This window comes from Papaver somniferum, chromosome 6, assembly GCF_003573695.1.
Source record: "Papaver somniferum cultivar HN1 chromosome 6, ASM357369v1, whole genome shotgun sequence".
Lineage (NCBI taxonomy): Eukaryota > Viridiplantae > Streptophyta > Magnoliopsida > Ranunculales > Papaveraceae > Papaver > Papaver somniferum.
Genome location: NC_039363.1, coordinates 42,927,157 through 43,071,335, shown reverse-complemented (window position 1 = coordinate 43,071,335; position 144,179 = coordinate 42,927,157). Strand labels below are relative to the sequence as shown.

The 144,179-nt window shown below is 37.8% G+C and overlaps 1 long non-coding RNA gene across 1 annotated transcript; it reads right to left on the bottom strand.

Annotated features, from left to right (window-relative positions):
• Positions 1-14,241: 14,241 nt before the first annotated feature.
• On the bottom strand, positions 14,242-15,095 carry LOC113285609. The gene is made up of 2 exons (XR_003328788.1): positions 14,868-15,095; positions 14,242-14,409 (listed from the first exon to the last, which is right to left on the bottom strand). It is a non-coding gene; the product is annotated as an uncharacterized LOC113285609 (long non-coding RNA).
• Positions 15,096-144,179: the final 129,084 nt, after the last annotated feature.

Here is a 144,179-nt window from a genome sequence, read left to right as displayed (position 1 = left end):
TAATCCGCCATGGATTAGTAGGTGCAAAATCCTACCCACAATCAGAAAACAAGGAATAAAGGAGCCGCGGAATAGGAAAAACAACAAAAGGAGGTGTAACAATGCCACAGGCCAGCCGGCGCCACTTGCAAGTGGCCAAACCCCATTATGATCGAACCGGCCCCTATTCCCGCCACACGCACATGAGTTGTGGCTGGGACCATACTTGTCGGCCCTATTTCCTATCGACCAATCGGGTCATTTTAAATCCGCCACATGCACACTAGAAGTGTGGCCACACTCATACTTGGCCGACCCCTCTTTTAATCGACCAATCAGGTCGCTCTAAACCTGCCACAATATTAAAAGAGGCAAGGTTGCGCCAGATGATCACAATGCCAAATTGGCTTTTCAAAAGTCGCGCCAATACACTAATTGGCATGCCAAACATGCCAAACATGCATGCTGAACGTGTCGTTCCACTCCGGCATGCTAGTGACATGCCGAACATGCCATGCCTCGCCAAAATGCTAATTGGCATGTCAAAAATGTCGAACGTGCCACTTTGCCACAAAAGCATGCCGAACGTAGCAATGTACCATAAATAGCGCGCCAACGTGCTAACCCACCTCTTTTTCATGGACAAATCCCATAACATATTCCAATTAGGGTATTCGAAACACAGCTCTGCTTTGGCGGCATTGGTCGAAACCCAAATTTCCAGTTGCGGCCCAATTACGCCACTTCGGCCCCACAACATGCCACGAGATATTTGGGACCCGCCAAACCCTAAAAATGGCGCCATTATATAACCACCCATGGCCATCCTTGTGCCTGTGGTTATTCCCATGTTATGGCTTGCCATAATTCCTTTAATGTGGCCATGGCGCCGATTGCATAAGACGCCACCGTGCCACGACCATGCCACACGCGCTAATTAGGGTTTCCATATGCCAAACCCTAATTTAGATAAAGTTGCCACGCCAACTAAGTCAGGTAATTCTCCTAAGGCCTTAAAGTTTGATGTAACAACAGGGTCAATGTTCCCAGAGCCATATTTGGGTCTAACAGCAATATGCCAAAATAGCTTCCATGGCTACGCTGATAAGCATGTATATGATACATTTTATACCCATATTTATATTAGCAATGATACAATATTTTAGTTACTAATACTATTTTAGTGCTTTTTGTAGAAAGTACAAGTGAATTCGATCATCCAGCGAATAAACAGCAAAATGTGAGACTTAGTGGTGTTTGCGACGAAAATGGAAAAATGTGGTTGGCCTGGTAATTCCATATATCAGCAACCACAATGATGAAATGTGGTTGGCCTGGTATTTCCATGTATCAGCAACCACAATGATCAATTATTAGGGCTGGCAACGGATAAATATCCGTCGGATATTGGAAGTACCGATAAGGTTAAGTATTATCGGATATTCGGTATCCGATAATATCCGGCGGATATCAAAAATTCCATATCGATAAGGTTAAGGATAAGCTATCGGATATCGGACATTTATCCGATAAAATCCGATAACTAAGGAGGGTTTCTATCGGAGTTGACATAATTCACAAACCCTCATTGTTATTCCTTGATGAACCCACATCAGGTTTTGACTTTACCAGTGCTTACAGTGTAGTCGAAAAGGTGAAAGACATTGCTCGAGGTAGAAGTATTGTGCTTATGACTATCCATCAACCCTCTTTCAGAATTCAGATGCTCCTAGACCGGATTACTGTTTTCGCAAGGTAATCATAAATTCTCAGCAATTTAAAGTTGCAACCAATACTGGGTTTTCTTGAACTACAGCTATAAGAACATGATTTTGCGTTTATATGTACTTGCAGGGGTAGGCTGGTGTATATGGGAAGCCCAACTACCTCTCTGGAATCGGCAGGCCAGTTCCTGACAGTGAGAACAGTATGGAGTATCTCCTGGATGTGATCAAAGAGTATGATGAATCCACAATTGGGCTAGATCCTCTCATTTTCTACCAAAGTGAAGGAATGGAACCTGATCAAGTCACAGCGACTCCAATTCGTAAAGTCAAAACACCATCTCGTACTCCTCATAGAAATACAATCCCTCTTCGCAGTCAAGCATTCTCCAGAGGAAATCAGACACCTAGTTGGCATTCCGTCCAGTTAGAATATTTCGACGATGATGAAAAAGAAGATTTTGACAACTCTCTTGAGCGTAATACTAAGTGGAGTTTATAATCCAAGTGGAATTTATAATCCAAGGCTAGCTTATCAGTTTTATGAATATGAATATTAACTTTCTTATCGGATATCGGATATTAACCTAACGGAAGCATCCTATTCCGATACCGATATCGTTAAGAGGAAATATCCGATAGAATATCCGATTCCGATATCCGATATCCGATATGTCGGATTAAATCCTATAGGATGTCGGATTTCGGAAATGGATATCGGATATCGGTTATCCGTTGCCAGCCCTATCAATTATGCTGTCCTGGTATTTCTATATATCAGCAGCACTTATTATGCTGGCCTGGTATTTCCATGTATCAACAGCCGGGTTGGCCTGGTATTTCCATGTATCAGCAACCACAATTATGAAATGGGGTTGGCGTCGTATTTCCATATATCAGCAACCACAATGATGAAATGAGGTTGGCCTGGTATTTCCATATATCAGCAACCACAATGAAAAAAATGACAAAATGTAGCTGGCCTGGTATCTCCATATATATCGGCAGCATAAAATTGTTTCATAGGAGAGGCACAAACGCAACAAAGGAATTGAAATCAAAATGGGGTTGGCACATGCAAACTGAAAATGAGAAGTATTTTATCTTTCTTACTTTATTACAAATATATTCCATCGGGAAAGATAATTTATTTGCCATGTGAAGAATTAATTGAGGAATATTTACACGTGAGATTATTTTGAAAATAAAATAATTCTTTCTTCATTTGGGAGATTTTGGAAATAAGGAGAGTTTATTATTTCATTGGAAGAACGAGGTAGCCATACTATTTGGGGAAAGATACTGATGACGACATCAAATTGTGTGCAAGTATTTCATAGAATAATTTATTTTGATACTTTGTTTAATGAAATAAAAGAAAGGGAAGGTGTATAAGAAGGATGTCGAATATTTGGGAGGAATGGGGAGGCGGCCGCAGAGCCGTTGACAGAGAGAAGAGGCGACAAGGGTTTGGTGTATTTGAGTTTTCTTTTCTCATGGTTTGCTAAGTTGTTTGTTAGGGTTTAGATTGAAGCCAATTAAATTATATGAACTCTACGATGATATTTCTAATAATGATTCATTGATTAGTGATTTCTCTTCATATAACTTGGTGTTTAATCGATTATGTGATTATCTTGATTACTTATACTTTTCAATTGATATAGCGTGCTTGGTTAAATTCTTTGACGCAATATGCTTTAGGATTGATACGTAATACTTTAGAATCATTACCCGTGAAGCGAAGGAAATTACAGCGGAGAAACCATATTTTATAATTTAAACATATTATCTTCCGAGACATGAGATTGATTTCGAAATTTGTCTTGAGTAATAAATAGAGATTAGTCGAGTTTATATGATTGAATTGGTGGAAATTGAAAACCTTAACAACCCGTTACCCATTTTGTTTATTGTTAGAATTATTTATTATTTTATTTTGTCCCGAATATCTGAAAAATTATCAAACATCACCTTATTGATTTGTTAGTTTTTGGTATTAGTTAGTAGTAGTATTTTCACACTCCTCGTGGGAACGACCTGTATTTTCCATTATCTACTAGTTAGACACTGTGCACTTGCAGTATTATTATTGTACGTTTCCGAACCTACCAAGTTTTTGGTGCCACTGCCGGGGAGTGGTTGCAAAATACTCTTTTGTTGATATCATTGTATATAGTTTATTTTTAGTTTTTGTACATAATTTAATTTTATTTTTCTTTTAAATTTCTTTTAGTCTTTTTATGCAGTTTGCTTGATTTTTTTTTAGGTACCTTAGTCCGAAGTGCTGCGGGCGAAAAGCAAGTATGTAGTCGGCAAGCTTTGCAAGAGCCACTTGGAAGATCCATTAAAGGTTTGCTTAGCTCATTTTGGGTTTGGTTTTGATGATGATTGTGTTATTGTGAAGGCAATGCCTTGTTAGACTCCGCCCCGTTGCTAGACACTAATAAATGGAATCCAAAATTAGAACCTATAGTTTTGTCCGAGTCTCGACTAGTTCCATCAGTCGAGAAAGATCCGACCTTGACCCTTAAGCCATTAAGTTCTGAATATTTTCGTCTTGATGTTATTAATAATGAAACCATTTTAGATGATAATGGGTCTATGAGTCGTGATATTATTGCTCCATTGAGCTCTTGTTCCGCGGAAATTATTTCAGCCGATTTAGAACCTGATTTAGAGCGTGCTCCGCCAATAAAAACTGTCAAACAATATGAATTTGTTGCGTATGGGAATGATTTACTTATCCCATCTATGCATTATTTGAATATCACTTACAGTTTTCGATTGAGAATGAATTTACATACCGTTTTGGAGGTTTATAGTGTTCACAGGGACATATCTTCAGCTGACCGGATTAGTTGGGATGATCCTCAACTTTTTAGACTCTATATATATGATTGGATGTCTACTTTGGGGTACCAACCTCACCTTGTTTTAGACTACATGCTATTGGCAAGTAGGGACACAAATACATTTCGCTTCATGGGAGTCAACCCATCAGATTTGTTCCCTCTACTATATCTCTTTTTTTTATTTTTTATTTTTTTATTTCCCATCTTAATTCCTACGTTGGATGACTCAATTACATTGAGGACAATGTAATGTTTAAGTGTTGGAGAGTGGGTAATTATCCATATTTTTGCAGGTTTTCACTTTTCTTGGAATTTTAAAAAAAAATCAATTGCATAATATCTCTGTTTTGCTCAAGGACTAGCAAAATATAAGTGTGGGGGTGTTGATAAGCATGTATATGCTACATTTTATACCCATATTTATATTAGCTATGATATAATATTTTAGTTACTAATACTATTTTAGTGCTTTTGTAGAAAGTGCAAGTGAATTCGATCATCCAATGAATAAACAGCAAAATGTGATACTTAATGGTGTTTGCGGCGAAAATGGAAAAATGTGGTTGGCCTGGTACTTCCATATATCAGCAACCACAATGATGAAATGTGGTTGGCCTGGTATTTCCATGTATCGGCAACCACAATGATCAATTATGCTGGCCTGGTATTTCTATATATCAACAACACTTATTATGCTGGCGTGGTATTTCCATGTATCAGCAGCCGGGTTGGCCTGGTATTTCCATGTATCAGCAACCACAATTATGAAATGGGGTTGGCATGGTATTTCCATATATCAACAACCACAATGATGAAATGAGGTTGGCCTGGTATTTCCTTATATCAACAACCACAATGAAAAAAATGACAAAATGTAGCTGGTCTGGTATCTCCATATATATCAGCAGCATAAAATTGTTTCATAGGCGAGGCATAAACGCAACAAAGGAATTGAAATCAAAATGGGGTTGGCACATGCAAACTGAAAATGAGAAGTATTTTATCTTTCTTACTTTATTACAAATATATTCCATCGGGAAAGATAATTTATTTGCCATGTGAAGAATTAATTGAGGAATATTTACACATGAGATTATTTTAAAAATAAAATAATTCGTTCTTCATTTGGGATATTTTGTAAATAAGGAGAGTTTATTATTTCATTGGAAGAACGAGGTGGCAATACTATTTGGGGAAAGATACTGATGACGACATCAAATTGTGTGCAAGTATTTCATAGAATAATTTATTTTGATACTTTGTTTAATGAAATAAAAGAAAGGGAAGGTGTATAAGAAGGATGTCAAATATTTGATAGGAATGGGGAGGCGGCCGCAGAGCCGTTGACAGAGAGAAGAGGCGACAAGGGTTTGGTGTATTTGAGTTTTTTTTTCTCATGGTTTGCTAAGTTGTTTGTTAGGGTTTAGATTGAAGCTAATTTATTTATATGAACTCTACGATGATATTTCTAATAATGATTCATTGATTAGTGATTTCTCTTCATATAGCTTGGTGTTTAATCGATTATGTGATTTTCTTGATTACTTATACTTTTCAATTGATATAGCGTGCTTGGTTAAATTCTTTGACGTAATATGCTTTATGATTGATATGTAATACTTTAGAATCATTACCCGTGAAGCGAAGGAAATTACAGCGGAGAAACCATATTTTAGAATTTAAACATATTATCTTCCGAGACATGAGATTGATTTCGAAATTTGTCTTGAGTAATAAATAGAGATTAGTCGAGTTTCTATGATTGAATTGGTGGAAATCGAAAACCTAAACAAGCCGCCACCCATTTTGTTTATTGTGAGAGTTATTTATTATTTCATTTTGTCCCGAATATCTGAAAAATCGTCAAACATCACCTAATTGATTTGTTAGTTTTTGGTATTAGTTAGTAGTAGTATTTTCACACTCCTCGTGGGAACGACCTGTATTTGCCATTATCTACTAGTTAGACACTGTGCACTTGCAGTATTATTATTGTAGGTTTCCGAACCTACCATACGCCAGGCGCTACTGTGAAGTTAGTTGCTTCTAAAAACCCAAGACTATATATAGTCTCGAGGGGTGTGGAAAGATCCGACTAGACAATGTGAATCCACGGCTACGCCAGGCGCCACTATGCCATTGGCATGCCTCTATATGCCACTATGCCTTTGGCGTGTGCCAATAACGCCACTGTGATACCATCAAGCGCCAAAATAATGTGGCCATAATCAATGGCCACTCTTTCTCTTGAGTTACGATCTCATCCGTCCAAATTCTCCACATAATTGACAGGCTTATGGCAAGTTTTGGGCGACCAACCAAGACAAGCCAAATAGCATCACGTGCTATTCTCCTGTGGAAAGTCTCATGACTTTGACTTGCCACACATAGCAATCTTCTACACGTTTTCCACGAAAACACTCGAGACATCAAACATGTCACAAACTGGGGGATACTCATCAGGGTATTGGTCTGGCGGTTTACATCCTATGGCGTGCAACACGCCCATTATAAGAAAGTGTCAGAAAGCAGGGCAGTTAGTGGCGGTAAGAAGTTGTGGGTGTAAAGTAACCAGTTTCCTACATGGTGGGAACATGGTCTCTGGCATTTACACATAATCCCACTTCTTCATTACTCAATCACTTCCACTTTCTACGAGATCAGGGTGCGTTCAATATTACTTGTATAAATAGGTTTTACCTATTTCCAAAAAACAACAAGTTTTGGTCAGAACAACAACACAATATCCAGAAAACCACCAAAGAACTGATAGCTTACATTCCGCAAGCGAGTTCCAAATTCTGATACAAGTTATAAAATAGCAACACCTTTAGAATTAACCATTCTGGTCTCAACACCTTCTTCGCTTCCCTCCCTAAGACCAACCCTTCTCCTTCAATTTGTGACCGAAGTAAGACTGGAACGACCATTTCTTGGTTTAGGCTAGGATCGTACAGATTGATCTGTCGAATCTAAAGTATTCCCGTGCAGTGCATTTGTTTTAGGTTTAAATTTGTTTCTCATTCACACAACCAAATTTACCAAAACCAGCAGAAACAGTTTTTACCCATAAACAATAACAAAATATAATGCGGAAAAGAAATAACACAGACACCAGAATTTTGTTAACGAGGAAATCACAAATGCAGAAAAACCCCGGGACCTAGTCCTGATTTAACACCACATTGTATTCATCCGCTACATACACTAGACTACTACCAATTAACTTCGGACTGGACTGTAGTTGAACCTTAATCAATCTCACTCTGATTCAAGGTACAGTTTCGCTCCTTACGTCTATGATCCCAGTAAGATACTACGCACTTGATTTCCTTAGCTGATCTCACCCAAAACTAAGAGTTGCTACGACCCAAAGTCGAAGACTTGATAGACAAATATGTCTCACACAGAAAAGTCTATCGGATTGAATAAACCTGTCTCCCACAGAAATACCCAATAGTTTTTGTTCCGTCTTTTGATAAATCAAGGTAAACATGAACCAATTGATAACCCGGACTTATATTCCCGAAGAACAGCCTAGAATTATCAATAACCTCACAATAAAATTAATCGACAAGCAAAACAAGTTATTGTGGAATCATAAACGACGAGACGAAGTTTGTTTGTGATTACTTTTCTATCTTTCCTATCGGGGATATAAAATCTCGAGCCAATTATTTAAATTTCACTCAACACGATAAAAACAACAAGATCAGATCATGCAACTACAAATATAATAATTGGGTATGGCTTCACAATCCCAATGAAGTTGTTAACCTACAGGGTCTCGAGAAGAAACCTAAGGTTAAAGGATAATCGACTCTAGTTATGCAACTAGTAACACACAGGAGGTGTGGGGATTAGTTTCCCAGTTGCTAGAGTTCTCCTTTATATAGTTTTCAAATCAGGGTTTGCAATCCAAGTTACCTTCGTAATAAAGCATTAAAATTCACCGTTAGATGAAAAACCTGATTCAACCAAGCTAATATCTTTCAACTATTAGATAGAACTTAGCTTGTTACAACAAATGAAATGTACCCTGATTTAGGTTTATGTAACCGTACCTAAACGTGTACATCAGGTTGGTTCACAAATAATTAACCGTGGTTAGCCATATGATTACTCTCATATCAACCTTATTCATCTTAACCATAACTAGTTCAAATGACTCAAATGAAACTAGTTAAAGAGTTGTTCAATTGTATAGAAAACACAATCGAAACCAAATCAGTTTGATTCACTTGAATCAATCATGAACATTATAGACACGGTTTGCGAAGATTGCATTCCTTATGATTTAAATGTTTAAGTTCATGAACTGACCAATTTGACAAAGTAACCAGCTTAAGTATGCGTACAGGTATGCGTACTTAAGTCACCAGATTTTGAGTTTGTTAAGTTTCCAAACTCAGCAGAAATTTTCAGTTCGAAAACTTCTGCCAGTATGCGTACGGGTACGCATACTTAAGGTGACTAGTTTAGAAGTTTGTAATTCCGAAACTCAGCAGATATTTTCGGTTCGAAAACTTCCGCCAGTATACGTACGGGTACACATACTTATCTTGTCTCCTTCAACAATTTCGTATACACACATATGCATACTTTTGGTTCCCGGTTTATGGATTTATACACTAATGTGCGAACACTCTATATATGCTTATATCCAAAGATGGTTACATCAACAACTCATTATTTAAATCATTGAAACATTCTTCTATAATGACAATAGCCGTTTTCACACATTATTAGCATCAAAGCAATTTTCAAGATATTGAAATAATCATTATCGAAACATTACAAGCCTACATCAAATGATTGTATCACACAAACCATGTAAGATATTACTCGGTAATTTTCTCATGATATAAGATGAACTTGGTCGAAGCGAACGCTTACCAACACATATTTTGAGAAATATGTAAGCGAGAGATACTCAGCTCGAAATCTCAAATGTGTATAGAGAAAACTATATAGTAACACGACTTATGTCTCAAGATAGGAGATAGTAGAAATAGACTTTCCAAGTGATAGATGAGTTCAAGTCTCCACGTATCTTTTGTCGAAGAAGTTCCACAAGCTCTCCTTAGTGGTTTTTCGTTTTTAAGAGATGAACGCCGAGAGATCTAAGCTCAACTACACTATTTATATCCTAGTCTGAGACATCTACAAATAGGCTAGAAATCAAGACTTATATTTTTGATCACTAACATTGACAAACATGTTTGAGATAGAAACGCATGCGAGTCCGACCGGGCAATGCTCTAACAATCTCCCCCTTTGTCAATTTTAGTGACAAAACTATCAATACATATGGATTAAAAATAGATAAAAATTGTAGCTTCCCATCCACATGCTTGATCTCCTTGGAATCTTCAACACGACTCGAAATCTTCGTCACTTCCAAGTACTCCATAATCCTAAAGGTTGTAAGTTCATCATCATAGTTGTTGAAGATCCGTAGCTATAACAATGAGAAAACATAATGCTCTCAATCATTGTTATACAGTGTCATAGTATTATTACATAGCATCAAAGTCCAATTGTATCACAACTTTGACAACAATACTATGGTGATATTCATCACCCCCCTTAGTCAATACTTTATCTCAACATGAAAGCCACTCCCCATTACATAATGATCCGTAAACCATACGTATTTGTAGTATCATACTACACATTAATTCTCCCCATTTTTGTCAATATAAATTGGCAAAGGTACGAAAACTAGTGGGATCCTCATGAAATTTCCACGGAGATACTTCATGACTAAAAGAGAATACCATACCAACTTATTTAGATGCAATCATAAAGCCGAAGCTAAATGCATTCATCAAGGAGTTAATAAAGATATAAGATAACCCCTAAAATTCCACAACCGCATTCCCAACAAAGATGTGGCAATTAAGCAGAATTTCAATATGAACTCTCCTCCATAAAATGTCATCCCCTAAGAAACAACAAACGCGACCTTACTTGACAAGAAAATAAGGATTTCTTTGGAAAAAATCAAATCACATGAAAAAATGAATTTGAATCCAAAGTATTCAATTGAATTATTCATAAAGAATTCATGACTAATCCAATCGAAATGCACAATTAAATTAATCACAAGAAAAACTCATAATTAACTCAGTTGGAATACACAATCAAATTAACCACAAAAGTGATTAATTCAATTGGTCATGCTCGACATAAGAGAACTTACGGAGCAACAACTAAAATAACCATAAGAGAATGATCAATTTAGTTGGTCATGCTCAAACATAAGGAAATTATGGGGCAACACATTATATGCACAAAAATGTGGATCAGAGATCGACCAATACTGCGGAATAGACAAGGATTCATCCTATTTTCCATCACAACGACATACAATAGGCTTTATCCTTGTACACAAAAGTTTTATCCTTTCTTCCATCAAAACAATGACATAAAAGTCTTTAACCTTTGTAATGTCAAAAGTTCATTCTATCTTCTATCAATACATTCATACCGACATAATAGAGATAACTTTTGAACAAGTATGGGACAGTCACAGGTTCACGGACGTAAACAACATATCCCATAACAATTTGCAATATATAAAATCATAAAGATTAAAATTGCAAAAAAATCATCTTCCAAAAACTTAGAATTTAAATAAATAAATCTAAAAAACATAGAAGATGAAAATCGTTGGACATAGCTATGTGTACTCACAATAATGGCTATTCCAAACCCTAGTTATTCTTCTAAAAACATAAAAAGAATGTTTACTAGACAATATAAACCAAAAAAAACTCAGAAATACAGAGTAATCACAAGCCATAATCAGAGTTCCTATACGGAAGCTTCACTGGTACCAAGACCTTCAAACTTGTGACTAACTTTATCAACTACATCTTCGGAGAAGATATCCTCATTGAGAAGATACTTAACTTGTGACTTCATGAGAACAAGGTTAGAATCAACCTTTTTCAACTCAGTTCGTAACAAGTTAAGATCCTTTACAGAGTTCTCGAGCTTCAGTTGAGTCTTCCCAAGATCAGTGAGAAAACCATGAACTACTTCAGCATAGACCATCTCAGCATTTTCTCGATCTTGATGATAAAATGCATAATAGCATGAGGCACATGATTCGAGTTCGTCATACTTAACAAGGGTTCTCTTCTTCTTCAAAACAAACTCCAAATAAACCGAATCATCAATTGAATCAGCTGGTAAATCCCAAGAACTTGGAGTAGATCCCATCCTTAAAAGAGCACAACAAAAGTATGCATACTCTATAAAAGGTTTGGTATTTATAGGTTACACAAGAACCAAGGTTTAGGGTTTCCAAGTTTGGTCCGTACCTGTGAGAAAATACATGCACGTACATATACTTACCCTTATACCAAACGGTTGCGAAGAAGATATAGCACAAATTTTCTTAATGAGTAAAAAACTCAGCTCTAAAATAAATTTGTTTTCAAAAGAGAAAAATATAGAGCACAACAATTTGATACCCCTTTTTGGAAGAAGAAAAAAAAAACAAAAACAAAAACAAAACAATACTCATGCAACAAAAAGTGTTTGTAATTGATAAACCAGCTAAGAACGATAAGAAGATAGCTGGAGATTCGGAAACACATTTTGTCAGCAAGTATACCTGAAAAATATCTCACTTTGTCGGGATTTTTATTGAGAGTGATAATTCAACCTTGTGATTAATTAGCACAAGTATGAGCCTTGAGCTCATTAAATGCACGTTGCTTATGGTTAAGCCTCTTTTTTCTGATCTTTAGAGGAAAACCATTATGATGTGAAAAGTTATCATAAAACTTGCTATCATCAAAGTATGACACATAGTGTTGATTCTTACCTAAAGAATTTACAGAGGGACTTGTCAGCCTGTTGATGATATCTTTATATCATTCAATTATCCTTTTTTAGGTTGGCTCTCATTTTTCCATTGCTTCCTTCTTATGGTAACTTTTTCACATCATGAACAACATAATCTCCCTTCTTAATCGAAGAATATCCATGAGTTCTTCTTCATCGATATGGCTTAGGGAGACTGTTATGTGTTTGAACATTTGAGGAACACATTGAACTGACTTTCCTGGTGGAGTACACAGGGTGAGTACTAAAACCAATAGGTTTAGACATACGAATGTCAGTTACACCTTTGAGAATTAAATCTAAGGTGTGTTTAAGATGAATATTAGAATTGTCATTCAACTTAGAGTTCCTATTTTGTTTACACGACCCTTTTGAATCACAAAAAACATACACTTTCTGATAATCTGAGTGATTAGCCAGAACAGTCTTAACACCATTTTCGGGAGAATTCTTCCTCCTGTGTGATGTGGGCTTCACTTGATTAGAAGAAGATGCAGGCACATCTTTTTCAACAGAAAGGGTTTCAGTTTTGCTTCTGAACCAGTAATTTCAGTTAAATCAGAAGCAGTTGGTATGGCGAACTCTTTCGAACGCTCTTGAAAAGAGTTTACTTAAGAGATGTTCAATTTTCAAAGCATCATTTTTGAGATTTTCCTCTTGAAGAATGTTTAAACGAGAGTCACGCTCACATACCATACCAACTAGGACATTGACTTTGTGTTTCAAACGATTGACATTATCAGCCTGGATCCTAAAAAGTTTTAGAATCGTTGAACTCTCTTTGGCTGCATTCCTTTCAACTTCAAAGAAAGACTCGTCAGTAAGGTAGTCAGAGAAACACTTGTCAATGTACGTCTATTTCATTGGAACACAAGGTTCATCTATATTCGAGATTGACAAATATTTTTTTTAATAGACTTTTATTTCTGGTGATGCGTTTATCAGAGACTATATCGTTCATCCTCAGATCGCTACAAACACAGACTGTAACACCCCGATTTTCGGGTCCGGATCCTTCCCAGATCCCATACCTGAAAACTCGAAGTGCTACTTCGATACCATAGCCGAAGCCCGGCTACTAAGCCCAAGATCGTTAAGTAATTCATTTGGGCCTAATTAATTTATGTTCATTTTATCATTTCAATCGCAGCGGAACACTTAGAAAATTTATTTGGGAAGATCTAACCGTTGATTTAACCTAATTGTAAATCCACCGGAAGCAAAACGCATTTTTATTTTCAAATAAAAATATATCCATCTTTTAAGACTTAGGATTTAATTAATAAGTAACGATTTCAACACCAAATTATAAAACTGAAAAAAGACCAAGATAGTTTCATAGAATTTTACAGCCTTCATACAAGTTCCAAAATTCATGATATTTATAAGGATTAATCCAAACTGTAAATACTATTAGGTATAAATTTTCCAGGATTTTTAAATGAAGCTAAGTATAATATGACCTCGGTCAAACACGAAATTGAACAGCACTACAGAAAACTAAAATTGTGATAGTTTGTTTTAGAAAATTCACATAAAATAATACACAACTCAAAATTTAACAAGGCTTATCATTTTAGAAATATAAAAGATAAATAAATATCTCTATAAAAGACACAAAGATCTAAAAATCAATGTATCGTAGTTTTAAAGTAGGATGTTTACAAGGCATATAAAAATATAGGATATTTGTTGTACTCAATACCGGTGCAATGAATTATTTTAAAAATATGTGTACCACTCAGAAAATTCTATAATTTTTACCAAATGTCCTTTAAGATGTTTTACATTATTACAAAAATAATAATATCAAAACCTAAAGGGAATTTAAAAAGAAAATCAGTCAACTCAACATCATACAATATTTTTACAGCATTAAACTAAGATTAATTACATTTTAAAATAGAATTTTAGGCATAAATGATAACTTTAAACATCTAAAATCATTCTCTAGGCTCCACGTTGATCAACTCCCTTGTCAAGCATCAAATCTGGAATTTTTTTTCATAATACGACGTGAGTTGTGCCACCCAGTAGGAAAAGAAGCAACAAAACATTTTATACAATATTTTTTTCAATTCCTTTAAAAAAAATAACTAGCATGATTAATAGTATCACAAACATGGAAACACCACATCCATAAAAAAGCAATCAAATCAATCAAATTCGCTCGCCCCAAGGAGCCCATATCAACAAAAGAGTCAAATCAATCAACTGCTCGTCCCAAGGAGCTCCACGTGGGTTTAGGGATTACTGCCCAAAAATAACTCGTATCCCATCAAAAATCCTTTAGGAATTATTGCCCATGGACCGTAGCCCAAAAACAAAATCATGCTCACATCATCATCAATAAAATCGTTTATCATCCATATAATAATAAAAACTTGTAAATCTGAAATAATTAAAAAAAATTTAAATAGGAAAAGAAAAATTATTATGTTGCGCCTACCTCAAATCGCAATCCACAATTATGATAAGCAATCGAGAACAATGGCTCCAGCAAAAGATCTTCCATCCCGTATTATGCTACGAATCATCTAAGTACTAACCAGAGACCGTAGAGGATAACTTAAGCTTCTTTTATTTTCTACTTTTACCATAACCTAAGTACCGAACGGAAGCCGGAAGTTTTCTTCTTAATTCTTTTTTTTTCCTTTTCCCGGACTGAAACAGCTCCTCGTAGTTAGATACGATTATGTATAGTCAAAACTCATCAAACCCTATTAATACCATCTAATGATACGATGACACCTAACAACACCTAACAAAAAGAATATATCTAACCTAATTATGTTGCCATCCCGGTGAACATCTGACCAAAACCAATGCGTGAAACCAAAAGTATTTCCCTAGTTTCAGTAATCAATTAAAAGTGGACAAGTGTCGACATTAAAAACTATTTGGAATTAATATAATTTAATTTCCTATAATTATCAGGACTGCATGTAAACTTAATTTACCAAAATACCCCTATAAAATTACAAAATTACCCTTCTATTGAAATTATGAAAATACCCTTATATGTTAAATGACAAAAATGCCCATAGAATTTGTGCGAATATTACACAGACTTATGAGGTCTTTAATGTGTTTGCCTGCTCTGATACCAATTGAAAATGCGGGGGTCTAACAACCATACCCAACAATTCGTTTGGCAATCTGAGAGGACTTAATCCAATATACTTTCTAGAGGATCAACTAGACAGTTAGACTCAACTAGAATACAGTAGGTCAAAGAGTTTAATATCTCTAATTCTTAATTCAATCCGCAATCAGCAAATAGAAATCTGCGAGTCTGATTGAATATAAAAAGAGTAACTTGAACGGTACCAAAGACCAATGTTCAAGTGTCAATCAATGTAAATCAATAACCCAAGGTTGGATATTCTAATTAATTGATCTTAACGCACAACCTGTGATATTTCAACTATATAACAAAATATAATGCGGAAAAGAAATAACACAGACACGAGAATTTTGTTAACGAGGAAACCGCAAATGCAGAAAAACCCCGGCACCTAGTCCAGATTGAACACCACACTATATTAAACCGCTACAGACACTATTCTACTACCAATTAACTTCGGACTGGACTGTAATTGAACCCTAATCAATCTCACACTGATTCAAGGTACAATTGCGCTCCTTACGTCTCTGATCCTAGCAGGATACTACGCACTTGATTCCCTTAGCTGATCTCACCCACAACTAAAAGTTGATATGACCCAAAGTCGAAGACTTGATAGACAAATCTGTCGCACACAGAAAAGTCTATAGGATTGAATAAATCTGTCTCCCACAAAAATACCCAAGAGTTTTTGTTCCGTTTTTTGATAAATCAAGGTGAAACAGGAACCAATTAATAACCCAGACTTATATTTCCGAAGAACAGCCTAGAGTTATCAATCACCTCACAATAAACTTAATCGACTAGCAAAACAAGTTATTGTGGAGTCACAAATGATGAGACGAAGTTTTTTTGTGATTACTTTTCTATCTTGCCTATAGGATATATAAAATCTCGATCCGATTCAATTGCACTCAACACGATAGAAACATCAAGATCAGATCATGCAACTACAAATATAATAGTTAGGTCTGGCTTCACAATCCCAATGAAGTCTTCAAGTCATTAACCTACAGAGTCTTGAGAAGAAACCTAAGGTTAAAGGGGAATCGACTCTAGTTATGAAACTAGTAACACACAGCAGGTGTGGGGATTAGGTTTCCCAATTTCTAGAGTTCTCCTTTATATAGTTTTCAAATCAGGGTTTGCAATCCAAGTTACCTTGGTAACAAAGCATTCAATATTCACCGTTAGATGAAAAACCTGATTCAACCAAGCTAATATCTTTCAACCGTTAGATCGAACTTAGCTTGTTACACACAAATGAAATGTACCCTCATTTAGGTTTATGTAACCATACCTAAACGTGTACACCAGGTTGGTTCACAAATAGTTAACTGAGGTTAGCCATATGATTACTCTCATATCAACCTTATTCATATTAACCATAACTAGTTCAAATGACTCAAATGAAGCTAGTTAAATAGTTGTCCAAATGTATAGAAAACACAATTAAAACCAAATCGGTTTGATTCACTAGAATCAATCATGAACATTATAGCCACGGTTTACAAAGATTGCATTCCTTATGATTTAAATTTTTAAGTTCATGAATGACCGATTTGACAAAGTAACCATCTTAAGTATGCGTACGGGTATGCGTACTTAAGCAACCAGATTTTGAGTTTGTTAAGTTTCCAAACTCAGCAGATATTTTCGGTTCGAAAACTTCCGCCAGTATGCGTACGGGTACGCATACTTATCTTTTCTCCTTCACCAATTTTGTATACACACATATGCATACTCTTGGTTCCCGGTTTATGGATTTATACACTAATGTGCAAACACACTATATATTCTTATATCCAAAGATGGTTACATCATCAACTCTTTATTTCAATCATTGAAACATTCTTCTATAATGACAATATCCGTTTTCACACACTATTAACATCAAAGCAATTTTCAAAGATATTGAAATAATAATTATTGAAACATTCCAAGCCTACATCAAATGATTGTATCATACAAACTATGTAAGATGTTACTCGGTAATTTTCTCATGATATAGGATGAATTTGGTCGAAGCAAAAGCTTACCAACACATATTTCGATAAATATGTAAGCGAGAGATACTCAGCTCGATATCTCAAATGTGCATAGAGAAAACTATATCGTAAAACGACTTATGTCTCAATATAAGAGATAGTATAAATAGACTTTTCAAGTGATAGATGAGTTCAAGTCTCCACATACCTTTTGTCGAAGAAGTTCAACAAGCTCCCCTTAGTAGTTCTTCGTCTTCAAGAGATGAACTCCGAGATATCTAAGCTAAACTACACTATCTATATCCTAGTCCGAGACCTCTACAAATAGGCTAGAAATCAAGACTTATAGTTTTTATCACTAACATTGACAAACATGCTTGAGATAGCAATGCATGCGAGTTCGACCGAGAAATGCTCTAAGATGATTAATTACAAGAATCAACTTCGTTTAGGTTAGACTAGAAAGTCTAGGAATGTCGAAACGTACAAGTATTACTCTGAAGACCTGAATAATGTGAAGAAGTAACGACTGCAACGAAGACGTCATCCTTCCACTTGAGGTTAATAATACTGACTTGACTTGTTTTCATTCCTAACGTATCTTTCAAGTCATATTATATTCAAAACATAACATGCAGAGTTATATTTATGACATTCTAGCGAAGTTATATTATTAGACTTGCTAAACTAATAATAAAAAATTTATAAGAGAGATTTCAGAAATATTGTTTGACAATTAATTGGAAATAGGAAAACTGAAAGTAGGTACTTTAATGAATATCTTGAGAATATTTTCGGTTTTGGAATTTCCTTGTTGTTCAAACAACCTTGTTTATAAATGTTTGAGTTTGCATTTCTTGCAAACTGTCTTAAGATCTAGGGAAACTTCATTCGTGTTGTTTCTGGTGGAGTTGTCTATCCGGAGAGGAAAGTATCCTAATTAGGCGAAATCTCTTACGACCTCTCGTTTAAAGACTTTAGTGGGATCAAAAAACTCTACGAGTACCGTTGGTGGGAAAATATATAATTGGATTGTTATTTTAGTTTTCGATTATTGATTTGATTGACTAACGGTTGTTGAAACTTTGATTGCACCTAGTTTGATTATTCTTGAGAGCCTTCTCTTCTAACATAAGGGTCACTCAAACTAGATCAAAGTATTGACGGGATCTTTAGAGCCATTGTTGGATCTAAATACATCTTGTCATAATCCATTGTTAACAGACTCTGTTCTATGTATGATTGATCACAAGAGGATTCAAGTTTATGTTGTGCAGATTATTGAGAAGGCACTTGAATATTTGAAGACGAAGAACATTTTCTTATTAGTTTTCGTAACTTGTGAATTTGTGCACACATCTTGATAGGCTGGGATCCGAATAAGATTAGATTTATCTTTGATAGATTTAATCGTATAGTTGTATTGATCGGCAACTATCATTTGGTGGTTTTCTACGATCTGATAGTTGTGTAACTAGGTTCGAACTTTCAGATTTGGATTGATCATACCCGAAAAAGAATTTATTAGATTAAACGGAAGATCCTTTGTTAAAAACTCAAAAATATCTTTTACCAAAGGATTAAAGCAACTTGAAATAGTGACTTCTGTCTTGAAATTCACATGCGTGGCCAAAAGGTCGAAGACGCAGGGATACTGAGGAAATTATGTAGCAAGGGGCAGTCTACTTGGTCTCAAATATGCGAAGTTGGCATTAGATTTTGTATAGCGGCTTAATTCGGAGAGTATTCAAACCGGACTAGGTCCCGGGGTTTTTCTGCATTTGTGATTTCCTCGTTAACAAAATCTTGTGTGTGTTATTTACTTTACTTCTGCATTCTAACTGTTATTATAATTAAGTAAATAATACTATTGTGCGTTAATCCGAATTACTTGATATTGATTCTAATAGTCAATCGATTTTATTACCGTAACTATTTTCAAGTAAATATCTTGTTGCCGTATTGTCACGACCTCGTCCATAGACAATCACACGATGTATAGGACTAATATATTGATATATAAAATATTATAGTGTATTTGGGTACCATCGTCTTTTCACAATGAAGAACATAAGTATTGATTACAACAGAACCTCTCTATATTAATACTTTTGGGCATTCACAAAATTATTAATATATGGAGGTTATTAATATAGAGAGGTACACATAGAGAATGTAAAATTTTAAATTCATTGTATGCTCAATGTATTTATAATTGTACTAGATGATGTACATACATTTTTATTGCTCCGTACACAAATAAATGCATGTACTTAGGAACTTGTTATGCTACTAAGGAATTATTGATGTTTTCGACAACTATAAATAGTACTGTTACGTGTAGTCAAAGATAAGTCTTCAAATTTAGTTTCTTTCCAATAAATCAAAATGTCATCCGATGTTAGGAAAAAAACTTATATGAATGATAAAATTCGTGTAACAAGATATATATGAATGATCCAATATATTGTCAGATATTGATATATGGAGGTAAATTCCTTAAAATGGGACTGAAAAAAGTCATTGTTGTTAAACTGTAGAGGTTATTACTATTTATAACTGTCCCAAGTTTGGACCATGATTTTTTATTAATATGTAGAGGTTATTAATAGATGGAGTATCAATATATGGAGGTTCTACTGTACCCACTTCATTTGGGTTTTACAATATTTGAAATGTGGGCTGCATTTAGTCAATGCCTTCATAAATGAGGAAAGATCCACTCACACTTTCTACCTCACGCTATAATCATTATTTATTTCATAAAAAACAACCGCAAATTTGAAGCTAATTATTTTGGAGATATGTTGCTCTTACAACATTATACATATAATAGAAATAAGTAAATTCTGAAACACCAAACCTCACTATCTACTAATCTTAATATCAATGGTCAAAATTTGTTGATTATCAATGGTTGATTTTTAATAAGTGCATAATTTACTATACTTTTGTTATCACTTCCATGTTTGTATTTGCGATGTTTCTTTCATATTACCTTGTACTAATCTTGTTTTCTTTTGTTTGTCTTACTTAGGTAGAATCATCCAAAATGAACGAAAGGAGTGCTAAAGCGGACATAACGTGAACTTGGAATAAGAACCAGGAGGAACTCGACCAAATTCAGGAGTATTCAACTCTATAATTGTAGAGAATGAAGAGACGAAAAGAACGCAAAAAAGAATGAGGTCATTCCGAGTTCGTATGCAAAAGTTATGGGAAAAACCGTTTGGATCAGATAGGGCCCAAATCCTACCTACGTATGTAATCGACCCATACCTCAAAGAAGTGACGAAAATACTTGCCAAAATTGGTTTTCTTAGTTCGGAAGTATTTCCAAACCCAAATATTCTTAGGGATATTTAAGGATACTTAAATATATTTTCAAAAGGGAGAATACGAAATTCCATACAGAGATTTTGGAATAAGATATTGTAGTGGAGACAAGAAGACAAGGAGCGAAAGCTTGGGTTGGGTTCTTACATTACCAAAACTATTTATCTTTGATTTTATCATATGTATATCATGGGTTTCACTAAATCCATGAGTGGCTAAACTCCTATTTGATTGAGGATGAGTTCTAAGTTCTAAACATGATTTGATCTAATATATGAATCTATTTTTATTTATTCATATGATTATCGTTTGTTCTTACTATGATGAATATTTATGATTGATTGATTGATTGATTTAGGAGGCATACTAAACTGATCCCTTAATTGATTTATTGCTAGTAACGGGTTAAGATATTCGTAATTGTTGAATAACCCTTACACAAGTAGAAAACGTGAGACCTTGCAGAGGGATTTCGTGGAACAATCACGTGTAGGAAAAATACTAGTAAGTGAACCGATCGTACAGAGTTTAACTGCTAGGACCGAACCTAGATTTATAAAACCTAAACCATTCGATTGAGTTACATCTTGTAAGCGTACCTGATGGTGGCTCAGACGGATAGAATCCAATAGCTAAGCGTACTTGTTATTCGATGATATTAGGAGTCTTGGGGGTAGCTAAGCGTACCTGTTACCCTATGTTGCTGATAATATATGATTAATGACGAATAGATAATTTTATTACTTTGATGAATGTTTGATAACGAATAAGGATTTCTTGATCATACTCCTCATTCCTTGATTACATCTTAATTTATTTGCTTTATTTAATTGTTGTATTTGCAACCTACAAAAAAAAAACTCATTTATGACATTTGACAACTGAAAACTCCCTACTCTTCGTGGGAACGATCCTTGCTTCCATTATATTACCAGTTAATTGTGTGGAAATAAGTGATTTAATTTGTTGCACTCACGACACGCACCAAATTTTGGCGCCGTTGCCGGGGAGCAGTTGGTAGCTTTCAATTGTTATTTCTTTTCATTATGTTTTTGGTTTAGGTTTTTGTAGATTTTTCAATTTTCTTGTGAGTCGTCATGTTTCTCTTTGGAAATAACATGTACGGTGCACAAGATCACTCATATGATAGTGGTAGTCAATATGGTTTTTAATCTCAATCTTATAATAACTATCAACCATACCATGGGTATAATCAAAACCAGTCTTTCGGCTGTAATGAATATCCCACGAAAACTTATGGTTATTCTCATACATACCAACCTCCTTATGGTGGGTATGTAAGTGAAAAATCACGAATATGGGAGGATAGTTATACTTCTAATCGGTTGTTTTCTAGTAATGTGCATCTGACAGAGAGTTTGGAACTAAAAACTTATGATACTGAATCAAGACATACTCCTCTTTTTCGTGTTTTTCCTTCACTATTTCCAAAAGAGGAGATACAGTCTAGAAACTCTATTGAGCATAATGGTGGAAACCGTATTAACGTCATAAAACTGTATGCGCGATACAATCAACTGGAAGAAACTGGAACATCGAAAGAGACTCTTAAAGAAATTTACAGGGTCATACAATTGGAATTTCAACGTCGTCGTGATAATGATGATTTTGAAGAGTATTCTGATTTTGATGACGAGGTTGTTGAAGAGATTGAGATTGAAACCAAATCGATTAAAATCGTGGAAGACCCAATTGAGATTGCTAAGGATTATGATGATGCTGAGATTTTGGTTGAAGCAGAAATTAAGAGTTCGATAGAGTACCACGATATACTTGAGGTAAATAATTCACTGAATGTTAATAAAAAAGGGGATCTTGAACAAGGATTGTCTAACCCTTTACAAAATTCTATATCTATTGATCCTTTTATTCTAATCGAATTAGCTTTTAAAAGAGTCGTTAACCCAACTTTTAGGAAAATACCTCACCTAAGATTGAAGTTGTGTGCTTCCAAAGTTTTAACGGGTTATTTTGCTTCTAAGTATCCACCACTTGATGTGTTTGATTCTAGCATTGTGCAGATTTTCCGAAAGGAACCTATTGAAGTTTCCACATTATATGTTCTCTATACACTTCCGAGTATAAAAAGGACTAAGTGTGGGGGAAACTTGCACCATATAATAGTTTCACTAGTACTCTATTACACTGATATTTTTGTGAAGTTGTTATTGGAGCTACAGGTTTTTATTTGGTAGGATCCCCAGATTTTCAGATTGTTGGTGTAGGATGATAACAATAATGTGGGACTGATGACATTAAACCTAGCACTACATGGGAGGCAACCCATCGGTTTTGTATCTCTATCCCTTTTGTTTTTGTTTGAATTTTATTTGTTTTTATAGTTTGCGTATCATATCTTGCATTCCAATCTTAAATTGTTACAAAGTCCTATTTCTATAATGAATGTTTTTGATGGAAAGCTATTTTTCGTCAGAACAATTCTGACTGCGCACTTGTTGCGAAAACAACTCTCGAGACTTCATTCGGAGTCCGATTTGAGTGTTTGACCCAACTTTCAAAGAGGAAAAACTCATATTTATTTTCCAAAAATAAAATCTGAATTTGGAGTATGTTAATTTGGAACGATTGGCCTGGACATTTGAGTTTCTGTATTTTCCAGAACTTTTTCAGACTGCACGTCTGCCAGTTCGAAGGCCACAACTGTCAGACCACTTATCGAAACACTGTGCCCTTTCGAAACGGTATAAAAAAGAGGTAGGCGAACAACTTTAATCAAGGAAGTTTTGCTAAATTCCTTACCTAATTGTACAGTATTAGAGTTTTGCAGGATGTTGCGTCAGAAACCAGAAACTTTGGTTTTCTGTCACCGAGCAAGGTAATTGGTGTGATCGATACTAGTAGTTGGTGTGAACGATCCTTGTGATTGGTATAACCGATCACAACCCATCACTGTGATGTGGTGTGACCCATCAGAAATTTCGGTTTTTGAACATTGAGGACAATGTAGAGTTTAAGTGTGGGGGAGTAGTTAAGCATGTTTTAATAGTATAGTATTAGTATTCACTTTTGCAGGATATTTTTAGTATTTTATATACCTAAGAAAAAGAAGAGAGAACCAGAACTCTATGATTTCTTGGCCTTTTGAAACTTCATCTCTTCGAGGTTTTTCAGCTAACTAGGATGACACCAAATCTGCCTTCCGGGCTGATAACTTCGATTCTTTTGGATATAAAATTTATTTTCTTATCAACCCCGAGAAAAATTGATCCAATCCATTCATATACAAAACTCAGTTGCTAGAAATAGCATGATAGTCGTTGAAAACATCAATACAAGAACTTGCGCATGCATTACTCGTATGTCTCTATCAATACTGAATCACCTTCTTTTTACTTTTGCAGTATATGTTTCTCTAAGTGATTTGGTGGGACTCTAGTATTGCTTTGAAGTTGTCGCGAGGAAAAATCATTGGTTGACATAAAAGCCCAAAATACAATGAAAACCTATCAAATTGGTTAGTTGTATGCATTAATTTGCAAATTTGTCTTATACACTCAAAAAGTGAGCCAACACATAAAAATCAGGCTTGATTATTACCAAATTACTACTATTTGTAGCAAATCCAAAAGATTTGAGGTGGTATTCGATACTTGATGGAAATATTGTGTGTTCACCCTGTCTTTGTCGCCTAAACAAGCGTGGAATGGAGGATCCATGGGAACTATCATTTGTATGTTTTTGGATCCAAAAGATCCATATTTGTCAAGTTGTCGAAAATTGAGTGAAACCACACCATTATTATATAGCGAATCCGAATCAAAAGAATTTGATATGCGCATCGACACGTGGGTGGCAATATATGTAATGTTCTCCCTGTCTCCGTCGCCTAGACAAGCGTGGAATGCAGGATCCATGGGAACTAGCTTAGATACAAAAGATCTGATCATGTTGTCGATAAATGGAAGCTGCTCTCAAGTATTGCGCTATATATAAATAATCCTTTGACAATTCAAGCAATTATGGGTAACATCGTTCATCTTAGTCAACATTTGCACACTTCACTTTTCCATACATTCTCTTATCTTTCCATGTGATTCAAGTTTCATAAAGATTTTATGTATATTTTCTGAATACATACGCTAGTACTATGTGTAACGTCGAAAGACACTGCATCAAGTATATGTCAACGACTATCTGAGTAGAGTTTGGTTATTTTTGATGAATGTCACACATAAGAAGTTACTTATGTGTGATGATTGGAATTCATGTGGGATATTGTTAGCTAAAGAAAATTTGTGGGCTATTTATTTATCTTGCTCATTGTCGATCCTTAATTGTTCTTTTGTGGCTAGAATTTGGAGTAGGTTTTGTCGGTATACCTCTTGTAAACCCTCACAAGACTACAACTCGTCCACTATGGACACCTAGGGGTTTAAAGGCTTGTTGCACATGCTAAGTGTTAGAGCATTGCTCGATCGAACTCGCATGCGTTGCTATCTCAAGCATGTTTGTCAAGTTTAGTTGTCAAAACTATATGTCTTGATTTCTAGACTACTTATAGCTAAGTCTCGGATTAGGACAGTTAAGTGTAGTTGAGCTCCAGACTCCATGGCGATCATCTTACGAAAACGAGGAACTACTCAAGGAACCAGTGGAACTTCATCCGACTAAAAGGTATGTGGATACTTGAACTTATCTATCACTCAAAAGTCTACCTCTCTATCTCCTATTCTTGAGACAAAGTCGTATAAGTATGATAGTTTTCATACATACACATTTGCTATTTCGAGCCGAGTTTACTCGCCTATCTTTTTCTCGAATGTGATGGTAAGCTTTCGCTTTAACCACATTTCATCTTAACCCGTGAAGAAAGTCATGATGACGTTTCGATCTTGAAAGTAACTTTGATGACGATAGTTGTGAATAACGACTGTTATAACATTATAGAAGAATGTTTCAATGATTAAAATGTAGAGTTGAGATTACGTAACCAACTATGGATATAAGCATATATAATGTGTTCGCACATTAGTGTATAAATCCATGTACCGGAAACCAAGTGTGTGCATATGTGTGCGTACGATATTGGTGAAGGAGACAGGTTGGATACGCGTACCAGCGGAAGTTTTCGAACCGAAAATTTCTGCTGAGTTTGTAAGTTTGCAAATTGTTAACCACGGAAGTTTTCGAACCGAAAATTTCTGCTGAGTTTCTAAACTCAAATCCGGTATCTATGGTACACGTACCCGTACGCATACCTAAGCTGGTTACATTTCTCAAATCGGAAGTTCATGAACTTAAAAAATAAATCAATAAGGAATGCAATCTTTGCAAACCGTGGCTATATTATTCATGAATTGATGCAAGTGAATCAAACCAATTTTATTTCAATTGTGTCTATTCAGAAAGACCTAAGCAATTGAACAACTCTTCAACTAGTTCTTTTGAAGTCATTTGAACTAGTTGTGAAGAAGGTGAGTACGGTTAATATGAAAGTGCTCATATGGCTAACCATTGGTTAACTATTTGTGAACCAAATAAGTGTACTCGTTTAGGTACGGTTACTCAAACTTAATTGAAATACATTTCATTTGTGTGTGACAATCTAAGTTTTGATCTAACGGTTAAAAGATATTAGCTTGGTTAAATCAGGTTTTTCATCTAACGGTGAATATTGAATGATTTGTTACCAATGTAACTTAGATTGCAAACCCTGATTTGAAAATTATATAAAGGAGACATCTAGCAACTGGAAAAACTAATACCCACACCTCATGTGTGATACTAGTTGGTTTTTCTAGAGTCGGTTCTCCTTTAACCTTAGGTTTCTTCTCGAGACCCTGTAGGTTAACGATTGAAAGACTTTATTGGGATTGTGAAGCCAGACGAAATTACTTCTCTTGTAGTTGAGCGATCTGATTTTGCCATTTTCTATCATGCGAGTTCAATTGAATAATTTACTTGAGATTATATCTCCGATAGGGCAAGATAAAAAGAAATCACAAACATCTTCGTCTCATCGTTTGTGATTCCGCAACATCTAGTCTCACTACCATACGATTTACATTATTGTGAGGTGATTGATAATTCTAGGTTGTTCTTCGGAAACATAAGTACCAGTTATCGATTGGTTCATGTTCACCTTGATTTTATCAAAAGACGAAACAAAACTCTTAGGTTTATCTGTGGGAGATATATTTATATATTATCATAAACTTTTCTGTGTGATACAGATTTGTTTATTAAAGTCTTCGACTTTGGATCATATCAATTCTTGGTTGTGGGTGAGATCAGCTAAGGGAATCAAGTGTGTAGCATCCTGTTGTGATCAGAAACGTAAGGAGCGCAACTGTACCTTGAATCAGTGTGAGATTGATTAGGGTTCAACTACAGTCCAGACCGAAGTTAGTTTGTAGTAGGCTAGTGTCTGTAGCGGCTTAATACATTGTGGTGTTCAATCTGGACTAGGTCCCGGGGTTTTTCTGTATTTGCGGTTTCCTCGTTAACAAAATTTCTAGTGTCTGTGTTATTTCTATTCCGCATTATATTTTGTTTTATAAATGAAATATCACAGGTTGTGCGTTAAGATCAATAGATTGGAATACCCAACCTTTGGTTGTTGATTTAAATTGATTGACACTTGGATATTGTTCTTTGGTACCATCCAAGTTTATCTCTCTAGTATTTTCTAAAGACTCGTAGATTTTTATTTGCTTGAGTAAAGATCAAATCGAGAGATTGAGATATTAACTCTTTGATATACTTTTATCTAGATTGAGTCTGACTGTCTAGTTGATTCTCTAGAAAGTATATTGGAGTTAGTCCATACAGATTGCTAATCGAATATTGGTTGAGGTTTTTAGACCCCCGCTTTTTCAATTGGTATCAGAGCAGGCAAACACCTTTAAGACCTCAAAAATCTTTGTTTGTAGCGATCTGACTCTATGGACAGAGGTGCTATATTTATTAACGTACCACCAGTCTTCGATGGCTCAAACTACTTATGGTGAGAAATTTTTATGCGAACTTTTCTCCAAGCACGTGATTTTCAGTCATGGGTATATACAGTTAATGGTTATGATGCTCCCGTTGTGGCAATAGGTAACGCTACTGTTCCAAAGAATATTGGCGAATACAATGTTGATGAGATACTTGCTGCAAAGCAAAACTCCTACGGTTTGAATGCCATCATGCATGCCATTACCCCAAATCTTCAGCACCATGTGTCAAAATGCACTAGGTATAAAGATGCGTGGGATATCTTAGAAACCGTATTCGAAGGAAATACTAGTGAAAAGGAAGCCAGGATTCAAAACCTAAATTCCTATTGGGAAAACCTTTGTATGGCAGATGAAGATTCATTTGATGAGTTTAATCACAAAGTGTCTGAATTTATTAATGCTTTTGCATTGGGTAAGACTATCCCTGAAAAGGATATTGTGATGAAAATTCTCAGATCGCTGCCATATAGATACGATTCTAAGAAGCATGACATCGTTGAGGGAAATAACCTTGATACCCTTTCCAGAAATACTTTGGTTGGGAAGCTAAAGATCTTTGATCACGAACATTCGTCCACATCAAAGGATGTTGCGTTCAAAGCACTGAAAGACACAAAATTACTTGATAAAAGTAAAAATGTATATATCTCTGAAGATGCTCACTCTAAGACGGATTCATCAGATGAAGATCTTGACAAATCGGTCTCGATGATCACAAGACAGTTTAGGGATCTTCTGATGAAGATAAGTAAACGGTTCTCCATAGATAAGCCAAAGGCATCAGTCAAACCTCATAATCATATTCCTCCTAAAAACAGGGACACATATGAAACTGATGACGAGGATATGCCTCAGTGCTTTAAGTGTAAGGGTTTTGGTCATTTTGCAAACGAATGCCCAAATCGTAGAAAATACACTGGGAACAAAGGTCTTATTGCGACACTTGATGAGATGTCTGACAATTATGATTCTGATGAAGACAAAAATATTGATTTTGATAATTGTAGCAATACATACATCAATCTTAATAATCTTTTAGAAGAGAACCCAATCAAGATGGAAGAATCAATTGACCCTTGTTTTGGAAACTCTATGTTTAACGTTTCAGGATCTACTTTGTGCCTAGCAGCTTGCACTTCACAGGCGCCTGAATCATCTTATGCGTTGACATGCTCCTATTATTCTCTCAAGGTTCATGAACTTTCAAAGTGTTTCAAGTACAAACACAAGATGAGATATGTCAACAAGCTTCAATGAAAAGAAGATAGTCTAGCTACCAAGCTTAACTTAGCGAAGAAAACAGCTGAGGTATGTAAGATCTTATCTTCATAGAAGAAATTAGTTTCCAAAGATAGATTTAGACCACTAGAGATAAAAACATGGTCTAAACATAAGGAAAGGCAGGGTTCCATGAATACCAACCAAAAGGGTCATGGTGGCCAAATTGTTGTTCACAACAGCACAATTTGATTTTGTTGTCATGTGCATCTTGTCTCACGTGCCTGTTCAAAAGAGACAAGATCTTGCACACCTCAGGCTTTAAAAAATTTAGTTTCATTTTTTTTAAGCTTTGTGTTGTTTGGTTTTTGGAATTTTTCCATATCACTGTTGATATTGGAAAGGACCTTTTTTCCAAAAGAAGAGGGTTATTATCGACAATTCTACTCTTTATAGGGTTGTGATTTGGACGTGTACAAACCTGTTTAAAGGTTTCGAAACCCTACATTCCTTTTTCCTTCTCTGATACTCTTTATATCTTAAGACTGCTTGTTGAGATTATGAATTCCTCTCACCAAAAAAAAAACGGTTACATAAGGGTACTCCAAGCATCATGTCTTCTGATGGAAAAGATATCAATATGATTGTTAAGCCATCAATCACCAATGAAAAAGAGAAACATCCTTTGTCTCCAACTTTGAAAAGAAAAAGAAGGAATGTGAGGAAGCCAAGAGCAGTTCCTTCTAATTCTCAAAAGTTTTCTGATATTCTTGAAGAGTTGAAGCTGGCAAGAAAAGAGATTCAATAAATAAAGTCTTGCGTTTAAATATCGTTAGAAATTCAGAAGGCCCTGGTTCAACATCATCAGCCAAGATGGTTTACTGGTATTGACTCCTTCCTCCATGAACCATATGTACAAATGGTTGTTGACGACAAGGAGTTCGGGGACGATAATGAATTTTTCAAAGATATTAATGTCTAGTAAAACTTTTTAAGAGAATTTTTGTTTTTGTTTAAGTAGGATAACTAGGGTTTGGAATAGCCATTATTGTGAGTACACATAGCTATGTCCGACGTTTTCATCTTGCAATGTTTTCAGATTTATTTATTTAAATTCTAAAGTGATTTGGAAGATGATGTTTGCAGTATTAATCTTTATGGTTTTATATATTGCAATATGTTATGGGATATGTGTGTTTGTGTCCATGAAATATTACTGCCCCATACGATGTCAAAAGTCATTCTTTCATATGTTGATATGCATGTATTGATACAAGATCGATGAAATTTTGACAAACAAAAGTTCAGCCTATTATGTCAATTCTTTGATGGAAGATAGGTTAAAATCTTTTGTTCACGAGGATTGTGTCTATTGTATGTCATTGTGCAAATAGTGATGGAAAATAGAATGAATCCTTGTCTATTCCGCAGTATTGATCTTCTCTGATCCATATTTTATGAATATACTGTGCGACTCCATAAGTCTTCTTATGTGAGCATTTTCAACCATACAAATTATGGATTCGATTTTGATTAATTTTGTTGTGTATTCCGATTAAATTAATCATGAGTTCTCTTGTTATTAGTTTAATTGAGAATTTTTGGATACAAAATCATTTTGTGGTTTTTGGTGTCCAAAGAAATCCTTCTTTTCTTGTAAAAGTAAGGTCGCTCTTGTTGTTCTTTCGAGAATGACATCAAATGGAGGAGAGTTCTTTTGAACATGCGCTTAATTTCCATATCTTTGTCGGGAGTGCGGCTGTGGAATATTTTAGGAGTTATCTTGTATCTTTATAAACTCCTTGATGAATGCATTTAGCTTCGGATATTTGATTGCATCTAAACAAAGTTGATATGTACTTTTATTTGGTATTGAAGCATATCCGTGGAAATTTCATTGGGATCCCTTTTTCATACCTTTTCCAATTTTATTGACACAAAGGGGGAGAATTAGTATGTAGTTCACATTACAAACACATATGGTTTACGTGTTTTACGGATCATTATGTAAGGGGGAGTGGTTTTCATGTTGAGATGAAAGTATGGACTAAGTGGGAGTGATACATATCACCATAGTATTGTTGTCGAAGTTGTGATATAAGAACTTTGATACTGTGTAATAATACTATGACAATGTATAACAATGATCGAGAGCTTTTGTTTTCTCATTGTTATGGCTACGGATCTTCGACAACTATGATGCTGAATTGAACATATATGGAATCATGGGAGTACTTGCAAAAGACGAAGTTTTCGAGTAATGTTGAATCACCAAGCAGATCAAGCATGTGGACGAGAAGCTACAAAGTTTTATTTATTTTGTAATCCATATGTATTGATAGTTTTTCCATTAAAATTTACAAAGGGGGAGATTGTTAGAGCATTGCTCGGTCGAACTCGCATGCGTTGCTATCTCAAGCATGTTTGTCAAGTTTAGTTGTCAAAACTATATGTCTTTATTTCTAGACTACTTATAGCTAAGTCTCGGACTAGGACAGTTAAGTGTAGTTGAGCTCCAGACTCCATGGTGATCATCTTACGAAGACGAAGAACTACTCAAGGAACCATTGGAACTTCATCCGAATAAAAGGTATGTGGAGACTTGAACTTATCGATCACTCAAAAGTCTACCTCTCTATATCCTATTCTTGAGATAAAGTCGTATAAGTATGATAGTTTTCATACATACACATTTGCTATTTCGAGCCGAATTTACTCGCCTATTTTTTTTCTCGAAATATGTGTTGGTAAGCTTTCTCTTTAAACACTTTTCATCTTAACCCGTGACGGAAGTCATGATGACGTTTCAATCTTGAAAATAGCTTTGATGACGATAGTTGTGAATAACGACTATTATAACATTATAGAAGAGTATTTTAATGATTGAAATGTAGAGTTGAGATTACGTAACCAACTATGGATATAAGCATATACAGCGTGTTCGCACATTAGTGTATAAATCCATGTGCCAGAAACCAAGTGTGTGCATATGTGTGCATAAGGTATTGGTGAAGAAGACAGGTTGGGTACGCGTACCAGCGGAAGTTTTCGAACCGAAAATTTCTGCTGAGTTTGTAAGTTTGCAAATTGTTAAACCAATCACCTTAGGTACGCATACCCACGGAAGTTTTCAAACCGAAAATTTCTGTTGAGTTTCTAAACTCAAATCCGGTAGCTATGGTACACGTACCCGTACGCGTACCCAAGATGGTTATATTTCTCAAATCGGAAGTTCATGAACTTAAACAATAAATCAATAAAGAATGCAATCTTTGCAAACCGTGGCTATATTATTCATGAATTGATTCAAGTGAATCAAACCGATTTTGTTTCAATTGTGTCTATTCATAAAGACCTAAGCAATTGAACAACTCTTCAACTAGTTATTTTGAAGTCATTTGAAGTAGTTGTGAAGAAGATGAATACGGTTAATATGAAAGTGCTCATATGGCTAACCATTGGTTAACTATTTGTGAACCAACTAAGTGTACACGTTTACGTACGGTTACTCAAACCTAAATGAAATACATTTCATTTGTGTGTGACAAGCTAAGTTTTGATCTAACGATTGAAAGATATTAGCTTGGTTAAATTAGGTTTTTCATCTAATGGTAAATATTGAATGCTTTGTTACCAAGGTAACTTAGATTGCAAACCCTGATTCGAAAACTATATAAAGGAGACATCTAGCAACTTGAAAAACTAATCCCCACACCTCCTGTGTGATACTAGTTGGTTTTGCTAGAGTAGGTTCTCCTTTAACCTTAGGTTTGTTCTCGAGACCCTGTAGGTTAACGACTGAAAGACTTTATTGGGATTGTGAAGCCATAGGAAACTACTTCTCTTGTAGTTGGGCGATCTGATCTTTCCATTTTCTATCGTACGAGTTCAATTGAATAATTTACTTGAGATTATATCTCATATAGGTCAAGATAAAAAGAAATCACAAACATCTTCGTCTCATCGTTTGTGATTCCACAATATCTAGTTTCGCCACCATACGATTTAGATTATTGTGAGGTGATTGATAATTCTAGGCTATTCTTCGGGAATATAAGTCCGGGTTATCGATTGGTTCATGTTTACCTTGATTTTATCAAAAGACGGAATAAAACTCTTAGGTTTATTTGTGGGAGACAGATTTATCTATTATCATAGACTTTTCTCTGTGATACATATTTGTTTCTTAAAGTCTTCGACTTTGGGTCGTAGCAACTCTTGGTTGTGGGTGGGATAAGCTAAGGGAATCAAGTGCGTAGCATCCTGCTGGGATCAGAGACGTAATGAGCGCAACTGTACCTTGAATCAGTGTGAGATTGATTAGGGTTCAACTACAGTCCATACCAAAGTTAGTTTGTAGTAGGCTAGTGTCTGTAGCGGCTTAATACAGTGTGGTGTTCATTCTGGACTAGGTTCCGGGGGTTTTCTGCATTTGCGGTTTCCTCGTTAACAAAATTTATGGTGTTTGTGTTATTTCTATTCCGCATTATATTTTTTTATATAATTGAAATATCACAGGTTGTGCGTTAAGATCAATCAATTAGAATATCCAACCTTTAGTTGTTGATTTAAATTGATTGACACTTGGATATTGGTCTTTGGCACCATCCAAGTTTATCTCTCTAGTATTTGATAAAGACTCGCAGATTTCTATTTGCTTAAGTAAAGATCAGATCGAGAGATTGAGATATTAACTCTTTGATACACTTTTATCTAGATTGAGTCTGACTGTCTAGTTGATTCTCTAGAAAGTATATTGGATTTAGTCCATACAAATTGCTAATCGAAATATTGGGTTAGGTTGTTAGACCCCCGCTTTTTCACTAAGTGTAACCGTGATTCCAGCGAAAGTGAATTAAGATTTAGTAAAAGTTGGGTAGTTTGCTGAGGACTAGCAAAAGCTAAGTGTGGGGGAATTTGATAAGTGTATAATTTACTAAACTTTTGTTATCAATTCCATGCTTGTATTTGTTATGTTTCTTTCATATTACCTTGTATTAATCTTGTTTTCTTTTGTTTACTTATTTAGGTAGAATCATCCAAAAGGAGTGAAAAGAGTGCTAAAGTACCAGGAGGAACTCGACCAAATTCAGGAGTATTCCACTGTATAACTACAGAGAATGAATAAACGAAAATAACGCAAAAAGAATGAGGTCATTCTGATCTTGTATGCAAAAGTTATGGGCAAAACCGTTTGGATCAAATAGGGCCAAAATCCTACCTGCGTGGGTAACCGATCCATACCTCAAAGAAGTGACGAAAATACTTGCCAAAATTGGTTTCCTTAGTTCGGAAGTATTTCCAAACCCAAATGTTCTTAGGGATATTAAAGGATATTTAAATATATTTTCAAAGGAGAGAATACAAAGTTCCGGGCAGAGATTTGGAAGAAGATATTGAAGTGGAGACAAGAAGACAAGGAGCGAAATCTTGGGTTTTGGGATCTTCCATTACCGAAACTATTTATCTTTGATGTTATCATATGTATGTCATGGGTTTCACTAAATCCATCAGTAGGTAAACTCTTATTTGATTAAGGGTGAATTCTATCTAAGTTCTAAACATGATTTGATTTAATATATGAATCTATTTTGATTTCTTCATATGATTATCGTTTGTTTCTACTATGATGAATATTTATGATTTATTAATTGATTTAGGAGTCCTACTAAACTGATCCATTAATTGTTTTATTTCTAGTAACGGGTTAGGATATCCGTAATTGTTGAATAACCCTTACACAAGTAGACAACGTGAGACCTTGCAGAGGGATTCTGTGGAGCAATCACATGTATGAACAATACTAGTAAGTGAACTCATCGTACCGAGTTTAACTGATAGTACCGAACCTAGATTCATAAACCCTAAAGCATTCTATTGAGTTACATCTTGTAAGCGTACCTCAAGGTGGATAGAATCCGATAGCTAAGCGTACCTGTTATCCGGTGATATTAGGATTCTTGGGGGTAGCTAAGTGTACCTGTTACCCCACGGCTGGTGATAATCTATGGTTAATGACGAATATATTATACTACTTTGATGAATGTTTAGTGACGAAGAACAATTCTTCGATCATACTCATCCTTGTTAACATCTTAATTTATTTGCTTATTTACTTTGTTTTATTTGCAACTTACAACCAACACCCCCCCTCCCCCCATTTGTGACATTTGACAACTGAAAACTCCTTGCTCTTCGTGGGAACGATTCTTTCTTCCATTATATTACCAGTTAATTGTGTGGAAATAAGTGATTTAATTTTTTGCACTCATGACACGCACAAATTTTCAAAATAGTAGATGGTATTGTTATACGATTTGTGATGTACTTAATTTTTGTGGGAACATATAGTTTTGTTTGAGAAACATACTAATTTCAAATTCATCATCGTTAAGTTTTTATCAAAAAAAATTGTGGTCAAAGTATGAGATAATTTGAGGAGTAGAAAATGTAAGTGGACCCTCCACTTATTTTCCACCCACATTTTTCCTATTTGCCACACTCAATTATTTTATTTGCCACTCATATTTTGTTTTCTTATATCCTAGTTACTACTTCTTGACTTAATTTTACACCCAACAATTAAACCGAGAAAACTAAAAAAATAACAAGTTACGAATCAAATTTCTCTTCTCTAAATCCACTATCGATTGACCGCCTTCTTCTAATCCATCTCCAGTCCACCCACCGATGACCACCTTCTTTAATTTTTGCTTACAATCTGTAGAGTGTGTATCAAAAAATGTCTCCAAAGAAAGTTGGTAATGATCAATCCATATGAAAATCTGAAAGGAGATAAAATTACCTAATTGTAACTTTTTGTTTGTGCGATTAAATATGGTGATGAGTGCCAAATATTGTATATATTTATCCCTTTTTGTTGGCATTTAACTCATCTTTTATGCATTAATTCTACATTTTATCCCATATTCTGTATTTTCATTGTTTTCAAGAATAAATATTTTTATTAATTAATTTTGCATTTTTAGGTAATAAATAAAGTTCGGATGAGTCGCGGAGCGAAAAGAGCGGAAAAGTAGTGAAAAGCCGGGAGAAATCACGCAAGGAAGCCGCAAAGAATGGAGCGCACGTCCAAAAAGCTGGAAATGGGCTCAAGAAGAAGAAAGTTGTTCTTAAAGAAGAAGTGGGCTCAAGGTTTTCCAAGCCCAAACTCATTTCCCAAACCCATATTCTATACCCAAAAGCCTAAAACCCAAATCCATACCCGCTTGCGTCTTCAGCCGTCAGATCAGTTCTCAGAAGCATCCGACGGTCGCTCCCTTGCTGTGCATCGAAGTTTGATATCTCCGCCTAACACTACAACACCTAACTCCATCTGGCGTCGTTGATTTTGTTGTATTATATAATCCAGCGGTCGCTACAAGCTTCACTTCATCTCACCGTCCGATTGATCTTTCATCTCCCTATCCCACGGCTCAGCGTCGCAGATCATCAAACTCGATACACTCGCCTCACACCCAAGTGCCGAACACCCTAGACCTCAAACAAACACACCCTTCCCCTTTCTCCATCGAACCCATCTCCTCCATCACCCCCCTCGCAGAACCACCATACTCCGTACCACCACCATGTCCGTCTCCATCATCACCACCTCACCCCAAATCACTCCACTATTTTCTCCCCGACTCTACTCTACCTAAGCCCATCATCACCATCACGTACCATCTCTTTAGCATCACTAATTTCTCCAATTTCTCATCTCTCTGCTCACTGAAACCCTAGGTGAGAAATTGGGGATATAAGTGATGATTAAAGCAACAATTGAAGCATGAGAGGAACGAGAAGAAGCAGGAGAAGAGTGGGTCGACGAGATGGAGCGAGTATCTCATCAACAGTAGGTAAATCAATTTCACCAAACCCTAGTTCTACTGATTTTGGGGGAAAATTGGGGGAAAACCCTAAATGGGTAATTGGGTATAAATTGGTGTTGTGGGGAGTGTGTGAAACACACTGTGTATCTCTCTGGACTAGCCAGTAGAGAATTTGCTACAAATTTTTATGAATTTCAATTTCAGTGCTTATCAGTTAACAAGTTGAAAATTGCATATATTTTTAGTTATCTCAAATGTTGCTAGTTGTGTATGAATCATCTGTGTTAATGTATGTATGTTGCTACATCATGGTTAGCATGAGCTAATCAGCATCAGGCCAAGGCTCAGTGAAGCCTTGTGCACTGTCAAGTGACTAGAAGCTAGGATAGTTACTTCCTTGTATGTTTTGATTGAGCAAATGAGAGATACCAATGCTCATAGAGCCTGTGATTGGCTGTACTGTCAAAAGACAGCCAATGCTAGGGGCAGACTAGTGAGCAAATTGGTATTCTTACATTTCTAGATGTATGCATAGGAACAAACATAACCTAGAAACATGTCATTTGATTAGGACACAAGGTGGATCCTAAGCCTTGGCTTAACCACCAATCCCTTCTCAGTAACTTGCATTTTCAGTCCTGTGTGCTTTCAACTCAGTTAATTTTCTTGCCTTTTATTTTCTTGCACTTTGTAGCTTCTGTGCACTGAAGTCAGTGCACAATCCTCACTCTGCCCTTGGCTTCCAAGCCTTGGTTCTTTGCTAATTTACCTTGTCTGTTATCTTTCCCTGCTGTGGTTCTTGTCTGTATGCCATATTGCTCTGCCTTGCATCATCACTACACACTTTAGCTAGGAAAACTTCTTGTATGCTCCTCTCCCTGTGGACAAACCCCTACTCACCCTTTTATTACAAATCTTGGCCTTGTATACTTGCAAGTGTTTTGTGTGCTTCCCATTTTCACACCATATGGAAATTCATGTTTACATTTGATTTTGTTGGTACTATCCTGATGAGTCTTGGTTGACTTGATTTACACTGATTGACCCTATTTCGAACGATTACATTGTACTTGTTTCCCAAAAAAATTCAGATGGACATGTCTACCGATTATGAACGACGCATTGCTTTCGTGGTCGTTCCTCCATGACCGACAGTTAATGTTTGTAGTTGTTTACTTGTGAACCAGTCTAAAAATAAGGTATCAAAATTTTAGTCGTTCATTTTTGCTCGACCAGTAATAGTTGTAGACGTCCAGACTGTCAAGATTTTTTAAATATATTTTTGGTTTTTGTAGTTGTTGGTGACTGAAAGACTGCATCCCAATCTAATCTTCCAGATTTAAACGATTCAGGGCATTCTTAATCATCCAGTTAGAGTCGACTATAAAACTTGAAAGGATTGTCGTTAAAAAACACATCATGAACTTTTGTTCTGCCAGTTAACGGTCTTTCAAAAACCATCGAGCTTAAAACTCTTCATGGTATGTTAAGAGATCATTTTGTGAAATTAAAGTAGATGTTTTAAAGATCTTTATAGAAGAGAGTCTAAGAACAAAGAAAAGTCTAAAGACTACGAGTTCCTCCTGAGTTTTATGAAGCTTCATTCCATGCTTATCAAGGGGAATACATCTTGAAGGAAGCCAAATTAGTCACAAGCAAACATCTCAAAAATTATATAAAAGAAAGAAAACTAAAAAATAAACAAAAAAACGTATGGATGAAGGGATTAGACATTCCGTGGAGCTTACAAAGATTAATAGTTTTTAATAGTATTTTAACTAAAGGGAGATAATTAAGAAGAAAGAGACAAATAAGAGCGGTGATACTTAGTTAAATTTAATTTGACTTTTTTATAGGTGATAAATACCAAAAAAGTAAAATTAAAAGTAAAGCTACTTTTGAAATTATGATGGAGATGGCAAATAGGAAAAGTGTGGATGGCAAATAGGTGAATCCCAAATATCAGATACCCTTTAGATGCTTGGAACACCAAATTATCTTACGAGTAAGACATATATTTAAAAAAAAAAACAAGGTACAATATAAAGCAAACATGATGGTGCTGCAGTTGGAAGCAAACATGAGGTGTAGTTGAAAGCAAAACATAATGGTGGTGCAGTAGGAAGCAAACATGATGGCGCACTAGGTTATGCTACAAAAACAGTCGTCACCTGATTTTACTTGCTCTAAGAGCAAGGGCTATATAGTGAGGGTTCTCATTCAATATGAATGAGTTTCATTATATTTGATCAAATTTGGTGCTACTACGGAGTGAGAGTAGTCACTCATTCATCAATAATCATCGATACACTCATTGGAGCGAATGAGTGGGTGAAAGTGTACACTAGGCGGCTGATCTTCAGCCTCTTAGAAAAAGATCACTCCAAGCGGCACATGTTTAGCCTCTCAAACATATTTTTGAGTTTTTTAATTTAGTTTAAACTCTTTTGTTGGGTCCCGTAGAGATTATTAATAAAAAAACTGAATACATATCTAGGAGGCACATCTTTAGCCGCTTGAAGAGATTTTTTCTCTCTAAGCGGATTAAAATCATCCGCTTATTGTATTCTTTTGGTTCCCCATGGTGAGAAAACCCCTCTTTCACCTAGTCTCTCATTCATTATGGCAGTGAATGAGTGTTTTTCACATTCACTCCATAGCCCTTGCTCTAATAGCAAAAGTGAAACTTGTTATGCCAGAAAATAGAATATCTTTAAATGAGAGTAAGATATCTTTAATTAATGTTGCTTTTTGATTTATGATGAAAGAGGAATCTTCCGTGTGGTTTTCTTTCGGCTCCACTCTGTTAAGTCCCCGAGATTTAGTCGAAAGTACGACTTCCTCCATTGGCATAGTCCCAGCTTCGTTCCCTCCCCTTTATCTCGGTCTTTGTTTCCATGGAATTTCCAAATCAATAACACATAATTAGTCTAGTAATAATAAAGTTTGTTACTTTTATTTTAAGCTTATGGTTAGCGGTGGAAGCTACATTTCATGGTTTTTCGAATAGCTACATTTTTATGATTGTCATTGATTTGGAAAATTCTTCCTTTATATATATATTTTGGACAATCAACATATTTCAATTCATTCAAATCAAAACAGTGATTACATGTTCACTTACAAGAATGATAAAAACATCAAAATAAGAAATAATTAAAACCTTAATACAAATAAGGACATCAATTACAGATAGATCGCGAAGAGAAAGAGCGATAAACCGCAAAGATATCCAAAACAACTTTATGTATAAGGGAAAGATGATGGTATATCCGGAAATATATTCCGATCATTTAATATGATTGTATTCTTCTTCCATAAGAGATGCTCCTAAAACAAAGGAGTACTTTGCCCATAAAATTGTCGATGTTTTTGAATCGAGAATATCAAGCCACGAACCAGCCATTCGAATTTGAAGAACTCGCCCCACAATGGCGAAGAAAAATCGCCCCAAAACAACGAAGAAATATGTCACAAGACACCAAAAATGATGTAAAAACATCTTATTCTATTACCTACTTGTTGATGGTGGATTTTCAGCAAGGGCTAAAATCGTAAAATCATGATACTCCATGATTCTGACCCGGCTTCAGGAATGCATGTGACGATTCGTGCTTTTACGATCCGCGAACCGTTTTCACGATCTCTGATCGAGTACCTCTCAGAGCCACGATGAATATGATTCTCGAAAGGCCTCCCACTTGCTGAGCGTTCGATGCTGCGCATTTCATCGTGCCCTCTATGTAGAAGAACGATTGGGCTGTCCTCCTACATAATTGTTTGTTGTGAGGGTTTAACGCCTTCAGGACGTCGGCGATACTCGTTGTTCCCTGACTACATAGAGAAACCCTCATCTATATAGAAGAATGATTGGACGGTCCTCCTACATAATTGTTTGTTGAGAGGGATTAACGCCTTCAGGAAGTCGGCGACATTCGATGTTCCTTGACTATGTAGGGAAACCATATACAGATTTAGGCAGCTCTCCTACATAATTGTTTGTTTATGGGGCTGAACGCCTTCAGGAAGTCAATACGATGGACGTCAACAATGATGCACGTTGTTCCCTGACTATGCACCTTTCAGAACGAGTATGATGCTTCAACTATCTCATATCTCGATTCTACAATAGATTAATTCTACCGTGAAATTCACCGACTAAATTCCTAGAAACTAATCTATTTTATCTTATTACTCCGTTTTATGGCTATACCCGGCTGATTCCATGGACTAATAATAGATAACCAATTTATCTCATTACTCCATTCCCTGAATCTCCTGGATGGATTTCAATGATTAGTAATAGATTGTCAACTCATTCTTTTACTCCGTTTCATTAATCATTCCCAACTGAATTTCATGGATTAGTAATAAATACTCCACAATCGGGCGTATGACTATCATCGAGTAAGTCATGAGAGAATGGTACAAATATACTTAATAAATAATGCACAAACGAGCACCCAAACACACGAACGAACGGTCAAAGTATGGTCGAACGAGAGACTCATAGAAATAAAATAATAATAAAATAAGCTAGAGGCGTGGGACCAGGCCTACCAGCCGGCCGTCCGGTCATGACGTGGCCGATCCCCCTATATTATTTTATTTTCACTAATATTATATTTCTTCCCTAATTTCACAGGGATTTCCTCATCTCACAGAGATTCCCTCATTTGAGCAAACTCCCTCATTTGACAAAAACTTTTAATTTTCCATACTTTTATCAAACAAAATAGAGAAAGGTGTCAGGGGACCGAGCCACCTAGTCGGCCGTCCATGCCCTATCCGTGGCCGGTCCCACACCTCAGAATTCCTTATTTTCTCATATTATTATTTCCATCATCTCATGGAACTCCATCGGTTGACCGAAAACCTTAGTTTTTCAGTATTTTCTCAAATATTGCTCAAACCATGGAAAAACCAAAAAGTCAAACGCTCACTCGACCGACTAGGCTTCCCACGTGAAAAATTAAAATATCGTTATTTTAATATTTTCAAATTATCTGTCGCATGAGCAAAGTTCTTCTTGCTCATTCGAGCAAAATTGAGAGTTTCAGTCAATATCAAGCTCTTCTGAAAATCCAAAATATTGCTCGAACGATCGTCAGAAAATACCAAAACTCTCAGGACTGAGACACGGAAACCTTGGTGAAACGAGCACGCTTCCTTGACCGACCAAGGCCATCCCTAACGCTTGCAAGGAGCCGGTCCCACACATATTTACAATTTTAACCTAATTTTCCAGCAATCGCTCATATTGGGTCCAAATTCTCTCCAACCAACTTGGAACTCGCTCAAACTGAAAAGACGAGAGTACCCAAATATACCTCAATCTAAAACTTTTCCTACCTATAAGTCCTTTCTCCGAAAGTGATTGTCTATGGACTGAGTCGAGACAACACAACTAATCGGTTCACACTTCGTGTGACGTATATGGATACGAGATCGAGACAATATAACGACAAAGTATGTTTACTTGATAAAAAGGTTCAGACTTAACCAAACACAATAGGATTACTTATCAAGTAAATAGGAATTAACGTTTATGTATTTTACTTCTAATTATAATAAAAACAATTATAATTGCGAAAATAGAAAAGTAAAAGACACAACAAGATTTTGTTAACGAGGAAACCGCAAATGCAGAAAAACCCCCGGACCTTGTCCAGAATTGAATACTCTCAGAATTAAGCCGCTACACAAAATCAAACCAACTTCATATAGTTGAGACCAAGAAACTAAACCTATAGTTCACCTAGTTCCGTATGTATTCCCACGCCTCCAACTTATGAATAAGTCACGTACTTGGAACAATTCCTTTGGTTCGTATTCCAAACAGTAAAGGAACAACAAATCTGTTTGGTAGTAACTCTTTTCAACCAAGTGATGTGAGTTCGACAAAGGCTCTTCTATTTATCTCAATAAACTCCTTCGTCAGGTTCTTAGATCTATCTTATGATCAACTACCAAAGGTAATTGTTAAGATTTTGGCAATCAATATTTTTAATCACAAAGAATTGTATTAATGCCGATCTACACAACTAGTCAATATAATCTACCACAAGGATAAACCGATTATAGTTGGATCCTCTATACCGAAACAGGTATTGTGCCCACCAAAGATTATGAACCCCAAATAAGAAATCTTCAATATCTTCCTAGATCTTCAATAAACACCTGCAGACAACAACTTTAATCTCTTGTGATCAATCACGCACAAAACGTAGTCTGTTAACAATGGATTATCACAAGACGTCTTTAGATCTACAAATAGTCTAAAGATCTATGTCGAAACTTCGATCTAGTTTGAGTGAATCTTATATCAGAAGAGAAGATTCTCAAGCATAAAAAATCTAGGTGCAATCAAAGTTCAACCAACGTTAGTCAATCAAATCAATCGAAAACAAAAGATAAACCGCAACTATATAGTTTCCCACTAACGGTACTAATAGAGCTTCTCAATCCCGAAGAAGACTTTAAATTTAGCGGCCGTAAGAGATTTCGCCTAATTACCTTACTCTCTTCTCTGAATAGGCGGCTTCACCAGTAACAACACAACCGAGGAAGTTTTCTGTCACGAAGGATTAGTTTGCTAGAAATGCAAACTTCAAGTATTTATAAACAAAGAAGTTTGGACACCAAGGAATTTCCAAAACCGAAAATATTCTCAAGATATGCAATATATTCCAAATTCGGTTTCCATAATTCCTGGAAATGCTCTGTCCAAAATAATGACCAAAAATCTCTTTGGAAAATCTCCAACTAGTAAATGCACAGTACTAATTTTCATTTTCCTAAAATAAAATTAAAAACCTTAAATAAAAGATTCTTAACTTATTTTTGTTTCGATCCTGGGATTTTCTTCCTTTAGCTATAAAGGAATAACTTTGAACAATTAAAGATTAGCATTACTGCACATGTTCAAAGTATGTCGACATCCTTACTTTGCAAGTCCTCTTTCATACTTACAACCTTGAAACCGATTTTCCACACTTCCAAACAAGTTTATAATTGGTTAATCCGACTTTCAAGAACTATGTGATTGATCAAGAATACTGAATCACAAATCATGGGTTTCACGGTTCTACCAAAACAAGTTTCGGTTCTACCTCCATGTGAGTATTGTGCATAGTCACACTAGATTTCCAAAAATTCGGTTGACTAGGTACTAGGATCGGTTTCCCACATATATATGGTATCTAACTTGTACTTGCTGCACATGTCCATAGGATCGGTTCCCCTTTGCCTAAAAACGTGTTGCACATGTCCATATGATCGGTTCCCCTTTCTGCTAAAACATGTTTCACCTTATACAAGGATCGATTCCCCTTTGTGATAGGTTGCACCTCTTACTAGGATCGATTCCCCTTTACCCAGAGTCGGTCTTACCAATAACAAAAAATCGATCATACCATCTCAGGTGATTACTTAAGATCGGTTTTACTAATAAAAGTCATACCAATACAAAAGTCAGGCCTTTGTGAATAGTTTTACCAAGAACACAAACAATTCATGAGAGGTTATACTAATCACACATATTGGTTGTTCACAAGATATGCAATGAATAACAATACCAATAACGCCTGGCGATTTCCTTTTCGATTCAGAAAACAAGTTCATGAATTTACTTCCTTAAAACATATGTAAAACATTGTTTCCTAGGATGAAATCCTCACCTCATACCCATACATAATTACAATAACATTTAAACGATTATGTCGATGTCTTATCTACAAAGTTTAATGGTTAAGCAATAAACCTCGAATTGTATTCCTTAATACTATGTCTAACTAGAGTGTTCATGTTTCGCAGTTTTTTTTCCAATATGCACGACTTGAAAGATACGTTAAGCAATATGTAGTTTTGTTTTCAATATGCATGAAACCGGCCCTTGGTGGTCGTTGGACCAGCTAGTGGTCGTTTGAGCAAACTCCAGGTTTGTTGAAAAGAGTTTGGGCCCAGTATGAGCAATTGAGCAAATTAGGTTAAAATTGTGAAAGTGTGTGGGACCGGATTGTTGCAAGCCTTAGAGCCGCCCTTGGTCGGTCAAGGGAGCATGTCTGTGTCACCACAATGACCATGTCTCAATTCTGAGAGTTTCCGTATTTTCTGGTGTGCGTTTGAGCAACATGTTGGATTTTCAGAAGAGTTTGATTTTGACTGAAATTCTTGATTTTTGCTGGAATGAGCATGTATGCTCAATTGATCAATATTTTGTAAGTATTAAAATAAGAGTATTTTAACATCTAAAATAGCCGTGAGAGGGTAGCCGGTCATGTGGCCATGTTGGCTTTTGGCTTTTTCATGATTCTAGCAATATTTGAAAAAATATGAAGAAACCATGATTTTTGCTCAAATTGAGGAGTTTCATGAGATGAGGGAAATAATATTTATGAAAGAACTAGGTAGGCCGGGGCTCAACCTCTCTGATCGCTTTTTAATATTAAACGCTTGTTTAGTAAATATTTGATAAGCCCCGGCCGTGATCACTAAAGCAATTCTCAGTGTTTTGTTAGGCATGTCAAATTAGTCGGGGTTGTAGCCCCAGACCGTGACCACTTAAGCAGTTCCTAGTGTTTTGTTAGTCGGGTCAAATTAACCGGGAAAACGAAAGCAATTCCCAGTATTTTGTTAGGAAGGTCAAATGAGTCGGGGCCGCGCAGCAACTAAAGCAATTCCGAGTGTTTTGTTGAAGGGTCAAATTAGCCGAGACCTACAGCCCCGACCGTGGCAACTTAAACAATTCCCAGTATTTTGTTAATCGGGTCAAATTAGTCGGGACTTTCAGCCTCGCTCGTGACCACTTAAACAATTCTGAGTATTTTGTTAGTTGGGTCAAATTAGCCGAGATATATAGCGCGGGCCGTATTTTGTTAGTCGGATCAAATTAGTCGGGACATACAGTCCGGCCGTGGCCACTCAAACAATTCCCAGTATTTTATTAGTCGGGTTAAATTAGGCGAGACAGTCCGATCGTGACCATTTAATTACATAGAAATTGGCAACAATTTTAGCCGTAGGTCCGTAGCACAAAAATACTCCCTAACCTCCAAACGGAGCCTACGTACCCTACCAATTCCGTAGTAGAAATAGGCCACAAACTATTTGTCCAGAAAGTTGAACACTTATCCGTAGTAGCAACTGTGCATCTACAGTAAGTGCAGGTTTAGTTTGTGTGGACCCTAAACCCAAGTTATGGTCGGGGGAGCAATAGGTTACAGTAATAATACTTGGCTACTTTAATCGAGCAGACCCAAGGTTACCCCGTGATTTATCCCAAGGATCAGATTATAATTAATAATTATTGGTTCTTTGCCAGCTGTAACCATTTACAGAATAAATAAGGCTTCAACCACATCCGTTTGATGTACCATCCAACGGCCGTGGGAGAGCACGATCCAGGAAACATAGTTGTACGAGGAAACCAGGACGGACATAGGAAGCAAAGTTATATAAGGAAGTGCTACTGATGAACGGATAGATATATACAAGGACGGACAGATATATTTTGTATATACAGAACGGACTGATAGAAATCTCGTCAACACATATTCCCAGCCACCGGATGGCCGAAATCAATGGCCCTCTATTACCCAAGGCAGGCATCACTTCTTTTTATAATATAGATAGATAGGGATTGCAAGGTGTGGGACCGGCCATGGTTAGGGCATGGCTGGCCGGCCAAGTTGCCCGGTCCCACGACACGTTTTCCTATTTTATATGAAAATAATAATTATAGAAGACTAGGGGGCACAAGGTGTGGGACCGGCCACGGTTTGAGCAGGGCCGGCCGGCTAGGTTGCCCGGTCCCGCAACACCTTTTCCTATTTTATATTATTATTTCTCATGAAACCATGAAAATATGGAGAAACCGTGAGTTTTTCTCAAACAAGGAAAGTTGCTAGAATGAAGGAGTTTTCATGAGTTCATAAAAATAGCAAAATAAGGAAAAATAATGGGAGAGGCATGGGACCGGCCACAGCTAGCGCACGGACGGCTAGCCGGTTGCCCCGTCCCATGAGCGCCTCTTATTATTTTATTATTATTGTCTTTCTCCTGTTTTGTGTAGGATTCCTCATTTATCCATATTTTCGAATACTCGTTCGTGCATTCGGGTGCTCGGTCGTGCACCATTGTCGAGTACACTTGCACCATTTTATGGGACTTACTCAGTGATGGTCCTGATGCCCGATTGTTGAGTATTTATTACTAATTTATGAAATTCAGTGGAGAATGATTCATGAAACTGAGTAATAAAAGTGAGTAGTTTTCTATTATCAATCCATATGATCAGCCATGGATTCGACCATGAATTCGGAATAATAAAACGAGTATTACCCTTCCATGGGATCGCGGATTCGACCATAGAATCGGAGTAATGATTGTTTATTACCGTTTCATAAGATCAGACGTGGATTCGATCATGAAATCAGAGTAATCTATTACCATTTCATGAGATCAGTCATGGATTCGTTCATGAAATCGGAGTAATAATTTATCTATCACAATTTCGTGAGATCAGCCGTGGATTCGATTATGAAGTCGAAATGATGAGATAAAATAGATTATCTTCTAGGAATTCAGTGGTGAATGTCACGGTAGAATCAGTATATTTCAGAAAGGATATTATCCAGTTAAAGCGTCACATCCATCCTGAAGGGTGCATAGTCAGGGAGTCACGGGTGTTGCTTACGACCTGAAGGCGTTAATGCTCTCAATCTACGGAGAACCGCCTGAGTCTATACACGGTCTCTCCACATAGTCAGGGAACAGTGAGTGTCACCGACGTCCTGAAGGCGTTAATGCTCTCAATCTACGGAGAAACGCCTAATCGTTCTTCTATGTGGAGGTGGGTCTCTCTCATGTAGTCAGGGAACAATGAGTGTCACCGACGTCCTGAAGGCGTTAAGCTATCAATCCGAGGAGAACCGCCCAATTATGTTATTCTACATATAGGTCATGATCAAACGCAAGGCATCGAACGCTCAGATGGTGGAGGATTTTCGAAAAATATATTCACCATGTCTTCGTAAAATATGAATTGTCACATGCCTGAAAGCCGTGTCAGAAACATGCAGTATCATGATTTTACGGTTTTGACCTTTGTTGAAAACCCACCATCTACATTAAGTCCCCTGCTTAATGAGGGACAGTCATGTTCCGCAGTAACCATTAAATGGTGATTTTCAGTCGCCGAGATCAGTGGTTGAACTCAGTTGCACAAAGGTATTTTAAAAATCCTCAGATTTTCTCCAATGGTGTCATGTACGAGCAAATGTTCGGGTGAGATCCTGAAAGTATGATAGAGTGTCATATCGTGATCATAGAGAGATGAAACATTACTCATTTGGACGGTCGGAAGTCCAGTTTTGGTCGGTTCGGCGCTTACGGGTCCAGCCCAAAAAAGAAATCCTTGTTTTAGGAATAAACGTTTGCTCGTTCGTTAGTTTAAGAAACAAACGAAAGAGACTTGAGTCTAATAATACAAATTTTGTCTATGCGTTTTTTTTTTTTAAATATGTGAGATTTCACAAAAGGGAATAAACTCTCGTTTCAAAGGTGGATGCTCGTACGAGAGAAAAGTTTTTTTTTTTTTGAATAGACGTGCGTCTGTTAGTAATAAATTTTTTGTCTATGAGCCTTCATGAAAAAAAAAATATTTTCGATATGTGAGCTTTCATAAATTTTTGAAAATACACTTCTCGTTTGAAAGACAGATGCTCGCGAGAGGGAGCAAAAAATTTATACATATATTTTCAAAGTTACGTGAGTTTCACGTTAAAATGTATATTTTTGTAAAATCAATGTTTTGATTTTGAACAACTGTTGAAAGTAGACAATTATTCAAGGTGAAATAATGTCTGTATGTGAGTTTTCACAATTGTAGAATGGACATTTGTCCAATTTTTGAAAAACAGTAAATGTTCATAGAGTGAAATTTAATGTGAAATTAAATTTTTGATTTTCATCAATTGCCAGAAGTAAACAATTTTTGATAAAATACTGTTTGTATGGATTTTGTGATCTGAAGGAAGTTTCGTGAATTGTTCATAGTTTTACGAAAATCACGTTATGGTTTTGAATAACGAATTTTGTTCGTCTTTGCATGTTTGAAGGAGCGAACAAATTCTCGAGATTGTAAGTAAATTGGTAAGAGTTGGATGGTTACCATTTTTGTAGACGCCGTTGTGAGCACCTTTATTCCATGATTCATTGTTTTGTCGAATCCCGCGCTTGTATGAACGATGTGCTGAAATAGCCACTTTGCAAGAATGATCGACTCCCATGATGATACTTCCAAAGTTGGTGTTTCCGAAGATGACATCTCTACGGATGCGACTTTAAGAAATGGTACTTCTGGGACCTCTGAGTGATGGTGAGAGATCCTTCATACTGAGTTGTACTCCTGGTTATTTCATTATCTTTACCATAGGATGATCGTATAGTGAGATCCTGGATCAATGTAGACTCCACGGAAATGGAAGAAAGTATATGGGAGAGGAGAACCCAGAAGTAAGGACTACAGGATGTTAGCAAATGACGTGCAGTCCCCAGCCGTTTCTTTGTTGAGTTGTTAGCGCTCCTTGTGTCATGACTTTTCCATGCCCGTGCAATTAGGATCACGAGACCAAGGTTTGTTATTTCTTTTCAAACTTTTGCTCCATCTATTGACGGTCTTAAACTTTTTCCCGGGCAAACAATTCAGGAATCTAGCACTAATGAAGAAGTCGATGTAAGTAGCTGGCGTGTAGTCCAAAGTTTTGGCCACATCATTTTTCTCCTTTCTCCAATTGCTGTGAATTTTGGATATGTTGTAGAGAACATCCATACAAAGACAATGGTATATGATTCATCCCTTGATTGTTCACCAATTGCTCCCAGTCCGTCGTCTTATACAGGGAAGCGTAAAATCATCTCAGACGGGGTTGTTGTAAAACACTCATGTTGTGACGTTAGACCATTCGCTTGTGTCTTGAACGGTTGGTGAAGGATTTTAATGTCATTGATTTATTTGAGATCAGGACCCCTTGATTGATACATGAGCATGGTGCTTGCAGTGCCATCTTGTTTATGTCAGTCGTAGAAACATCCTTCCGAAACCCTGGTCACGGGACCGTCACTGAGGTTGCTCTGAAGAGGGGGTGATATAATGACCATGATTGCATGTCCTGGTGGTATCATTTCTTTTATGATGAATGATCAGCACATGAGAGTCTGGTACTGTGAAACTGATCGCCATGATCAGTGGACCGTCAGTCCCCAGTATTTTGTTAAATCTCTCTTTTCGTTTTCCCTTTTTCTGGAAAGACCTAGATAGAGGATCCAGGTAGAAATTTGGAGGTACCTTGATGAAGGACTTAACGGAATGACCTGTTGGACACTGATCGACTGTGGAAGTTATGAATCCCGTCTATGAATTGCTGCTTGCATGTTGTATGCCATGGAAGCTGTAGGAACCTTATACGACGTCGGAATTCGATGCTTGATCCCAACTTTTGAAGCTAAGAGACTGAGTTATCACATGAAAAAAGAATCACTCAATTTGGAGTTGTAGAAGTCAGCCAACGAAGCGTGCACATTTGTAATTTGTAATCCCGTATAAATTTTTCAGATTTCATAAACCTGACGGTAAAGGCCATATCTTTCAGATCGTATGTCCGATTGATGCTCCCTTTTGATATGTTGTAGAAAAGACATAGAAGAACATCTTTCGTTGAGGAAGCATTGTCCCATTCCTCAACCATTGGTACGTTTTCATAAACCCGTGGCCTGAATTGTGTTGCATCTCATTTGTAGAGGTGATGAGAACATCTTATAGAAAACTTTGGCTTGTGCCCGTCCATCGTGCAAGCTTTTTGGAAGACGCTCATGTTAACATGTTTTCATGTCTACACATCTTGATATGAATTATCATGGCTTGAAGAAGTACGATCCATCGAGTAACACTTCAGAGAATGGATAGTTGATGAATCTGGATGTTGTGCCTGAGACTGTTATTGATGCTGAGATCATGATTCAATTTTCTCCAGAAATTCTTGTTGATGCTGAGACCATGAATGAAGTTCCTCCACATATCCTTTTTAATTCCGATATTGTAGTTGGAGTTGCTCCATAGGCTGAGAAAGCTAGAAACATGATTATTGACATAGTCTTGCTCCTCCATCCTGTGAGCCGCAAAGTGGCTTTGTCTGGGAATTGATGTTGTTGCGGAAGATAGAAGCAACGGACTTCATTTAATAATATCAAGTCCCCAGTGTGTTGAAGGAGTTTGTTCCATCAATGAATAATGCTTCATCCGCTCCAGAAGTATTATCATGGGATAGTGAAGATTTATCGATTGTAGCACTTTGATCGTGTCGGTGTTGAATCAGCGTGTCACCGTCAAGATATTGTATTGAATCCAGAGGCACTACTATGGAAGGTGTACTCTTTGATTGGGAGTACAATTCGAAGGCTTCTTATATGATTGAGCGTTGAAGTGTCAAATGTCTTAGGCTTGATCGTCTTAGCCCCGTGTATCTTCTGTTGATTCAGCATTCTGTTCACTGCGATAGTGGGATTCAACACTTGTGCAGACATCAGATCTTTCTGATTTTGTGTCACTCATGGACACTCCTGCAAGGCTATGGAGAAATTCCCAAAGTTTTCTTTGCAATGCTTCAGTCATCTCTCAGTAATGAATGTCTCGCTGAGATGCTCGATTCGAAGGGGTGTCATATTCAACCACTTGGTAAAATATTGCTGAGGTGATATTACCCACTCATAGCGTCTTTGCAATAACAAAGATGCTAGTAGAATTGAGTCCCCATGCTAGAATGACATGTGAGGAATGAGACTTGCCTGAATGCGGAACCTCTTGATGAATGTCTATGCATATTTTGCAGGTTCTTGCTTCAACCTCGTCAGAGTTCGAAATTCCCCCAAGTGCTATAATGATGGAATGTCCGCTAAATCTTCTGGATCATAACTTTATTCGTTAGAAAGATGTGCAACCAAATGCGCTTTGTCAGTACCCATCTTTTCAGCGCGGATCCACGCTCGTCTGAAGAACATGTCATATTCTGGATCATCCTGATTATGTGAAACTTGGTTTCTGTCCAGGTTGAACTTGTGTTCACTTTGAGAGTGACGTAGCCATAAATATTTCTGAGAGATCTTTCAAGGTCTCTGATTGAGATAGGATCATGACTATATTCTTGTCGAGTGATGCCTGTGGCTCCGAGGGTTTTCAGTGGAATGATGTTGATGGTGGTGTCAGCATCAATCAACATTCTTCCGAATTCATTTTCTTTGAGATGGACTGTGGTAAGTAGTCCCCAGTCGTGCATCTCCTTGTGGATGAAGGTTCAAGGAGTATTTCCGGGATGGACAGACATCTGACACAATGTAATTTGGTGATGTGAACACGTCTTTCCCTTATTCCTTAGACAGATGAAGCAATTCACAGATACGCTCGATCAACGATTGAACTACTTCTTTGACTGGTTGTTCAGAGAGTGTAAAGGTTTTCACTAGGAAATGATTCTTGTGTACTCTTTCAGTTCCCAGTTGAAGCTATTATGGATCAACCTTCTCTTTGAAAATATTGCAGTCACCTGTTGGATGATTGGTGAACTTATGAAGGCAGCAATACCTGGGATTATCCATTTCTTCTTCAGTTGGATGTCTCCTGATGAATGTCAATTTTCTCATCGTTAATCCAGACATCCAGTAACTCGATCACTTCATCAATAAGAATAGAGAAGTTTGAATATATTTGATCATTTCCTCGTTTGTTGATGCAGGCTTGAGGTTTGTGCATTTCATGATTGGTTATCCTTTCTTTGCGCTTCCGAAGGATCTTGGGAGATTGGAGAAGTCTGCTTCTGATATGATGTTTCGACTTTCCTTTTGATTCTTTCAGTAACAACGTTCATGGAAGGTTGGAGGTTGTATTGTCTGTTGAAGAGACGCTGAGTATCACAAGTTTCTCAGTGTAGGTCATTCTCTTTCCAGTAAAGCATGCACGGTAGTTGCTAATCGTAAGGTTGCTTCATGGAGTTCTGAGAAAGTATAGAATCGCAGATTCTCCAGCAAGGCTCTGTATATTGGGATCATTCCGTTGATGCACAAATCCACTAATTGTTGTTCAGTGACATTTGGATCATGACAATCTAAGGCTTGGATTCTGAACCTCTTCACATACTCATTCGGATTTTCAGCGTTCTTCTGAGTCATCCTTATTAAGTCGGAGAGAGTAATCTGTTTAGAAACGAAGAAATATTTCCTGTAAAAGGCGTTAACCATTGCTACCCAGTTAGCGATGCTCCCAGGTACAATGTTGTTGTACCAAGTGTATTCCCGGACCGTCAGAGATTTTGAGAATTCTTTCATACAGACAACATGGTTGTGCTCGTTCTCTCCTAGTGCCTCCAGAAATCGAGAAATATGTTCCCGAGCATTCCCAGTTCCATTGTATAGTGTGCACATTGGAGAAGTGTAACCTTTTGGGAGAGGGATTATCTGTATAGCAGCATGGTATGGAGGTTGATGGTGGGTGGAAAGACTGCACATTTCCCTTCCCTCGATCCTCCATAAAACGTTCCAGATCTTCACGAGTGATGAAACCGGCGGGCTCCTTTGCTGTTTCTGCAGATTCGTGGACTTCATCATCATCAACTACATGGACGGGAACAACTTCAGGTTCAGAAGATGTTTCCTTGGATTTTCCTTTCTCATGAGTCTTCTCAGACACTTTATCAGTGAGGGTTTTGTGATAGTTACATAGCTCTTTCTGCGTCGCAGCCATGTCGGTCTGATTTTTGGAAAGAGTTTCTTGCACTTTCATGAGATCAGCGATGGTGGGTGGATTTTCTATGACTTCCTCGGGATCCCGGCTGAAAAGAGGATGATTTTCGACATTGGTTCGAGGAGGAGTAGTGTCACCACCATTGTTGGAAGCAGGAATGGCTTATGGAATACCACCATTGTTGCTAGTGCTAGCGTTGATCGCGTTAGGATTTGTAACTGAATCAGACCTAAGATCAACCATTTTGCGAAAATGTGAGATTGCAACCGAGAGATTAATCTCCCACTGTGGTCGCAAATCTGTAGATGGGTAAAAACGATTCACTGGCTTTTCAGGGAATTGAAGAGACGAGCGTGTTGTCGAGAATCCTCAACCGAGCAAACTGTTCAACCTCACACAGATGCACTGCAAAGGGAGTGCTTAGATTCAAGAGATCAATCTGTAGGACTCCGACCTAAACCAAGTCAATGGCCGTTCCAGAGTCAATTCGATCGCAAAAAGGGAAATAGGTTGATCTGTAGGAGGGAAGCTGAGAATTGTGTGGGATCAATGATGATCAAGGATTGTGGATGTGTTGAAGGTTTCTACAATAAGGATGAACTGTTGAGTTCGAATAAGGTCTGGTAGATTGATGAATTCCTGAGAGTAATTACTCGAGAAATTCTATGTCGACAATTGTTGATGATGGTAATCATTCGTTGCTCTCAATCATGGATTCAGAGACTTATTTATAATGTAATAGTAAACACATTGATCCTTGTAAGTGTGACGGTTTCTTGAGTGAAAGAGTGGGAAAGTGGGAGATCGTGGTAAAACCAGTTCCAAGTCGTGCGGAGACATGGTTGATCATTCACCCACTACTTTGCTAACTCCTTCAACTGTTTGCAGGACTTACTCACACTTCTTTTCGTGGATGTATCCACGTGCCGTAGGCCGCCAGACCAAAACCCTAAGTGATATCCCCCCATGTGATGTGATTGACGTCTCACGAATCGTGGAGTCTGCATGACAGACGTGTATTAATTAGTCAGTTGTTGACTGATTAGATAGTGAGCCTAGATTTTTTTCAATTGAGCACGAGTGACAAGTACTTAGTGATTCATGGATAGAACATGCGTAATTCTTTGAACGATGCTGATATTGCACGTGTTGGCAAAAATTGTGAATTTGATGATGGATTACTGATAATATTGATAGTCGGATCAATATTTGAGCAACTGAGAAAGTATTTCTCAATTTGACGAATTACTGATAAATTACTGAATATTGATAGATGGATCAATATTTGAGCAACTGAGCAAGTATCGCTCAATTCGATGAGTTACTGATAAATTACTAAATATTGATAGATGGATCAATATTCTGGCAACTGAGCAAGTATTGCTCAATTCGACGAATTATTTATTGGTAACGTGACCCAATAAAATATTAATTAAAATATTGGTGGATTACCGAATATTTTATAATTAATCCAGATGTTTATTGTTGAATCAACATAAATTTATTAGTGTTTGAATTTTTCTCAGAATGGTGATTCGTGGAGCGTCTATTCGAAAACCCTAATTTTTGATCAATTGTTCATCACTTGACGAATTGCTGAAAATTGGTCGTGAGTGATGGAGGGACGACCACATGGGATGATAGACGTCAATATGGCACCCGTGTGCTCGAGTGAGCGTGCACCAGGGTCCTTGGTTGGCCGGTTGGTAAAAGAATGATGATTAAATGTCGGTTTTATCATTTATTGAAATAGTGCTTGATTGAGCATTAGGTGACAAAACCTAATTATGGAAGAGTGAGGGACCGACCAAGAGGGCATGATACCGGACCTTGGTGGTCGTTGGACCAGCTAGTGGTCGTTTGAGCAAACTTCAGGTTTGTTGAAAAGAGTTTGGGCCCAGTATGAGCAATTGAGCAAATTTGGTTAAAATTGTGAAAGTGTGTGGGACCGGCTTGTTGCAAGCCTTAGAGCCGCCCTTGGTAGGTCAAGGGAGCAGGCCCGTGTCACCACAATGACCATGTCTCAATTCTGAGAGTTTCCATATTTTCTGGTGTGCATTTGAGCAACATGTTGGATTTTCAGAAGAGTTTGATCTTGACTGAAATTCTTGATTTTTGCTGGAATGAGCATGTATGCTCAATTGATCAATATTTTGTAAGTATTAGAATAAGAGTATTTTAACATCTAAAATATCCGTGAGAGGCTAGCCGGTCGTGTAACCATGTTGGCTTTTGGCTTTTTCATGATTTGAGCAATATTTGAGAAAATATGAAGAAACCATGATTTTTTGGTCAAATTGAGGAGTTTCATGAGATGAGGGAAATAATATTTATGAAAGAATAGGGATTGCAAGGTGTGGGACCGGCCACGGCTAGGGCATGGTCGGCCGGCCAAGTTGCCCGATCCCACGACACCTTTCCCTATTTTATGATATTATCTTTCATGAAACCGTGAAACTATTGAAAAACCATGAGTTTTGTTGGAAAGGAGGAGTTTCATGAGATTAGGGAAATAATAATTATAGAAGACTAGGGGTTGCAAGGTGTGGGACCGACCACGGTTTAGGCACGGCCGGCAGGCTAGGTTACCCGGTCCCGCAACACCTTTCCCTATTTTATATTATTATTTCTCATGAAACCATGAAAATATGGAGAAACCGTGAGTTTTTCTCAAACAAGGAAAGTTGCTAGAATGAAGGAGTTTTCATGAGTTCATGAAAATAAAAAAATAAGGAAAAATAATGGGAGAAGCATGGGACCGGCCACGGCTAGCCTTCCATGGGATCGTGGATTCGACCATAGAATCAGAGTAATGGTTGTTTATTACCATTTCATGAGATCAGACGTGGATTCGATCATGAAATCAGAGTAATCTATTACCATTTCATGAGATCAGCCGTAGATTCGATCATCAAATCAGAGTAATAATTTATTTATCACCATTTTATGAGATCAATGGATTCGATCATGAAGTCGGAATGATGAGATAAAATACATTATCTTCTAGGAATTCAGTGGTGAATATCAGGGTAGAATCAATCTATTGCAGAAAGGATATTATCCAGTTAAAGCGTCACATCCATCCTTAAGGGTGCATAGTCAGGGAGTCACGGGTGTTGCTTACGACCTGAAGGCGTTAATGCTCTCAATCTACGGAGAACCGCCTGAGTCTATACACGGTCTCTCCACATAGTCAGGGAACAATGAGTGTCACCGACGTCCTGAAGGCGTTAATGCTCTCAATATACGGAGAACCTCCTAATCGTTCTTCTATGTGGAGGTGGGTCTATCTCATGTAGTCAGGGAACAATGAGTGTCACCGACGTCCTGAAGGCGTTAAGCTATCAATCTGAGGAGAATCGCCCAATTATGTTATTCTACATAGAGGTCATGATGAAATGCAAGGCATCGAACGCTCATCTGGTGGAGGCTTTTGGAAAAACATATTCACCATGGCTTCGTAAAATATGAATCGTCACATGCCTGAAAGCCGTGTCAGAAACATGCAGTATCATGATTTCATGGTTTTGACCTTTGTTGAAAATCCACCGTCAACACATGTGATCGGTCACTCCTTCACTCAGTGACCTATTTTCAGTAATTCATTAATTGACGAACAATTGATCAAAATTAGTGTTTCGAACAAACGCTCCACAAATCATAATTCTGAGCAAGTTCAAACACTTATAATTTTATGTTGATCCAGCAATCGACATCCAGATTAATTATATGGTATTCGGTCCAGCTACCAATATTTTAAACTAATATTTTATTTGGTCATGCTACCAATAATTTATCGAATTAGCAATACTTTCTCAATTGCTTGAATATTGATCTAACTATCAATATTCAGTAATTCACCGAGCAATACTTGCTCAATTGCTTGAATATTTATCCGACTATCAATAGTCAGTAATTCATCGAATGAGCAATACTTACTCAGACACTCGATCCATACACTAATATTCAGTAATTTATTGATCAATTGCTGGAGCAATATTTACTCAGATTATCAACATTATTCATTCGAAGAACCACGTCCCAGAGACATGTTCAATTCATGAATCATAGAGCATTCGAATATCATGCTCCACTAAACAAAGTCTAGACCCATCGTCTAATCAAGTCAACGACTGACTAAACAAATACACGTCTGCTTTGCAGACTCCACGTTCGTGAGACATCAATCACGTCACATGGGGGATATCCATTAAGGTTTTGATCTGGCGGCCTACAACACGTGTGTTCATCCACGATGAGAAATGTGAGTAAGTCGTGCAAGCAGTTAAGGGATTTAGCAAAGTAGTGGGTGGACAATCAACCAACCATCTCACGTACGAGGAACTGGTGAAACCACGATTTCCCACTCTTTCACTCGAGAAACTGTCACACTTACTGGAGATAAATGTGTTTACATTTCCAACAATATAAATAAGTCTCTGAGTCCATAATTAAAAGAACGTACAAATATACGAAAAACACAAGGAAATTTACGAGATATTGAACAAACAATCCATCGTATAACCAAGAATCATCGTGGGACCAACACTATTTCAATCACTCAAACTTAATCATCATTTGCATAAACCTACAACACATTCAAATATTACCATTGATCTCACACACTTCTCAGCTTTCCTTCTACAGATCAACCCATCTCCCTGTTGATGGTGGTTTTTAGTTCAGGGTTAAAATTGTAAAACCTCACATTTAATGTGTCGTCACTCAGCAAAGAAACGGATCCATGTAAAGTGATGAGTGTTCAACCTCTCCACTTGCGTATTTATTGAGAAACTCAATATGTTCACATGAAATTTATCCATACTGGTGCATGTAGCAACAATCCCAGACTAAGCAATTGATCCGCCATGGATTAGTAGGTGCAAAGTCCTACCCAAAATCAGAAAGAAAAGAATAAAGAAGCTGCAGAGTAGGAGAAACAATGAGAGGAAGTGTGGACATGCCAGCCGGCGCCACTTGGCCACGCCCCATGCTACCCAACCGTCCCTTACTCCTTTTTCGACCAATCAGGTCTCTTTAAACCTGCCACACTCCCATGAGTTGTGGCTGGGCCCATACTTGCCGGCCCTATTCTCCATCGACCAATCAGGTCGCATTAAACCTACCACGCGCACCATAAGTGTGGACCCCTCTTTGTATTGACCAATCAGGTTGCTCTAAACCTGCCACAATATTAAAAGAGGTGGAATTGCGTCAAGTGGTCACCATGCCAAAATGGATACCAAAATATTGTACAAACAACTGGGAACGTTTGGTAAACAATTTTAGTATGAGCTACATGCCAAAAGTTTCATATGGATGTCTAGCATAACATACTAAAAATTCAAATCAATCGGAGTACGAGCTAAGAGATACAGCATAAAAGGCGAGCTAGGTCATGGCTGAAAACTGACAGAATCCCTCCTCAATTTTTCCTGAGTTTTACTGTCGGGTTGTTTTCACCTCCTAAACGAGCTCAAAACCTAAATATTCCCGCATGGGAGATAGTAAATTCCTTTTTTTATCATAATGGAGGGGGTGGACTGTCAAAATACGAGTTCGTACGAGAATTCTACAACGATTTTAGTGAGGGTCCCACATCTGAATTTTCTGATTACGAAATTCCATGAGTTAACATAAATTTATGTAAATCATCTCAGCCATCCAACTCAAATGGTTTATATTGAATTTGTGCAAATCATCTCATCCATCCACGGTCACATGCCGCACGCCTTATGCTCTAATTAGGGTTTCGACATGCCAAACCCTAATTTAGGCAAAGTTCTCAGGCGCCAACATAAGGTAGCCATAATCAACGGCTACCCTTCCTCATGAGATACAATCTCAGCCATCCAAGTTTTCCACCGAACTGATAGACTTGTGGTAACTTTTAGGCGACCAGCCACCTAAGTCTCGTGGCCACGACTACGCCAGGCGCCACTTGCACCACCGTGCCACTGGCATGCACGAGCTATGACAGTCATGCCGCAACGCCGCTGGCATGCACTAAAGCGACACTGTGAACGGATACCCTTCCTCATGAGATTCAATCTCAGTCATTCAAGTTCTCCACTGAGCTGGCAGGCTTGTGGCAAGTTTTAGGCGACCAATCACTTAAATCTAGTGATCATGGCTACGCTAGGCGCCACTTGCACCACCGCGCCACTGGCATGCACGAGACATGCCAAGAAATGCCGCATTTCCACTGGCATACACCAAAGCGTTAATGTTCCATCATCAGGTGCCAACATAAGGTAGTCATAATCAACGACTACCCTTCCTCATGAGATGCAATCTCAGCCATTCAAGTTCGCCACCGAACTGGCATACTTGTGGCAAGTTTTAGGCGACCAACCAAGACGAGCATACTAGCATCACATGCTATTTTCCTGCAGCAAGCCTCTTGATTTTAACTTGCCGCACGTAGCAAAGTGGTACATGTTTTCCACGAAAACACTCGAGATATCAAACATGTCACAAACTGGGGGATAATCATCAGGGTATTGGTTTGGCGGTTTACAGCGTTCGGCGTGCAATACGCCCGTAGCAAAGTTTCATAAAGCGGGGCAGTTAGTAATAGAAAGAAGTAATGGTGTAAACGGATCCTTCATTATGGAAACATAATTCCTGAAGTTACACGTTACTCCACTCTTCCACTACTCAATCGTTTCCACTTCCTACGAGACCAGGGTATGTTTTATTACGACTTGTATAAATAGGTTTCACCTATTTCCACCAGACAACAAGTTTTGGTTGGAGAACAACACAGTATCCAGAAATCACCTGGTAGCTTGCCATTCTGCTAGTCAGTTCTACTTTTTGATACAAGTCATAAACAACCACACCTTCAGAATCAACTATTCTGGTCTCAACACTTTCTTCACTTCCCTCCCTAAGACCAACCCTTCTCCTTCACTTTGTGACTGAAGCAAGCCTGGAACGGCCATTTCTTGGTTTAGGCCAGTATTGTATAGATTTATCTCTCGAATCAAAAGTACTCCCGTGCAGTGGATTATTTAGGGTCTAGACTCGTTTCTCATCCACACACACAAAATTACCAAACCGGCAGAAGCAGTTTTCACTCTCAAATAATTGGCAACCACAGTGGGAGATTAATCTCTCGGTTGCAATATGAATTTCCAATTTCATTTTTCAATCCTGATTTCAAGATGGTAGAACTCAGGTCCGGATCAGCAACAAACCCTGAAAACGATAGCGCTGAAATCATCCTCGGTATTAACGTTCCTCACAGTGGTATTAATACGCAACTTGTCAACACCAGCGGCGCGAAAAATGTTCCTTCAGGCGTTACACCTCCGATCACCAGAACCAGAGCCGTTGCCGCCATCCCCAACGTTTTTTCAAGTGTGACACCTCCAACCGTCACCAGAGCCGCTGCTACTCCACCATCAGGACGAGAGACTGGAGGAACTATAGGAAGCCGATCTCCTCTTACCACTGTTGATTTGATGGAAAGACAAAAGGTTCTCGTAAGGCTCAGACAGACATGGCTACAGCTCAGAAAGAGATTTCTATTTTCCTCAAGACACTAAAGGAGCGGCCACCACAAGAGTCACGTCAAACCCAGATGGAGCTGACAAGGAATACTTTTAACATTCGGCACATGCACTTCAGCAGGGGGCGCGTTTATAGATGAAGAGGCTCGCGTTGCTCTTGAACACCCAGTAGAAGAGAATCAACAATCCAATTTTATCACACGTGAAGATCAGGAATGACTTTTCCAAAATCGAGGCAAAGAAAATCAGCAACCCTCCTGAGTTCACAGAGACCCTCTTCCCGCAGGAGTTGCATGATTTCTGGGGACTTCTCCCACAAAATCGTGCAGTCTATGATGAAACATTTATGTGAGATTCTGTATTTCTCCAAGGCGCAGCGTCAAGACATATTTTTATCCCTCAACCACACTGCATCAGGAAAGCAGTTGTTTCCATCCAGGGAAGCTGTTCCCAAACCCCAACCTCTCCTGGAAACCACGATTGATATATGGAACTGGGGACTCCTAACCACTGTTCACTTGAAGGATGTCGAGTTTGACAACATGCTGATTGACGCGGCCTACGACTTCAACATTGTAACCATCAAGGCTCCGAGAGTTGCAAGGGAAAATCAAACATAAGAAGCGTATTCTTTCCCATGAGGAGAAAAACACGACTTGTCGACCAGCACTATTTATGCCGTTTTCCCATATGCCATATCGTATCAAGTCGTTTTTCTAAGTCAAGGGTTAATAGCGCCCTCATTGGAGTTTTCTCCAGGAGCCGCTTCGACGTTTCTCTCCAGGATCTGCTTCAACGTTCTCTCCAGAAGTCGCTCCGCTTCAACTTTCTCCAGCACCGGCTCCGCTTCAACGTTCACTCAAGCAGCCGCTTCGCTTCAGCGTTCTCTCCATAAGCTGCTCCAGGATCTGAAGCCGAAGCTTCAGCGTTTTGATCCATTAGCTTCAACGTCCTCTCCAAGAGCTGAAGCCGCTTCAACGCCTCCCTCCTGCCAAGGATCGTGCCATGGATGCCACTTCTTCCCGTCAAGGATCGTGTCGTAGCCGCCACTTTTCCCTTCCAAGGATCATGCCGTAGCCTCCACTTCTTCCGCAAAAGATCGTGATGTAGCCTCCACACTCCTCCCTGTCAAGGATCATGATCGCACCCAACCAAGGTTCATAGTTGTGGCCACCTTTTGTTTCATCCCATCAAAGACCTGGGGACTTTTGTCCGTCTATCAACTCGTCATCATCCTGATGTCATCACTAACGCCTGATGCTTCTCACTCATGGGGGATCCTAAAATACCCAAAGCCCAATCATGCACGAAGGAAATTCCTAGCGGATACAGAGCTAAGTAACTATCCTTAAACTAAATGTTTTATATCTATTAGGCATATTCAATAAATTTTAAATATCTTAGTGTTGAGACGTGCAAATTCCTCAGCACCACTATTGTGTTTCCAGGCATGCTGCCTCAACACACCTTTCCTATTCGTGTTAAGACGTGTAAATTCCTCAACACTCACTATTGTGTTTACAGGCATGGTGCCTCAACACATCCTTCCTCTTAGTGTTGAGACGTGCAAATTCCTCAACACTCACTACTGTGTTGCTAGGCATGCTTCCTCAACATATTCTTGCTCTTAGTGTTGAGACGTGCAAATTCCTCAACACTCACTACTGTCTTGCTAGTCATGGTTCCTAAACACATTCTCCCTCTTAGTGTTGAGACGTGCAAATTCCTCAACACTCACTACTGTGTTGCTAGGCATGCTTCCTCAACACATTTTTCCTCTTAGTGTTGAGACGTGCAAATTCCTAAACACTCACTACTATGTTTCTAGACATGCTTCCTAAACACATTCTTCCTCTTAGTGTTGAGACGTGAAAATTCCTCAACACTCACTATTGTGTTGCTAGACATGCTTCCTCAACACATTCTTCCTCTTAGTGTTGAGACGTGCAAATTCCTCAACACTCACTACTGTGTTGCTAGGCATGCTTCCTTAACACACCCTTCCTCTTAGTGTTGAGACGTGCAAATTATTCAACACTCACTACTGTGTTGCTAGGCATGCTTCCTCAACACATTCTTCCTCTTAGTGCTAAGACGTGCAAATTCCTCAACACTCACTACTGTGTTGCTAGGTATGCTTCCTCAACACACCCTTCCTTTTAGTGTTGAGACGTGCAAATTCCTAAACACTCACTACTATGTTGCTAGGCATGTTTCCTCAACACATTCTTCCTGTTAGTGTTGAGATGCGTAAATTCCTCAACACTCACTACTGTGTTGCTAGGTGTGTTTCCTCAACACATTCTTCCTCTTAGTGTTGAGACGTGCAAATTCCCCAACACTCATTACTATGTTGCTAGGCGTGCTTCCTCAACACATTCTTCCTCTTAGTGTTGAGACGTGCAAATTCCTCAACACTCACTACTGTGTTGCTAGGAAATTTTCCTCAACATATTCTTCCTCTTAGTCTTGAGACTTGTAAATTCCTCAACACTCACTATTATGTTGCTAGGCATGCTTCCTCAACACACCCTTCCTCTTAGTGGTGATACGTGCAAATTCCTCAACAATCGCTATTGTTTTCATAGGCATGCTTCCTCAACACACCCTTCCTATTAGTGTTGAGACGTGTAAGTTCCTCAACACTCACTATTGTGTTGCTAGTCATATTCCTCAACACATTCTTCCTATTAGTGTTGAGACGTGAAAATTCATCAATACTCACTACTGTGTTGCTAGGCATGCTTCCTCAACACATTCTTCCTCTTAGTGTTGAGACGTGAAAATTCCCCAACACTCACTATTGTGTTGCTAGGCATGCTTCCTCAACACAGCCTTCCTCTTAGCGTTGAACCGTGCAAATTCCTCAAAACTCACTATTGTGTTGCTAGGCATGTTTCCTCAACATATTTTTCCTCTTAGTGTTGAGACGTGTAAATTACTCAACACTCACTACTGTGTTGCAAGGAATGCTTCCTCAACACATTTTTCCTCTTAGTGTTGAGACGTGCAAATTCCTCAACACTCACTACTGTGTTGCCAGGCATGCTGCCTCAACACACCTTTCCTATTCGTGTTGAGACGTGTAAATTCCTCAACACTCACTATTGTATTGCCAGGCATGCTGCTTCAACACATCCTTCCTCTTAGTGTTGAGACATGCAGATTCCTCAACACTCACTATTGTGTTGCTAGGAAATTTTCCTCAACATATTCTTCCTCTTAGTCTTGAGACTTGTAAATTCCTCAACACTCACTTCTATGTTGCTAGGCATGCTTCCTCAACATACCCTTCTTCTTAGTGGTGATACGTGCAAATTCCTCAACACTCGTTATTATGTTCCTAGGCATGCTTCCTCAACACACCCTTCATATTAGTGTTGAGACGTGTAAATTCCTCAACACTCACTACTGTGTTGCTAGTCATATTCCTAAACACATTCTTCCTCTTAGTGTTGAGACGTGAAAATTCATCAACACTCACTACTGTGTTGCTAGGCATGCTTCCTCAACACATTCTTCCTATTCGTGTTGAGACGTGTAAATTCCTCAACACTCACTATTGTATTGCCAGGCATGCTGCCTCAACACATCCTTCCTCTTAGTGTTGAGACATGCAGATTCCTCAACACTCATTACTGCGTTAACATGCATGCTTCCTAAATACATTCTTCATCTTAGTATTGAGACGTGTAAATTCCTCAACACTCACTATTGTGTTGCCAGGCATGCTGCCTCAACACATCCTTTCTCTTAATGTTGAGACGTGCAAATTCCTCAACACTCACTACTGTGTTGCCAGGAATGCTGCCTCAACACACCCTCATCTCGGTGTTGATACGTGCAAATTCATCAACACCACTATTGTGTTGCCAGGCATGCTGCCTCAACACATCCTATCTCTTAGTGTTGAGACATGTAAATTCCTCAACACTCACTACTGTGTTGCCAGGCATGCTGCCTCAACACACCTTTCCTATTCATGTTGAGACGTGTAAATTCCTCAACACTCACTATTGTGTTGCCAGGCATGATGCCTCAACACATCCTTCCTCTTAGTGTTGAGATGTGCAAATTCCTCAACACTCACTACTGTGTTGCTAGGCATGCTTCCTCAAACACATTCTTCCTCTTAGTGTTGAGGCATGTAAATTCCTCAACACTCACTAGTATGTTTCCAGGTATGCTGCCTCAACGTACCTTTCTTATTCATGTTGAGACGTGTAAATTCCTCAACACTCACTATTGTGTTGCCAGGCATGCTGCCTAAACACTCACTATTGTGTTGCTAGGCATGCTGCCTCAACACATCCTTACTCTTAGTGTTGAGACGTGTAAATTACTCAACACTCACTACTGTGTTGCCAGGCATGCTGCCTCAACACACATTTATTATTCGTGTTGAGACGTGTAAATTCCTCAACACTCACCACTGTTTTGCCAGGCATACTTCCTAAACACATCCTTCCTCTTAGTGTTGAGATGTGTAAATTTCCCAACACTCACTACTCTATTGTCAGGCATACTGGCTCAACACATCCTCCTTTTAGTGTTTAGACATACAAATTCCTCAACACTCACAACTGTGCTGTCATGCATACTGCCTCAATACATTATAGTGCTGACGGCTCCACCACCTCAACACTCATCTTTGTATTCAAGGCTCGTTGCACCAACACTACATGGCATTAGCACCCTGTGGCCAAGCCAAAAGTATGCCAACATAAGGATCATAGACTACTCATGCCTCCTTACAAAAGGTTATTCGAATTTTCCTGGCAATATCTTAATGTCTTCCTTTTCGATTTTTATCCTCATATGTGACCATCTCATGCTTACCCCGCAACAATATCACTGTTACATGCTAAGTATGGGACTTAATGTTGATGGTGGTTTTTAGTTCAGGGTTAAAATTATAAAACCTCACATTTAATGTGACGTCGCTCAGCAAAGAAACAGAGACATGTAAAGTGATGAGTGTTCAACCTCTCCACTTGCGTATTTATTGAGCAACTCAATATGTTCACACGAAATTTATCCAGACTGGTGCATGTAGCAACAATCCCAGACTAAGCAATTGATCCGCCATGGATTAGTAGGTGCAAAGTACTACCAAAAATTAGAAAGCAAAGAATAAAGGATCCGCGGAGTAGGAGCAACAATGAGAGGAAGCGTGGCCATGCCAGCCGGCGCCACTTGGCCACGCCCCATGCTACCCAACCAGACCTTACTTCTTTATCGACCAATCAGGTCTCTTTAAACCTGCCATACTCCCATTAGTTGTGGCTGGGCCCATACTTGCCGGCCCTATTCCCCATCGACCAATCAGGTCGCATTAAACCTACCACGCGGACCAGAAGTGTGGCCACACTCGTACTTGGAAGACCCCCTCTTTTTATTGACCAATCAGGTTGCTCTAAACCTGCCACAATATTAAAAGGGGTGGAATTGCGTCAAGTGGTCACCATGCCAAATTGGATTCCCAAAGTTTGTACAAACAACTGGAACGTTTGGTAAACAATTTTAGTATGAGCTACATGCCAAAAGTTTCGTATGGATGTATAGCATAACATACTAAAAATTCAAATCAATCAGAATAACGAGTTAAGAGAAACATCATAAAAGGCGATCCAGGTCATGGCTGAAAACTGACGAAATCCCTCCTGAATTCTTCCTGAGTTTTACTTTCGGGCTGTTTTCACCTCCTAAACGAGATCAAAACCTAAATATTCACGCGCGGGGAGATAGTAAATTCTTTTCTTATCATAATGGAGGGGAGGACCGTCAAAATCCGAGTTCATATGAGAATCCTACAACGATTTTAATGAGGGTCCCACATCTGAATTTTCTGATTACGAAATTCCATGAGTTAACACAAATTTATGTAAATCATCTCAGCCATCCAACTTGGCTAGCGAACTCAAATGGTTTATATTTAATTTGGGAAAATCATCTCATCCATCCACGGTCACATGCCGCATGCCTTATGCTCTAATTAGGGTTTTGACATGCCAAACCCTAATTTGGGCAAAGTTGCCAGGCGCCAACAGAAGGTAGCCATAATCAACGGCTACCCTTCCTCATGAGATACAATCTCATCCATCCAAGTTTTCCACCGAATTGACAGACTTGTGGCAACTTTTAGGCGACCAGCCACCTAAGTCTAGTGGTCACGACAACGCCTGGCGCCACTTGCACCACCGTTCCACTGGCATGCACGAGCTATGACATCCATGTCGCAATGTAGCTGGCATGCACTAAAGCGCCACTGTGAATGGCTACCCTTCCTCATGAGATGCAGTCTTAGTCATTCAAGTTCTCCACCGAGCTGGCAGCCTCACACATATGTACTGCAAAGGGAGTGCTTAGATTCGAGAGATCAATCTGTAGGACTCCGACCTAAACCAAGTTAATGGCCGTTCCAGGGTCAATTCGGTCACAAAGAGGGAAATGGGTTGATCTGTAGGAGGGAAGCTGAGAATTGTGTGGGATCAATGATGATCAAGGATTGTGGATGTGTTGAAGGTTTCTGCAATAATGATGAACGGTTGAGTTCGAATAAGTTCTGGTAGATTGATGAATTCCTGAGAATAATTACTCGAGAAATTCTATGTCGACAATTACTGATGATGGTAATCATTCGTTGTTCTCAATCATGGATTCAGAGACTTATTTATAATGTAATAGTAAACACATTGATCCTTGTAAGTGTGACGGTTTCTTGAGTGAAAGAGTGGGAAAGTGGGAGATCGTGGTGAAACCAGTTCTAGGTCTTGTGGGGACATGGTTGATCATGCACCCACTACTTCGCTAACTCCTTCAACTGTTTGCACGACTTACTCACACTTCTCGTCGTGGATGTATCCACGTGCCGTAGGTCGCCAGACCAAAACCCTAAGTGATATCCCCCATGTGACGTGATTGATGTCTCATGAATCGTGGAGTCTGAATGACAGACGTGTATTAATTAGTCAGTTGTTGACTGATTAGACAGTGAGCCTAGATTTTGTTGAATTGAGCACGAGTGACGAGTACTCAGTGATTCATGGATAGAACATGCGTAGTTCTTTGACCGATGCTGATATTGCACGTGTTGGCAAAAATTGTGAATTTGATGATGGAAGACTGATAATATTGATAGTCGGATCAATATTTGAGCAACTGAGCAAGTATTGCTCAATTCGACGAATTACTGATAAATTACTGAATATTGATAGCTGGATCAATATTTGAGCAACTGAGCAAGTATTGCTCAATTCGATGGGTTACTCATAAATTACTAAATATTGATAGTTGGATCAATATTCGGGCAACTGAGCAAGTATTGCTCAATTCGACGAATTATTTATTGGTAACGTGACCCAATAAAATATTAATTAAAATATTGGTGGATTACCGAATATATTATAATTAATCCAGATGTTGATTGCTGAATCAATGTAAATTTATTAGTGTTTGAATTTTGCTCAGAATGGTGATTTGTGGAGCGTCTATTCGAAAACCCTAAGTTTTGATCAATTGTTCATTACTTGACGAATTTCTGAAAATTGGTCGTGAGTGATGGAGGGACGACCACATGGGATGATAGACGTCCATGTGGCACCCGTGTGCTCGAGTGAGCGTGTACCAGGGTCCTTGGTTGGCCGGTTGGTGAAAGAATAATGATTAAATGCCGGTTTTATCATTTTTTTGAAATAGTGCTCGATTGAGCATTAGGTGACAAAACCTAATTATGAAGAGTGAGGGACCGACCAAGAGGGCATGAGACCGGCCCTTGGTGGTCGTTGGACCAGCTAGTGGTCGTTTGAGCAAACTCCAGGTTTGTTGAAAAGAGTTTGGGCCCAGTATGAGAAATTGAGCAAATTTGGTTAAAATTGTGAAAGTGTGTGGGACCAGCTTGTTGCAAGCCTTAGAGCTTCCCTTGGTCGGTCAATGGAGAATGCCCGTGTCACCACAATGTCCATATTTCAATTCTGTGAGTTTCCGTATTTTCTGGTGTGCATTTGAGCAACATGTTGGATTTTCAGAAGAGTTTGATCTTGACTGAAATTCTTGATTTTTGCTGGAATGAGCATGTATGCTCAATTGATCAATATTTTGTAAGTATTAAAATAAGAGTATTTTAACATCTAAAATGGCCGTGAGAGGCTAGACGGTCGTGTGACCATGTTGGCTTTTGGCTTTTTTCAAGGTCTGGGACCGGCCACGGCTAAGGCATGGCCGGCCTTCCAAGTTGCCCGGTCCCACGACACCTTTCCCTATTTTATAACATTATTTTTCATGAAACCGTTCTATTGAGAAACCATGATTTTTGTTGGAACGGAGGAGTTTCATGATATTAGGGAAATAATAATTATATAAGACTAGGGGTTGCAAGGTGTGGGACCGGCCACGGTTTGGGCACCGCCGGCCGACTAGGTTGCCCGGTCCCGCAACACCTTTCCCTATTTTATATTATTATTTCTCATGAAACCATGAAAATATGGAGAAACCGTGAGTTTTGCTCAAACAAGGAAAGTTGCTAGAATGAAGGAGTTTTCATGAGTTCATGAAAATAACAAAATAAGGAAACATAATGGGAGAGGCATGGGACCGTCCACGGTTAGGGCACGACCGGCTAGCCGGTGGGCCACGGCTAGGGCTCGGACCGTCAAAATCCGAGTTTGTACGACAATTCTACAACGATTTTAGCGAGGGTCCCACATCTGAATTTTTCTGATTACGAAATTCCATGAGTTAACACAGATTTATGTAAATCATGCCAGCCATCCATCTTGGCTAGCCAACTCAAATGGTTTATATTGAATTTGGGAAAATCATATCATCCATCCACGGTCACATGCCGCATGCCTTATGCTCTAATTAGGGTTTTGACATGCCAAACCTTAATTTAGGTAAAGTTTTTAGGCGCCAACATAAGGTAGCCATAATCAACGGCTACCCTTCCTCATGAGATACAATCTCTGCCATCCAAGTTTTCCACCGAATTGACAGACTTGTGGAAACTTTTAGGCGACCAGCCACCTAAGTCTAGTGGCCACGACTACGCCAGGAGCCACTTGCACCACCGTGCCACTGGCATGCATGAGCAATGAAAGCCATGCCGCAATGTCACTGGCATGCACTAAAGCGCCACTGTGAACGGCTACGCTTCCTCATGAGATGCAATCTCAGTCATTCAAGTTCTCCACCGAGCTGGCAGGATTGTGGCAAGTTTTAGGCGACCAGCCGCCTAAATCTAGTGGTCATGGCTACGCCAGGTGCCACTTGCACCACCGTGCCACTGGCATGCACGAGCCATGTTAAGCCATGCCGCATTTCCACTGGCATACACTAAAGCGCCAATGTGCCATCATCAGCCGCCAACAGAAGGTAGCCATAATCAACGGCTACCCTTCCCCATGAGATGCAATCTCAGCCATTCAAGTTCGCCACCGAACTGGAAGACTTGTGGCGAGTTTTAGGCGACCAACCAAGACGAGCCTACTAGCATCACATGCTATTTTCCTGCGGCAATCCTCTTGATTTTAACTTGCCGCACGTAGCAAAGTGCTACATATTTTCCACGAAAACACTCGAGACATCTAACATGTCATAAACTGGGGATAATCATCAGGGTATTGGTCTGGCGGTTTACAGCGTGCGGCGTGCAATACACCCGTTACAAGAAAGTTTCATTAAGCGGGGCGATTAGTAATGGAAAGAATTAATGGTGTAAATGGATCCTTCATTATGGAAACATAATTCCCGATATTACACGTTACTCCATTCTTCCACTACTCAATCGTTTCCACTTCCTACGAGACCAGGGTACGTTTTATTACGACTTGTATAAATAGGTTTCACCTATTTCCACCAGACAACAAGTTTTGGTCGGAGAACAACACAGTATACAAAAATCACCTGGTAGCTTTCCATTCTGCTAGCCAGTTCTACTTTCTGATACAAGTCATAAACAACCACACCTTCAGAATCAACTATTCTGGTCTCAACACTTTCTTCGCTTCCCTCTCTAAGACCAACCCTTCTCCTTCACTTTGTGACTGAAGCAAGCCTGGAATGACCATTTCTTGGTTTAGGCCAGTATTGTACATATTGATATCTCGAATCAAAAGTACTCCCGTGCAGTGCATTGTTTACGGTCTAGACTCGTTTCTCATCGACACACACAAAATTACCAAACCCGACAGAAGCAATTTTCACTCTCAAAAAATTGGCAATCGCAGTGGGAGATTAATCTCTCGGTTTCAATATCCATTTACAATTTCCAATTTTATTTTTCAATCCCGATCTCAAGATGGTAGAACTCAGGTCCGGATCAGCAACAAACCCTGAAAACGCTAGCGCTGAAATCATCCTCGGTATTAACGTTCCTTCCAGCGGCATTAATAGGCCACCTGTCAACACCAGCGGCGCGAAAAATGTTCCATCAGGCGTTACAGCTCCGATCACCAGAACCAGAGCCGTTGCCGCCACCCCCAACGTTTCTTCAAGTGTGACACCTCCAACAGTCACCAGAGCCGCTGCTACTCCACCATCAAGACGAGAGACTGGAGGAACCAGAGGAAGCCGGTCTCCTCTTACCATTGTTGATTTGATGGAAAGACAAAAGGTTCTCGTAAGGCTCAGACAGACATGGCTACAACTCAGTAAGAGACTCCTATTTTCCTCAAGACACTGACGGAGCGGCCACCACAAGAGTCACGTCAAACATATATGGGGCTGACAAGGAATACTTTTAACATCCGGCACGGGCACTTCAGCAGAAGGCGCGTTTATAGATGAAAAGGCTCGCGTTGCTCTTGAAAACCCAGTAGAAGAGAATCAGCAATCCAATTTCATCACACGTGAAGATCAGGAATGACTTCTCCAAAATCGAGACAAAGAAAATCAGCAACCCTCCTGAGTTCATAGAGACCCTCTTCCCGTCAGGAGCTGCATGATTTCTCGGGACTTCGCCCACAAAATCGTGCAGTCTATGATGAAACATTTATGTGAGATTCTGTATTTCTCCAAGGCGCATCGTCAAGACATATTTTTATCCCTCAACCACACTGCATCAGGAAAGCAGCTGTTTCCATCCAGGGAAGCTGTTCCCAAACCCCAACCTCTCCTCGAAAGCACGATTGATAGATGGAACTGGGGACTCCTAACCACTGTTCACTTGAAGGATGTAGAGTTTGACAACACGCTGATTGACGCGGCCTCCGACTTCAACATTGTAACCGTCAAGGATCCGAGAGTTACAAGGGAAAATCAAACATAAGAAGCGTATTATTTCCCGTGAGGAGAAAAACACGACCTACCGACCAGCACTATTTGTGCCATCTTCCCATATGCCATATCGTATCAAGTCGTTTTTCGAAGTCAAGGGTTAATAGCGCTCTCACTGGAGTTTTCTCCAGGAGCCGCTTAGACGTTTCTCTCCAAGAGCCGCTTCAACGTTCTCCAACGGCTCCGCGTCAACGTTCGCTCCAGCATTCTCTCCATAAGCTTCTCCAGGATCCAAAGACGAAGCTTCAGCGTTTTTCTCCATAAGCTTCAACGTCCTCTCCAAGATCCGAAGTCGCTTCAACGCCTCCCTCATGCCAAGTATCGTTCGTTGCCCGCCACTTCTTCCCGCCAAGGATCGTGCCGTAGCCATCACCTTTCCCTACCAAGGATCATGCCGTAGCCACCACTTCTTCCGCCAAAGATCGTGTCGTATCCTCCACACTCCTCCCTATCAAGTATCATGATCGCAGCCAGCCAAGGTTCAGAGTTGTGGCCACCTTTTGTTTCATCCCATCAAAGACCTGGGGACTTTTGTCCGTCAATTAACTCATCATCATCTTGATGTCATCACTAACGCCTGATGCTGCTCACTCATGGGGGACCCTAAAATACCCAAAGCCCAATCATGCGCGAAGGACATGCCTAGCGGAGACAGAGATAAGTAACTATCCTTAAACTAAATGTTTTATATCTATTAGGCATATTCAATAATTTTTAAATATCTTAGTGTTGAGACGTGCAAATTCCTCAACACCACTATTGTGTTTCCAGGTATGATACCTCAACACACCTTTCTTATTTGTGTTGAGACGTGTAAATTCCTCAACACTCACTATTGTGTTGCCAGGCATGCTACCTCAACACATCCTTCCTCTTAGTGTTGAGACGTGGAAATTCCTCAACACTCACTACTATGTTGCTAGGCATGCTTCCTCAACACATTCTTCCTCTTAGTGTTGAGACGTGTAAATTCCTCAACACTCACTACTGTGTTGCCAGGCATGCTGCCTCAACACACCTTTCCTATTCGTGTTGAGACGTGTAAATTCCTCAACACTCACTATTGTGTTACCAGGCATGCTGCCTCAACACATCCTTCCTCTTAGTGTTGAGACGTGCAAATTCCTAAACACTCACTACTGTGTTGCTAGGCATGCTTCCTCAACACATTCTTCCTCTTAGTGTTAAGACGTGCAAATTCCTCAACACTCACTACTGTGTTGCCAGGAAAACTGCCTCAACACATTTTTCCTCTTAGTGTTGAGACGTGCAAATTCCTCAACACTCACTACTGTGTTGCTAGGCATGCTTCCTCAACACATTCTTTCTCTTAGTGTTGAGACGTGTAAATTCCTCAACACTCAATATTGTGTTACCAGGCATGCTGCCTCAACACATCCTTCTTCTTAGTATTGAGACGTGCAAATTCCTCAACACTCACTATTGTGTTGCCAGGCGTGCTGCCTCAACACACCCTCCTCTTGGTGTTGATACGTGCAAATTCCTCAACACCACTATTGTGTTGCCAGGCATGCTGCCTCAACACATCCTTTCTCTTAGTGTTGAGACATGTAAATTCCTCAACACTCATTACTGTGTATCCAGGCATGCTGCCTCAACACACCTTTCCTATTCGTGTTGAGACGTGTAAATTCCTTAACACTCACTATTGTGTTGCCAGGCATGGTGCCTCAACACATCCTTCCTCTTAGTGTTGAGATGTGAAAATTCCTCAATACTCACTACTGTGTTGCTAGGCATGCTTCCTAAAACACATTCTTCCTCTTAGTGTTGAGACGTGTAAATTCCTCAACACTCTCTACTGTGTTCCAGGTATGCTTCCTCAACACACCTTTCTTATTCGTGTTGAGACGTGTAAATTCCTCAACACTTACTATTGTGTTGCCAGGCATGCTGCCTCAACACATCCTTCCTCTTAGTGTTGAAATGTGTAAATTCCTCAACACTCACTACTGTCTTGCCAGGCATGCTTCCTCCACGCATCTTTCCTATTCGTGTTGAGACGCATAAATTCCTCAATACTCACCACTGTGTTGCCAGGCATACTGCCTCAGCACATCCTTCCTCTTAGTGTTTAGACGTGTAAATTCCTCAACACTCACTACTCTGTTGTCAGGCATACTTCCTCAACACATCCTCCTTTTAGTGTTTAGACATGCAAATTCCTCAACACTCACAACTATGTTGTCATGCATACATCCTCAATACATTATAGTGTTGACGGCTCCACCACCTCAACGCTCATCTTTGTATTCAAGGATCGCTTCCCCAACACTACATGGCATTAGCACACTGTGGCCAAGCCAGAAGTATGCCAACACAAGGATCATAAGCTACTCATGCCTCCTTCCAAAGGTTAGTCGAATTTTCCTGGCAATCTCTTAATGTCTTCCCTTTTGATTTTTATCCTCATATGTCACCGTCTCATGCTTACCCCGCAACAATTCCATTGTTACGTGCTAAGCATGGGACTTAATGTTGATGGTGGTTTTTAGTTCAGGGTTAAAATTGTAAAACCTCACATTGAATGTGTCGACACTATGCAAAAAAACATATACGTATAAAGTGATGAGTGTTCAACCTCTCCACTTGCGTATTTATTGAGCAACTCAATATGTTCACATGAAATTTATCCATACTGTTGCATGTAGAAACAATCCCAGACTAAGCAATTGATCCGCCATGGATTAGCAGGTGCAAAGTCCTACCCAAAATCAGAAAGCAAAGAATAAAGGAGCCGCGGAGTAGGAGCAACAATGAGAGAAAGCGTGGCCATGCCAGCCGGCGCCACTTGGCCACGCCCCATTCTACCCAACCGGACCTTACTCCTTTGTCGACCAATCAGGTCTCTTTAAACCTGCCACACTCCCATGAGTTGTGGCTGGGCCCATACTTGTCGGCCCTATTCCCCATCGACCAATCAGGTCGTATTAAACCTACCACGCGCACCAGAAGTGTGGCCACACTCGTACTTGGCCGACCCCCTCTTTTTATTGACCAATCAGGTTGCTCTAAACCTACCACAATATTAAAAGAGTTGGAATTGCGTCAAGTGGTCACCATGTCAAATTGGCTTCCCAAATATTGTACAAACAATTGGGAACGTTTGTTAAAAAAATTTAGTATGAGTTACATGCCAAAAGTTTCGTATGTATGTCTATCATAACATACTAAAAATTCAAATCATTCGGAGTAACGAGGTAAGAGATACAGCATAAAAGGCGAGCTAGGTCATGGCTGACAATTGACAGAATCCCTCCTGAATTCTTCCTGAGTTTTACTGTCGGGATGTTTTCACCTCCTAAACGAACTCAAAACCTAAATATTCCCGCGTTGGGAGATAGTAAATTCTTTTCTTATCATAATGGAGGGGCGGACCGTCAAAATCCGAGTTCGTACGAGAATTCTACAACGATTTTAAAGAGGGTCCCACATATGAATTTTCTGATTACGAAATTTCATGAGTTAACACAAATTTATGTAAATCATCTCAGCCATCCAACCTGGCTAGCGAACTCAAATGGTTTATATTGAATTTGGGCAAATCATCTCATCCATCCACGGTCACATGCCGCATGCCTTATGTACTAATTAGGGTTTTGACATGCCAAACCCTAATTTAGGCAAGGTTGCCAGGCGCCAACAGAAGGTAGCCATAATCAACGACTACCCTTCCTCATGAGATGCAATCTCAGCCATCCAAGTTTTCCACCGAACTGACAGACTTGTGGAAAATTTTAGGCGACCGGTCACCTAAGTCTAGTGGCCACGACTACGCCAGGCGCCACTTGCACCACCGTGCCACTGGCATGCACGAGCTATGACAGCCATGCCGCAATGCCTCTGGCATGCACTAAAGCGCCAGTGTGCCATTATCAGGTGCCAATAGAAGGTAGCCATAATCAACGGCTACCCTTCCTCATGAGATGCAATCTCAGTCATTCAAGTTCGCCACCGAGCTGGCAGGCTTGTGGCAAGTTTTTGGCAACCAGCCTCCTAAATCAAGTGGTCATGGCTACGCCAGGAGCCACTTGCACCACCGTTCCACTGGCATGCACGATCCATGCCAATCCATGCCGCATAGCCACTGGCATACACCAAAGCGCCATTGTGCCATCATCAGGCGCCAGCAGAAGGTAGCCGTCGAATAATTCTGGTTACAATGAGCTTTCATATTTTACCTCCCCATTCGTCTTTGTTGGATCAATCGATGGAGAAGTCCCAACTTTGGCTGAACTAGCATGGAGATAAGAAAAATTTTCAAGAAATGTCGACCGGTTGAAGGGAGCAATTAACAACCTGTTTACTTGCCTGGTGCACGTAACAAGAATTTTGGGAGCAGAGATGATGGAGCTTTCAAATCCCTCAACTGATGATCCTCCTCAAACCAACAGTTTCACCACTTATGAGAAGCCTGTGGATCAGGAAGTTGCGCACCTAATTGAAAACTTGTGTGAACTCTTGCACTTCTCCAGGGATCAGCGTACAAACACGTTTTCTGCACTCAATCCGATATCATCTGATGTGCAGGTGATTCCGTCATCTCTAGCAATTGAAGAAGTGTCCATGGTGTCCGAACACTCGATAAACAATATTACCTTCACTGAGGAAGACAGGATGGCAGAAGAGGGACATAACCGAGCTTTGTACGTGACTGCTTCCATCAGATACGTGGAGTTCAGAAGAGCACTTGTCGATACTGGCGCTTCAACGAACCTTGTCACTATGAAGATTCTCAAGGAAGCTAAGGTTCCACACAAAAAATCATTCAACATCCTATATTGATGACAAGTTTTGAAGGAATCCAGAGTCACACATACGGGTATGTCTACGTGGATCTGAAAATGGGACTTATTCAATCAATGGTCAAATTTCACGTGATCAAGAAAGATCCTGATTATCACATGATACTCGGACGACCATGGCTCCATGATAACAAGGTCGTTCCTTCGACATATCATCAATGTATGAAAGCTTTGCTCAACAACAAGATCGTCCACATTGCAGCTTTAGTATCTCCTCATGCTCCAGTTTATGATGCTGAGTTCATGGAAACACCAAAAGGCATTCCTGAACCTCCGAGCAAGATCTACAGTACTCCACTCCCATGCTGGAAGTCCATCGAGAAAGCTGTTGACGAACCATCATCTTCTGGTGCTAGGACAACTACGCCACCTTCCACACCACTCAAGCGTCACCAGGAGCAAGGTATGACTCGTAAGAAATCCAACTTTATAATAAGCCATGATGCAGAAGGAAGAGTCATCTATCTCCGACGCAAAGATTAACAATTATCAGGGGAGGTCGATGAAAAGTCTCCCCACCGTGAAGAATCATGTCAGAGCGAACAATTGCCTGATGAAGAAATTCAAGATGCACCACGACAGCTGCAAGATGGCACGGATTCCACCACTGACGATCTCGAGACCATCAACATTGGAACAGATGAAAACCCGAGGCCAATTTTAATCAGTTCTGCTCTCTCATCAGAGAAACGAGAAGGATTGATAGGTCTGTTGAAAGAATATCAAGATATCTTCGCCTGGACGTATGAAGAGATGCCCGGCCTAGATGAAAAACTGGTCACTCATCATCTGCACATTACTCCCAGCTCCAAAACTACCAAGCAACCGCCCAGGCAGTTCAGACACGAGGTTGAGGAACAAATTAAAGTCGACATCCAGAAACTACTAGCAACAGGATTCATCAGACCCATTCAACATCCAACATGGCTGACGAACATTGTCTTAGTCAAGAAGAAAAGTGGTCAAATTCGATGTTGTTTGGACTTCAGGAACCTGAATAAGTGTTGCCCGAAGGATGACTTTCCATTGACAAACATTGATATGCTCGTTGATACAACCAGTGGTCATGATATGTTCTCATTCATGGATGGTTATAATGGATACAACCAAATCAAGATGTACTAACATGATGCTAACAAGATCGCGCTCCGAACTCCCATTGGAAACTTTCCCTACACAGTGATTCCTTTTGGTATGAAGAATGCAGGAGCAACTTATCGGCGAGCCATGACTGCAATGTTCCATGACATGATGCACAAGCAAGTAGAAGATTATGTCGATGACGTGATGGTAAAATCGAAAACTCGATCATCTCACCTGGAAATTCTGAGGCAAGTTTTCGAAAGATGCAGGGAATATAAGTTAAAGATGAATCCTCTAAAATGTGCATTTGGTGTTTCCTCTGGAAAGTTTCTAGGATTCCTAGTCACTGCAGAAGGAATCAAGGTCGATCCAGACAAGACAAAATCCATCACGACCATGCCTCCTCCACGCACCGTGAAAGAGCTACAGAGTTTTATGGTAAAGGTAAATTATATTCAGCGTTTCATTCCTGGGTTGGCTCAACTCATTGCTTCGTTCACTCCTCTGCTGAAGAAAGGAGCAAGTTTTACATGGACGACCGTTCAACAGGAGGCATTTAAGAAAATACAGGAAATACTATTATCACATGCTGTCATGAAATCTCCATTGCAAGGACGGACACTAATACTTTACACAGCTTCCAGTGATGTAGCTATCGGAACACTTCTCACTCAAGAAGATGAAGAAGGCATCGGACGTCCAATCTATTACTTCAGTCGTATGATGAGGGATGCTCAACTCCGATACCCAAAATCCGAAAGAGCATGTCTACCATTAGTTCACACAATCCATAAGTTCAGGCATTATCTACTATCAAACAGAGTCGTGTTGGTGGCCAAAGCCGATCCCATAAAATTTCTACTGTCGAAACCTGCACTGATTGGAAGACCAGCAAAATGGCTACTCCAGATGTCAGAGTTTGACATAACATGTGTCCCTCATAAATAAATCAAAGGGAAAGCAGTTGCAGACTTACTTGCTGCTTTTCCTGGAGAGGACATCACAATGTTGCATGAAGAAGTGCCCGGTGAGTTTCCAGAGATCTCAATCATTCAGGAAGAAACATGGCTATTGTATTTGATGGATCTGCCACTCGGAGCAATGATACTGGCGGTGCGGGAATTGTACTAGTATCTCCATCCGGTGAAGTCTTCTCACATTCATTCAAGCTGGATTTCCACTGCACCAACAATTCAACAGAATATGAAGCCTTTATACTAGGGTTATCTTTGGCCAAGCAAGCAAGGTAAATGCACCTGGAGATAAGAGGAGACTCAAAGTTGTTGGTCAATCAGATGAACGATGCTTAATCTCTTAAAGAAATGACGTTTTCTCCATTCAGAGCCGAAGCACAGCGACTGTTGGCTCATTTTTCTGATGCAATAATTGTTCATACTGGTCGTACCAACAATAGGCATGCTGACTGTATGGAGACTCTTGCGTCCAAGATACAATTTGAGGGGTCGGAGAAATCCATCACCATATAAAGACGTTCTGTATCATCTACATGTCTTGCCCAAGATGAAGACGCTCAAGAAAATGACTGGCGAGCACCCATTATTCACGAATTGAGCAGTTCTCTTACAGAGGGGAAAATTAGCCTCAAGGAATTGAAGAACTTCTTTATTCTACACGGAGCTTTATATTATCGCAACCCTAATGCATATTTGTCAAGATGACGTGGAGACCAAGAGGAGAGCGAACAAATCGAGCGCATACATGAAGAAATATGCGGACAAACGCTGGTAGTTACACTTTACAGGAGGCTTCAAAGGCTTGGATACTATTGGCCCTCCATGGAAGCTCAGCCGAGAATGTTGCAAGAGTCCTGTCCCAATTGTCAGACACCAGCTCATCATTTGGAAGTTCTAACAATCCACCATACTGGATACTGGAGAAAGCCTTACATCGGATACTTTCGCGACAATACTGTACCCTCAGAGAATAAAGATGTAATCAAACTTAATAAGAAGGCAAAGCGATTTTTTTATCTAAAGGGAATTCTGTATCGCAAAATGAAAAGGCAAGGGTACCCAAATATACATCAAGCTAAAAATTTTCCTACCTATAAGTCCTTGCTCCGAAAGTGATTGTCTATGGACAGAGTCGAGACAATACAACTAATCGGTTCACACTTCGTGTGATCGTCAATGGATATGAGATCGAGAAAATACAACAACAAAGTATGTTTACTTGATATGAAGGTTCGTACTTAACCAAATACAATAGGATTGCTTATCAAGTAAATAGGAATTGACGTTTGTGTAATTTACTTTATTTATAATAAAACAATTATAATGCGGAAAATAAAAGTAAACGACACAACAAGATTTTGTTAACGAGGAAACCGCAAATGCAGAAAAATCCTGGGACCTAGTCCATAATTGAATACTCTCAGGATTAAGCCTCTACACAAAATTACACTTAACTTCGTACAGTTGAGACCAAGTAACTAACCCTATAGTTTACCTAGTTCCGTTTGTATTCCCACACCTCCGACTTATGAATAAGTCACGTACTTGGAACAATCCCTTTGGTTCGTATTCCAAACAGTAAAGGAACAAGAAATCTGCTTGGTATCAACTATATTCAACCAAGTGATATGAGTCGGACAAAGGCTCTTCCGTTTATCTTAATATAAACTCCTTCGTCAGTTCTAGATCTATCTTATGTTCAATCACCCAAAGGTAATCGATTAAAATTAAGTCAACAACACCTTTAATCCGAAGAACCGTGTTGGTGTCGATCTACTCAATTAATCAATCTAATCTACTACAAGGATAAACCGATTATTAATTGGATCCTCTTTTACCCAAACAAGTATTGTGCACACCGAAGATTATAAAACCCAAGTCAGATCTTCAATATCTTCTTAAATCTTCAATAAAAACCTGCACACAATCACTTGAATCTCTTGTGATCAATCACGCACAGAACGGAGTCTGTTAACAATGGATTATCACAAGATAGTCTTTAGAACTAACAACAGTCTAAAGATCCCTATCAAAACTCTGAACTAGTTTGAGTGAATCTTATATCAGAAGAGAAGATTCTCAAGAATAAACAAACTAGGTGCAATCAGATTTCAACCGCCGTTAGTCAATCAAATCAATCGAAAACAAAGATAAACCGTAATTATCTAGTTTCCCACCAACGGGTCGCGCTAGAGCTTCTCAATCCCAAAGAATACTTTAAAACGAGCGGCCGTAAGAGATTTAACCTAATTAGATTACTCTCCTCTCCGATTGGCGGCTACACAAGTAACAAAGACAAAAGAGGAATTCTGTTGTTACGTAGGATTAGTTTGCTAGAAAGGCAAACTTCTTGTATTTATAGACAAGGAAGTTTGGACACCAAGGAATTTCCAAAACCGAAAATATTCTCAATATATTCATTAAAGCACAAATTCGGTTTCCATATTTCCTGGAAATGCTCTGTCCAAAAATAACAATCTAAATCTCTAGGAAAATCTAATTAGTAAATGCACATTACTAATTCTGTAGTTTCCCTACAGAGTGAAATTAATAACCTTAATTAAAAGATTCTTAACTTACTTATGTTTCGATCATGGGATTCTCTTCCCTTAGCCGTTAAGGAATATCTTTGAACAATTATAGAAATAAACATTCACAGCACGTGTTCAAAGTTTGTCGACATCTTTACTTTGTAAGTTCTCTTTCACACTTACAACCTTGAAACCGATTTGCCACACTTCCAAACAAGTTTGGAATTGGTTCATCTGACTTTCAAGAACTATGTGATTGATCAAACCAACATTCAATCACAATCATGGGTTTACGGTTCTACCAAAACAAGTTTCGGTTCTACCTCCATGTGAGTACTACGCATAGTCACTCTAGCTTCCCAAGGATTCGGTTGACTAGGTACTAAGATCGGTTCCCCATATATATATGGTATCTAACTTATATGTGTTGCACATGTCCATAGGATCGGTTCTTCTTTCTGCTATAAACCTTGTTGCATCCCGTACAAGGATCGGTTCCCCTTGATATACTGCACCTTACAAGGATCGGTTCCCTTTCCCTTACTAGGATCGATTCCCTTTCCCTTAAAAGGATCGGTTCCCTTTCCCCAAGGCAAACATAATCCGATCATACCATAGGTGATTACTTAAGATTGGTTTTACTAATAAAAGTTATGCCAATACAAAATCAAGACTTTGTGAATAATTCTACCAAGAACACAACAAGTTGTGAGCGGTTATACTCTATCACACATATTGGTTGTTCATAAGATATCCAATGAATAAAAAAACCAATAAATCCTGGCAATTTCCTTTTCGGTCCACAAACAAGTTTATGAACTTACTTCCTTAGAACACATGTAAACATTGTTCCCTAGGATGAAATCCTCACCTCATACCCATACATAATCAAAATAGCATTTAAATGATTATGGCGATGTCTTATCTACAAAGTTTAATGGTTAAGCAATAAACCTCGTATTGTATTCCTTAATACTATGTCTATTTAGAGTTCATATATTCTTCGCAGTTATGTTTTCAATATGCACGACTTGAAAGATACGTTAGGGAATGAAACAGTTCAAGTCAAATATCACTAACCTCAAGTGGAAGGATGATTGTTGTCGTTATAGCTCCTTGCTTCTTCACATCTTCAAGACTTCGCAATACTTGTAATGTCTCATATCCTAATGCTTTGAATCTAACCTGTACGAAGTTTAACTCTAGTACATAATCAAGCGACTCTTAACATGAGTTTTGATTCACTAAAATATGACAACCAAACTTGACATACCAACGCTTTGTCAATATTAGTGACAAAACTCTTACATCATATGGATAAAAAAATTACAAGAATTCACTACACTCCGCTTGATTCCCCATTCAACAGCACAGTAAAACTGCTTACATTTAATCCTTGAAAATGCCGCTATTGACATTATAATAACAAAGCTAATACTCCCCCTAAGGAATATAGGTAGATACTCAATCCACATGTCTTTGTTATACCAATCAATTTGACATGTTACTCCCCCTTAGTCTGTGCTTTGACTCTTTCGTTAGATAAAACATTCAAGTACCAATGTTTTCCTTAGTGATACCAATTAATATAAAATCAATGCCAGTATCACTTGTTTACTCCATATATTTCTCCCCCTTTTTGTCACAAAAATGACTAAGAAACGAAAAAATAAAAGACAACACGAAAAGAATCTTACAAATCTCAGAATAGACTTGCAAACCTGTAGAGTTAGGCACGAGGGTTCCACACATCATGTTCTGATAACCAATATCAAAACTGAAACTACAAGTATTCTTATTTTGATATGTTACCAAGGAAATAATTGTCCGAAATTTTTTTTCCCATTTAGTTTAGCAAACCAAAAACAACTAATCACATTAGTTCATTTGCTAAACAGATTGTTCAAAAACAACCGCTTAATTCGATAAGACCAAAGTAAAGATAGACTCCATTTTTCTCATCAGGTTCTAATTATCCATAAACTTAGACCTTTCAATTTTAAACAAACCAAATACTAGGTTATTTAACTAGAATTTCCTTGTTTAGGCATTCGATTAGACTTGAATAACCGAAACCTCACTTTGATAAACAAACTAAGATTAAAATTAACTTAGTTTCTTATCCGGAATCGAATTGGAATAAACAACTCATCCCGTACACAAATTATTTCGTTAAGCCATAAAAAATTCATACAAACCAACATAAATCAACTTGCATAATTATTCACCTCAACCGGAAGCAATTGAAACAACATAGACATTAAAAGCACCGCAATTGCACCGTAATTTTGTAAGCCTAAACCATTGAAACTATACAAAAGAAAGATAACAATAGTTTTTCTTAACCGGAACCAATTGAATCACACACACATCAATTGTACCGAAATTTTGTAAGCCTAAACGATTGATATCACACAATAAAGCAAGATAACAATAGTTTTTCTTAACAGGAACCAATTGAAACACACATTCACACACACGTCATGGAATAAATATCAATTGAACCTAAATTTCGTTAAGCAAAAGCAACAAATATATATAATATAAACTCAGGCTTTTCTTAAACAGGAAAACAATTAACTAACAAGATTGTTACCTCAAATTTCGCATCCACTTCTCCAATATGATAGCATCTTCGTCCAGGGAGAATTGATATCGAAATATCACCACGTTGTCATCCTTATGCATAAACAAAAGAATAACAACACATCTCAACTTTTACCAGAGAAAGGCTGAAAACCGGTTTTAACAATTGCAAGCAAAAGTTGAAAACCGTCGAAACACATATGCTTTTATGCTAAACCAAAACCGATTCAACATATTGTGACTTTTTCACATACTGTTTCTATTAGAAACCCTCATAATCCTTTGATAAAGCCTACCTACTAGGGCTAGAACTTAATCCCGCTAAATCAAAAAGTCACCCAAACCATGAGGGTTTACCATATGAGATCGAATATTAAGGTAGTAAAACCGAAATCAAACATCCCATAAACATACATAGCAATAAGATAAAAGCAATTGAGCACAGGCTATGTAAACCGAAAACTATCACAAGAAAAATTATTAAACAAATAATTTTATTCATAATAGTTTTATTCATAGTAGACCAATACAATCAATGAAAGAAATCAAAAATTGATGTCTATTATATTACTCTCTCTCATTTCTTGTGAAGGTTGCTTTCAAAGTCTGGATTCAAGTTCCTCTGAGTACTTCCTTTTTCAGTAGATATGTTCAACTCCAGCAGTTGAGAATGAAGACTTGCTAGTACTTCTTTTGAATCCTTTAACATCACTTCATGATACTTAATACAACCTTTAACAGAGTTAATCTGTTTCCTTAAAGAGTGCTGAGAGATATCATGAAGAGGAACATCATGAGTTTCAGTCATAACTGATGCATAGAGTGCTAGATCACCAGGAGATGATTTTTCTTCTACCGGTTTCTCCATAAAAATATGACAGTCTTCTTTCAGATAGGAAGAAGATTTATAAGATGGGAGAAAATCCAGGAATATAAAAATATTTGGTTTAAGGGAACCGAAACTATTTTTTTTTTTCAAAAAAAAAAAGAACAATAAATATTCAATATCATTTTGTTATAAAAGAAACAATCATGAATAGCTTGCCCAGATTTATGCTTCTTCACAATCAGAATTTTGGGCAACAAGTGAGGATGCAAATCTCAACACCATCAGTGAGTGTCGAGATGAGAATAATCCTCACCATTCTTAGCAGAATCATCCTTAGAATGATTATTAACACAGTAGATTGCATTCCCTTCAGTTTTTTTTCTCTCTTGCAATTTCAAGAGTTTGCAATGAATTTTTGAAAGCCAAACAATTTGCCAGTCTTCTTTATCCCTTTTCGAAGGGCTTGGACAAGTTTGATTTCGCAAAGGATTGTAGCGAGATTGTTTTCTTCACATGAAGAGCTTGTTTTGTCATCAGAAAAACTGGTTTCCGAATCTCTTGGTATTTCACCCAATATTTTTGGTTCAGATTCTACCATACAGGGTTTTTCTGAAATGGACTTCAGAAGGTTTTCAATATCTAGGCTTAACCTTTTATTTTTCTTAATTTTCAACTCAAGTTTTTCTAGGAGTTGATTAGACTCACGGAAATCATCACAATTAGAGTTGGAAATAAGTGCATTGCAATTAGATATTTCTTCATTGGTTTCCTCCTCTGGAATATCATCAAGAAGGGAGACATACTCCCTATTGCACTTTCTAGTTCTTTTGCTGGGACAGTGTTTTGCCATATGTCCGAATTTACGACACTTGAAGCATTGAACTTCATCATTACCCTTTTTATGGCAAACTGATAATGCATCAAAAACACGTATATCACATGATAACATGTTCTTAATTCGTAGCGCAAGAAGCACACTAGATGAGTCAAGATCCTCTTCATCAGGTGTCATATCCTTTTGGCAACGTTTCTCAGTTTGATTCTTCAGCAGAATTTCTCTATCAAAGATCTTTAACTTTCCTACAAGAGAGCTTCGAGAAAGTGTAGAAAGATCATTTCCTTATATTATGGCATGTTTCTTAGACTCGTATTTGGATGGTAACGATCTGAGAATTTTGCATATTATTTCCTTTTCAGGTATTGCCTTTCCAAGGAGAAAATATGCATTAACAATCTCAGAAAGTTTAGAATTAAACTCCTCGAAGATGTCGTTATCATCCATATGGAGATGTTCCCATTCAAATGAAAGGGTGAGAAGTCTAGCTTCTTTTTCAGAATCATCTCCTTCGAATACAGTCTCAAGAATATTCCATGCTTCTTTAGAAGTTCTGCATGACAGCACATGATGAAGAAGATCATCACTAACTGCATGTAAAATGGCGTTTAAACCACCAGAATTCTGTTTTGAAAGGATCCTTTCTTCAAGAGTATATGATGCTAATCGTTTGAACTCTGACTCCGAATAATCTATCGGATGTTGGTATCCGTCTTCGATTAATAGCCACGTATTAAAATCTTGGGATTGAAGAAAAGCCTTCATATCCAATTTCCATAATGGATAATTAGACCCATTAAATCTTGGTGGAACGTTAACTGAATCACTTAATAGATTTATTCTTATAGGTTGGATCGCACCAAACACAGATTTTTAGATCTTTTCGTGTTTGCATGCTCTGATACCAATTGAAAAGGCGAGGGTACCCAAATATACCTCAAGCTAAAACTTTTCCTACCTATAAGTCATTTCTCCGAAAGTGATTGTCTATGGACAGAGTCCAGACAATACAAATAATCGGTTCACACTTCGTGTGATCGTCTATGGATACGAGATCGAGACAATACAACAACGAAGTATGTTTACTTGATATAAAGGTTCAGACTTAACCAAACACAATAGGATTGCTTATCAAGTAAACATGAATTAAAGTTTGTGTAATTTACTTTAATTATAATAAAACAATTATAATGCGGAAAATAAAAGTAAATGACACAGCAAGATTTTGTTAACAAGGAAACCACAAATGCAGAAAAACCCCGGGACCTAGTTCAGAATTGAATACTCTCAAGATTAAGCCGCTACACAAAATTACACTTAACTTCGTATAGTTGAGACCAAGTAACTAACCCTATAGTTCACCTAGTTCCGTCTGTATTCCCACGCCTCCGACTTATGAATAAGTCACGTACTTGGAACAATCCCTTTGGTTCGTATTCGAAACAGTAAAGAAACAAGAAATATGTTTGGTATCAACTCTATTCAACCAAGTGATATGAGTTGGACAAAGGCTCTTCTGTTTATCTTAACATAAACTCCTTCGTCAGGTCTAGATCTATCTTATGTTCAATCACCCAAAGGTAATCGATTAAGATTAAGCTAACAACACCTTTAATTCGAAGAACCGTGTTGATGCTGATCTACTCAATTAATCAATCCAATCTACCACAAGGATAAACCGATTAGTAATTGGATCTTTTACCCAAACAAGTATTGTGCACATCAATGATTATAAAACCCAAGTCAGATCTTCAATATCTTCTTTGTCTTCAAATCTTCTCAAATCTTCATAAGAGAAGATTCTCAAGAATAAAAAAACTAGGTGCAATCATATTTCAACCACCGTTAGTCAATCAAATCAATCGAAAACAAAGATAAATCGCAATTATCTAGTTTCCCACCAACAGGTCGCGCTAGAGCTTCTCAATCCCAAAGAAGAATTTAAAACGAGCGGCCGTTAGAGATTCCACCTAATTAGATTACTCTCATCTCCGATAGGCGGCTACACCAGTAACAAAGATAAAAGAGGAAGTTTGTTGTTACGAAGGATTAGTTTGCTAGAAAGGCAAACTTCGTGTATTTATCGACAAGGAAGTTTGGACACCAAGGAATTTCCAAAACCGAAAATATTCTCAAGATATTCATTAAAGCACAAATTCGGTTTCTGTAATTCCTGGAAATGCTCTGTTCAAAAATAACAATCGAAATCTCTCGGAAAATCTAATTAGTAAATGCACATTACTAATTCTGTAATCTCCCTACAAAGTGAAAGTAATAACCTTAATTAAAATATTCTTAACTTACTTATGTTTCGATCCTGGAATTCTCTTACCTTAGCCCTTAAGGAATATCCTTGAAAAATTATATAAATAAACATTCACAGCACGTGTTCAAAGTTTGTCGACATCTTTACTTTGTAAGTTCTCTTTCACACTTACAACCTTGAAACCGATTTTCCACACTTCCAAACAAGTTTATAATTGGTTCATCTGACTTTCAAGAGCTATGTGATTGATCAAACCAACATTCAATCACAATCATGGGTTTACGGTTCTACCAAAACAAGTTTCGGTTCTACCTCCATGTAAGTACTACGCACAGTCACACTAGCTTCCCAAGGATTCGGTTGACTAGGTACTAGGATCGGTTCCCCACATATATATGGTATCTAACTTATATGTGTTGCACATATCCATAGGATCGGTTCCCCTTTCTACTATAAACCTTGTTGCACCCCATACAAGGATCGGTTCCTCTTGATGTACTGCACCCCTTACAAGGATCGGTTCCCTTTCCCTTACTAGGATCGGTTCCCCAAGGTAGACATAATCTGATCATACCACAAGTGATTACTTAAGATTGGTTTTACTAATAAAAGTTATGCCAATACAAAAATCAGGACTTTGTGAATATTTCTACCAAGAACAAAACAAGTTAAGAGCGGTTATACTCTATCACACATATTGGTTGTTCATAAGATATGCAATAAATAACAAAACCAATAACACCTGGCAATTTATTTTTCGGTTCACAAAAAAGTTTATGAACTTACTTCCTTAGAACACATGTAAACATTGTTCCCTGGGATGAAATCCTCACCTCATACCCATACATAATCACAATAGCATTCAAATGATTATGGAGATGTCTTATCTACAAAGTTTAATGGTTAAGCAATAAACCTCATATTGTATTCCTTAATACTATGTCTATTTAGAGTTCATATATGCTTCGCAGTTATGTTTTCAATATGCACGACTTGAAAGATACGTTAGGAAATGAAACAGTTCAAATCAAATATCACTAACCTCAAGTGTAAGGATGATTGTTGTCGTTGTAGATCCTTGCTTCTTCACATCTTCAAGACTTCGCAGTACTTGTAATGTCTCATATCCTAATGCTTTCAATCTAACCTATACAAAGTTTAACTCTAGTACATAATCAAGTGACTCTGAACATGATTTTCGATTCACTAAAATATGACAACAAAACTTGACATACCAACGCTTGGTGGGTTCAACCGAGCAATGCTCTAACACAAAAGCTTTGGTGGGAACCTGCTGAGATGCTTGGCTGGGCATGAGGTTCCAACAATCCTGAAAGAGATGCACGAAAGAGAAAACCAAGGAAAGAAAAAATTATTTCTCCAATTCCATGAGAAGTATTACTGGCCGACCATGGAAGACGATGCAAATGCTTACGTTTAGAGATGCTATCAATGTCAAGTCCACATTAACCTTATCCACACTCCTTGTCTCCCATTACATTCTGTGAACATTCCATGGCCTTTCTACAGCTGGGGACTGGACATCATTGGAAAGATCAACCCAGCATCCTCGAAGCAACATGAATACATTTACAACAACTCAGTATTTCACCAAATGGGTTGAATCCATTCCTCTTTGAAGCACCATTGGAATCACGATTGCGGCCTTCATCAAGGAACATATTATAAGCGCATTTGGTTTTCCCAAGCATCTCATCACAAACAATGGAACTTCTTTTGTTAACAAACATGTGAGAGAGCTGCTGGAGAAGTATGGTATCAAACAGATTTTCTCAACACCGTAATATCCCTAAGAAAACGGACAAGCAGAGAGTACCAATAAGACTTTGATCTGGATTCTCAGTCAAACAGTTCACAATAGCCCTCGAACGTGGCATGAAGAACTACCCATGTCTCAGTGGGCCTAAAGAACCGCACCAAGAAGCTCAATCGGGACTTCACCATACTCTCTCGTCTATGGCGCTGATGCTATACTCCCGGCCGAGATCAAAATTCCTTCTGCAAGGATTGCAACAGCCAATGGAGTGCAGTGGGACGAAGCATGAGTGTCTAATTCAAGGATTGCTGAATTGGACATGCTCGAGTCAAGGAGAGCCAAGGTAGAAAAATATGTGGAAGCTTCCAAACAAAGGATTTCCAGGGCATACAACAAAATGGTAAGACCTCGAACATTCCAAATAGGAGATTTGGTTCTAAAAACAACAAAGCATATCCAACAAGACATGTCCGCTCCTAAGTTCTCACCAAAATGGGAAGGACCATATGTGATCATCAAAGCAGTATCTAGCGGATATTACAAAATCTTGGCTGTTAACAGAGGGGTGGAAGGAAACATCATCAACGACAAGTGGCTCAAAGCATATCATGCCTGAATGATCATTAAACAATTATTTCAATTTCCCAATGTAATTTCTATTCCTTCAAAAAGTATGCAATATGCTCATTCGTTCGAAATTCAGAATAGATTTCATTAATCTAATAGAAAAATCCTTTCATCCATCAATCTACCTACTTTATTCAAAAAAAACATCTCTCTCTCAAACGTTTACTCAGAGCAAACCATCCAACAACAAATAATTTTTACTGAAAGCCATTTCAAGCCTATTCTGAAAATTTTCAGTCTTCACCTTCAAGTCCTGGATAGCTTTCTCAACTCTTGCCGACTCCAGAGCAAGTGCTTTCTCCTCTTCCATGATAGTAGTTGTAGCAGAAATCACATTAGCAGCAGTCGCCGCTCTATCAATCTTGATGACCTTGAGCCGAAGACGGAGCCAGCCTACATTGAATCGCAAGGTCTCGCAATTCGAAATCATGTCATCCCATTTGTGCAACTCATGGTTTTTGACGTCTTGTAGATTTATCTTGATCATCTCATTGATGATCGGCAATAATCCAGTGACAGTAGTCATAAGTGTCAGCAGAAAACCTCTCTATACTTCAGTAGTAGCAATGTGTCCATACCTCCTCCAAATCTTGGTGTATATGGATGCATAACACTTTGGGACGATAAAACCACCAACCAGTTAATTGTCTAGGCAAGCATTAACCATTGGAGTATCAAACGGGAATCCATCTGTTGGGTACTCATGAGAATGAACTCTAGTTTCAGCTTCAACGGAATTGGTGGAGTTTTCATCAGCACGGTTGCCGCTATCATCATCAGCTACAACTACAGACTTTCCATTCTTTCTCTTCTTAGCATCGATAACAACATGAACATCAACCTGCGAATGAAAATTCAATTTCAGTAAAGGTGGATAAACTCTGAGAAAATATCCAGGAAATCATGGATGTTACTCACGGATGCTTCAGCTTCGACACGAGCAGACCTATAACGAGCAGGAGCCTTAACAGTCCGCTTGGGCCTTAAACTGTAAGAGGAAGAAGAAAGTCGATTCCCTTGATTGTCCTTCAACAAATCACTTTCTCTGGTTAGTCACTTTGATTGCGCAAAAACAAAAAAAAAATACGTGCAACCTACCGAGAAGGACGCTCCAACCTCACGCTTTGCCAGAGATTCATTTTGAGAAGAAACACTGCTGTCAGACATGGTGATGAGAGCTATGTTCGTGATCAAAATTTCTTCTGATAATATACAAGAGCAGAATAAGATATGTTCTATAAATGGGGAAACTCTAAGTCTAGAAGATCAGCACGCAAGACTCGGTGGATACTTATCTTCTGCAGATAGTCAAATCAGTTTTGATTTCTACGGTGCGAAGAGAAGTATTCATGCTGGGGACTGATAATATATGACTAAATCAACAATACCCTAATTAAAGAGGGTCATTCATGTGCATCACACGTTTCTCCAACTCATACAACATCCGCACGAAAACATTGTCAAAAGACGAACAAATGACAGTCCATCGGGGATTATAGTTTCTACACATGAATGTTCGGGATTTTGTTTGATCAAAGGAGTAAGAGAAGAAAAAAATATATATAGTAAAAGAGTTGTCATTCAAAAATAATTCTTAAAACAATATCTATGCAGGTAAGCTGCTCAAATGATCACAATAACATCTACTTCAACGAGAAATAAAACAATCAATTACTCAGAAGAATTGCGATTAAGACTAATAATCAGAGTCATCAGATTCGTCATAGGACTCACGATCGTCATCCTTCGTGGAATTTTCTTCAAGGTCTCCTTCATAGTCTTCATCAGAACCCTCACTGGGGACTTCTTCAAATTGGTCTTCAGGGTCACCATACATTGCGTCTAAGTAATCGTCTTCTTTGCATTCATCTCGAAAGTCATACTTGGCCAATCGGTCAGCCCTCATACCTGGAGGATATGGCTTAATTTTGCATTCATGAGGCTTCCAGACAGATTTGACTTCCTCGGCATCTGAGTCAGAAGCTACACCATCAGGGCGTGGTTGAACCTCATCTTCGGATGCTAATCTTGTTTGTTGGGCTCGCTATCTTTTCCGTTGATAAACTGCAAGCTTTTCATCTTCAACTTTTCTTTTGTGCTCCTCATGTCTCTGTTTCTCTTCCGCGTCCACATAAGTTAGAAAATCGTTCATTCCCTCACGAATGGATTTCAGATGAGCAAGAGACATACCACGTATCAAATTTCTAGCATCTCTGAAAGGTTGATCAATCCCCACACGAGCATCTGCTGAATTCTTCATTTGTGGTTTGATGTTTCTCGAACATTTCCCGGAAGAGTCAGAAATATGGTCATCACTTGGAGCTACCATTATCTGCTGCCAAAAATGCATAGTCAAACCATCTTGGCAACAATACGCGTTAAAATTGTAACTCTCAACTCTTACTTGTTTACAATTTCACTAACTGTAGTGATCACGACGCAAAATCCCTAGAATTTGTTCTTCTCTTGAAACCTACAGAGACGAATAAAAACTCATTATTTGAAATCATAACATGATTTTCATAAAACCATGAACAATTCACAAAACTCTTATCACATGAACGATTCACACAACTTACATCATGTGAACAACTCCCATTGGGAGAACATTTATTGGTTTTTTCGCATACATTATTAAATCACACAATCCGTACAAACAATATTTCTTCGAAAATTGTTTACCTCTAGCAATTGCTGAAAATCAAAATTTGATCCTACATAAATTTTGAGTCTTGCATAAAAAAAACATGGATGAGTCACCTAAATTAAAAAAAAAGGTTTATTTTTATGAGCTAATAACTCAGGTATTTAAATATATATATATATATATATATATATATTTACGTGATTAAACACACGTAAAAAAAATAATTTTGCTCAAACGAGCGTTTATTCGTCAAATGGGTCTTTTTCAATCTTGCATAGGTCCACATGTCCCAAAATTTTTTTTGTTTCTACGAAATTTTACAAACAAAATTTTATTATTAGACACAGGTCTATTTTAAAAATCTCTCTAATGCTAGGGATTATTGCTTACTACTTTATCTAGCGAACGAGCATACGTTCCTAAAATATTTGTGTAAAAGCTCATGCTTTAACAATAAAATTTTGGTTTTCATGAAAGTTGCTAAACAAAATTTTATCACTGGACGCAGGTCTATTTTCAAAATATATACATGTTTCTATCATATTAGAGATTATCGTTTGTTCTCTAAACTGATAGACGGACTAACGATTGTTTGCTAAAATAAATTTCCATAAAACCTACACATGCATGCACATGGAATTTTGTTTTGAACAACTCATATATGAACATGAATGATACAAAACAAAAAGGGGTTCGGCTTACCTTGGTCAGCGTCGGCCTGAATTTTGCCGGCGGTGGAGTGATGGTGGGTGCCGGCGAACTTCAAAAAAATAAAATAAAAAATTCCCTCTCGAGCATGAGATGAGAGGGAAAGTGGTCGGTCAGCCAAAGGAAATATAATTTTTTTAAGGGTTTCTTCCCTTTTATATCCATTTTGTTTCCAAAAACCTAATAAAACATGGATTTCCTTTCGGGCATGGGCCCGCAAACACTTAACCGACCAAAACTGAACGTCTGACCGTCCAAATCAGCAGTGCTTCGTTTCTCCATGACCATGGAACGACGCTCTATCACACGTCAGGATCCTCATCTATGGTTTTCTCATACATGACACCATTGGAGCAAACCGGGGATTCTGAAAATGCTTTTGTACGACTAAGTCCGACTGCTTATCTCATTTAACTGGAAAATCACCATGTAATGCTTACTGCGGAACATGACTGTCCCTCACTAAGCAAGGGACTTAATGTTGATGGTGGACTTTCAGCAAGGGAAAAAATCGTAAAATCATGATACTGCATGTTTCTGACCCGGTTCAGGAACGCATGTGACAATTCATGCTTCCAAGATCCTTGAACCGTTTTCACGATCTCTGATCGAGTACCTCTCAGAGCCACGATGAATATGACTCTCGAAATTCCTCCCACTTGTTGAGCGTTCGATGTTGTGCATTTCTTCGTGCCCTTTATGTAGAAGAACGATTGGGCGGTCCTCCTGCGTAATTATTTATTGTGAGGGCTTAACGCCTACAGAACGTCGGCGATACTCGATATTCCATGACTACATAGAGAAACCCCCCTCTACATGGAAGAATGATTGGGTGGTCCTCCTACATAATTGTTTGTTAAGAGGGATTAACACCTTCAGGACATCGGCGACACTCGATGTTCCCTAACTATGTAGAAAGACCGTGTATAGATTCAGGCGGCTCTCCTAAATAATTTTTTGTTGAGGGGGATAAACGCCTTCAGGACGTCAACAACGCTGCACGTTGTTCCCTGACTATGCACCTTTCAGAACGAGTATGATGCTTCAACTATCTCATATCTCGATTCTACAATAGATTAATTCTAACGTGAAATTCACCGACTGAATTCCTAGAAAATAATCTATTTTATCTTATTATTCCGTTTTATGGCTATCCTCGGCTGATTCCATGGATTAGTAATAGATAACCAATTAATCTCATTACTCTGTTCCCTGAATCCCCCGGCTGGATTTCATGGATTAGTAATAGATGCTCAACTCATTTTATTACTCAGTTTCATGAATCACTCCCAGATGAATTTCATGGATTAGTAATAAATACTCCACAATCGGGCATCTAACTGTCATCGATTTAAGTCCTGAGAGAATGGTGCAAGTGTACTTGATAAATAATGCACAAACGAGCACCCAAACACACGAACGAACGGTCAACGTATGGACGAACGAGCGACTCATAAAAATAAAATAATAATAAAATAAGCTAGAGGCTTGGGACCGGGTCCACCGGCCGGTCATGCCATGGCCAATCCCCCTCCAGTATTTTATTTTCACTAATATTTTATTTCTTCCCTCATTTCACAGGGATTCCCTCATTTGACAGAAACTCTTAATTTTCCATACTTTTATCAAACAAAATAGGGAAAGATGTCACGGGACCCGGCCACCTAGCCGGAAGGCCATGCCCTAGATGTGTCCAGTCCCACACCTCACAATTCCTTATTTTCTCATATTATTATTTCCATCATCTCATGGAACTCCATCGTTTGACCAAAAACCCTAGTTTTTCAGTATTTTCTCAAATATTGCTCAAACTATAGAAAAGCCAAAAAGTCAAACGGTCACTCGACCGACTAGGCTTCCCATGTCAAAAATTAAAATATCATTATTTTAATATTCTAAAATTATCTGTCATATGAGCAAAGTTCTTCTTGCTCATTCGAGCAAAATTGAGAGTTTCAGTCAAAATCAAACTCTTCTGAAAATCCAAGATATTGCTCGAACGATCGTCAGAAAATACCAAAACTCCCAGGACTGAGACACGGACACTGTGGTGACACAGGCACGCTTCCTTGACCAACCAAGGCCGACACTAAGGCTTGCAAGGAGCCGATCCCACACATATTTACAATTTTAACCTAATTTGCTAGCAATCGCTCATATTGGGTCCAAACTCTCCCCAACCAACTTGGAAGTCACTCAAACGTATGGAAGCTGGTCCCACGACTACCAAGGGCCGGTTCCATACCCCCTTGGTCGGTCCCTCATCTCTCCATGAATTAGGTTTTATTACCTAACGCTCGGACGAGCACCATTCTAAAAAATGATCAACACAGGTATTTGATCATTCTTTCACCAGCCGGTCAGCAAAGGACCCTGGAGCACGCTCACTCGAGCACTTGGGCACCACATGGTCGTCCATCATCCCATTTGGTCGGTCTGTCCTTCACTCAGTGGCCTATTTTGAGTAATTCATCAATTGACGAACAATTGATCAAAATTAGGGTTTCGAACAAACGCTCCACAAATCATAATTCTGAGCAAGTTCAAACACTAATAATTTTATGTTGATCCAGCAATCGACATCCGGATTAATTACATGGTATTCGGTCCAGCTGTCAATATTTTAAACTAATATTTATTTGGTCATGCTACCAATAATTTATTGAATTAGCAATACTTGCTCAATTGCTTGAATATTGATCTAACTATCAATATTCAGTAATTCACCGAGCAATACTTGCTCAATTTCTAGAATATTGATCCGCCTATCAATATTCAATAATTCATCGAATGAGCAATGCTTACTCAGACACTCGATTCATACACTAATATTCAGTAATTTATCGATCAATTGTTGGAGCAATATTTGCTCAGATTATCAACATCATTCATTCGAAGAACCACGTCCCAGAGACATGTTCAATTCATGAATCATAGAGCATTCAACTATCATGCTCCACTAAACAAAGTCTAGACCCATCGTCTAATCAAGTCAACAACTGACTAAACAAATACACGTTTGCTTTGCAAACTCCACGTTCGTGAGACATCAATCACGTCACATGGTGGATATCCATTAGGGTTTTGGTCTGGAGGCCTACAACACGTGTGTTCATATACGATGAGAAATGTGAGTAAATCGTGCAAGCAATTGAGGGAGTTTGCAATGTAGTGGGTGGACAATCAACCAACCCTCTCACGTACGAGGAACTGGTGAAACCACGATTTTCCACTCTTTCAGTCGAGCAACTGTCACACTTACTGGAGATCAATGTGTTTACATTTCCAGCAATATAAATAATTCTCTGAGTCCATGATTGAAAGGAAGTACAAACATACGAAAAACACAAAGGAAATCTACGAGATATTGAACAAACAATCCATCGTCTAACCAAGAATCATCGTGGGACCAACACTCTTTCAATCACTCAAACTAATTCATCATTCGCATAAACCCACAAAACATTCAAATATTACCATTGATCTCACACACTTCTCAGCTTCCCTTCTACAGATCAACCCATCTCTCTCTTTGTGACCGAATTGACTCTGGAATGGCCACTTACTTGGTTTAGGCCGGAGTCCTACAAATTGATCTCTCGATCTCAAAGCACTCCGTGCAGTGCATTTGTTTGAGGTTAGGAAGTTTGCTCGGTTGAGGAGTCTTCGATCACTCGATCATCTCTTCATTCCCTAAAAAACCAGCAAATCGTTTTTCCCCATCAACACTACTATCAAAAACTTTAAAAGGAAACGAATCCTTGCTCAGATCTGGTCCAAAAGGACGCTCTTGAGATTTTTTTTATTTTTTGAGAAAGGGAAGATGAAGAGAAAGAAGAGAGAGAGTTAGAAGGAAACTAGGAAAAATATTAATCAAAAAATTCTTCCCTTATATGTTTCTAGATAAAAGTGATAACAAAGCTATAATAGACACATTTTTTGTCTGATTTATCTCAATTCTATATAGGGAAAATTAGGCTAAGGCCCCTAGTTGAAAGAGTTTTAAAACCAGTCCCCGAATTAAAAATATATTTTAATAAAGGTCGAAATGACCAGATTGACCTTCTGTATATAAGTATCTAACCTAGTTTTTCTCTCACACAGACATATTTATTTTCATTTTAGGAGAGAGAAAACTGATCTCACCTGAAAAATTCCAGATCCAAAACTCTCAAAGAATTGCAGAGAAAAAAAAAATTCAGATCGAAAAAACGAAAACCAAAAACGAAAACTTCAGTATGTTTTTGATCAATCTTCTTCTTCATGTTTAATCTTTTCTTCTTCTTCTTCTTCCTGTTTAATCTTTTCGATGAATTTGTTGATTGATTTAAAATTTTCTTCTTCTTCCTGTTTAAATCTTCTAGCCGAAAAACCATAAGAACAAACCTAGAAAGATACAGTAGTTTTTCGACCTGTTTGCTGAGAAGAAAGAAGAAGAAGCGAAGAAAGGTCAATTTTCTCTCTTCTCTTTTTCCTCTCTGGTTTTAGGTTCGGATTTCTACTTCCACATGTTTCGCTTCATCATGATTGATGTTTTAATTTCATTTGTCTGTTGATTTTGTGGTTGTTTTTGAAAATTTGACTGGTTTAGGTTTCATGATTTAAAATCAACTAATTTGTATTCTTACAATTTCCACTGCAGATTCAGATTCAGGCGATAATCAAATGCTGAGAGGAAGAAGGAATCCCCCTGAAGATGATCCTGCATTAACATGTATTATGATTCTTTCACTTCAAGATGCCATTTACTATTAGGTTATATGTTTTGTGATGTTTCTTTTGTGATAGAGCCCGTGTAACTATATAAATAGAACATGTGTAACTATGGAAATAGAGTTACACTATAGAAACTGTGTAACTATAGCACATTCAAAATCTCACCACTGATTGTATTGTGGTTTGTATATTGATTGTGTAACTTATAGTTACACATAAAAATGAGCCTATATAACTATAAGTTACACCACATATTAAAAATCTCACCACTGACTTGCCTTAGGTTGTGTTTAGCTTGTGTAACTAATAGTTAGACATCAAAATCAGTTGTGTAAATTAAAGTTACACCTTCATAAGCATGTGTAAGTTAAAGTTACACCTTGTAAAATGTTTAAGATTAAGTTGCACAACACATTATAGAATGATTCAGTTTGTGTACTTGGCAGATACACATTCTTTGTACCATGCTTTTGATTTTGCAATTCAAAAGATTGTATTTGATAAGTACACAACTTACAGATTCTTGTTGTTTTGTTGTGTAATGTGTACAGGAAAGTTAAGACACTCATTCAATGCATTTCAAGATTTGGTGAAAGAAATAAAGCCAATAGGATTATCTCAGAGAGATGAAACGTATCTTAGGAAAGCGCCTTACGGTGATCTTGTCATGTTGTATTACAATGAATTTGATGTTGTTGCTCCAAAGAACATGAAACAAATAACAACTAACAAACATGGGGTTGTGAAATTTGGAGAAAACTTTACAGAGTCTACACTGGCAAAGTTTGCTGGTATAACTGGAATGAAAATGATTGGAAGTAGAAGAGGTCAAAAGTTGATAGAAAGGTTTAATTTAAAGAAATTGGATGAAAACGTATTATACAACAAATATTTTTCTGATATCAAAGAAACACAACATTCAACGGCAGTGACCAAGAAGAAGATTATGGAGACAATAATAGAAGTTATGAAGATGAAAAAAAGGAGAACAAAAATTGATGATGATCATGTATTTTGTTTGATAGATTTTTATTTGTGTTGTGTACTTTTTTTTTGGCGACAAAAATGCTAGCGCAGTTAATGTTAAATATCTTGCAGTCGTCGAAACTTATGAAACTGTTCTCAAGTTCTCCTGGCCAGATTTGGTACACGAGCATTTGTTTGAGGAAATACTAAAAAAATGCAGAATGTCCTTCAAAGGTAAAGGCTTGTGTGACATACATACTGGTAAGGATAATGTTCTTACTTGATTGCAGTTCAAGTAGTTTTACTGCTGAGTTTTAGATATTTTTTGCTGATCGACTAATTAAATTGATTGATTGTTTATGTGTTGCAGATCTTGTTTTTTGAGCACACACCAGTAGGATTAATCCAAAAAGTTCAAAACAGCGAACAAAAGATCACAAGGGTTGGAAGGTAGGACATGCAAGTGATATCATATTTCGTAGCTGGTGCAAACATGACAGAGTTTACCGTAAGTGTTTTCTATTACTTGCTTTATATCTTGTTTACTATTACTTTCAAAATATCTTATGTAGCTGATATTTACACATGCAAAATATCACCAATGAATTCAATTATATTGTGTATATGGCATGTGTAACTTTAATTTACACATATTGATGAGATTGTGTAACTTTAAGTTACACTTGCAGATCTCACCACTGGATTGTGTAACTTTAAGTTACACATGCATTATTTCCATCTCTTTTTGACCTCTCCGTCTGTTAAATGCAGCCAACTGCTAGCTTTGTGGATGAGTTTTCACAACTTGAAAATGAGCTTGGGATATCAACAGTGGAACCAACCAAGGACGATCTGAAAAGGTGGCTACGAGAGAGAACAATTGAGAACGGAAAACTGAAAGAGCAACTACAAGCAAACCAACAAATATTTGATGCAGTGCATAAACTTGCCAGAGAAGGGATATCAGAAGGGGACCTTACAGGAACACCAGAATACAAGATTCACATTTTTAGATGTGAAATTGTGAGAGCAATGGGTATTGAACCTTACAAAGTGACCCAAGAATAGGCTATGCAAAAAGAAGATGGTATGGAAGGACATGCAGCGACTGAGCATCAAGCAACTGGTATCGATCCTACTAAAGAGTCCGAGGAAGAGAGTGAGCAAGACGAAAATGACGGGGAAACTTCATTCCAACAAGAGTGTAAGTGGTTGTTCTTAGTTCATTTTTTTTAACAATTTAACATCATCATCATTCTAAATTAAAACATCCATTATATTGTTTATGCTTTCAATCCTTGTGCAGTTCCATGTATAAGTCTTGCAGCTGGAAATACGCCAACAATTCTGCAAGCTCAAACAACCAAAGAGGAGTACAAATCACCTTCAAGTATGAAGAGTGTGAGAATTTCCAAGACCACTCTTTGCAGATGTTGTTGATAAGGCACAGATTGAAGCCGCAGAAGCTGGTGTTGTGGATGAGATGCAGAAGAAAGCCACGGGTGAAGAGAACAAACCGGCAGGTGGAGATGTAACTGCAAATGCTGATGACTCATTGCCAGAGAAACCCACGGATGAAGAGACACCTGCAACTTTTGATGACAGTTTGCTGATGACTGCTTCAACTCAGCCAACACAGTTTGAAGAATCTTTGGTGATAACTGCTACAACCCAGCAAACTCAGGGTGACAATCCTGAGACCCACACGTTGGTGCAAATAGGACCTAACCATGGTGATATGACGGATGTTGAGGTAACTGAAGTACTAGATGCGGTTGTCACCGACATCAACCAAGTGTAGGAATTTCTGAACAAGGACCTGTAGAGATGGAGAATCCATAACCTGCCTCCACTGGTAACCCGTCTTCCTTGTGTAATTTCGTATGATTTTTTTTCCTTATTGATTCCATGTTTCTTTGTTGTTTATAATACAAGTGTACCTTGAAGTTACATATTGAATAGGCTTGTGTAACTTTACGTTGGCTTTTTGTTACACATGTGCAACTTTTTTTGATTCTGCCTATTTTTGTTGTTACACAACTCAAATACAGGAATTGGTAGTGATCCATTAAATTTTAGCCTTGACATAGATAAAACTCCAAAACTTGCAGGAGAACTACTCAAGGAAGTTGCGAATAAACTAAGACAAAGCCAATCATGAATAATATGTCAACGCGTGCTGAGGAATAGCAAAATTCAAACACAAGACCTGAAACAGTTTGAAAGTAAGGCAAAGAAGATTAAGGGGACTGCTAATGAAGAAACAATGGTTGCAGTCCAAGAAGTAGAAGATGAAAGAATTGCCGCATTTCTATAAGTAGAAGAACAAAGAATGGCTGAGGTTGCCGAAGAAGATGATGGGACAATGAGAAAGGGTGTGAAATGTTCCCCAGTTATTGAAATGCTGGATGGCTATCAAAAGAAGAAAGTGCATGAATATTTCAATACTCATCCCAAAACGTAAGTAGATATAACCAAAACTCATGCTTGATTCTGTTATGGTGTTTAAATGTAGATTTTAATATTGAATGTTGTATCTTACTACTTGATTCTGTTATTTTGTTTAATTATTTCCTTCTTTCTAATGTAGAGACATTGGTTGGATGGAATACAAAGACGATGGTAGCCCGCTCTTTGATATAAATGGAGAACTAATGCTTCATCTTACCAAGAAAGAAGCCTACTTGGAGACGGATTCCTTGATTTCTACATTAGAAGGTTAAGGAGAAAGATGAACTCAAACACCAAGTATGACCGAGCGATATTCCTCTAGCCGAAAGCATATGTAAGTATTTCGAAAAATTTAAAATCTTCTTGTATTTATAATGTGTAATGGGTGTTGTAAGATTATGATAACATGCTCGGATTTTTTAATATTAGCAAAATGTAATGTGCAACCTGAGGTTACATATGCATTTATAATGTATAATCTGAAGTTACACATCCATATTTTTCAAGTGTAAACCCAAGAATTTATGTGTAACTTCTGGTTACATAATCACTTGTGCATTTGTAACTTTTGGTTTAAAATGTGTGTTTGATATTACATTGGTTTATGCAGAAATATTTTATGGACAATGACGGTGATTTCAAGAAATTCTGGATTCCTAAGCTTCTTAAGGACTATCACGAGTGTCGCGATGTAGTCATACTTTTCGTACCAATGTGCAACAACAACAACAACACACACTACACACTGATGGAGTATGACTTGACAAGCACTAAACCTTGGTCCCACATGAACTGGTCATACGTTAAGAACCTCAGGCAAGAACACTTAAAGCAAGCCAAGAAATATGCAACTGCAATAATTACATAAGTGACACTCCGTTCTCCTCTTAGGTGGAATGAAAGTGCCATAAATCTCACTTCGCCCTTCATTTCCCGACTGTCTTCTATTTGTATGCGATTACATGAAGATCAGGATGAAGAATAAGACAATTGACAAAAAAATTATCCACACCAATGGTGTCGGTATTGGTTAACAAGGTGAAAAAAATGAGATCAAGCATGCTTTACAAGATTGTTTCAGATCCATCCAGAGTTATGTAAAGCAGTTCTTTGGATTAAAAAAACTTCTATACTTTTTTTAAACTTGCAAATATGTTGTTATAACTTCTAAAACTTTGCCAGTTACTAGATCTTAGCAAAACTTCTATACTTACGGATTGGAATTCCTTGTATTTAAAACTTTTATAGTTTTGTTAACTATAATCTCTTATTAGACTTGCAAAATATATTGCTAGAACGTTTTTGCTGTTTGGAAAGTTCAATCATTCTTGCTATAAAGAGGTTGTGAATTTTATAATGGAATGTGTAACCTGAGGTTTCAAAAGTATCCAAAAGGTTAAGTAACCTGAAGTGACTTGAAGTTACACATAAAATTAAGATGTGTAACTTGAAGTTACATATTGTAAACAAAAATGACATTGTACAGTCAACAGGTAAGACATGATAGTGGAATGTGTAACAGGGTCAAATGCTGAAAAATAACTTAACTTATAGTTACACATGCAATTAAGACAAGCTACATCAAAAATTGTAAGAATAAAAATGTGTAAGTAATAGTTACACATCCATATTTTGTAAGTGTAAATCAAAGTTACACATACATTTCCCCTCCGTGTTCAGAAGACACACACTGGAAACTAAAAATACATTTCACCTGTGTGCTCATAAAAATATAAAATCTGAATAAATGATCGTTGCACATAATCAACGTTGCAGGAAGATAAAAAAAGTTTAGTGCATACAAACCGAAATGAAATAACTAAAAAAGAAATAATCCAAGACAAATAAGAAACCACACATAAAATCAATACTAACAGAAATGAACTTTGTTGGATTCAAGATAGGTGGTGTATACTTCAGAGGATTCTTACAACCTTCCTTGTTGTGACCTGCTTCCTTGTAATTGTTGCAATGAACTTTACTCTTTACTTTCTTTTCACCTTTACTTATAATCCTTTTTCCTTGAGGTCTACCTGGTTGTCTGTTTACAATAGGCGGGTTGATGGTGTTGCCTTGATCAATATCAACAGGCCTGTTGTAGTTGGAAAATCGGCTGGATGCAATGCAGATAAGTCTTCCTAAAATAGTCACTCGTAAAATACGGTTCAATGAGATCAATAGCTTCACGTTTAATCTTCCGTATGGCTGCAAGAGCATGAGAACAAGGGAAACTGTATACACGCCACCTTCAAAAAAATAAAAACAAGAATATAAACACTCAGCTAGTTACACATACAAATCATAAAACACACAAAAATCAGCTAGTAACACATGCATATACATGATGTGTATCTTCTAGTTACACATGCAAAATAAGATGTAACAAGTAGTTACATATCCATATATCTAGTGTAACTAGAAGTTACACATCATGTAAACTTCCAAATAAAAGAACATATAAAAAGAAAAAAAAATCATAAGAAACAAAACCTTTGACAGGTGCAAGTCATGTTGTAGATGGGGGAAAACGATTTTCTGGTTTTTTAGGAAAGTGAAGAGATGACGGTTAGGACGAGACTCCTCAATCGAGCAAACTGCTTAACCTCATACAGATGCATTGCATGGGAGTGCTTTGAGTTCGAGAGATCAATCTGTAGGACTCCGGCCTAAACCAAGTCAGTGGCCGTTCCAGAGTAAATTCGGTCACAAAGATGGAGATGGGTTGATCTGTAGGAAGGAAGCTGATAATTGTGTGGGATCAATGATGATCAAGGATTGTGGATGTGTTGTGGGTTTCTGCAAATTGATGAACTGATGAGTGCTGAGTTCTGTGAATAAGTTTCGATCGAGAAAATTGTGATGTTATTCTCATTCATCGATTCAGAACTTATTTATATTGTCAGAATAGTGAACACATTGATCCCAGTAAGTGTGATGGTTTCTTGAGTGAAAGAGTGGGAAAGTGGGAGATCATGGTAAAATCAGTTCCACATTGTATGGAGACTTGGTCGATAGTCCACCCATTACTTTGCTAACTCCCTCAACCGTTTTCATGAATTACTCACATATCTCATCGTGGATGAACACACGTGTTGTAGGCTGCCAGACCAAAACCCTAGTTGTTATCCCCCATGTGATGTGATTGATGTCTCACGAACGTGGAGTCTGCAAAGCAGACGTGTATTTGATTAGTCAGTGGTTGACTTGATTAGATAATAAGTCTAAGTTTTGTTGAATTGAGCATGATTGATGAATGCTCAGTGATTCATGGATTGAACATTTTATAGTTCTAGAATGATGTTGATATTGCTCGTCTGAGCAAATATTGTAAATTCGACGAATTGTTGAATATTGAGTAATACTCAGCGGAATTATTGATAGTTAGATCAATATTCGAGCAACTGGACGAGTATTGCTCAGTTTGATAAATAACTGAATATTGATAGTTGGATCAATATTCGAACAACGGAGCAAGTATTGCTCAATTCGATGAATTATTGGTAACGTGACCCAATAAAATATTAATTAAAATATTGGTAGCCTACCAAATATTATATACTTAATCCAGATGTTGATTGCTGAGTCAACATAAATTTATTAGTGTTTGAAATTGCTCAAAATCGTGATTTGTAAAGCATTTGTTCGAAACCCTAATTTTTGATCAATTGTTCGTCAATTGATGAATTACTGAAAATAGGTGACTGAGTGAAAGAGGGACCGACCACATGGAATAATGGACAACCATGTGGTTCCCAAGTGCTCGAATGAGCGCGCACCAGAGTCCTTTGCTGACCGGTTGGTGGGATGATGATTAAATGCAGGTTTAATCATTTATTGAAACAGTGCTCAATTGACCATTAGGTGATAAAACCTAATTATGGATGAAAACGCGAGGGTACCCAAATATACCTCAAGCTAAAAATTTTCCTACCTATAAGTCCTTTCTCCGAAAGCGATTGTCTATGGACAGAGTCGAGACAATACAACTAATCGGTTCACACTTCGTGTGATCGTCTATGGATACAAGATCGAGACAATACAACAACGAAGTATGTTTACTTGATATAAAGGTTCGGACTTAACCAAACACAATAGGAATGCTTATCAAGTAAATAGGAATTAACGTTTGTGTAACTTTAATTATAATAAAATAATTATAATGCGGAAAATAAAAGTAAATGACACAGCAATATTTTGTTAACGAGGAAACTGCAAATGCAGAAAAACCCCGGGACCTAGTCCAGAATTGAATACTCTCAAGATTAAGCCGCTTCACAAAATTACACTTAACTTCGTATAGTTGAGACCAATTAACTAACCCTATATTTCACCTAGTTCCGTCTGTACTCCCACGCCTCCGACTTATGAATAAGTCACGTACTTGGAACAATCCCTTTGGTTCGTATTCCAAACAGTAAAGGAACAAGAAATCTGTTTTGTATCAACTCTATTCAACCAAATGATATGAGTCGGACAAAGGCTCTTCCGTTTATCTTAACATAAACTCCTTAGTCGGGTCTAGATCTATCTTATGTTCAATCACCCAAAGGTAATCGATTAAGATTAAGCCAACAACACCTTTAATCCGAAGAACCGTGTTGATGCCGATCTACTCAATTAATCAATCCAATCTACCACAAGGATAAACCGATTATTAATTGGATCCTCTTTTACCCAAACAAGCATTGTGCATACCAAAGATTATAAAAACCAAGTCAGATCTTCAATATCTTCTTTGTCTTCAAATATTCTTAAATCTTCAATAAAAACCTGCACACAATCACTTGAATCTCTTGTGATCAATCACGCACAGAACAGAGTCTGTTAACAATGGATTATCACAAGATCGTCTTTAGAAATAACAACAGTCTAAAGATACCTGTCGAAACTCTGAACTAGTTTAAGTGAATCTTATATCAGAAGAGAAGATTCTCAAGAATAAACAAACTAGGTGCAATCAGATTTCAACCACCGTTAGTCAATCAAATCAATCGAAAACAAAGATAAACAACAATTATCTAGTTTCCCACCAACTGGTCGCGCTAGAGCTTCTCAATCCCAAAGAAGACTTTAAAACGAGAGGCCATAAGAGATTTCACCTAATTAGATTACTCTCCTCTCCGATAGGCGGATACACCAGTAACAAAGATAAAAGAGGAAGTTTGTTGTTACGAAGGATTAGTTTGATAGAAAGGAAAACTTCGTGTATTTATAGACAAGGAATTTTGGACACCAAGGAATTTCCAAAAACGAAAATATTCTCAAGATATTCATTAAAGCACAAATTGTGTTTCCATAATTCCTGGAAATTCTCTGTCCAAAAATAACAATCGAAATCTCTCGGAAAATCTAATTAGTAAATGCACATTACTAATTCTGTAATTTCCCTACAAAGTGAAATTAATAACCTTAATTAAAAGATTCTTAACTTACTTATGTTTCGATCCTGGGATTCTCTTTCCTTAGCCGTTAAGGAAGATCTTTGAACAATTATAGAAATAAGCATTCATAGCACGTGTTCAAAGTTTGTCGACATCTTTATTTTGTAAGTTCTCTTTCATACTTACAACCTTGAAACCAATTTGACACACTTCCAAACAAGTTTAGAATTAGTTCATAGGACTTTCAAGAACTATGTGATTGATCAAACCAACATTCAATCATAATCATGGGTTTACGGTTCTACCAAAACAAGTTTCAGTTCTACCTCCATGTGAGTACTACGCATAGTCACACTAGCTTCCTAAGGATTCGGTTGACTAAGTACTAGGATCGGTTCCCCACATATATATGGTATCTAACTTATATGTGTTGCACATGTCCATAGGATCGGTTCCCCTTTCTGCTATAAACCTTGCTGCACCCCATACAAAGATCGGTTCCCCTTGATGTACTGCACCCCTTACTAGGATCGGTTCCCTTTCCCTTACTAGGACTGGTTCCCTTTCCCCAAGGCAGACATAATCCGATCATACCACAAGTGATTACTTAAGATTGGTTTTACTAATAAAAGTTATACAAATACAAAAGTCAGAACTTTGTGAATAGTTCTTCCAAGAACACAACAAGTTGTGAGCGGTTATACTCTATCACACATATTGGTTGTTCATAAGATATGCAATGAATAACAAAACCAATAACTCCTGGCAATTTCCTTTTCGGTCCACAAACAAGTTTATGAACTTACTTCCTTAGAACACATGTAAACATTGTTCCCTAGGATAAAATCCTCACCTCATACCCATACATAATCACAATAACATTCAAATGATTATGGCGATGTCTTATCTACAAAGTTTAATGGTTAAGCAATAAACCTCGTATTGTATTCCTTAATACTATGTCTATCTAGAGTTCATATATGCTTCGCAGTTATGTTTTCAATATGCAAAACTTGAAAGATATGTCAGGGAATGAAACAGTTCAAGTCAAATTTCACTAACCTCAAGTGGAAGGATGATTGTTGTCGTTGTAGCTCCTTGCTTCTTCACATCTTCAAGACTTCACAATACTTGTAATGTCTCATATCCTAATGCTTTCAAGCTAACCTATACGAAGTTTAACTCTAGTATATAATCAAGCGACTCTTAACATGAGTTTTGATTCACTAAAATATGACAACCAAACTTGACATACCAACGCTTGGTGGGTTCAACCGAGCAATGCTCTAACAATGGATAAGTTAGGGACCGACTAAGAGGTCATGAGACCGTTCCTTGGTGGTCGTGGGACCAGCTAATGGTCGTTTGAGCAAATTCCAAGTCGGTTGGAAAGAGTTTGAACCCAGTATGAGAAATTAAGCAAATTAGGTCAAAATCATAAAGATGTGTGGGACCAGCTGCTTTCAAGCCCTAGGGATGACCTTGGTCGGTCAAGGAAGCATCCCCGTGTCACCATAATGTCCGTGTCTTAGTCCTGAGAGTTTTGATATTTTCGGGTGTGCGTTTGAGCAATATCTTGGATTTTCAGAAGAGTTTGATCTTTGACTGAAATTCTCGATTTTGCTCGAATGAGAAAGTAGAACTTTGCTCGTTTGTTCAATATTTTGAGGACATTAAAATAATAATATTTTAATATTTTCTTGAATAGCCTAGTAGGTCATGTAACGGTTCGAATTTTTGGCTTTTTCATGGTTTGAGCAATATTTGAGAAAATATGGAAAAACCAGGGTTTTTGCTCAAACGGAGATGATGAAATAATAATTATGAAAACAAGGGAGTGCAAAGTATGGGACCGTCCATGGCTAGGGCATGACCGACCGGCTATCTAGATTGTGTCCCGTGACACTTTCCCCTATTTTATTATTTTTCATGAAACCATGAAAATATGGAGAAACCGTGAGTTTTGCTCAAACAAGGAAAGTTGCTTGAATGAAGGAGTCTTCATGAGATCATGAAAATAAAATAAGAAAAATAAAGGAAGAGGCGTGGGGGACCGGTCGGCGGCATGACCGGCTGGCCGGTGCGCCCGGTCCCTAGGAGCCTCTTTTATACTTTTTATCATTTTTTTCTCTCTCCTATTTTGCGTGGGATTCCTCGTTTGTCCATATTTTTGAATGCTCGTTCGTGCATTTGGGTGCTCGTTCGTGCACCATCTTCGAGTACACTTGCACCATTTTCTTAGGGCTTACTCGGTGATAGTCCAGATGCCCGATTGTTGAGTAATTATTACTAATTCATGAAATTCAGCAGAGAATGATTCATGAAACAAAGTAATAACAATGAATTGAGTATCTATTACTAATCCATAAATCCAGCCGGGGAATTCGGGGAACAGAGTAATGAGATAAAATGGTTATCTATTACTAATCCATGGAATCAGCCGGGAATAGCCATGGAACGGAGTAATGAGATAAAATATATTATTTTCTAGGAATTCGGTCGGTGAATGTCACGGTAGAATTAATCTATTGTAGAATCGAGATATGAGATAGTTAAAGCATCATACTCGTTCTGAAGAGTGCATAGTCAGGAAACAACTTGCAGCGTTGGTGTCCTGAAGGTGTTTGGCCCCTCCAGCAAACAATTATGTCCAGAGAGCCGCCTGAATCTATACATGGTCTCTCTACATAGTCAGAGAACAACAAGTATCGCCGAAGTCCTGAAGGCGTTAAGCCCTCCGACAAAAAATTATGTCCAGAGAACCGCCCACTCGTTCTTCTATGTAGATGGGGGTGTCTCTATGTTGTTAGGGAACAACGAGTATCACCGACGTCCTGAAGGTGTTGAGCCCTATGACAAACAATTATGTCTAGAGGACCGCCCAATCATGTTATTCTACATAGAGGGTACGATGAAGTCCGTAGCATCGAGTGCTCAGCTAGTGGGAGGCCTTTCGAGAAATATATTCATCACGGCTCTGAGAGGAATGCTCACTCAGTCAGAGATCGTGAAACGGTTCACAGATCGTAAAACACGAATCGTCATATGCGCTCCTGAAGCCAGGTCAGAAACATGCAGTATCATGATTTTACCATTTTGACCTTTGTCGAAAATCCACCATCAACATTAAGTCCCTTGCTTAATAAGGGACAGTCATGTTCCGCAATAAGCATTAGATGGTGATTTTCCAGTTGACGAGATAAGCAGTTAAACTCAGTCGTACAAAGGTATTTTCAGAATCCCTGATTTGCTCCAATGATGTCATGTACGAGAAAATGCTTAGGTAATAACCCTGATGGTATGATAGAGTGTCATCTCGTGATCACGGAGATATGAAGCACTGCTGATTTGGACGGCCAGAAGCCCAGTTTTGGTCGATTTAGCATTTACCGGCCCGAGCCCAAAAAGGAAATTCATGTTTTATTAGGTTTTGGAAATAAAATTGATATAAAAGGGAAGAAGCCCTAAAAAAATTATTAATACTTTTTTTTAACTAACCGACCACCTCCCTCCTCTGACCTCTTCACGTCCGAGCAAGGAAGGAGGAGAAAATTTTCGTTAATTCCATCTATCTAGAAATATCATCTCTGGAAACGTCATCATGGGAATCACTCATCTTTTGCAAAGTTGTTGTGACGTCCATATACAAATTAGAAGAAACTCCTAGAATTAAGAACATTCTGAATGTTGAAGATGAGTTCTTTGTGTTTCTGTATAGACCCGAAGTACATCCCTCAGGTTCCTCGCTTCGGCTCCTCATAAATCCCAGGAGCACTACTCATAAAAAATTGATATCTCCTCAAGCAATAATCTGGTTCTGTTTGCAAGGGAAACACTATTCGGCTTCACATGTGGAGTTCAAGCTTTCCCGGAAGCCTTTGACGGATTTTTATGGATGGGCAAGACATATGCTGGGTTATAGTCGTGTGAGGAATATGTTGGATAGTGCACAGGTGACACGATCCATTCAAGCAGATGGAGAGTTAGTCATCCACCATGACATACCAGGTATGGTGGCTTTGCTTGCTCGTTGGTGCATTTATACTCATACTTTCATATGCAGATGGGGAGAATTCGCCATCACCTTAGAAGATGTAGTCGCTTTATTGCATCTCTCGATAACTGGTAATTTCCCTAGAGAGATCTCGGTCGAGGAAACTACAATGTATGACATTTTGAAAGCTAAAATGCATGATTTTAACAAGTCGCCAAAGTTTTGCTATGCTCGATGGTTGAAGCATTGGTGGTAGAGAGATAGAATTCTTGAAGAACCTGTTGATGGTACATTAACCATTGTTTCTTTCCTATGCTTGTGGCTTTCCAGAGACGTTCTTGAGGATAATGGACATTTGTTGAAGCCATTTGTGATTTCTTTTGCTATTAGAACGGCTAAAGGTGGGAAACTTCCTATTGGTAGTCTGTTCTTGGGTTCGTTGTTTTCCAATTTAGACTCCTTAATCATAGACTCCAGCGTTTCTAACGGCTTCATAAAAGTTGAAACATATGCTAATACAATGTTTCTCCAAGCTTTGGTGTGGGAGCACTTTGAGAATTATGCTCTGATTCCTCGTAGCGTCTTGCAAGGACCAAATGTTGACACTCGTCATGCTTTCCTTGAGAAAGATAATGCCAGGATTATGCGTTGGTATACAAAGCAACCAAAACACAAGGCACGTCTCATCAACATTTTGGAAATCGATTCTGAGTTTAACTTTCGCCTTTGGGTGTCGGTTCCTCCTCCCGTCTCACAATTGATCACTTTCAATGCTGCTGAAGAGAATGCCACATTAAATATGGTACCGGTCTGAGAGATTGAGAGAAGTCTTTTATACTGAGTTGCACTCCTGGTTATTTAGTGTCAGTAATGCACGGGAAGTTCCAGGTGGAAGAATACAACATCGACAGAGCAGCTCGACAAATGGGTCTCGATCAGTGTTCTTTAGGTCATCGAATGAATAAGACATTGGTTGAGCATCTGAAGGCTCATTTATATTGCACACATGTGGAAGTAAATGATTACTTGTTTGCTTGTTCTGACCGAGCCACCTATGCAACTCCAGGTTATATAGACTTCTGGCGTCGACAACTTGAGCGTTTATATGATTTCGCTATGGAAGTTAAGTCCCTGGTACGAGAGTTTCCTTCTACTGGCATGATTTCTGATCGACGAAGATTGAAGCATCTTTCTAGTGGTGATAAAAGAAAAACGCCTCCAGAATGTTCACAGGTAAATATCCTCCTTATGATTTTAGCAAAGACTTGATAATCGCATCTTAACTATTCCATCAGCTTTATTGTAGGATGACCGTGTTGTGAGATCTCGAATTCAGGTAGACTTCTCAGAGGTACAAGAAAGTCCCCAGGTTGGAGATAGCAGAAGTAGGAGGAATTATAGGATAATACCGAATAATGTGCAGTCCCCAGTCGCTTCCCTGGTGAGTTGTTAATATTCCCTCTACTGTGACTTTTCTTTATCCGCATAATTAGGATCATGAAACCAATGTTTGTTGTTGTTCCAGAATTTTGCTCCATCAAGTATTGACGGTCTCCATCTTGTTCAGCCAACAACTCATGAGTCTAGCAATGAAGATGAAGTAGATGTAAGTATTCATTCGCATAATCAATCATGATACTCCTTGAGTGAAATAATAATGATTGTTTCCAATATATCCAGGAGGATATTTCCGTGGAAGACCAACATGGTCGTGCTGTTCATTCGTCCTCAAATGGTGGTGAGAAAGAAAATCCTCAAGAATTGGGACCAAATGAAGGTAATGGTGCTACCAATGTTGATGCCGACCATATTAATCCTTCGAATGATTTGAAAGCCCCTCAGGTGAGTATCCATTTTGTATTCTCTTCATAGAAGTATAATATTTCTTATTTGTTGATGAACGAATGAGAATTCTCACGAGTAAGTGAAAAGTTTTACTCAAATGCGTCACCAGAAAATTCAGAACTCAGCCTTTTAGCAAAAACGCTGTAAAATCTTCATACGATGTCGGATTTTCGCGATCTACCATGTATACTTATGCCCAGGAGACTTCCAAGCTTTCCTAAAGAAGATATTTAGTTTTTGAGCACGTTTAGGGGTCGAAACCATTGAAACAGTAAACTTCCAGGAGACTTTCAGAAATTTTCCAGCTGGCATATAGTCGAATGTTTTGGCCACATCTCTTACCTCGTTTATCCAATTACTACGAAATTTTGATATGTTATAGAGAACATCCATGCGAAGAGAATGGTATATGACTGAACTTTAGATTTATTACCAATTAATCCTTGTTCGTCGTCTTATACAGGGAAGTATAAAATCTCCTCAGACGAGCTTGTCGAAAAACGTGTTTTATGACTTTCACACTATTTGCTCGTGTCTTGGATGTATAGTAAAGAACTTAGATAATGTTATTTCACTTACATGATGGATTTTATGATCGCCTTTGGTTTCCATGCTTTAATCTCATGTAATCTTCGTATTAGGTTCCAAATGCCGAAGTTGAGAATAATGGAACCAATGATGGTGATTTGAACAATACGGCGAATCAAAATGGTGGTGATACCAGCTCCGCATCTCAGGGTCGTGAAAATGTTGCTACTGAAGTTTTTGAAGAGAATGATTCTCAAGCCATCACCACTTCAGAGGTAGAAGAAACTGGACCCATAATGGAAGAAGTTGCTCCAACAATAGAAGAAACTTCTCCCGCAATTGCTGAAGTTGCTCCGATGATTGAGAACCGCGTAATAGTGCACGAATACTATAATGCAGGGATTATTTTTGAGCCTCCATTCGGCGAATCACTCCCATATCACACATCAGTTGGTGGATTTAGCGTTCCCATGGGGTATGCCGATATGTATGAGAATTTATGGAAAATGTATGGTCACATTGTTGTCACTAGAGATCCAAAACGCAGTTACTTTTTGAAAATGCAAGTAGGAGATATCTTGCGTGTCATAGATGATATACGAACCAGGGCAGAAGTATTGTTACTCAAGATGTACTCTTTGATTGGGAATACAACTTGAAGAAATCTGAAGAAATTGGTTTCAACTTCAAGTGGCTTCGTCAAAGGATCAACACCATCAAGGACGCAGTATAGAACAATATAACTTTCACCATTGATGCTGTGGTGGAGAAAATGGCTAAGGTTGCTGAATTGACTGAAAAGATGGAGTTGGAGAAAGAAGCCTTGCAAGTCTTGGAAAATGCATAGAAGCAGAAATCTTACTTTGCCAGTTTCCTTTAGTTTTCCTTTCCATAATCTCTTGAACCTTGAACTTCTAAGAGATGTGAGGGTTTTATTTTGATTTTGACTTTTTGATTGGTTTTGAATAAGTGAGTGATTGAGGATTTTATTTTTGAATTGATAGAGATTTTCTTAAAATAAAAGAACTTTGCTAAATTGCTGAATTCAAATACTGAATGCAAGAATTGCAGACTCTTAGAGGAATTGAAAATACATGTGAAAGAAAATCTTAAAATGAAAACGTTAGGTGTATCGAGAGTTCGTGTCTTGAAAATAAAACACCTTAGGACGCTGAATGCTTTAGGTGTCAAAAGCCTTTAGCCAATTCTCATGAATTACTGGCACACTTGTCTTGCCCTTCATGTCATCCAATTTTTAGTATCCTCCAATCACCGACCTAGCAATCATAAAAGGCCCTTCCCAGTTGGATCTGCTTGTGGAATGGAGATTACGTTTAGTTGCCTTGAGAACTAAATCTCGTTCATGAAACTTGTTAGGTTTGGTTTCTGGTGCCCTAAATATTTTCTGCTGGTTTGGAATTCCTCGTACAATGGGATTCCATGTTTGTGGAGCTTTCCAACCCTAAGGTACATATGGACAGTCATGCAAAAGAGAGTACTTAGAATAATGACTGTTGTGTTCGGTCATTATTCCAGCAATGAACATATCAGTGAGACCCTGAATTCGGAGAGGCTCTGATTCTAACCATTTGGTGTAATATTTCTAAGGAGAGACCAACCACTCGTAGCGTTTGGTGAGTGCTTGGTTATTAGCAAGATTGAGTCACCGGACCAGGGTAGCATGTTTGAAAGTTGATAATATGGACGCATGAGGAGGAATAAAACTTGCCTGAGTATGGAATCTTCTAACGAATTCATGTGCACTCTCTTCAGGCTGTTGTGTGAGTTCCATCAAGGCTTGAACTTTCTCCAGATGCTCTAATAATGGAGTATCCTCTATTTCTTCTGAGTCGGAGCTTTCTTCAACGGAGAAATGTGCAATTGAAGGTGTTGGAGTTACCTTTTGATAATAAACCCATGTTCTTCCAAGGATCATATCATATCCTGGGTCCTCCCTAATTATGTGAAATTTGGTTTCTGCCCAGGTTGAGCCAGTTTTCATCTTGAGAATGATGTAACCATAAGCATCTCTGGAGATTCCCTCATGGTCTCTGACTGAGACAGGAGCATGAGTGGCTTCTTGTCGAGTGATGCCTGCAGATCTGAGAGTTTTCAAAGGGATGATATTGATGGCAGTGCCAAGATCGACCAACGCTCGCTTGAATTCATTTATTTTCAGGTGCACTGTGGCGAGAAGTCCCCAGTCGTACATCTCTTTGTCAGTGATTGGAGGCTCGGGGAGTGTTTCTGGAATGGACAGTTGTTTCCCGGACACTGTATGGTTCATAGCCGCTAACATGTCCATCCTTTGAGCCTTTGACAGATAAAGAAATTCGCAGGCATGCTCGATCAATGATTGAACTGCTTCTTTGACTGGTGGTTCAGAGAACGTAAAGGTTCTGATTGGGATAGGATTCTTGTGTACTTCTTCAGTCCCCAGTTCTCCTAAATCGTATTTTTCATTGAAGATGCGTTTCAAAGTTCTGCAATCACTTGTTGAATGACTGGCATACCTATGAAAGCGGCAGTAGAGCGGATTCTCCGTTTCCTTCTATGTCGTCTCTCTCCTAACTGAAGGTAGTTTGATCGCACCATCTTGAATCCAGACTTCCAATAACTCGATCACCTCTTCAATGGGAAAAGGAAAATCTAGCTCTTCCTGGTCATTCTGACTCTGAGCTGGTTCTTGTACATTTCTAGCCTGGTTTTCTTTCCTTGGTTCTTTTGTAGGATGAGATGCTGGAGGGACGTTCTTATGTGGTTGCGCATCATCTTTCCTTTTTCACCCTTCAGCAACATTCATGGAAGGTTGAACATTATACTGTTTATTGATTAGGCGCCTGGTGCTTCTTCGAGTGTCTCGTGGCTCCTCGTCCTTGATGGTTTTTGTTCTTTCCAGCAAGGCTGGAGCAGTAGTTACTGATCGCTTGGCTGCTTCATGGAGTTCTGATAAAGTCTAGAACCAGAGATTTTCCAGCAAGGCTCTGTAGACTGGAATCATCCCGTTGATGGATAAGTCTACTAGTTGTTTTCAGTAACATTAGGGTTATGACAATCCAAAGCTTGAAATATGAACCTCTTCACATATTCGTTCGGATGTTCAGTATTCTTTTGAGCCATTCTTCTCAGGTCAGCGAGAGTAATCTTCTCGGAGACGAATAAGCATTTTATGTTTCATGTAGAAGGCATTAACCATTTATCCCCAACTAGCGATGCTCCCAGGTGCAATGTTATTGTACCAGGTGTATGTTCGGCCTGTCAGAGATTTCGAGAATTCCTTCAAACAGACGACATGGTTGTGTTCCTGCTCACCTAACACCTTCAAGAATCGAGATACATGCTCTCGAGCATTCCCTGTTCCGTTTTATAGTGTGAACGTTGAAGAGGTGTAGCCTTTCGGGAGAGGGATCCTCCGTGTAGCAGCAGGATATGGAGGTTGATGACGATGGACAGATGGTGTCTTGTCTTTTCCTCGAGCCTCCATGAAGCGTTCCGATCTTCACGAGTGATGAAACCTACAGACTCCTTCTCCGGTGGATTTTCTGCAGCTTTGCAGGCTTCATCATCATCCACCACATGGATTGGTGAAACTTCAGGGTCAACTTAATTGGCTTTTCCTTTCTCCGACCCTTCCTTAGTTTTCTCTGAAATTTTTTCTGTGAGAGTTTTGAGATAATTGCATAGATCCTTCTGAGTAGTAGCTATATCAGTTTGATTTTTGGCGAGAACTTCCTGGACCTTCATGAGATCAGCTATGGTGGGCGGATTTTCTCCAACTTCCTCGGGATTCCGGCCGAAGAGAAGATGATTTTCAATGTTGGTTTGAGGAGGATTGGTATCACCAGCACCGTTGTTGGAAGCAGGAATAGTTTCTGGAGTACCACCATTGTTGCTAGTGCTAGCGTTGTTTGTGTTAGGATTTGTAACTGAAACTGACCTAAGATCAACCATTTTGTGAAAGTTGAGATTGCAACCGAGAGATTAATCCCCCACTGTGGTCACCAATCTGTAAATGAGGAAAAACTATTTGCTGGTTTTTTAGGAAAGTGAAGAGACGACGGTTCGGACGAGACTCCTAAACCAAGCAAACTGCTTAACCTTACACAGATGTACTGCACGGGAGTTCTTTGAGTTCGAGAGATCAATCTTTTGGACTACGGCCTAAACCAAGTCAATGGCCGTTCCAGAGTCAATTCAGTCACAAAAAGGGAGATGGGTTGATCTGTAGGAGGGAAGCTGAGAATTGTGTGGGATCAATGATGATCAAGGATTGTGGATGTATTGTGGGTTTCTGCAAATTGATGAACTGCTGATTTCTGTGAATAAGTTTTGATCGAGATAATTGTGATGTTATTCTCAGTCATCGATTCATAACTTATTTATATTGTCAGAATAGTGAACACATTGATCCCAATAAGTGTGATGGTTTCTTAAGTGAAAGAGTGGGAAAGTGGGAGATCATGGTAAAATCAGTTCCATGTCGTGTGGAGACTTGGTCGATCGTCCATCCACTACTTTGCTAACTCCCTCAATCGTTTTCAAGACTTACTCACATTTCTCATCGTGGATGAACACACGTGTTGTAAGCCACCAGACCAAAACCCTAATTGTTATCCCCCATGTGACGTGATTGATGTCTCACGAACGTGTTGTCTGCAAAATAGAAGTGATTTTGATTAGTCAGTCGTCGAATTGATTAGACAGTAAGTCTAAGTTTTGTTGAATTGAGCATGATTGATGAATGCTCAGTGATTCATGGATTGAACATGTTATAGTTCTTGAATAATATTGATATTGCTCGTCTGAGCAGATATTGCAAATTCGACGAATTGTTGAATATTGAGTAATACTTAGCAGAATTATCGATAGTTACATCAATATTCGAGCAACTGAACGAGTATTTCTCAATTCGATAAATTACTGAATATTGATAGTCGGATCAAATATTCGAACAACGGAGCAAGTATTGCTCAATTCGATGAATTTTTGGTAACGTGACCCAATAAAATATTATTTAAAATATTGGTACCTACCAAATATTATATAATTATTCCAGATGTTGATTTCTGAGTCAAAATAAATTTATTAGTGTTTGAAATTGCTCAAAATCGTGATTTGCAGAGCATTTGTTCGAAACCCTATTTTTTTTATCAATTGTCGTCAATTGATGAATTACTGAAAATAGGTCACTGAGTGAAAGAGGGACCGACCAAATGGGATAATGGACAACCATGTGGTGCCCAAGTGCTCGAATGAGCGCAGACCAAAGGCCTTTGCTGACCGGTTGGTGGAATGATGATTAAATGCAAGTTTAATCATTTATTGAAATAGTGCTCAATTGAACATTAGGTGATAAAACCTAATTATGGAGAAGTGAGGGACCGACCAAGAGGGCATAAGACCGGACCTTGGTGGTCGTGGGACCAGCTAATGGTCGTTTGAGCAAATTCCAAGTCGGTTGGAAAGAGTTTGGACCCAATATGAGCAATTGAGCAAAGTAGGTCAAAATCATAAAGATGTGTGGGACCAGCCCTTGGTATTTTCTGGTGTGCGTTTGAGCAATATCTTGGATTTTCATAAGAGTTTGATCTTTCACTGAAATTCTCGATTTTGCTCGAATGAGCAAGTAGAACTTTCCTCGTTTGATCAATATTTTGAGAATATTAAAATAATTATATTTCAATATTTTCCTGAATAGCCTAGTCGATCATGTGACCGTTTGACTTTTTGTCTTTCTCATTGTATGAGCAATATTTGAGAAAATATGGAAAAACCAGGGATTTTGCTCAAACGGAGGAGTTTCATGAGATGATGAAATAATAATTATAAAAACAAGGGATTGCAAAGTGTTGTACTGACCATGGCTAGGGAATGACCGGCCAGCTAGCTGGGTCCCGTGACACTTTCCCCTATTTTATTATTTTCATGAAACTGTGAAAATATGGAGAAACTGTGAGTTTTGCTCAAACAAGGAAAGTTACTTGAATGAATGAGTCTTCATGAGATCATGAAAATAAAATAATAAAATAAGAAAAATAAAGGAAGAGGCATGGGGCACCGTCCGTCCGGTGGGCCCCGTCCTTAGGCTCGTCCGTGCATCATCGTTGAGTACACGTGCACCAATTATTGAGTAATTATTAGGGCTTACTCGGTGATAGTCCAGATGCCCAATTGTTGAGTAATTATTACTAATTCATGAAATTCAGCGGAGAATGATTCATAAAACGGAGTAATAACAATGAATTGAGTATCTATTACTAATCCATGAATCCAACCAGGGAATTCAAGGAACAAAGTAATGAGATAAAATGGTTATCTATTACTAATCCATGGAATCATCCGGGGATTGCTATGGAACGGAGTAATGAGATAAAATGGTTATCTATAACTAATCCATGGAATCAGCCGGGGATTGCCATGGAACGGAGTAATGAGATATTATAGATTATTTTCTAGGAATTCAGTCGGTGAATGTCAAGGTAGAATTAATCTATTGTAAAATCGAGATATGAGATAGTTGAAGCATAATACTCGTTCTGAAGAGTGCATAGTCAAGAAACAACGTGCAACGTTGGTGCTCTGAAGGCGTTTATCCCTCCAGCAAACAATTATGTCCATGGAGCTGCCTTAATCTATACACGGTCTCTCTACATAGTCAGGGAACAACGAGTATCGTCGACGTCCTGAAGGCGTTAAGCCCTCCGACAAACAATTATGTCCAGAGAACCGCCCAATAATTCTTCTATGTAGAGGGGGGTCTCTTTATGTAGTCAGGAAACAACGAGTATCGTTGACGTCCTAAAGGCGTTGACCCCTATGACAAACAATTATTTCCAGAGGACCGCCCAATCACGTTATTCTACATAGAGGGCACGATGAAATGCGTAGCATCGAATGCTCAGCTAGTGGGAGGCCTTTCGAGAAACATATTCATCATGGCTCTGAGAGGAATGCTCACTCAATCAGAGATCGTGAAACGGTTCACGGATCGTAAAACACGAATCGTCACATGCGCTCCTGAAGATGGGTCAGAAACATGCAGTATCATGATTTTACGATTTTGAACTTTGTCGAAAATACACCATCAACACATGTGTTTGAGGTCCACTTTGTGAGTACTTTTGATAAAAACTTCAAACACAGTAGGAATAGCCACCAATGCTTGCCAAGCCAAACCTTCATCTTGAAGAGCTGCAAGCTTTTCCTCATACTCTGGAGTTAATGGAGTCATCATATTAGCGTCATCATCACGACGGTCTGCCATCATTGTCATTACTTTCCTCCTAATCTGAAAAAGAAAAAAACTTATGAATGTACAAAGTGACAAAACAAGAAACAAAGACAAAAAACAAAAAAACACACTCTACCAACCTGATCAAGAAGAGCAGATGCAGGCATCTTCTTGTGAACCAGAATCCATCTATTAAATGATTCTTCTATATTACCAGATGTGTGTCCATGCCGAAAATCTTTGAAATAGGCATTCACATATGATTCAGGTGGGATGGCCTGAATCAGCCACCCAATCGCAATTCAAATCTCTAATTTTCTGAATGGCCTTAGCATGGTTTTCAGGTGAGAGTGTGTATGTCGCTTCTTGGAAATGGTCGAGCACAAACGTGTACCTGGGATCTAAGCCAGTAATGGGCAGATTATTCTTCAAATGATAGTAGCAGAAGATGTGGAACTAATCTGGATACACAAGTGGAACACCACGCAAGAGTCCTTCATGGCGATCCGAATGGAAGGTGATTGGCCTCCCATCACCAACAACTTGAGTCAAATTCCTTAAAAACCACTCCCAGTTGTCGTTATTCTCAGAACCGACTAGTGCCATAGCAAGTGGGAAAAATCCTACAAAAAGTGTACATAAATGAAAAAATAATAAGTCACAATAACAGAAAAAAATGTTTAAATAAAACTTACACATCCTAAAACAAATGTGTAACTTAAAGTTATAAATGCTATTCCCAAATGAGTAAACCAATGTGTAATTGAGAGTTACACATGTATAACTCCCAGTTATCTGTCATCTAAAGTTGTTCAAAAAAATAAACATAAAAAACATACCTTTACCACCATTGATCCCAATAGCCGCCATTAAGCAACCTCTGAATCTACCAGTAAGGAAAGTAGCATCCAAGTATAGCATTGGCCGACAAAACCGGTACCCTTTGATGCATGCAGCAAACACGATGAAAATCCGTTGGAACTGTTTCTTTGCAAGATCATATTCAAAATCAATCACACTACCGGGGTTGGTTTCCTTAATAACATTAATATACCACACCAAGTGAGAGTATGACTTCACATCATCGCCATAAATGGTCTCATAAACCTTTTCCCTACCATTATATGCATGATAATACTCCATGGTAATCCCATAGTTGGTATGGAAATCATCTGCAATTTTCCTTGGCTTCTTGTGAGGATTTTTCCGAACTTCTTCCTCAATCAAACTAGACGCGAAGCTGGTTGAGTATTTTTGATTCTATTTGCGCCCACCAGCACCACAAATGTGCTCCGGGTTATAAGCCCTGACCTGAAGAGGTTCATACATACAAAATATAAACAAATCAACCAAAATCCAACCATAAATGGTGCAAAAAACATCATGTGTAACCCAAAGTTACACATACTGTAACAAAACATTACATATGCTAACAACCACAGATAACAGAACACAGAAAACCTACCTGCAACATTTCATTCCTTTCATCAATAGAAGCTGCATGAAATTTCCAGCCACATTCTTTTACTGCACACTTAGCCGTGAACCTAGAATGCTCATTGTGTGTTACAACCATGTTGAAACCAGTGCGAAGACGCTACTTGGTGTAAGCAATACTGACTTGCTTAACTCCTTCAACAAACACATGACCAATATCACCAAGCACCTTGGGCCAACCATTCGATAACAAAGGTTTTGCAGGCTTTCTCTTATCTTCCAAATACATTCCAACAAAACGATTGTTTCTCGACGAATACGTAGTAGAACCATTAAAAATATAATAAATTGCCCTAGAGCTAGATGAAGAGGCTACATGAGTAACATTTTGCAAGAAAATATCAAAACTGGTCTTGTTTTTACTATTTGTGATGGATGTAAGAGCTTGAAGCGAATAATCACATTCAACCGGAAGATCTTTCCCACCTTCTCGGAAGAAAAAACAAATACCAAGTGGAGTAAATTGCTTCCGTTGCTTGCAAACTTCGTCTTTAAACTCATGAAGTGTGGTTTCAACATTAACACAGGTGGTAATGAAATCATCAAAGTAGCGAACAACAGCAATGCAACTAACATCAGCCATGACAACCTGAAAAATACAAACAGACACTAAAATATATCAAAAAACAAACGAACACAATTCACTCGGGGGCGTTGCCCCCTCGTGAGAAATATATACTATGCGGCAAGCTAAATAATACATCGAGCAATCAACATACTCAACAAAAGGAAAGCAATAGATACAAATGCTATAATTTTTTAAATCACACATGCTACAGGACAATATGTGTAACTTCAAGTTACACATTTTACAAAACAACATATCTTCATATATTTGTTTTTTTCTTCATGTACAAACAAATATTAACAAAATTAATAAACGCAATTCAGCTAGTAAATCTCTTCTCAGATCTCACATGAAAAATATTCCATACATGCAATAACTTCAGGACAATATGTGTAAGTTGAAGTTACACATTTTATAAAACAACATCTATACCTAGATTTGTTGTTCTTCTTCAGATACAATGTTGTTAATTCTTCTTCTTCTTCTTCTTCTTCTCAGAATCAACAAATCCTAGAAGAATTATAAACGGAATTCGTCAAGTACTATATCTCTTCTCAAATCAGACATGCAAATAATCCAAAAACAAAATCAAAAGCAAACTTGAAATCAAACAACAACAACAGATTTCGCACCTAGTTTTGTTGTTGTTCTTCTGAAATAATTTGGTTTCTTCTTCCTCTTCTTCGTATCAACAAATTCCAAAATAAAAAAAAAATCAGAAAAAATCGAAATCATAAATTCGAAATCAATAAACTCAAACAACAATAGATTAGTACCTGGATTTGTATTTGTTCTTCTAAAACGATGTTGTTTAAGCTTTCTCTTCTCAGTATCAATGAATAAAAAAAAACCCGAAATCAGTAGATCGAACATTAAAAAAACCAAAATCAAAAAGGAATCACAACAAAAACAGCAAACATACCTAGATTATTGTTTTCATCTTCTCAGATCTGCAAAAATCTTCTCAAAATAAACAATCTGCAACAACACAGGTTTGACAAATCTCTAGTTTAATCCCGTGAATCTTCTCAAAATGTTATAGAACAACATAAACTCTATAATTTTGCTTCTTCTCGGGATGAAACAGATCAAAAAAATAAATTCAATTGATTGAAGAACCGTAACCTAATATCAGAGCTCTGAAAAGAAGAGAAGAATTAATAAATCTGATTTGATTTTCTGTTTCTGTTACTGTATAAAATGACTGACGTCAGCAATCCGGAAGAATTCAAAACCTGGCCCGAAAAATAAAAGTTTTGGGCCTAGAAATATGAAAAAGTGAAAGTATGGAGTTGATAGTGAAGGATCCATTTTATGGGGCTTCTATATATTGAACCCATATAGTAGGGTTACAGTATTTTTCACTTATATATATTGATAGTACTCACTTTTGTACTTATTATGGTGTTTTATGTGTATGTAGGTGTTTTTGGAGAAATAAACTCTTGTAGAAAAATGTTGCTCGAAAAAGTGGATCTCCAGAGAAAATTACTAAAGGCATCCTAGAAAAGCGTCAAAAGCACCCCAGAAAAGCGTTAAAGGCACCCGGAAGAGTTGATAAAGGCACCCCAAGAGTTTTACTATTTACACCCCAAAATTACTACTTGTATCCCATAAATTGCTATTTGCACCCTAAGAATTGCTATTTGTACCCCAAATTCCTAAAGGGACTCCGTTGTTGGATAAAGGGCAACCATCTTCTTCCTCATTTGAAATTGATTTTGGCGGAAAAATAGGTGCAGATTTAGGGTTCGAGATTTGGGGTTGTTTTAGGGATATTCAATCGGAGATTTTGATGGGTTGAACTTCTTATGTCAAACCGAGTTGAATTATATGGTTGTTAGAATCGATCAAGCTTGGCTAGATAATCGGGTTTTGGATTAAACAAGAAGAAAGCTATACTCGGGATTTCTGTTGGTGTTATATATGGAAGATATGTGGAGTAAAAGAAGATATATTCTGTTAGATTTGGTTTCTATCGAGTTTAGAGAAGTTACGAATAAACCAGGGAAGCCGCTTGAGTGAAAAAATGAGAAGAAAAAAAGTCTTGTGACTTCCGGTGAAAGAGAGGAGATATTCTCGGATTTTTAGAACATGTGGTGTATAAACATAGGTGGTTTGACTCATAGAAGGGATATGAGAGTTTGGGGACTTAACAGAGGCGGGGGAAAGAAGAAAATCGAGTTGCCGGAATCGCCTCCGCCGCTGAAGAACACGATGAACATTGGATGCATAAAAACAATCGTTAGTTCTACGGTACTTCTCTTTTATCGTTTTCTATAACAACGGTTTTGCAACACTTATATCCGTTGCATAATATTTGTGTTAGCACTTTTACCTATTTGTATACACTTTTGAGCTATGAAACAATATCTTGAGCAAGTGATTAACATGAGGAGCTAAGCCCCATTGTTGTGGTGACATAGGAAGCTATTTTCCAACAATTATGTGGTAATATATATTCAATTAATTTCTGTAATTTTTTTTTAAATTATTTGTAGTGAATAAAAATTGAAAGAATGATTTTTATTAACTAGTTGCGTTTTCACTTGATGGTGCATGCCTAGCTTAGGGCTCTTGATGTTCCATGCTTGAGATTAACAACTAATATTTTGAAAATCTACTATTGGAAATACTTTAAAATCAATTGAGTGTATGGATTGCATGATAATTATTAATATTGAATCACATAAAAATTGGTAAAAGTGGAATCGTAGCCTCAATGTTCTCTTAATCTTGATATCATCTTTAATTAATTTTCTTTATTTTGGTCTTAGAAATTAAATCTGAAATTCAATTCTTCACAAGTCTTAACGAACTTTTCTTACCACTGTAAAAACTACATCAGTACGTAAACAAGGATTAAAATATTAATACAGACGACAAGGATGATAATGATTAAGGAATCATTCTTCATTACAATATTAGACGAGATCTCAGCTAATGAAGAAAACGATAATATCGATGAACTTTATAGGTTTTGATTAAAGAAAGAAAATATTATTTAAGGAAAACCAAGCTATTTATCCAATTATATATAATTTTTAAATCATTTAATAGTTAACGGGTGTAAGACTAGTCTAAAGGGAACAATGTTTCGATAAAGGGTCTGACAGATGTGGCTTCCTCAGTGACAGACACGCAGTCTGAAAAATTCTTGAACTCGGTTGTTTAGACCAATTGGTCCAATCAAACAGACTCTGGATACAAATTTTCTTTTTGAAAAGTAAAAATGTATTATTTAGATTCAAAAGTTGGGATCAAACACTCAAATCGTACTCCAAATAATATAGTTGTTTTATAGATAAAACTTTTTTTGTTAAAATTTTCACTATAGATATAGGATTTTGTAACATGAATGCAAGAAATGATATGTAAACTTTAAAACTAAAAATGAAAATGGATAGAAATATGGAACCGATGGGCTGCCTCGTGGTTTAACATCCTCGACCTGCCTTTTGTTATCGCCCATACAACAATAATCTGAAAATATGTGGATCCATCTAGACAACGTTTTGCAATTCCAATAGAAGCTTCACACAAATATTAGTGCAGTAGAGTACTAGTAGAAATATTATTTGGTGGAAGTTTCCCTCGTACTTAGTCCACTCTACACTCGGAAATATATAGAGGACATACAATGTGGAAACTTCAATAGGTTCCTATCGTGAACCTGGACAATTCAAGAATCAGACACATTTAGTGGAGGATACTTAGAAGCAAAGTAATCCTTATTACTTCTTATTCGCTTAGACTTTTATAGATTGTATAAAGTTCTTATGAACCTGGGAAGTTCTTTCGAAATAGTTATTGTATTTTTCGGACCTTTGCCATTTTTGTGACAAAAAGGGGAGAAATATATGGAGTATAAGATGATTTCCAAGCACTTGATAGATGACATATATGATGGAAAGTATATCTCTAAACATAAAAGAGATAAAGCATTGATCAAGAGGGATAAACATATCATGCTACTTAATATTACGTACTACAGAATCGAATGACGATTATGTTTGGATTCAATATATGCCTAGGTCACCTTTATCAGGAGTATATTTTTTGTTATTCAAATGTTTATTAACCTTATTTATTTTTAAATATTTGCAGGACAGAAGTGGTGTTGAAACTTGAAATCAAGTGTATGAAGGTAGAGTTAAGAGAAAATTATGTAATGTAATATCTTTTTCCTTAAATTGTTGTATTCTCCATATGTAAAAAAGTTTTGTCATTAAATTTGATAAGGGGGTAGATTGTTGGGTGAAGCCACCAAGTGTTGGTATGTCAAGTTTGGTTGTCAAGTTTAATTCCAAAACTCAGAGTCGCTTGATTTGAATACAAAAGTCAATTTCGTTAGGTTAGACTAGGAACACAGATATATTGAGACTTCCTCTGGTTACTTACAAAAATCTAAAGATGTATCTGCAACAACAAGGACATATTCCTCCAAGGTTAGTAATTACAGACTTGACTTGTTCCATTCATATCATTTTTTATTTTAAGTTGGTATTTATTGAAAACTTTACATGAGAAGTAAGGTTTGTTTATGATGATTTTAGTATCGGTGAATTATTCATTATACTATGATCAAAGTAGAAAGGAATGATATACTAATTGTTTCTACAACTTGATTAAATGGAGTTATGAAGTATAGTTTATCTATGGACTTTGTATTATCGACATTACACTAATTGGTAATTAGTTATTACTTGGTGTGTTGAACTTGTCAATGAATCCATACCTTGGAATTATGCTTAAGTACAATTTTTGAGGGAGTAGACTAGCGAACAAAAAGTTAAAAATGTAACTCAAGGATCTATTCTTGGATCAATCCCAAACAATAATTGAATTTAGGACCCATCCCTAACAAGGATCTAACCCGGAACCGATCCTAACAAGGATCTAATCAAGATTGATCCCAACGATCTAATTCAGGGCCGATCCCTAATCAAGATCTAACCCAAGATTGATCCTAAGTGTGTCTAACTGTACTTGGCACTTATATATGTCTGTTATCTTAGGGTTTCCTCAGACATCGAGGTGTATCTGGATTAGATTGGAATGATCACCTAATTTCGACATAATGATTTGAACTTGGGCTAAACTTTAATATCTTAATGTTCAAGTATTTTTATTTGATACTCGAGGCATGATCTTGAAACTAATTTTTCATTAGGTTTTGAGCTATTTTGCGTTTGGGTCACACATTTAGGTATGTCTTTGTGCTTGGGTTCTAAGTCTGTGCAACATTGAGTTTGGGTCATTGCCCGTTAGTCAACTATGAAGCAAGGTCAAACTATTAAAATAGTTAGAGTTCGTTGATGTTATCGTTAACCACATGTGAGAGCCGTTTCGGGAATTCAAGTCTAATGTGACCAAATTCAAGAACTTAGATTGACAGTAGCAGTGTTCATCTACGGTCTTCATCACCACTCTTATTTCCATCAATCTCCAATCCGTTTTTTTGGAAAATTATTAATTAACCATTTATCCCATTTTTTCAACCTCAAATTCATTTTAAAATCCCTTGATACGAAATTTGAAACTTAATTAGTAATTTATTATCACCAAGTTGGCGGTTTTGATGATCAATTTCCCTGAATTCCGGACCAGGGTCAAATCCATGTGGAGATCTGAACTCAAGGCGTTACGCGTTGGAATGAGACTATTGCATATATTTTTTTTATAATTAATTTACTACATCAAACATAATTGAACTTTATAGAATATGAGTCGAAACATATGAATTCTCTAATCATCTTTAACAACATTTAGACAAACATATTAATTCAAATTACATTTTAGGCAATACAATCAATTGGCTTACTTCTTGATTTCCACTTCCACATTACGTAATATCTACAACAATTTCAATTGAGATAAGATGAAAGCTCAATAGAATGCATTCCCTTTCTCAAAACATTCGAAACATCTAAATCAATCAAAGAAATTATACAACAAGAGAATACAACACAACTTCAAGGATTCACTTATATATCCATCAAATAAACTCATTCATTTATCTTAATGCACGAGTTTTCTCTGTTCATCTCCGCATATCTTATCGGGTCATTTCGTTAAATTTCACGAGTTTCCCCAGTTCACGCTCTGTCAATCTGCTTATCGGTGTCATTCTGACAAATTGCACGAGGTTCCTCAGTTCGTGCCATGTCAATCCGTTTTCCGGGGCCATTCTGATAAGTTGCATGAGTTTCCTCGGTTCATTCCCCGCTATTCAAACAAGTGCATATATAATAAAATCATATTCTCATACAACATATATTCTAATGCTCCAAACCACATCATCAATAAGTTGTAATTTCAAAACAATTTTCAATATAGCAATCATACTATCATTTCACATAAGAATTTTATAAATTAGTTTAATACAATATACAAATTCGATCAAGGTTTAGCTTGATTCTATGCAACCATGACATTTAAAGTTTACCATACAAAAATTCACTACAACAAACTGACGTATTTGTGGCATTTTGTTTGCGACATTATAGAAAACGTCAAAAAAAGATATGTATCTGTAATGTATTGTCCATCGCATATATTTCGTGTTAGCTAAATACCAAAATAGTGTTAACATGTTAGTTCGCAACACCTGCATTAGCGTCATAAATAAAATATATATTAAATAAAATTTTAAATGAATAGAAGTGATTTTTTTCAATGTTTTTATGAATATTAATTCGAAAATAAATACTTTCCCCTTATAGGTGGCGTCTTGAAGTTAGTCGGTTGCAGATCCTCTGTTCCATGAATCCCCCTGTTCCTCTGTCACGACTAATAAGAAGTCGCCGCCTGTGCTCATCATGTCTTGCTCCTAACGGAGTCAGTTTTGATGAGATTAAAAGTAAACATTTATCCTCCATGGAAAAAGTCTAGACTTCTTCATCATCTTTTCCCTATTCCATTCCAAAATTTAGAACTTTAAACTAAATTCGCTGCTTTTCTTTGAACATCAGCTACAAATTTTATTCATCACAAACACACCATATTTGAAACCCAAATCCCCTAATCATTGTTGGACCTCAGTTCCATGGTTGATGGTGTTGGAAGAAATTAGATTACTAGATTAGAGAACCATAAATCGAAGAATATATAAAAGAAAATAAAAGAAAATAAAAATAGAGAGAAATCAACAAGACATATATTTGTGCTTTTTAGACATTTATGTGGAGAGATTCGATTAGAAATTCCCATTGTTCTTACTTATTGTATATATTTGGGTTTTGATTATTGTTCAGTCCTATAACCTTTCTCGGAGTTTTTTTTTTTTTGTACAAAACAGATCCTCAAATCAAGATTTTGATCTCTTTAGCCAGAAACAATATTCATCAATATGAACAAATAGCGATCGAGTAGAGTGTTTAGATTCATGTTTCATCGATGATTTCTAAAATAACAGAAAAAAGGAAGAGTTTTGATTACATAAATTTTAAAGGATATACAACAGTCTTGATGGTCGTTATACCCAGTTAATATGACATATACGTGGCACCATATGATAAGTTGGGACAGAGGGATAGGAGAATTCTGGGTACAAAGGATCTGGACCCAAGTTAGTCAACATATTTCCTTCAAAAGAAAAAATAACGCGGTCAACAGTTAACCCACTACGCACCTTAACTTACCGTGTAAATCCAAAAAAAATAAAACAGAAAGTAAATAACCGCCCACAACATTTTCTTTCCATATATTTGTTTGAGAAGACTAACCCTAAAATATGATTGTTTACAAGAAAAAGAACAATCAGACCACATTTCATTCAATCCAAAAAGGTGATTACATGATTGTTTACAAGAAAAAGAACATCAAAATACAAGAAGATTAAAACCCAAATACAAATAAAGATACCAATTACATGTAATTCGCGAAGAGAAAGAGCATAATACTGCAAAGGTACCCAATTTTTGTATGAAAAGTAGAGAGAAAAGAGGTATAATCCGGAATCAATTCCGACCATTTTGAATGTTTGTCTTTTGTAACAAGAGATGCTCCAAAAGGAAGGGAGTGCTTAGCCCTTAATCTTGTATATATGAACGAAAAACCCGGATGCCCTATATCCCTTTTGTTGAAGATGAACTCAAAGCGATGCCGTGTTAAATCGTCGATGTTCTCGGATCTATAATAACATGTCATGAACCAAGCAACAAAGATTGAACAAATCACCATTAAAGTGAAGAAATAATCGCTCTCAAAGAGAAAAAAGAATCACCCAAAAAGCGAAGATAAAATCACCAAATGGTGAATAAATGTGTCAAAAGACACGAAAAATTAGAAAACAACATCTTATTCAATAAGAGAATCTACTAAAACAATATAAAAACAATAATCCTTGCTCAGATCTGGTCCAAAAAAGACCAAATCTGAGCAAGAAAGACGAAAAGACTTTTGGGTTTTTTTAGAAGGGAAGAGAGGGAAAGAAGAAAGAGAGGAATTTCTTGATAGTTGTTAGATTTAGCATATCTTCTAAACTTCTTCTCGTTTTTATTCTTCTAAACCTAATCAAAACTTGCAGCCACTACCACCATTAAATTTTGTTTAACCACTCTAATGTAGTCAAAACAAACACCACACTGTAGAATTTAATTTCTTTCCACCTCTTCTTTTTTTGTTATGATTTTATAGTTTTTATTTTAATGTGACAGAGAAACGTTTCATGGAGAAATTAGATAAAGGGACGGCATATCTAACAAGGTAAGTTATTGTTATACGACACAAGCTTTTTAATTTTTGAGAATGCATATTTTTCCTTTTTTTTTGATATGAGTTTATGAAATCTCTATTACATCCTCTCTAGATTTTTTGGGATTTTTTTCTTCTGATGTAATCAAGAAAAGGGAAACATAAGGATACTACCACGGCTAAGAAGTTGAAGATCTTATCAAATTGGTATATCCTTGTATTTTTTACATTGGATGTATCAAAATCATTATTGATTTGTAAACATGGACTTTTGGTTTTTGATTAACCGTTTGTATGTGGAATTCGTTTTATAATAAACAAGGAAACTAATCCTTCAAGAGATAGAAGAATATATACTTGAGTCTCCAAGATTCAGCTTAATCTCAAAGAATCAAGATTCAGAGCACAAGTATGAGGATTGGAATTATGTTGAGAGAACTCGATTTTTTTTAGCTATAAAAATGTCATTTAATTTTTTTATTAATAGTTCGTAATATAAATAATTAAACTAGTAACAATATGGAAAAAACACCTTATATGGCACATCAGTTATTTGTGACGCAAAAATTGTGCTACAAAAGGTCCTCTGTATTTGTGATGCTAAAAGCGATGCAAGGATTATTTACGACACCTCTTTTTGTAACGTACTACAAACAAAAATCGTCAGAAAATTGTATTTATAAAGTAAAATCACTTATTTATGACATTATTGTCAATTGCAAAAACCATGTTTTGTTGTAGTGATTCAAACAAAACCAATAGTTCAAACCATAGTTATTCAATTTAAAATGAAATCCTAAAAAATGAGCAGATTACATCATATTACCAAAATATTCACCTTAAACTCATTAACTTAGGTCGGTCCTATGGGTCGTGGCTAACCCACCCAGTTGCCATGCCAGCTGGCCTGGAAAACTGGCCACGCCACTATGGGAAAAGAGATAAACGACCGAGTCTCAGCCGCTAGCGGTGTAGTCTCTACCGCTCGGTTGATCTTAAATCTCCAACGGCTCTTTCTCAACCGCTATAAAAATGTGACATTCAAACACACAAATTACACCAAATTTTTTACATAAAAAATTTCTATCTATTCTTGCAAAATATCAAAATTTGAATCCCAACTTGACTTGGCTACTCAACTTGATTTTTCCGGAGTGGTGCTTGAAGCCGCCGTTAGTAAGATATGTGATGGTTATAAAGAAATAAGTAAAAACCAAAGAAGTCTACAAGTTTTGGATATTAACCAAATCAAACCTCCAACTAAGAAAAGACAAAGAAAAGTTCAAGGCAAGGAAAATTTGAAGGCAAAGAAGAAGATAAACAAAGGAAACTAAATCCATGAGCACATTGATTGGAAATTTGGTGACATGAAGAAGATAAACAAGATGAAGAACATTGACCCAAATTTTTATTTTTAAAGCCTTTACACTAATATAAATTATCTAAATTAATGAAAGATGCACTAGTTTATATTAATATCTCAAAATTAAACTTTGATATGACAACTTTAGATTTTTGAAAACTGTAGTCAACTCACCTTGGAGGACTGAGTTTATACATATACCCGATTCAGACAAAATTACCCCCGATTAATATTTACACAGCTTTACACGGTGACCTCCGGTCCACAGTTACTGGAAACAACCCGTCTTCTTCTTTGAGCAATTAAACCCTAAAACCTAAGTCCTCGCATAAGTTTAATCCGATAACATGTGCTTCGTATTCCCTGACTTCCTAATTCGAGAATATCATCTTTACATCACCAGTATTATTATCAAGGTTGATGTTAATTAAATCAAAAACCTTTGTCTCGATTAAACTTGTCTTTGAGTTTTTAGCAGATGCGTGTAAGTTGTGAACAAAACTAAAGCCATGTGATTGTGAACCATCTTAACCAGTAAAATACAAAGGTCTTGATAAATAAGTATTAAATTTTATTTCTTAAATGTGTTCAAAGAGAGATGCATGAAGATATTAAAGAATGTAGTCTCTTTTTTGCAAACCCAATCTCTGGAATTTTACAGATTCAACTACTCAGCATTCAGGAAACCAAATGTTTTTGACCGTATAATAGATTCTTAACTGAAAATATTCTAGTGGATTGGAAGCGTAAAATATGTGTGGGATTGGATTCGTATAAATGGACGATAATGGTGGTCGCGGAATGCTACTGGTGTGAACGACTGAACGGCCACTATTCCATAAAAAGTAAAGGGGAAAAAGATGAAGGGGCAGTTTTAGTCTTTGCGGCTTACTCGTAATAAAAAACTCTTTTAGGAGTGTGAGAAATTGCTGTCTAAGCAAGGTTATTGTAGTCCAATCCACGCAAATATAGAATCGGTCCCTTTAAGCGAGTTGAACACGATTTTTGCTCGGATCGTATTTTGCTCTCCCTTTACCAAAACAAAACTAGTGACAAAATATCTAAGTGACCAACTTTGTGGTACAAAAAATCCAGCCATATTATTTTTAATAAATTAAAACAGTTTCATTTAAAAGTGGCACAAAAACCCCAGGTCAAATAATAATGAGCAAATTTAGTTTTCTCTGAATTTGTAAATTCCAAAGCTGACCTTTGGTATAAATTGAGTTGTTTCAAAGAATTCTGTGCGGAAGAAAACAGAAACAGAAAGCTGAAAACCAGAGCTCCAGTTCCAGCGAAATCAAAAAACGAAAACGAGATTTTCTTTCCGTCGAAATCAGATTCACATCTTCTTCTTAGTTTACAGATTCAGAGAAATATCTTCTTCGTTTTTTCAGTTACAGATCTTACTTCAAATAAGAAGAATAATCTTCTACTGATTTCGATTCAATTCATAGAGTTTTTTTTAGGTTAGAACTGAGTCAATAAGATTCGGATTCAGCGATCTGGTGTTTAATCGAAGAAGATTATAGAAACCGTATCAACTTCGTTTCAGATTAAGATGTGTGTTATATTCTAATTATTCATCAAAAAATCAATCACTTCGTATTGATTATCTTCTTCTTCAGTTTAAGCTCCGTGTAGTATTCAGATTATTCATTAAAGAATTAATCAACTTTTCAGGTATTCAATTTTCTTTTTTCTGTTGAATTTTGATTTTATTGTGAATAAATTGAATTGATGATGTTCTTATGAATAAATGAATAAAATGAATTGATGATGTTCATATGATTTCTTATGTTTTTATTGATGTTCTTATGAAGGATTCTATCTATTTGGAATGAACTTTTTTATGATTGTTATGAAATTCAAGTTGTTTTTCAATTTTGTTGTTGTTGTTGTTGATATTCACATCTGGTGAAACTGTTTTTGGTTTCATCATTTGTTCTGTAGATTATGGATTTTGTTCTCACAGTTGTATGTCACAAAGAAGACTGTTTAACTTTTCGTATTGACCTCCAAGAGTCTTTTGCTAATTTGAAGACTAGTATATGCTCAATTTGGTGTGAATTCTCTCCTCCTTCTATGGAGATTTTTCACATGGTTGATGATCAGCAAAAGGTCATTGGTTCTGATTTTGATCTTCAATCATTGGTTATATTTAGTCTGCATAATAAAGAAGGAACTATGGAGTTACATGTAAGTCACAAAGCTGGGTGTTCTGGATCTATTATAGCTTTTGACCAGTCACGGAGTTCTGGAATTATACCTTTAGAGAAGCCACGAATTTATTATGATGTTCCAGATAAAATTAAGGAACCGTTGAAGTCTTCTCACTGGTTACATCTTTTTGAGAGAGTTGAACAGTTGTTCCCGGGAGGTGTTCAACAAATTTGTTGTGATTTACAAAAGTATCACGCAGCATCCGGTTATGAATTCAAGATCTACAGGAATGAGAAGTTGAGGATTGGTGCATGTTGTGCTAATAAGAAAGAGGAGAAATGTAATTGGAATTTATATGTTGTGTCTGTTGATGGTGTTGTAGGAAGTCGTTTTATTATCAAGGAACTAGATAATCAGCATACTTGTGTTGGTGGATTTGTTAACATACCACAGATATCGAAGAAACTAATTAGCATCTTGATTATTGATGAAATTAAATGGGATCCTAATAAGAAAACTAGGCTTATTATGGAACAGTTTACGAGAGAATACGGTTTTGACATTAGTCGTTATTATGCATACTCAGGGAAGAAGCATGCACTGAATACCACACGGGGAGAGAATGAGAAATCTTTTATGTTCTTGAACTGGTATAAAAACAAGTTGATTGAAACGAATCCTGGATCTCGCGTCGTTTTGGAAGTTGAAGAAGGGACTCAAAAATTTCAGAGGATGTTTATCTATTTTGAAGCTTGTAGTCGTGGATTCAATTTTTGTCGTCCTGTATTATTCGTTGATACGGCCTACTTGAAAACCAAGTACCTTGGTCATATGATGGCAGCAACAGGTCTAACCGGGAATGACGGTAAGGTTTTCATCATTTTTTCTTTTTGTTTCGTCATTTTTTTTCTGTTGGTTTCATCGTTTTTATTCTTGGTTTGCATTGTATGCTTGTGTTGTGCTTTTTGTTTATGTTACAAAAATCTACCCTCTTGCTTATGATGTGGTTTAATCGGAGAATGAAGCGAAATGGAAATATTTTTGGAAAATTTGAAGGATGTCCTTTCTCCTTTGCGACCAAAGCTTACTTTTGCGAGTGATCGAGGTATTGGATTGGTAACTCAAATTCCTGTTGTATTTCCTGAGGCTTTTCATGGTTGGTGTTACTGACATATGGAATGCAATATCAATACATGCTTACCAAAGAATTGCAAGGTTTATAACAAATATGTATTGAGACTGTTTAAGAAATGTGCGTATGCTTCTACTCATAAAGAATTTAAAGAGAATTGGGTTAATTTGAGGAAGGTTGAAAATCAGAAGTTACAAGACTATCTAAGTAGAGCTCATGTTGATAAATGCACAAGTTTTTTCTTCAAGGGTAGACGATATGGTAGGTTGTGTTCAAATATTACTGAGAGTTTCAATGGTTCGGTCGTTGAAGAGAGAGAGAAGCCTATAGCCGTCATGGTTGATGAGATCAGGGTGAATCTTATGGACCAAATGTGTAAACGTCGCGAGGACTCTGCTAACTTAATGAATTGGCGTCAAACTCTATGTCCAGAATATGAAGCTCTACTCCACGACAACAAGATGCATGGATGTAAATACCTAGTCACCAAGTCGTTGGAATATCTGTTTGAAGTTCATGCTTCATTAACACAGAGGGTCGATTTGAAAAAAAAAAAACATGTTCTTGCAATCGGTGGCGTATTGACGGTTTCCCATGTGCCCATGATGTCTGTTGTATCATGGTGAATGGAGAAGATCCTTACAAGTATATTGAACACTACTTTACAGTAAAGTTATATTGAGAATCATATAAACATGCAATCAATCATGTTCCCACAGTTGAAAAGTGATGAGTGCCAAATATTGTATATATTTTATCCCTTTTTGTTGGCATTTAACTCATCTTTTGTGCATTAATTCTACATATTATCCCATATTCTGTATTTTCATTGTTTTCAAGAATAAATATTTTTATTAATTAATTTTGCATTTTTAGGTAATAAATAAAGTTCGGATGAGTCGTGGAGCGAAAAGAGCAGAAAAGTAGTGAAAAGCTGGGAGAAATTACGCAAGGAAGCCGCGAAGAATGGTGCGCACAACCTCATTTTCTACACACAAAAGCGCCTCCGTTCTCAGCCATCAGATCAGTTCTCAGAAGCATCCGACGGTCGGTCCTTCATAGAGCATCAAAATCAGAAGTCTCTGCCAAGCACCACAGCGCTGAAATTCCAAGCCTTCAGATTAGATGGTAGTTGAATCCAACGGTTGCTCCTATGCCTGTGCATCAAATCCCGATGATTCCGACCAACACTTTAGCACCTAACCTAATCTAGCACCGTTGACTTCGTTGTGTTACACATCCAACGGTCGATACAAACTGCTTCTCTCTTAGCCGTCCGATCTACCTACCAGCATCGCATCCAGTGACTCAGATTCGCCAACATCTAAATTTGATATCCCGCCTCACACCATAGCAACACATACCCTATTCCCAACCAAACAACCCCTAATCCTAATCCCATCGAGCTCTTCCTTCTCATCTTCCCAAAACCAGTTCACCACAAACACCCGACAGTTGCAGAGCCTGCAACTCCACCACCTCCACTCTCTGCCGCTGTCGCTTACACCACCACCACACCACACCGTACATCACCACTCCATCCCAAGTCTCTCCCTTGTCTCGTTTCTAGCATCTAACTAGGTGCTACAAGCTAGAACAGTGAGAAGCTAGGGTTTCACCAACAGCGAGGAGAAGTCAAAATTGAGGGCAGGAAAAGCTTCAGAAGAGCAGAGGGGACATACCCAAAGCATGGGTCGAGTCTAATTGCATCAGAGGGTGAGTTAATTTCATTATTTCTCGAAACCCTAATTGTACTGTTGAGTGAAGATATTTGGGGAAAATGGGTGTAAACCCTAATTTGCTAATTTGGGTATAAAAGGGGATGTGTATGAGATGTTAAAACTTGTTCTTGGACTAGCCAAGTTTCCACCCAATTTGGGTTAGGTTAATTCCAATTTTAAATTGCACTGTTAATGTTTAATGCTCCTGTTAACTTTCATTGCCCCTGTTAGTTGCATTTTCACTCTTAATTGCATTTGTTGTTATGTTAGTTTGCAATGTTATGTTAGTTTACTCACTGTTAATCACTGTTATGCTCAATGTTAGTTTGCCTAGTTACTCACTGTTACTCACTGTTATGCTGTTTGTCATGTTCTAAACTATCATGCTAGGGACTTGATGAATCTCTAATGTCTTATTGTATAGTACATTGATCACATTGCTTTAGAAGGCTAAGCAGGTTTAGGAAAAACTTGAACTTAGCTCATCATCACCTCACTTTCACAATGTATGCCAAGTATACTTTGTAGTTAGGTTCATGAGCTGCTGATAAGCTGCAACTCAAGCTGAATTCATAATCCCTTGACTAGTTGTGCTGTAGAAAGACAATTAGTGCTTTGGAAATAATACCATAGTTGTGTTTAACTTTCTATAGGAGAATACATAGTAAAAGTTAGAGTGAATTCAACCCCTAGTTCCCATCCATAATCAACCTTCCCTGTCATCCATAAATCCATCTTCAACTGTTAGTCTTGTTTTCTTTCACTTGTTTGTTTCATCTGCATTTTCTGTTTTGCATTTTCTTTACTACTTGCTTCCCCTCCTGCCACTTCTGTTGCATTTCTTCTACTGTTGCAATTGCTGCTGCAGCACTTGTGCTGCTGTGCTTTCCCTTGCTGCTGCCACTTCTTCTGTTGCTGCTGTAGCTTCCTCTGCTGCTGCTGCCTTTCTTGCACTGCTGCTGCCACTCCTTGCCTTGTGCTGCTGTTGCAGTACTGCCTTCTTTTCTTGGCCCTGTGCACTGCTTGTGCTGCACTGCTGCTTCCTCTCCTGCTGCCATTCTTTGTTGCAGCTGTTGTTTTCCCTTGTTGCAGCACTGTTGTTAGCCCAGCTGCTACTGCTTGCATCTGCTCTGCTGTGCACTCAAGCCCAAAGCTCACTTCCAAAAGCCCAGAGCACAATTTGAGCCCAACTGTAAGACCAAAACCAAAGCCCAGTTCATTAAGGCCCAAGTCAAATTCATTGTTAAGGCCCAGCCCAATTCATAAGTGAACAACTGAGCACAAGACTCAGTTCACTGTAAGGCCAGAGCCTAGTGAACTGTTAAGCCCAAGTCATAGTTGAACTGTTGAGCCCAAAGCTCAGACCAGTTTCTAGAACCAAAGCCCATTTGCACTTCAAAGATAACTGAGCCCAAGCTCAGTTCATTTTATCTTTAACAAACCCACTAAGCCCAATTCATTCAAAGGGCATTCAAACCCATTAGCACTCAAAACCCCATTTAAGCCAAAAGGCTTCTAAACCCAAAGCAAATCTAGGAACCCAATTAGCTAAAACACTTCCGAAACACACCCAATCTCTGTGGATCGACCCGTACTTGCACGAGCTACAACTGACGACCGTGCACTTGCGGTATTACTGTAGGCCCGCGTTTCATTACGCTCAATTTTATACACATCCCCGGCAGCGGCGCCAAAAAGCCCGTGACAGTGTCTCCGAAATCGATGGTTTTTGGTCCAAATAATGGACCACAACCAGGACGTCCATCGAAGAAGAAGAGGATTCCTAATACAGGTTCAGTTCCCAATAGAAAGATGATAACTTGTGGTTCCTGCAAGATTTTGACCACCCACAATAAACAGACATGCCCTTCTCGTCATATTTCATGAGAACTTGTATCGAATTTCACTTTTATTTTCGTTTTTAGACTATAATTTCAGATTTCATGAGAACTTTGTTGTGTTGAACTTAATTTCATATTTCAGTAGATTTTTGTTTTAGAAGGTAATGTGCTAAAGTGTTTTCATTCTATAATTTGTCATAGAATAAATAAATTTGATTAAGCTTTTGTCAGATTTTTTGTAGGCATTTGGTGCAACCAAAATAGGTTTCATCTTATTTTTGGTGTAACCATTTTTGGTGTAACCATTTTTGGTTTCACCATTTTTTTGCTTTCACTTTTCTTCTGCATCTTTGACAATACAGTAGATGATATTGTCTATTGTTGATTGTTTGTGACTACATCGTATTTCCGTAGACATAAGCTTTTAAAAGACTACAACTGAAATTAGACGAAATTTTTTTTTATATAAATTTTAATTTGTCACCATTACAATTACTCGATAACCATTTCAGAAGTACTTAAAACTTCAACTAAAACTGAATGTGCAGGAAGAAATGTATATCATCATTATAATTACTCGATAACGATTTCAAAATTAATTTAAACTTCAACTAAAACTGAATGTTCAAGAGGATGGGCACGACATGCGCGTCCTATTCTATATTATCAAGGAGTATCTTCAACGCCAACTTTGGTCTCATATTATGCACCTTTTCTTGTATATCATCTGTAGACATGTTTCCTTTCAAGAGGCTCTTCATGTAATAGCAAACATGCAGGCCACAATCGTTCCTGAAAAACCAAAAAAATGTCTCAATTGTTACAAGTGACTAGCTGAGACTGTTCTGACATTAGAACCAATTTGTAAAGCATTTTGGTTTCTAACTGTTTACAAGTGATGAAATGATTTCAATCATATGTCAACTATAAACTTCCAAACATAACTTACCCCATTTGTTCACAACATTTTTAGGGTTGTGCATAGTGTATGGTGTTGGCTGACTTGTCTGCTCATCACGGGGGAGCTTTGCGTCGTGCTGTGCAAATGCTGATACTATACGTTGTTTCATGCTTTCAACATCTTTTCTGCATTCTTCTTCTGTGGAAGCCAAGGAGTTGTAGTGATAAAATTCTCCGGTTTCCATATCAAAAGAAAGCAATGTCCAATGGTTTACATCTCCAATTGTTGTCAGCAACGGAACGAACAAAAACTGCACGCTGTAATTCATGTTATCGATGAAACCTTCTATTACAGCACCACATTTCTTTCCTAATGAGTGACATGTCTGAAACAAAATACGAGAAAACAACTCCTTAATAAGTTACAGGATGCAAGTTTGATGAAACCAAACTTGGTTCCATCAAAATTAACCATATAAACAACATCATTTTTTGTGTTCCACAACTATGTTTTCTGCCAAAAAAATTACATTAGAGAATTTCCGAGTAACTTACATAGGCAAATGTGCTTATAAACACATCTCTCTTGTACTTTGGAGAACCATCTTGTTTCAACTCATTTTTTTTTGATGTTGTTTTGCAGCTTCAACATGTAAAACTCAATGATGTCTTCTGCGATGTCACCCTTTCTCATCAAATTATCCATCATTTTCCCTGATATCCGTAATTGAAGATTTAAATGCTCCCACGTCGTTGTCCTGTTAATTTTATTTTTAAAAATCTAGTCAATGATGGATCAAAAAAGGAGAAACAATGCATAACTTGGAACAAAATTTTGATGAAACAAGTCTTGGTTTCATCAGTTATTTCCCATTTACCTTTCATTGTTCTTTCTGAAAAAATTGGTCACGATGGGTTTCTCATTTCTGTTGAGTACCTTCAAGATCTTCAAGTTATCAATTGGTTTCAACTTCACCCCTTTACTTCCTGCACCTCCTTGTTCTTCTTGCTCTTACGAGTTGTAAACTTTCTTCTTTTCACAGTGATGTAATCCTGCATTCTGATAGGTGGTCCCAAATTTCTTCTGTCCTCCCTCATTCTTGTAATCATGTTACTAATCATTTTTTCATCACTCACTTCTCCCTGTCCTTGCTCTTCATTGTCACTCTGTGACAGTCCTAAATCGAATCCAGGTTGCTCATTTTCTAAATCAATTAAATCCTTCGCCATTTTTACAGCTGAGTATAGTATAATCTTCCAACATTTAGCTTTGACGACGAACAACTTTTCTTATTGTATTCGGATTCCATTTTCTGAATAGCATGTTCATCAATCACAAACTGAGTTTCGTTTTCTTCTTGTTCAATAATTTTCTTCGACGAAGAAGCTTTCTTTATTTCAGATTCCACCCGCTCTGCCACCTTGATATCCTCAATGGTATTTGGAGTCAACTCAGTACCCTCTACTTCTTGTTCATCATTGGTGTCTGACTTCGACGAAGAAGCTTTCTTCATTTCAGATTCCACCTGTTCAGCCACCTTGATATCCTCAATGGTATTTGGAGTCAACTCAGTACCCTCTCGTTCTTGTTCATCATCGGTGACTGGCTTCGACGAAGAAGCTTTCTTCATTTCAGATTCCACCTGTTCAGTCACCTTGATATCCTCAACGGTATTTGCAGTCAACTCAGTACCCTATCCTTCTTGTTCATCTTTTGAAGATTCGTGTTGATGTTCCGCATCTTGTTGTGTTTCTCCATCGGTTGAACCCTTTTCTGGTTGCATCAGAAAATCTTCAAGAGTTTGAGCAGCATCTTCCTGTGTTTTGGATGAAACCTTTTCTTGTCCCATCGTTACATTGTCAAACGCTTGAGCAAAATCTTCCCGTGTTTCAAAACTTGAAACCTTTTCTCCAGGCAGCAAAACCCCACCTTGTTACATCACAACATTATCATCATGCAGCGAAACTGTTTCTTGTTCTATCACGCGATCCACTACCGCTGCATCTACCATGTTAACATCCCTTGTTATCACCTGCAATATTAATATATTTAAGTCATTGTGTTTCAAAACCTAATGCTGTAAAAATCTAAAACTTAACTGGCCAATTCATCAAACAAACATTAACTTAAAATGATGAAACCAAATCTGGCTACAACAAAACAAATCTGGCAGAAATGGTACATAATACCACACAGTTTATGAAAGACTACCAATAAACTGAAATTTATGAAAGAAGTTAAAAATTTAAAATTTCTCCTCAATTTAAGTCATACCAGTTTCTTGAATTTAAGAGTCAACAATATTATTCATAGGCAATGAAACCCTTTCTGGTTCCATCAAAAAAGAATTTTCATAGAAAACAACTGATGTGTTTTGTAGATAGTGGTAAAAGTGGTTCGATTCTCAGACTTGCGAAGGATAAAATATAGACTTAAATTCTAAAACTAAAATAGAAAACACACTAAAAGTTGTAGCAAACTCAATCAAAGATGATATCAATATTAAAAGAACACTGAGGCTAAGATTCCACTATTTTCCAAGTTTAAAGTGGTTTAATCCAATCTTTGTATTCATGCAATTTTCCCGTTCAATTTGATTCTTACTATTGCAACAAGTAGATTTTCAAAAGCAATAATTGTAAATACCAAGTACGAAGCATCAAAAGTATTAAACTAAGCATACTCCATCAAAATAGATCACAATTACTCAAATAAAAATCATATTCGATATTAGTTCAAGGAAAATAATCATAATAAAATTGCAATAAATAGATAAAAGAGAATATACCACTTCTTGTTGGAAAAATAGCTTCCTCTAGCGCCTCAGCAATGGGGTTTATCTCCTCATATTAACCATGTTCTCAAAATATATTTTATAGCTCAAAAGTTTACAAGGAGGTGAAAAACTGATAACACAGCCGATTCGCAACAGTGTGAAGGTGCTGCAGAATCTCTGTTACAAAGAGGAAACAATATCTAAAGACCTAATGCAATTACTGTTGATAAACGA